This window comes from Pteronotus mesoamericanus, unplaced genomic scaffold (assembly GCF_021234165.1).
Source record: "Pteronotus mesoamericanus isolate MK-2021 breed Mesoamerican mustached bat unplaced genomic scaffold, CSHL_Meso_final contig_58, whole genome shotgun sequence".
NCBI lineage: Eukaryota > Metazoa > Chordata > Mammalia > Chiroptera > Mormoopidae > Pteronotus > Pteronotus mesoamericanus.
In genome coordinates, this window is record NW_026555205.1 from 3,143,772 (window position 1) to 3,287,950 (window position 144,179).

General features: G+C 39.1%; 1 protein-coding gene across 3 annotated transcripts; it reads left to right on the plus strand.

Annotated features, from left to right (window-relative positions):
- Positions 1–19,600: 19,600 nt before the first annotated feature.
- On the plus strand, positions 19,601–82,538 carry AMOT (angiomotin). Of its 3 annotated transcripts, XM_054580354.1 has the most exons (15): positions 19,601–20,046; positions 27,412–27,489; positions 31,207–31,250; positions 34,120–34,268; positions 36,171–37,104; positions 44,336–44,855; positions 48,520–48,664; positions 49,502–49,594; positions 52,079–52,224; positions 66,319–66,468; positions 67,240–67,430; positions 75,590–75,712; positions 76,472–76,704; positions 77,842–78,507; positions 78,867–82,538. In XM_054580354.1, the coding sequence occupies exons 5-15, from the start codon at positions 36,233–36,235 to the stop codon at positions 78,962–78,964; spliced, it is 3,237 nt and encodes a 1,078-aa protein (XP_054436329.1). In that variant the 5' UTR covers positions 19,601–20,046; positions 27,412–27,489; positions 31,207–31,250; positions 34,120–34,268; positions 36,171–36,232; the 3' UTR covers positions 78,965–82,538. The 3 variants fall into 3 exon arrangements, with proteins under 3 accessions (XP_054436329.1, XP_054436327.1, XP_054436330.1); XM_054580352.1 differs by lacking the exon at positions 31,207–31,250; XM_054580355.1 differs by lacking the exons at positions 31,207–31,250; positions 34,120–34,268.
- The last annotated feature ends 61,641 nt before the right edge of the window (positions 82,539–144,179 follow it).

The window sequence follows — 144,179 nt, forward strand, 5'->3', positions numbered from 1 at the left end:
TATGCTAAGCACTGGGGAATACAGAACTATGACTGGCCATATTCTTGTGTTAAAACAGACTTCAGTTTTTTGATATTTTAGGGCATTTCCAGGGCCCCACAGATGACTTTTCCTACCCTGTGATCAGGCAAAGACATTTTTTTTTTGCCTTATTTTCTCCTGTATGTACAGTATGTAGGTGCTCTAAAGACCAGATTTCTCCTGGCATTTCTGACATTTCCTTTTATCGAAGGCCACAGTCATTCATATAGCTCCCTCCCATCTGGGGTGGCCATCAGAGGAGAGTGGAAGAAAGAAAAGTTTGTAGGAATGATCTTATTTTGTTTCCTGCCTCTATCTTACCCAATGAATCCCTATTCCCAGTGGTATTTCTCCTGTTCTAAAATGAGGAGACCCTCACACACTTTATGAAACTGTGCAGGCAACAAGTTGTAGCACTGCTTCATTCCTCAAACTTAATAAAATACACAATTAATTTTATGTCACAATATGAGCTTTCACCTCAGGACTTATTGTAAGTATAAGGGGGAGGTGCATATTGAATGTCAAATATCACTTCAGTAACAGAACCTTGCTGCCACCATGATAAGCCCATGGCCAATTGATGAAGTAGGCAATACTTGTCTTTATTTCACTCTTATATTTATGGTTAGAGACCACTTTCTCCCCTCTGCCTAACCCCAATAAGTGCCCTTACTTGAATCCTTGTCACATTCTTCTTTTGGCTCACTGTGGTAACTTTGCTTGCTAAGGTACTAACTGATAAGGCATCAGCAACAGGTATGACCTTTCGGAGAAGTATTTTATTTTTTATTTTAAAAGAAGCCTATTTTAGAGATCAAAATCCCTCAAAACCAAAATAAATATAGCTCTAATGAAGAACTGGCATACAGTGGATGAATCCATTGGGGGAGGTCCTGTATCCTGTTGTGTTCATGTATTCAGTTCCAAAGGACATGTATGGAGTGTGTACTCTTTGCCTGATCATGCCACACATTTTATTTCACTCACTCGGCTCATTGTATTCTTCACAACAACCTCATGAAGTGTATATTGACCTCTTAATTTTAAGAAAAAGAAAACTGAGGAACAGAGAATTGAAGTGACTTCCTATGGTCACAGAGCAGTAATGTGTAAAAGTTAGAAAGACCATATTTGCTGTGTATAACACACACTACTTTGCCCAAGTTTTTGACAGAAAATAAAGGTGTGCATTACACATTGGTAGTACTAATTCTATATATAAATGTTTTTAATTCTTTTATTTATGCTTATGTGTTAAAAGTATAACTCTAGAAAGCAATAATGATATCCATATGCAAAATAATAATCTGGAATATGATCATCAATTTTGTTTCTAAATATAAATCAATAAAAATTGAATTAAAATATTAAAATGAAAGATTTCTTTCCTGAAAGTTTGGGCCAAAAATGTGGGTGTGCATTATACATGGAAAAATGTCTGTCAGCCTTTCAGTCTAATACTCTTTCTTCTGTACTGCACTGCCTCATTAAACATGTAATAAATCAAAACAATGACTACTTATCTGCAAGATTCTGCTTTGAGCCTTATGGGATGAGGTGGAAATGAGTACAGCATGTCCATGCCCTCTAAGAACTTAAATATATTTCCTTCAAATCATATCATGTGCCTCAAGGCTAGTCCTACATCCCTAGAATATCTCATAGATTGTCTTACAAAGGTCAAAGGAACTCTCATTCAGAGAGTTACTCAGGGTCAGGAAGGACAAGAGTAGGTAGTTGGTGATGCTTTCATTCAGATGCTTTCTTGTAAGCAAAAGTCTGAAATTCTTCCTACTACAATATAATTACAATTTCTCTCTGGGTAAGCAGTTGCCTCCTGTTAACCTCCAGTATACTGCTAACCTTCCACCTCACAGTAGTCAACTGACTCTCTTAAATATGTTGCACTTTTTTTTCTGTTGAAATATAAATTCTTATATCATCAAGGTTTGCCCTCTCCAAGAATGGGCAGTTTCTGTGGTACCTTCAGTATGACTTTTTATCTACTCATAGTATCCCTTAATCCTCCACATACGAACATCCTCCCTGCCCCCATATTTTCAACCCTCTGTCACCATCATGCTTTCCCTGCTCTATCAAACCTGCTCTTCAGAAGGAATTAGGTTTCAAACTTTTATATATCATATGAATATGTTCAAATTCATTCATCCATCTCAACAACAAATACTCTGAAGGATGTACTATATCTAGACATCATTGATATAAAAAAAGACACTGTCTCTTAAAAAATCATTTTATCATGGGAAAAACAGATCATAACAATATAATAGAATATCATTAGTTTTATATTCAAAGCAAGACCACAGTACCATCTAAGATGGGGGAAAAACTAACCCACACTAGAATTGAAGAACAGTTTCTCAACAAAGTAATGGCTAAGAAGAGTTTCCAAGAATAAACTAGTAAAGGAATAAGCAATGAAGAGGTAACGATTTCAGAGAGATAGTTGCAGGGGAGGGGAGTTTTGTAGATCTCCTGTGGTTCTGGCTTGGGTAGTTAGGCAATAAGGTAAATGGTGGTGTCATTCATGGAAATGGGTAATACAGGAAGAGGCAGATGGGAAGTATGGGTAGGGATGGAGGCAGATAGTATGTTTGGTTTTATACATGTTGATTTGAAGATGCCTATGTAATATTCAGGGAATTTCAGCAGGCAGGTTGACACGCAGGTATTTTTTAAAAGATTTTATTTATTTTTAGAGAGAGGGGAAAGGAGGAAAAAAGAGGAGAGAAACATCAATGTGTGGTTACCTCTCGTGTGCCCCATACTGGGGACCTGGCCCCACAACGCAGGCATGTGCCTTGACTGGGAATTGAACAGGCGACCCTTTGGTTCACAGGCCGGCACTCAGTCCACACCATCTGGGTGACACACAGATCTTCTAAGAGATGTGACAAGTGGTATTGATTTGGAAATCATTAGTCAACTGGTCTCCTTGATTTTCTGTGAGGTCATAAAATGTCTTTGGCTTCTAAATCCTGAACAGCAGGTGGCAGAGACATTTTTATTGGGAAAACCTTCCAGGTATCCTTGAAACACTTTCATGGTCTTGGCCATTGGCTGCCTTTGCCCTGCCAGCTCAGTCTAGCTGCTCTAGATTCAGGATAGGTTTGTGAACTTTGGTTGTGAAGTATGATTTATGCAATGATTAAGGTATTCTTTGGGGGTAGGGGGAGGTGAAAGGCACAATAAAGTCAAACTTTGTACCTATCAGTCTTGGTCCCTCACTAAATAGCATTTATGTGTCAAGAAGAACAGGATGGAATGTATAAGAGGTTGTATATTCCTGGTGTTGGCTTTCTTTGTTCTTAATGCTTTGTAATGTTTTCATGACCTTTAATTTATATACCCTCTAAACCATTCTGTACCACCACCAGGATACTCTTTGTAAAACACCATTTTCATCAGTCTCCTAAACCTCCAAATGAAAAAAAGTTCTGATTATTTTAGTTTGCATTCAAGTTACTCAAATATCTGGTCCTAACTTACTGTCAAAAAAGGTTGCTGTCACCAATTCAATGCCAATAGTAGTCATCTATCTGGGGTGCAGTAAAAGGGGAGACTTTATTCAGGAGAATATCTTGCAAAACAGAGAAACACAGCTTCCAGTGGAAACTGGAAGTGTGCTCCTCAAGACAAATGGGAGGCTCACTTATATGCTTATACATAGGAAGTGCCTGCCTTGATTCCTGATTGGTCTATTTTATGCAAATGAAGACTCCAAATTTGCAGTTTAATTAGTCCAAAGAGCACTGTCCCAATTGGTCCTTATGGAGCTGCTCTGATTGGTTGGTAAAGATGCAAATGAGGATATAGCTGCACAGCTCCAGTTGGATGTGGCAGGTCTCACAGCCCTTTGATAGAAATACAATTCCATGAACTCCTATATAAAGGTAGGCTTAGCCACCATGAACATTTTGTGGAAGACTTGGCAGCCCAGTCTGTGGCTTTTCCCTCTAATGCAGCATGCTTGAGAGACCCCTGAAAATATCAGCTGCTAGACTCTGATTACAAATTTGGGTCCAGTTAATCACAGGAGCCTTTTCTGACAACTATATTCTTCTCCAGGTCAACATTAATTACATAGCTGAACTGAACTTTTCCTAGACTCTACATAAACTGTCTATTCACTTGTACTGAAAACAAACCAGAGTTTTTCAGAATATAAACCTCGGTAATGATATTATTGCATGAGCTTGGAATGTCCTCTACTAACAAGTCTACTTATAGACATTCAAGGAATCTTCATTGAACTAATTCAATATACCTTCTTTTTGCCAAGTGAAATTCATATAGCTGTCTTCCCTATTACAGCAAGTATGGTTACAGCAACCATATATTCAGAATAAAATGACAGTTTGACAAATATATGCATGCAATCAGAAGGACAATCTGGAGAGACTGTTTAAAATTGAGGTCATTCTCTCATCTGCATTGTGTTAGAAAACCCCTTATACTGTTATTTTAAAATTTGAAACTCCAGCTACACTGGAGTTTTTGGAGGCCAAGTCCAAGTTAGATTCCTTTGTACCCCAAATAGCACCAATCACATGCTAGGTATCTCATAGTTGTTCAGTAAGTATTTGGGTTTGGACTAACTGCTGGTGTTCTTTGTTTGAATCTGACAACAGTCTTCAGGTATGGCCCGCCCTCAGTAACTCTGAAGGTAGTGCACAAAGAAAACCAATGAGTAAGATTAAATTCTGGCAGAAAATACATTTTAGCAGAGGAGATTAGCCCTTCTGCTGAGTAAGCTGAGCCCTAGTAAACTGATCCTGCTTTCTCCAAAGAGAGCTATGGAAATAAATCACCTGGTGGGTAAAATAGAGTTAGTTTCCATTTGCAGAGGTATTTTAAGTGTCTCCATGGTTTAGTCCTCCACAAAAATCTCCCCATATTTAACATCTGCTCCGTCTTCAAATTACCTTGGGCATTTTTCTAAGACTGGGTGAAAATAAACAAGGATCTCTCACTTTCCAAGTGTCTACCAAAGCCAAAGGGATATTAATTAGAGGCAGGAGGGAAGGGAGCTGGGAGCTGGTCTCACCAAAGGAAGTTAGTTTATTCCCTGAGAAAGAAATGAAATGTGAGTTCATGAGGTAGAATAGAAACCTTTTAAACTCCTCACAGCTAGACGAGAAAATGAATGGAACACAGAGATGAGATGGTAAAATGTGGCAATAAATAAGTCAGAAATTTCTGGTAACTTGGGAAAGAAGGTGATAAGGTCAAAACTGCTTAAAACTCTGTTTTGGTTATTGTGGAACATTCTAGGAGCCAGCACTTTTCCTGTAAGGAGCAGATAATAAATATTTTAGGCTTTGTAAGCAATACACCTAGTCTCAGATACACATTCTCTTTTGTTTAACAACTCCTTAAAAATGTTTTTTAAAGTTCTTAATAGCAGTTTGTCTACTCTTGCTCTAGGAGATGCTGTGGCGTGTAAATTTCAATTTCCTCTCTACTTGAAGAATTCTTACTGTGGTAAAATCAACTCTGCAGAATCAGAGGGTGGAAACCCTCTAGGGTAAATGTGAAGATTTGAATGAGGGAAAGAGTAAACCCAAGACTAATTAACCAGGGATCCTCGGCCCGCAAATAGGGCAACTACTCCCAACATGAAGAACTAGCTGGAGGAGGGGCCAGATATGAGTGAATGAAAGGGTCTGCAAAAAAACTATTCAAACTGAAAAAAATAATTGGGAGTGTGATTTGAGCAGGACATTAAGCATCTGGTCAAACTGAACCTGGAGAATTCCTTCAGGAGCTTTCAGAGCAAACCCAAATGCAAAGTGAGGGGTCAAGGAGAGGCAAACCCTTAGGGTGTTTTTTGACCACAAAAATGGCGGGGGGGGGGGTGGTCCTGGGCTTTGTACCAAGCAGCCAAGACTGTACTTTGGGAATATGTGAAATCTCTGCAAAATGTAACTTACCTGCCTGGGATCAGTGTAAAATACCTTATGGAGTAGACCCTTAAGGATGTAAAGAAATTATGCCTGAAAAATTGTAGTCTGGGGACCCTGGGAGTTCTGATGCAAGAGAGGAAGAATTTAGAAATTTTCCTTTCCCCTTCCCCCACAGGAACCACTTTTCACTAGGTAGGAGAAAACATGCCTGAAGGTAGAAACTACAGAGTATCTAAAGAGCACCTGACAAATAGGCTGTTGAGAAACCAAGGGAGGGGCTCCCCCTGATGCTGACTGAACAGTCCTGAGGGCAATAAGTCTTAAGCTTAGATCAACTTGTCAAGAAGATAGGAAAAACAATGCTTTCCTCCATCCACTATAGCCCCAAGCTAGAGCCTTTAAGACTGAGTAAGAGCTTGATGCCTAATTGAGTGGAGGAAGGGTTAGTGTGGGCGGTAAGCACACTAACCACTGGTCTCCTAAAAATAACCATATATTTCAGTTTCCAAGGTTTCACAGATATTGTTTGATCTGAAGCTCATAACAGGACAGTATGGTCTTAATTTTTATAGGACAGAGATTATTCACGCTATTTTTTACAAATGAAGAAATTGAGAGTAAGAAGGGTTGAGCTACTTGTCCAAGTTCTCACAGCTTGTCAGTAGCAGCGTCACACTCAAATCTCTCAAGATTCCAAACCCAATGCTACAATTTTATGTTACCGCCAGTGTTCTTAGTGAGAAACACCAAGGTGGGAAATTGCTGGCAAAGAAGTACAGCTCTGGGAGAGGTGGCTCAGTTGGAAGCTGGAGAGGGTGGGACAGAAATGAACAATTAGGTTAGGGTGGAGGAGTTGTGAAAATAATTAAGCCTTTCAGAAGGCTGGGAAGTGAAAAGACCTTTAAATTTAAACAGTTCTGAATCTAGAGTTTGTGTTCCAAGGAAACAGGGTGATGAGTTGTTTAAATATTCAGGGTAACCTGTGAAAGCCAGGTTTGGGTTGGAATGGCTTCAAAGGGTTTCCACCTGGGGGAGAGGGACAAATGAGAGCAATGAGTTTACCTTCTCAGTTTACCAGAAATGTTAATAAAAATATATTTGCTTTTCAATTTAAATACAAAATAGAGTCTTAGGTGGGCACAGGAAACCATGTTCTTAGTGATTGCAGACAAAGAATTGAACTGAACACAGAGAGAGTTAATAGCAGAAAGAGAGAGAGCAGATTTGTTAAGTGATAGTACACTCCACAGACCATAGGAGTGAGCCAACCCTGGGCAGAGATTGACCTCAGGGTCTGGAGGGATTCTATTCTTATAGGACAGATATTTTGTGGCTAGTTTTGGTGGGGTTTTATTGTGCATGTACAAGAAGTTATATTACTTTAAAGCTACTGCACATGTGGTCTCCCATGATTTTCCTTGATTAGCCACCAGGGTAGGGGGTCCTACAGTGTTAATTTATTATAATGCTGTTATAATGAAGCAGTTGTCATGTAGCATCTGCGCAGATGCAGTCATGAATCACCATGATTCAGTGCTTTTCTAGAAAATGGGAACAACCAGTCTTAGGACAGGGTCTCTGTCCTGTATTGATGTCCTTTGTCTTAGCCCTGGGGCATCTACAGTGTTTCCTTCCTCTTGACTATCTCCTGCCTCAGTAGAATGGGGAATTGAAAAGGATTATAAATGCCTCATTTACACAGAAACCTGTCATGAAATACATGTTTTTTTCTCACCCAACAAATATATCCTGAGCACCCACTATGTGCCAGATGCAGTATATGCTAGGTGTTGAGATACAACAGCAAATAAGACACTCTGTGACCTTGGGGAAACCTAAAGTCTACTTGGGAATCCAGAAAATGAGTAATGACAAAACAGTGTGATAAGTAGTCTGACAGAGAGACAACTAGGATGAGAATCAAAACCTAGGTTAAGGGAGAGGAGGAGAGGGTGCTGCTAGCCCACAGTGCACAAGGTTTCCCTAACACCTCATCAATGCTTGCCCCAGTCCTAGAGTAATTGAAATGCTAGAATTATGATAGTGCATGAAACATGACACCTTGTGAAATGAACTACCTAAACTGTGAAATTTAAGTCATGGTTCTATTGTTCTGAAACAAGGTAAAAACTTCAACTTTTTTTTATCAAGCTAGAAACTATGAACCACAAAAAATTATGAGCATATTCCCTTTCTTGCCCCACTCTGACACTATGCTTCTAGAAAAGGGACTATGGGACTAGAGGAGTGAGACACTGAACTCACATTAAAAGTTTGATTGGTTAGTATCACCTGGGTAGGATCATGACAGAAATGGTTGTAAAGGAATGTCATGATTCCAGAGTTATGCTCTTTGATCGCCTGAAGATAATGAAGAAAGTTTACCCAAATGGAGGTTAACCCTACTGCTTAGGGCCACCTGGGCTAAATTTGGCTGTACTGAAACTCTACTGAGAAAACCACAGTACATAAAAACCTGCCACTTAGGATGGAAAAACTCATACAAGCCACTTGCTATTACTGTTTTGCAAGAACTTTGTTCGTCATCTATTATCTATCTCTTGTACAGAAATTACCTGGATTCACCCGAGTTGTCTTCTTTGTTTCTTTTTAGCAACGCTTTGGATAGAAATTTAAGTTTGTATAGAAATTCTCTGGCTTCACAGGTGGTGAGCACTTTGTTAAAATATAATACTACTACTACTAAGAATAGTTATTATTTTTATTATCAATAAATACTATTCACTGAGTACCTACCATGGTCCAGGACTGTGTGGACAAGATCACAAATCCTCAAAGATCTTTAAATGTCTACCCACCATTCCCACATCCCTCCAAAATGTAAGCTCCATAAAGACAGGGATTGTGCCTATTTTGGTCACCAGTATATCCCAAGTGATTAGAACAATGCTGAACATATAGTGAATAATCAATACATATTTGTTCAACCAATAAATTATAAAATTGAGACTTGAGAAGTTAAGTGTTTTATCCAAGATCACAAAACCAGCTGACTGTAGAGATATTAGGTAGTACTCAATACTACCTAATATCTCTAGTACTCAGTACTACCTAAAAGAAAAATATCTGTCTGCAACTACACTAGGCTACCTTTTAGTAAATCTATTCCTGGTTTACAGTTCTGATTTGGATACAGGAAGCAATATTATCCTTAAAGTAATCTGGAATTATCTTCTTGCCATCAGAGGCACTGAGCCAGGCAGTCACACTCTAATTAATCTACTCCCTACTGCTCATACCTACACTGCCTTTCTTCTGATCTCACTTATTTGCTAGGCACCAAATAAACATACCACCTTCTGCTTAAATAGTTCACACTCACATTTCCTCACCACACTTTAAAACTCCCTGTTATACACCAAGGTCAAGGAATTGGGAAACAGGAGGATGTGGCTACTTCTGACATAGCTCCACACTCTAGGATTTCATCAGCATTCTGAAAACTGTCAGCAGTTAAGAGTTACAAGGAACCCGAAAGATCATCCAGTTTAATATTCCCACCAAGGACAGGGACAGCTATAAAAAATTACTAACTCAGACCATCCCATAGGTATCCATAAGGAAGTAAAGGAAGTACAAAAGAAGGTGCCAGGTGTACAAAATGATACAGAATGAGCCTGAAGCTTTTTCGTTGACCAATAATTTTTTATACTGGGAGACAAACTTACATAATTTACCTATTGAATAAGTTAAATATTATATCATTTTTATATTAAAACTACTTCTGATATACTATATCATATAGAATATGCAATTCACATGGATGTTTAAAAAAAAAACATGAGATCAAGATGGCGGAGAAGTGAGTGGAAGTCACACTGACCTTCTCCCAGACCAGCCTGGAATTACAACTAAATTGTGAAGAAAGCACCTGGAACAAACAACTGAACAAGACCGAAAGAGGAGCCTTGTAACCTCGGACACAAAAGAATTGGCTTTTGTGCTGTCTAACTCGTAAGGAGTGCGGTAGAGACTCGAGAAGGCAGGCAGGGCACCCATGGGCAGCAGCACCAGAAGGTTTTGAAAAGGCCAGTTGGATCCCCCTGAGAAGAGTGGGGTCTAAACCATAAGTGGGGATCTCCAGCCTACAGCATCAGAGCCCAAGAAGTACACAGAAAACAGCCAGTTGCAAAAAGCAGCAAGGTTGCTCTCTGCCAGAGACAGGCGGCTAGGGACACAAAGAGCCGTTTAAAGGGCCAACGCATAAATTTTTATTTGAAGCCACTTATCCTGGTCTCCGGCAAAGGCAGGGGCAGTGTGGGATTGAGACACTTGAGGAGACACTGGGGAAGGAGGCTTTGGGAGAGAACTGAGAGAGTAGTTGGCAGGATCCCACTCCTGACTCCTACCCCATACGGCAGCTGCCATCTTGTTCACGCAGAGACCACTCCCCCTGAGCAGCAGCAGCATGAGAGGACTCAATAAACCTGCCCCCAGGCGGGACTCCGCCCCACCCTGAGCTGTCTAAGCCGGCCTGCTGAGTGCAGAGTGGTTAGATTAACAGCTGAAGGACACAGCCACAGACAGTAGATTCCTGGAACTCTCGAACAGACTGCCTAAGGACAGACAGCAATGACATCGGACATCATGAGAGGCAGATCCAGAAAGTAAAAACAGCAGTCTCCTACCATAGAAGTTCACACTACAAAGTCAGGACATCAAGACGGATCAACTTAAGAAGCAGAAGCAAAAAAGAAGAGTCTTACAAATAATAGGAAGACAAAGAAATATCCCCCACTCAAAGGGAAAGGAGGAATCCCCACAAAGAGAACTATGTGAAATAGAGGCAAGAAAACTATCAGATAGTAAGTACAAAACAATGGTTCTACAGAAGCTCAATGAACTCATTGAGCTCAGAGAGAATTACCACAAACTACAGGGAAACTACGAGGAACTTACTGCAAACTATATCAGCATGAAAAGGGACATAGAAACTGTACATTAGACAAGAGGAAATGAAGAATACAATTTCTGAATTGAAGAACACACTAGAAGGAATACAAAGCAGGCTAGAAGAAGTCGAGGATCAAATTAGTGAGCTGGAGGACAAGGTAGAAAAAAGCTCCAAGGAAGATCAAGAAAATGAAAAAAGACTAAAAAAGAATGAAGAGGCATTGAGGGAAATGCAAGACAGCCTGAAATGTAATAATATCTGGATAATAGGGATACCTGAAGGAGAAGAGGATGAGGAAGGGATAGAGAACTTGTTTGAAAAAGTAATGATGGAAAACTCACATTTGAGGAGAGAAAAGGTCTCACAAGTCCAGGAACCACGGAGGGCCCCAATCAAGAGGAACCCAATGAGGCCCACTCTAAGACAAATCATAATTAAAATGACAAATATCAAAGACAAACAGAGAATCCTAAAGGAAGTAAGGGAGAAAGAGGTAGTAACATATAAGGGAACCCCAATACGACTAACGGCTGACTTCTCAACAGAAACACTACAAGCCAGAATGTTGTGGCAAGAAATAGTCCAAGGAATGAAAAGCAAAGACCTGCAAACAAGATTGCTCTATACAGTAAGGCTCTCATTTAAAATGGAAGGTGAAATAAGGAGTTTCCCAGACAAAAGAAGGCTAAAAGAATACACCTCCACCAAACCAGCACTGCAAAATATGGTAAAGGGACTGCTTTAAGATGAAGAAAAACAATCTATGAATACCCGGTTCCATTCACAGTTGCCAATACTTGATATTACTAATATTTTTAATACATATGAATCTGATTGTGACAATGATGTGTTATTTTAATTGTTCCTTTATTATTTGTGGAAACTAAACCTGTTTTTGTATATTTCTTGCCTATTTCTATTATTTTTAAAAAGCTTGAAATGACTTTTTGGTATTCTTTATCCATTTTTTGATTAAATGTGTGTAGAATTTTTTCCCTAAAAAACAAAACAAAAAAACAAACAAAAAGAACCATTAACCCTTTTTTAGATATGTTGCAAATACTTTCCTATTCTATTACTTGTCCTTTAACTTTTTTATATATATATTACTGTGCAGTCTTAAATGTTTAATATAGTCATATTGTCAATATTTTACTTTATAGCTTCTGGGTTTGAATATTTTACTTATGGGTAGAAAAATATTAGTTTATATTTTCTCCTAAAACTCCTAGGGTCTACATATTGATTTTTAACTCACCTGTATATTTCTTGTGTAATGTGTGAAATAGGGCTCTATATTTGTTTTCTTTCAAGTAATAGTGGTCTATGCACCTTATATGTTGAATATGCCTTATTTTACCCATTGATTTGAAATATCAATTTAATCATATATTACATTGTTAGACAGGTATATACATTTGTCTCTAAAATGCTCACTTTATTTCATTGATTTACTTGATTATTTCTGTGCTGGTGTCATATTGGTTTAATTGAAACTTTATAATGGGTTTAAATTTTTTAATATGTTATAATTAACTTGGACATTAAAAAGATAAATAAAATCAGTCTGCATTTAGAAAGAAAAAGAAGAAAGAAAGAAAGAAAAAGAGAAAAGGAGAGATGGAACTCCTACCTTTTCCGGCAACATGGATGGAACTGGAGAATATTATGCTAAGTGAAATGAGCCAGTTGGTGAAAGACAAATACCATATGATCTCACCTATAACTGATCTCTATTCAGAAAAATAAAGTAATGAACAAAATAAACCACAGGCATAGAAACATAGAGCAGACGGAAAGTGACCAGAGGGGATGGGGAAAGAGGACAATGTTGGAAAGAAGGGGGAGGGACTAGACAAAGAACATGTATGAATGACCCATGGACATGGACAGCAGAGTGGGAATTGACTGTGGGAGTGGGGGGTGGGGGTAGGATAGGTGGAAGGGGGAAAAAGGGGAAAACTTTAGACAACTCTAATAGAATAAACATAATTTAAAAATTTAAAAAAAAAAAAACATGAGACTACAAAGAGGTTACTGCTCCGGGAATACCTATCTGAGGAAACGACATTTAAATTGAGGCCTGAGAAACAAGATTGAGTTAGCAAGTTGAAGAGTGATAAAAGAGTAGATAAAGTGCAGGGGTTATGTGCAGTGTCATTAGCAGAAAAAAATAATATATGTAAAGTTTGTAAGCAGGGGAATGTGTGGGGTTTGAAGAGCTAGAGTCTTCAGTGTCGCAGGTCCACACTCCACAGTGACAACATTCTATTATCCCAGAATCTCCTTTAGTACCTCCTAGGAGTCCCTCTTTTTGGTCACCTACTTCCAAAGCACTGTGCAAACCTTGCGGGGAGTTAGGGAGGTCCAACAGCCTGGGACTGAGATGTCTACAGATACTCCAGTACCACCCCAAATTCCTTATCCAATACCAGGAAGCCAGGAACATGTAGCTATGATTGCTTAAGGATTTTCAACACTTGCTAAAACCATTTACTAGTTTAGATCAGAAAATTCTTGGTATAACAAAAAGTAAACACTAATCAGCCTATTGCACAAAATATTACAAATAACAATATCAGCTAATGTTTGTATATGACTGTTGTTTTATCTTCACCACCACTCTATAAAATGAGTGCTGTTACTAGTTATTTTACAAATGAGGAAACAGGCTCCAAAAGTGTCCAGAGTCACATGGCTAGTGACCAACAGAACATAGAATGTGATACTAGGTCCTTTTGGTGCTAAAACCCGTATACTTAGTACCACATTGCACTGATGAGCAGGGTTGATAGGCAGGAGAGATTTCAAGGGACTTGATCCCTGTAGGCCACTAAGCAAACCCATTAACCTACCCCCCGGGGAATTCCCTAAAAAGACTGAATGGAGGGACAGAAAGGAATAAACTGTGTTAAGTGACTACTAAATGCCAGGCACCATGATAGGGCCTCTAACTGTTATTTCATTTAATCTTCACAGCAACCCCTTATGGTGGAGAATTTATCCCCACTTTAGAGATGAGGAAACTGTGGCCCAGGGTGGTTAAATAGTTTACCTCGTTAGTAAGTACTGGAGCTGTGACTGAAATCCAGGCTTCGGTGACTCCAAAAGTCTATTCCCTTTCCATTAGAACACACCAAAGATGGTTTAATATTTAACCCTTCCCAGGTTACATATTTGCACTTTAGCATGGGTCTTTTCTGTGCGAATATTATAAGACCATGGCAGACCTGAAGTGAAGGCTGACTGAGGTCTGCAAAGTGGGCCTGCTTTAAATCACACGGAAATGGCATTGACCTACATTCTTCCTGTAGTTCCTGAAGTTGGGCAGTATGCCAGAGAAGATAAATCTCCACTGCAGACACAGCCCCCTTCTCCTCCAATTGGGATAACAACTCTCAGACACTTTGGCAACTATAGACACAGAGAGAGCACCAAATCAATCAAGAGTTTATTTGCAAGGGGCATGAACTTCCTTTCAATCATGCAAACTTTGTACATTTAAACAGATACTAGCTCAGAAATTTCATTTCTATCTGATTCGCTTTCACTGATTTGTTTTTTACCATTGACTAAATCATGTGCTTCCCCTCATCCCACCACCTTTTAGAATACAGGCTTTGACGTGTGTTCCTCGGACTCCCTACCTCCTTCTTGCTCCAACTAACCTGGGATTTTGCCAACAGACCCTACTGAGAAGTATGGCCAATCTGGCCCTTTCCAGAAACTCAAGCTGCTGAAGGAGATATGGTATTTAGTTAAGCTGAAGTGAAGCCCTGCATAAATCATAAAGAGGCAAACCCGGGTTACTCAAACAGGACCCTAGGAGGTGCTTGGGGAATAGTCTTGCAGGCAGCTTTATTTTTCTACAGCCGATTTATTTCTAAAATTCTGGATCCCACAAGTACCCCAGGAGGAACTTGGCTCCCAAGTGCTGCAGCAGGTCTTGGCCTTGGAGCACAGTTCTGGTGCTGTTTCCTGAATTCCCACATTGCTGTTTTCCACACATGGATCAGGCTTCAAACTTCCTGTGTCTGGACCATGCGTGCGCTCATGCATGGAAAGGGTGGGAAGGGGGGAAGGGAGTCCAAAAGGAAGAGCATTTACCTCAATGCTTCTATTGCATACGTGTCCTTTATTCCTCTTCCATTCAGATAAAGCTGCTATTTTGTGATCAGCTGGCTTCTACATGAGCAGGGCTAGTATCCTTGTGAATAAATAGGAGACTGACTTTAGGAGGTGTCCTGGAGAAAGTTGCTTTTCAGTGTTTGCCTCACATATTTGTATGGGTGAGGGGAGAGTTATATAGAGTCATAAATCCTTAGGATTTATTTTCCCTGGTATATGTACTTGCCTCTGCTTTTGTTTCTAAATGTATTAAATGATTTAGTTGTCCACCTGGCAATTAGAGGAAGATGTGCTCATTTCATACAGTTGACTTGGTGGGTGGGTAAGAATGTCATTCACTACAAAACAATACAAAACTATGGTTTTGTGGTCTTTTATTCTAGAAGAACTTAGCCAGGGACTGAGAAATAGACTGTGAGCTGTGTTTTTCATTCTAATTTTCCTGTACATTGGGCAAAAATATTGCATGCAAAGGGCAAATGTTTTAAATTAAAACATTTATTAGTTGCTAAAATTAAGAACCAGGAGATTTTACATTAAAACATTTGATTTCTGGTTTCTCTTGAAAAATCAGAAGTCTGGCCACATTGGATCTACATTTCCCATGGCGCTGACCATGGAAAATCAGCCCCCTTTATGTGGGTCCTGAATTCTTCTGGGCAGCCTCCATCATTGGTCTTGCTTCCTAACACCAAGAGTGAGGGTTGTTACCTTTATTTATTGTGGACATATCTATATCTACATCTATCTATCTATCTATCATCTATTTACCTATTTACCTATCCAAAATTTACCATTTTAAGTGTTCAATTCAGTGGCGTTAAGTACATTCAAAATGTTGTACAACTACGACCACTATTTCCAGAACTTTTTCATCATCTCAAACAGAAACTGTGCTTATTAAATAACTTCCCATTCCTCCTTCCCCTCAGGCCCTCATATCCACTACGCTACTTTCTGTCTCTATGAATCTGCCTATTCTAGGTACCTCATACAAGTAGAATCATACAATATTTGTCCTTCTGTGTCTGACTTCTTAGCATAATGTTTTTAGGGGAGGCTGATTATTTTTTTGGAGTGTAGACATTGATTTTTATTGTATATTAAAGGAAGAGTTGTGTTTTATTGGGGAAAAAAAGGCCAAACAAGACACGTAATTGGGGATGGGGGCTCTTGACTTTTAAGTTTAAAATGATCATTATATCCATTATCAATGTGTGGAGGTTCTTAATGTACTTAGGCAACCCAGTGTCTTTACACAGGTGTTTTATAGTTAGTGTGGTTAATTCTCCTGGTATCCGCCAGAGGCTTCTCCATATTTTACAGTCATGATATGAAGACATAGGGATGCTTTGGGGATTAGTTAAATGTGTGTGGCATACTTTGCTGTGTAAACTCACTCTTGGGAACTAGTTTTGCTCCCTGCTTTCAACTTTCACAGCTCTTATAGTCAATCCCATTCACTTAGCACTTAGTATATGTTTGTTAGTTGTTTTTTTTTTCTGTATATAACCTTGAAGGCAAGAGCTAAGTATCATCCCTCTTTGTTTTTTCAGTCTTGTGCATAATAATAGTAACTCAGCGTTTGTTGATGTTTGCCTCCCCTCTCCCTTCCTTTTAAGTGGAGCTGGCGAAGCATAGCTTTAATTTCAAACTCAGCTAAAGCAAGCTGAAGGGTTTTCAGAGTAAAAACAAAAAGGAGTCTTGAGTAGCAGGAGACAAGGAACACCTAAGGCACTTAGAGACCTGGGCAAAGCCTCCAAGGTACCCAAAAACCTGTTGTTTGTCACAGACTAACAAGTGACTCACATACAACCTGATCCACTATTCATTTCAGAGCTGTGTTCACTCTACCCTATCAAAATTTAAATCTGTAAGGGAAAAATAATGCCCAAGGCAGGATTTGAGGAGAGGGTATTAAAGGAATTATGTGTTTTAGGAATTTTCATTGTATTAAGGCCCCTTAGTGTGGGGAAAGGTTGGAAAAGTCTTTTGAATACAACTTCAAGGCTGGGAGCAGGCATCCTAGAAACACAGCCACCAAGTCTTTGCTACTAGGATTTATTCCCCAGCATCTTCTGTAATGGCAAAAGATGGGAAATGGCCAAACTCACTTCTCAACAGGAGAATGATAAAAAGAATTTTGTCACATCTATGCAATGGAACACTGAGCTACTGTGACTAAGAATGAGGTAGAAGTTATCCTGAAATGGAAGGCTAGTTAAAAGACAATATATGTTGAAGATTACACACAAGCATAGAGAGAAAGGGAGAAAAGGACTGTGAGAATGGAGTGGTAGAAGGGAGTTGTTCACTCTTTTTAGTACAGTTTTAATTTTACTATGTTCATATTTTACTTTTTCCATTTCAACTGTGTTGTTAATTTTAACTATCCTGTTGCCATTGTGACCAGTAGTAGTCTGCAGCATGTACCCACTCTGTCTAGCTCTGTTGTCCACCCCAAGCCCCAAGTAACAAGGCAAAAATAATCTTCCCTTGATTCATAAAACAGGTGTTTCCATGTCTTTAACATTCAAAATCTCACCTTGCCCATGAAAAATCATCCGAGTAACTTCATCTCTCACAGAATCACACCAAGAATACAATTTGTCCATGCTTCTACTTCTGAATATTTCAGCAGCACTAGCAGTGTTCTGCACTCTGAGGTTACTGAGACCCCCTTTGTGGTGTGACAGTGTTTCCAAAGAGCATACTTTCTCTTGAATGCTTTGATCCATGGCCCTTCAGAAAACTCTTGTTAGGCAGGCTTGAATTGGGTGTCAATTTTTCATTGGCATGAGTTCATTAGAATAGCTTTGTGCTGTCAAGGCCTTTACATGTGTTTAGACTTGCCTCCTCCTGGCATTTTCTAGGAAATATGGATCTGTAGAGAATGGTAGTTTCCATGGTAAATGTTCCCTCATATTTGTTTTCTCAAGTTCTCTTCTGATATACACAGCATGATTTCCTTTTTCAGTACCAGTACCACAATAGATTTAGGTTGTGGCGCCACTGCAGAACTGTTTAAAAAAATAAATCTCACCCACCCTAGTTAGAACAGGGGTAATTTATTATTCTAACTGCAGGGAGCCAACTTCATATCCACCCTGAAAACTGTAGGAAAAGGGTTGACTTTTAAAAATATAGTCACAAAATCTACACATCTTGGATATACATGCTTAAAACAGATGAGCAAAATATTTGATTCTCAAACACTTGTAAGAGTCTCCACTATGCGACATGCACAAGTAGAAGCACATACAGGTGTGAGGTGCTTTGTGACTTACAGAGGTTTCATACACGATTCATTTTATTTTCATATACCAGTGCCATTAAGTTAATAGGGTATATCTTACAGCCTTTATTTACATAGGAAAATTAAGGCTCAGAAATGTTAAGCGATTTAAAAGTCGCACAAGTAGCTGGTAAGTGCTACAGCCCTATATGAGTTCTTCAGTTCCAAATTCCATGTTATTCTGTTACTCCTACACTGTTTCTTCGAGCTTTCATTTCCCAGATGTAACATGGTTGATTTTCAGTGTCCCGGGATGCTGTTCTGAACTCTGTGTTCTTAAGCAATATCAATTTTTTGTTGTCAGGAGATGTGAACACAACATTGACATTTCACGTACTTTTTCCCCTCACGGCCTAATGGGTTAGAGGGAAACAAAAGTTACCTACTCCCAGAGAGCAGGGCAATGACATAAAGGTGTACCGGAGCCGGCCGACACACTCTCTTAGAAGACTGAGAAGTCAAGCGTCTCATCTTTCTCTTCTGTAGCTGGGGGAGAACCGAGAGCCAGACAATAGCCTCTTGTTTAGTTTTATTAATTTTGAGGGTGGGTGGGAAAAAAGCATTGGATCGACGGCGTAAATGACCAATTGCAAGCAAATCCTAGGCCAGGATTCACCAACCGGTTGCAGAAAATGGTGGGTGGGGCTAACACTTATCCGCCCGCTCCACCCAGGTCCGACCTCCAGCTCGGCTTGGAGGCGGAGGCTCCCCAGACCTCCGCCCACGCTACCCTCGCCGCTAGAGCGGCCAGGCAACGGGAGGGGGATTGGGACGTGGGAGTAGGGAGGTGGAAGGGGAGGAAGAAGAGAGGATGTCTCGCAGAGCTGCGATCTGGGTGGGGGCCTACTGCTAATAGGAAGCAAGAAGGAAAGGAAAACGAAAGAGCGGGGTGCTGTTCCTTTCTGCATTATTTTAAGGGCGCTTTGCGAGAAGCTGCTTTTCAGCATTTCCATTTTATTATTCCTTCTTCCTGCTGTAGGGTGAAGAGCTGTACTGGCTCTCCCACGCGACTCTGCTCCATTGTTGCCGTAGGTTATTATTGTAGTCTTGCAAAACCCTTTCCTTCCTTCCAGCCAGTCTTTGCGTAGACTGTAACCGAACTCTGCCACGTTTGTACGATTAGAGCGAGGGCCCCGAGCTTTCGCCGAGGGGGCTGGACGCCGCGGTTCAATTGTTTAAGACTTCCCCGCCCTCTGGCCCCGCCTCTCTTCCTACCCTCCTACCCTCCACCCGGCTCCAGGATCCGGGCTGGCTCCCTCCCTTTTTTCCCCGCCCTCTACTCCGCCCCCTTCCATAGTCCATCCGCCCCCCCTTGCACCCTGCTCCTGGGCGGTTCTAGCCGCTCTCCGCACGAAGAAAAGCCACCCATTCGTTCCCCTCCCCTACCTCCCATCCTTCGCCCGGGAGCTGCCTTCATCGCAGTCACGCCCCTTCCTTCCGAGGAGATTTCTGACTGCCCTAGCTGGTAGTCCCTGACTTATTCCTCCATCTCCTCTCTCTTTCGCTTCATCTTTTCTTAGTTCTCACTGCCCCCTCCACCCTCCCCCTCCAGTCTGTCTCGCCTCCGACCATCCGCTGCTCCACCCTCCGGCCCGGTATCCTGCCTGTCCACTGCCACCAAGGAGAACCCGGAGAGAGCAGCGAGGAGGGGAGCAGCCGGGAGTTGGGGCTTCCCCCCTGCTCATCCCTGGCCTTTGGCCCGGGAACGAAGCCACTTGAACGAGAGAGTCGTCACCTTGTCTTCGTTGCCTTCAGGGGTAGGAGACTCGTGGTTAATTTTTGTGGGGAACTGGGGCAGGATCCACAGTGGCATGAACTTGATCATGCTCTCGGCGTGAGTCGATCTACATGCGTGTGGGGATACCCATGTCTTATACTTTCTTTGCAGCTGGCCGTGAGTTTTCCGAGATGTGCAGCAAGTTAAATGGGTTAAAAATCGGTGCTCTCTTCCAGTCCTATGGAGATGCTAATGGGTACCACAACTTGATGGTACTTTTACTTTCTTGCCTGCTGGGGTTCTTGTAGGAAGGTAGGTCTCTAGGTAGTGAAGCACAAAAGAAATTAAAAACCAGAGGGAACTTGAAATCTACATTTAGCTCAGCAGGAAAGTCCGTGCTTATCTCAGATTGCTAGAAGCATTTCTCCTAAATGCTTAGGGTTGGGGTGGGGGCTCACACTCCCATCCCCTGGGGGCCATGAATTCTTGAAGTCTTAAAGTCTGGGAGTAATCTACAATAACACACTCTGTTTTTTGGGTGTGTGTGTCTGTTGGTGAGGAGGAGGTTTTCCCTTATCTGCCTTATATATGTGACTAGTTTTGTGGGATTGTGCAGGTGTCTTCAGGGCCCCAAGCCTGGGTCACTGTATGTTGGTGCTTCAACAGCAACATGGATTTGTCCATATATGAAAATGAAGAGAAGGAACAGTGAGAGGGAAAGTCACAGTCTCTGTAGACTGTGAACAATCCATGGTAAATTACCACTAATAATATAGTAATAATTTGCAGTAACAGATGACATACAATCAAATGAGAAAAGGGAAAGTTTGTGAGAAACAGCATTTCTAATCTCTAGTATGTATTTTAGAAAGAATTTTCTGACACCTTGGAGTGTCTAATTTAGTTACTCTTCCTCCCACTATCTCCTGCCCCACCACAAAGAGTGGAAGTTGGGAGGCATTTTAAAACTTTTTTGAATATAACCCTCTTCCATTCAGAGAGGAAGATAGTCACCATAATCTTCAATAATGGAGGGCTAAGGTTATTTAAGTCTTACTGAACTAGGCTTGTGCATACTCCTTTCTCAAGCCAGCCTTTGTGAAGCCACCTCGGTGAGACCTTTGAGCACCCTCATTTAGTAGCTAAGAATAATTTGAGATGCCATTTTGGTTGCGGGATAAATCTTCACCCATCTTTCACCTATCTCCAATTGGGCAAACATGGCAAACTTACAAGAATGGTGGTGTTCAAAGACCTGTTACCAAGATACCTCCAACCCATTGCTTATTTGAGAACAAATTATTGACTTATATTTTAAAATAATTTCATTGGTTGATTTTAGTGGGGGAAAGGAAAGCAGGAAGGGAGAGAAGGAATGTTACAGGGTGACAATTTTAAAGGCTATCACGTTTCAGATCAGCTGGGAGGGATAAGTTGGCCAGACCAAACTACATTTTATAACTGGCCTGGGACATTTTAATAGCCAGGTGGTTGTAGAGTAGTTGCATCTATTTACAGATGATAACTCAGGTTCCAGCTATTTTGTATGGGTTTATGCCATGTCATTTACAGATAGTCTCTGGCCCTACATCATACTTCATTTTAAGATACTTCTTTCTTTGGAAAAGTCTGGGTCTGTAAAATTGAAAGATACGAAGTAAACCTTTGACCATGCTTGTCTGTAGAATAAGTTTTATGTGAAAGTTGTGGATCTGTTTACCTATTTAAAAGTTTTAAGAAGGGAATTTTAAAAATCATATTCAGTACTCTTTCTAATTTGGAAATCGAAGTCTCACTTCTGATTTATGAAATAGGATTTATTAGACTAATGCACAGCCAAGGAATTTTGTGGAGTTGCTTTATCTGAAGTTTTGTAAAGAACGAATCAGGCTCTTTCTAGAATGCCTTAAGAACAATCTATTCAGAAAGCAAGGGATGGATAATATGACCTTGAGGTCCCATTGAGTGCCAGAATTCTAAGTGGGTACATCTGCTTCTGCACCTCTCCTAAGATCTCTCCCAAGGCCTGTGCCTTCTTTAAAAGGGTGTCTTTGTAATTAAGCAGCCCTGCTCCCCCATCCCCCTTTCTTCCTTTGATCCAGCTTTTTAATGTGTTTTTCCCATTTGGAGACAAGAGGAGTTTCTCACACTCTTCTGCTGCCCCCTTAAGATTTCCTTTTCTTCCCCCACTACAAAGTCCCCCAAAATTCTCAGGATGGTTAGCAGTTCTTTTGTTTTGTTGGTGGGGGTGTTACCAATGAGGAGGAATAGAGGATATATTCCCTCTTTGGAAATACTTATGGCCAGATAGCCTCCTCCATGGAGACTGAGCATTTAGAATGCATGAGAAGTCTATTCTTAGGGACTGTCTGGAAGACATTGTCCTTTGCACCCATTAAGCCCATCTTAAAATCCCTGAAAAGGGTGGAAAGAGGTATGTGTGTTCATGGTGGAGCCTTTAGGATGGTAAATTGGTAAATGTTACCAAGTTTCCTATTATATCACCTCTTACCCTCATGAATTCAGTGCGTTTGAAGATCTGCTTGACAAGTTAATTAGCTTGGGACTAAACCAATTTGTTTAGAATTGTGCTCCATTGGTTTCTTGTCCCTAGAAACTTTTGTTGGTGGTTTACTATGACATGATGTCCCTAGTCTTGCTTATTTCTTAGTTCCTTGCTTGCTGCCTTCTGTAGACTTTGGTCCAAATTCTAGGGTCCCACCCCCAAGTCAAAGGTTAGATTTTGGTCCCAGGAATGAAGAGTGAATTAAACAGACTGTCCATAATGCATTACTCTGCTTCGTGGTGGGTTTTGGAACCCTTTTAAATCAGAAAAAGGAGAGAAGTTGCCCTGTTCACTCACAACACACAAAATTTGGGCTTAAAAAAGTGGAAAATAGGAGGTCTTTTGCTTTATGAAAGAATTGCTATGGGTTTCTTTGAAAGAACTAGCTTTCCTATTTAGTGCCTTTGAGCTATTACTTGATATATAAAAATTCACTGTAACTGAGCCTTCTCAGAAACATATTTATTGGAAGAAAGGAAGACATTAGAATTTTGTTGTAATGATTTTGTTTGAATTAAGTGAGGCCATTGGTTGTCCTTTGAAAGATTTTTGTTACATGGGATGGAATTAATTGTCTGAATCATTTTGGCCTGTAATAATGCTGGCTACATTTAGTCCTAGCCTACAACCACTTGCAGAAGGGAGCTAGTATGACTTTCTGGAAATAAATCACATTTCACAGATTTTGATAACTGTAAGAATGGAACTCTCTACACCATATATGTGAAAGATTTTAATTTCTGTTATTGAATTTGAATAACCCAAGGACACATAAAATCGCTTCAGGTAAATTAACAGCAACTTAAATCTAAGAAGCTACTCAGTTTACCCCTCTTGGCAAGTTTTTTCTTCTGTGAATTGTGAGAGTCAGACAGGGTGATTTTGAGAACCAGCTCTCAGAAGTTTATGGATCTCTTCCTAGGCCTGGGTTTCTGGTGTGAATATGAATGATTCCTACTAGAATGTGGTGCAACAGTTGTTAGAAATACAATCATGTAGTCATCTGGATATTTTTTAAAAGCCTGTAAAGATATATAAATGCATTCTGTCTCTTATTTTAACAACATATCTAATTAAAAAGCTCAGACCCTGCCCAAAACTTTGACAAGAATTCCATCATCCTAACAGATCACCTGTTTTCATTTTTTTTCTAGTTCCTTTCAGTCCCTGTTTCTGAACTTAAGGGAATTTTACATAGTTAGAGTGGTAGAAATGTCCAGTGTTGCTTTTAAATAGGTGCCCGCATAAGACTTATCTTAGTAAACTTGTGCGAAGGAATGAAGTCAAAACCTGACTGAATTTACATGAAGAATCACATAGGTTTGTTTCTTGAATGCCAGGAGAGACTATGATTTAGGAGTATTCATTCATGCATCTAGCCAGGCTGTTAATTCTACTTTCTTGACCTCCTGTGACCCCTCCATCATTCTTTTTAAGCAAAAAGCAAATGAGGGTTCACTGTTTGCTTTGTCTAAATCACTAGCAATAATCCTCAAATCATTGTAGCATGATGTCCCATCAAAAGGGTACAAATTTGCATAGAATATGAAATCTCCCAAGTGAGAAAGGAAAAGCACGAAAGCACAAAGGTTTTATAGCTTTGAAAATAATACATTTAAATTGCACAAAAAAGTAGCAAGGAAACTAAGTATTTTAGACAATTAAATAGACATGTAGATGTAGCAAGATAATACACTTTAATGGATTATTCGTTTGAGACCTTCACCATATAGTGAAAGTTCAGTTACATGTATGATCTTCAATTTTTGATGGACTCATTTCTGGAAACCAGTGGCTCATCATAAATTACATTAAATTTCTTTAATCGCCGTAGGAAGATAGTGCAGGGACACTTTTTATATGTGTTCATGGGGAAAAGCAGATGGATATATTTGCCAATATCTCCTAAGATAATGTTTGAAACTCTACTTTTTTTAACTCCATCTACTGTCCTTCATATTTGTAAAGTCACTTTCACTATTGCCCCACTTCATGAAATATCATTAGACTGTGTTATTTGAAGCTAGGATCCGGGTTTCTCTGCCCAGCACTCTCTGACTTGCCATGTGACCAAGGATAAATGAATTGGCTGCTCTGAGCTTCAGTTACCCTTATGAGAAGCATGGATATCAATACCTTACAGAGGTGTTTAGGCATGCTTCATATTGAGCACAAGCTTTGAGGTCACTAGGAAAAAGGTGTTTGCCATGATGGTAGAGCAGTCTTATTATTGGATCCTGAGCAGGTGTTGACTTTTAATAAGATTTGCTCTCTTACAGTGTCCTTTGATTCATTGCCTTATTGACTATAATTGGTTGTACCATTATAGGTATTATTGACCCTCTTGGTTATTAAAATAATTAAACATTTCATTCTATGTTGTAAGTTGAACTTCTAGTAAAAGAAAGGATTCTAATGTCTCTCAAGGTGATGAAAAATAGCTTTAGAAAAAGACATTAGTTGGAATGTGCCATAAAGTTTAGTCAGTTCTTCAAAGCTCTTCCAGAAGATTAAAAAGAGTAAAGCAAATTTCTGTGTGTCTATCTGCATGTGAGTGTGTGTGTGTTTTAAAGGAGAAAGTTTTGAGTAATATTTGCTTGTGACACATACTGATGATAGCCAGTAACTGAAACCCAGCCATTGTAGTGTTTTATACACAGCTGGTTTTTATTAATGATGGAATATTTATGCTTGCTGTACAATTCGTGGCTCATTTCCATGTGTATGTCAGGACTTAAATACCCCCAAAAGCAACATTAAGATAGCATTAAATATAAATGTGGCCAAGCTGGAAAGAGTGTGTTTGGGGGGTTCTCTCTTATTCTTATTGGTGTTGTTTCAGATCACAATAACTGCCCCCCAACTTTAGGCACTGATGCCGATCTTTTTTTTTCTTTGTATAACCCATAGCAACCTTTATATTTTGATCCTTTTCATATGGACAAATGCTCTCCCCTCCCTTCATAATGCAGATGAAACTGATGTATGTGTTTTTTAAGAGCACGTTTTCCCTGCACATGCTTCTCATTATCCAAGAGGCCTGGACTCAATCAGTAAAGGAGCAGAGAAACCACATAATTGAAAGGAGAATGACGGTTGTGCATACTTGGAATATTTGTGGGAAGGGGATTGCTGACATCAGAAAATTTAGTGGCCCGAGTGTTAACAGCATTGAAAAGAAATAAGATTTCTGTGTTTCTGTGCATTGAGAATTATTTTTAAGGGCATAAAAAATATGGGCCAGGTTTGACATCCTTTTGTGAAGTTGCCCTGGAAACTTTGATGAAGGTTGTTATAGAATAGTTCAATTTAAATCTTCCCTATTGGGAAGCTAATTAGTATATTACTTAATCATTTGGGTTGTCTTCAAGAGGCATGTGTTTGTATTGAATTAATGACTTTTTTTCATGTGATAGGAAACTAAGATAAAAATCACAGGTGGGGAAAATTATTTAAATTGCCTAATTAAGAGAAATCTAATTTTCTCTTTATTACATTAGGTTTTCAGTTCAGATTTTTGCTTCACTCTGTTTATATACAGTGATTACATTTTAGTTTAGTAGCCAATTTTACTTTCTTGATCATGGGCTGTAAACCAAAGCTTATTAATTTGAGTTTTCCTTATGAATTGGAGAACTATGACAAATGACAATAAACCATTTTATTAAGGTAACAATTGTTTCTTTTTTTTTTCCTTCTAGTTAGTCTTTGTTCTCTCTGTGTGTGTGTGTGTGTTTGAGAGAGGGAAAATTTTTTTTTAAAGCAAACAATTTTTGGAGCTAAGAAAATTTTGGTGACCCCTTTTTGCCCCCAAGAACATTCTGTCTTGGGCTCTCAGTTAGGCTTCCATTAGGACAATGTGATGACTTTTCTGGCATGGTACCTTTTGTGACTAGACTAGCAGTTCACCCCTGGCAGCTTGAAGGAGAGTGTTTATGATGGGAACTGGAGTGCAGGATTCCTAGCTCGTTATTTCTCCTGTACTCCACCTTTTTAAAGAGAATGAATGTTTGCTCCTGAGGTTTCAGGGCCATTTGAAATAAAGTGCTCAGTTAGCTAAATGTGTAATGTGGATATGCTGTGATGCTCATTTTCCCCCAAAATAGTAGGGGTCAGTCATTTTATACATTTATTCCCTGATGTTATACCTGTAGCACATGTCTGCACTAGAGTTTTGGAGAGTGGGCAAGTTGGCTGGGTTTCCTGGGAAGGCAGGGTCTAGATTTAGTTTTGTTTGCAATGGCAACTCAGTCAAGACAGGTTCTTGGGGCTTGCAAGTCAGGGGGAGGGGGAAGGGCTGACTTTGGGGAGTGACTCAGGCTCTTTGGTATGAAGATATGAAATGCTGGCTCCTGTCCCTGCACCTGCTGGATGCCACACCTGTAGTCAGCACCTGAGCCCCACTCAAACACAAAAAGCAGACTGAAGGCAGATGGGGTACAGCAAAACAGGGAGCTCCCAATTATGTTAGAAGAGCACCACTGCAAATTATATTTAGCTGTGCCAGTGTTGGTAAGGGGAAATGTCTTAGATATTTTCTTCTAGGTGCAGTGCACCAGCTTGCTCATGGTACTGTTGGAGCCCCGAGGGAATTTGCTTTCCTAATCATTTCTCTGGTGAACTGTCCTCTTAAAAAATGGAGAGTCAGTTCAGTAGAGGTTTGTGTCTAATAACCCAGCACAGGGCAGGAAGTCACAAGACCTGGATTCTTATCCTGACCCAACCAGTGAGCCACAGAGAAACCTTGGTCAAATTAGTTATCATTAGCTATCTACCCTGGACTTAAGCTTCTGCAGTTGTAAAATGGAATTAATCACATCTGCCTTTATTTCCTCACAGAGCTGCTGAGAAGGACATATAAGATAACAGAAGTAAAACAGATTTTGTCTTCTTAGAAGAAAGACTAGGAAACTGAAGGTAATAATATTTTTGTTATTGCTATTCTACACCTTTCATTCCTTTTCTTCTCTTTCTGTCAACTCTGGCAAAGTCTTTGGGAAGTTGTTATTTACTCAGAATGCAATTATTAAGCATATTTTATGTACCAATTAATGTTTTGGGGGTTAGGAATGACACAAAGTAAAAGCTTGCACTCATCCTATGCCCTCTAAGATCTTGTAGTGTAGCAAGTTCCATTTCCAGCTCAATCTATTACAGTGATTTCTGCCTGGGTACTTAGAAGTTTAAAGTACAAGAATTCTTCTGCCTTTCTGCATTCCAACTGGGGACTTTCATTCCTGGAGTAATGTATCCCAAGCTCTAGATAGAAGGTATAAGGGGAAGCAGTGTGGGAGGGAAGCAGTGTGGGGTGGAAGCGAGCCATGGGTAAATAAAGGAATTTCCCTCTCACTCTTACATTTGCAAGGTACCTAACACATGCTAAATTATTTTCCAGGGGCCCAGCCTAGTTTCATCTTTGGTTCCATTCTCCTCCTGCTCTATGTGGCCCAGCCCACTCTTTGACCTTAGCTATTATTCATATGCCAATTATTCCCAAAATACATCTCAACCTATCTTTGATGTCTCCCTTTCCAACTTCTCCAACATCAGGTTGGTCATCAGATTTCTTGTCTCTTACTCAGCTCATAGGTCTTTTCCTTTGTGAGGCTTTGTTTAGGTGGCTCAGAGTTTTTGCAGGGTCCACTGTGTTGCCAGAGCAGTCTGCTCATACCTCGGGTTTCCTGTTGGATCCTGCCCCAGTGCTTGACTGGGGGCCCCTTAGGGACTGAACTCTGTTTTATTTCTCCTTTTTTAATCCACTATAGGACCTGTACAGTGTCTGGCTATAGTTAAGTGCTTGATAAATGTTTGTGGAAAATAAGGTATGATAAGTGCTCTAATAGAGATGTGTACAAAGTCCAATAGACACACTGAGGAGAGAGAATTAGTTTTCCATATTGAGTGGAGTTAGGGGCAAGGAGAAGATTGAGAAGGACTAGGGAAGAACATTTAAGAGAAGGTGGAAAGCACTATCCTATTCTGATAATTCTCACTAAGCAGCCTAGGAAAGAAATGCCCGTTGTGTCTACTCTTGCTAAGGGCATCTCTGGCCTGTTTCCTTCCCTACCTTAGTACTAGATAACTTTTATGGTTGAGTCTGCAAATAAACATCTGTCTATAAGACATCTACCATTTAAGACAGGTGCCACTTAGTCTTATAATATTAAACAGGGCTGACCTTAAATGTGCCACCTTAACTGTGGCTGAAAACAGAGGTACACAGACTCATTGGATATGTACTTTTAGTTCTGTATAGCACATTATCCTTTAAAATATATTGAATATTAGTATCTGAAAACTAACCATTTTAATTCTGAGAATTTAGCAGGTTGGGTCAATAGAACTGAATGAATGTTTTAAAGCTAACTCTCAGATCATTCCAAGGGCAAAAATGAAACATGATATAAGCCATGACAGGCCATGAACCTGTTCTCACCCACCGATGCTTTTACTAATTAGCTTCTTGGCTGGGTGGCAATTTGGGACAAGTGCATGTGAGCTGGATTCACAAGGGAGCCCACATTCCACCCTGCCATTTTGAAAGCCATTGGGCTACTACACTGCTTCTCTTGGCTTCTTTCCTTCTCAGGAGTCATTCTTTGCTCTGGTGGGAAAATGGGAGCAGAATAACTTTTAATTAAGTTAAGGAGAGATTTCACGGGGCTGTGATATTATGCTAGTTTTACTTTTTTAGTAGATTGTCTAAAAAACATTCATGCTCCTTGACCAATTAGTTTTACTTTTGGGATTTTATCATTAGGAAACAATCCAAAATATTGAAAAAGACTAAATCACAAAGATGTTTTTGTAACATTATTTAGACTAGAATAAAATTAAAAGCAATTTAAATGTCTGAATAATTGGAAAATAGGTAGGTAAATCTTGATACACTCATTTAATGGACTATTACACAGTCATTGCAATGTATGTTATGGAGTCCATGCCACAACATGGAGAAAGTGCTTATAATAAAGTGAAATGTAGGATCCAAAATTATGTGTATCTTCATATTTCATTGCTTTGCAAAAACACAAATACACAAAGGAAAAAAAGCTAAAGGAAATATTCTATAATGTTAATAATGTTTGGGTTGAGTTGTTAGGGTTATAAGTGATTTTTCTTTGTTATAAATATTTGCCTATTGTACTTGTATTACTTATAAAATAAGGTAAAAATAAAAGTGGGTAGTATGCCATTGAAGATAGGATATTGGTAAAGCAGAAAGCTTGTAGGTATATTCTGAAACTTTTCTCAGTTTATGCTCAATCTGATTTCATGGACTGCTTATACTCTTTCTGAGGCAAGAAGAAATGGGATGTGATAGCCTGATCTATTTATTCCTCCCTTGGAATGGGTGCATGTGGAGGGAGGGGGAGGGGTGGTGGCAATAGTATTTTTCTGGTTACCCAGTATTTTTCTGCTCATGTACATTTTAGGGTTAATAAGTTTTGTTGGCTTTTAATATGTTAATTGCTTTATAATACAGAAAAGTAGAACTGGGACCAAATTGCCCACACCTTTGAGTTGCTATCTCAGAAATAGATAAGTGACACTGACTCTCAGTAAGATTTGGAATTCCAAGCCCATACCATGGTTCTTAGAATAAATTTCTAACCTAATCTAGATTGAGGTAGAGATAGGAGCAAAGAGATGGGGCTAACCCAAAGCTTTTTCTTAAGCTAGTGTTAGACTTAAGTAAGAGTAAGTACCAAGTTGCTATGGTATTAGGAAGACCTAGATCAGAGGCCTGGAAACATTTATCAGTGGAGGTTCTGGTTACTCTCTGACTTATCTGCATATCTTGGTTTAAAGAGGGGAGACTGTGTAAGGTCCTTCCACCATACTTAGTAAACACATTCCTCTTACCTATTTGGATTTCCTCTGCTGCCATTATGATTTTACTCCCAATGGAATTGATAAATTGGTAGTATCATTAAGCCAGGTTCATAGTCTTTTAAAACTAGAATCAGTTCAGTTTAATAAATATTTATTAAGCATCTTCTGTGTGTAAGCTAATATGCTATGACTAAACAGGGTCTGGCAGAAGTAAGGCTTGCTTGAGTGTGGTTGGTAGGGTACGTGAACGTCACATGAGATGGACCGCAATTTGAACATTTCATCTAAAATGTCATGTAGTGTGCTTGAGTGCGATATTGTTATGTTATAGAATGACATGCTTATGATTTTGTAATAACATTTTTTGTAATAAAAAGGGGGCATTATTTGTGCCGGACCCTGTATTTTAGTGGAAAGACTATTCCCCTAGGAGTAATAAAACCTGTATTCTGGCCCTCGTTCTGGCTGCTTTCAAGCTCTGGCATCTTCATTTATAAAAAGAGAGGGTTGGACCACTGGATGGTCTCCTGGGAGTCTTTCTTGTTAGAACACCCACTGATTTACGAACCTCTGCACACAGACTGAGTTGCAAATAAAGGTTTTACAAAAACAACCTTGTTTCATAAAGTTGCTGCAGCCTTCTAGAAAAAAAGGCACATTGAAATAATAATATTAATAGCTAACTTTTATTGAGCCTTTATTATGTCCTAGGCTCTGTGTTTACACTTTACATGGATTACCTGACTTCAGCTTTCTAAAAACCTTATGAAGTATGAGTACCATTATCCCTTTTTGCAGATGGTGAACTTTGAGACTTGAGGACGTCAAGAGACACATATGAGGTCAGTTAGTAAGCCATAGATCCAGGATTTGAACTTGGACAGGGTAACTCTGAGCCCAGGCTTTTAACCATGGTGTTTTTATTGCCTGCCCATTACCCATTGAAAGTCTGGGGATAATTTGCAAATAGACCATTGTTTCTTACCTCCCAAAGGAAGTGAATTAGTATCCTGAGTTGCAAGACTGTTGGGGAAGCTGTTCCCTAGACACTTCAGGCCACAATATGGACCAACCTGAGAGAATGTGAGAGAATTCAGTGGGCTGTTTTGCCTTTCTTTTTGTGTGGGAGGGCATGTGTGTGTGTGTGTGTGTGTGTGTGTGTGTGTGTGTGTGTGTGTGTGATGCACAAATGCAAGCATGCAGATATAGGGAAAACTTTGAACTGGTTTCTTTCCATTTAGTTGGAAGTAAAATTGTATGAACAAGTTGACCAAGATTTAGCAGAGAAACAATTTTCCTAGACTTAGATTCTTCATCCTAGTTGGTGGAATGATGGATAGGGGCAGAATAGGAGGAGGGGATTGAAGGGGTAGAGAGAAGATCTTATAGGCATATTTCAGAATTTATTTGAAGGGTGGGAATTTGGTCTACCTTGGCCACCTTGTAATGTTGATTTTCTGGGACTTGAATAGAAAATACTGGGCTCTCACTAATGTGTTTTGGCTCAACCTCCCAGGTATACTGGAAATGGCCAATGAATGCAAATGTGGTAAGAATTGACTTTAGCCTTGCTGCCCTGTTGCTATTCCAGAAGAATTGAATATATAGATTCAAAATGCATTTTTAAAGAGAGAACCACAGATATCCTTTCTTCCTCTATCAAATATCCTCAGAGACAGTCTGTCCAGGAGAAACAAGGTTATTTTATTGATTGAAGATGATGTCAGACACCTAGCAGTTGGTGTGATTAAAGCTTTGGGCAGATTAAAGGTTGCAGAGTTCATACTATTTTATTTCTTGTGCATGAGAACAGGACTATTTTCCTTTTCTTTCCCTAATAAATAAGTGGAGTAGTGTTTTTCTTTTTACCTGACTCTTAACATGTAGATGAATATAAGTACTTTAAGAAAAAAAATCAGCAAACTGGAGAGAAATCAGCAAAGCTTTTTTTTTTTCCTTAGGCTGAGTTCTTTTCCTCTTTTAAACAGAAACAGAAAAGGCCAGGGGGCGGGGTAATGGGGAGGGACAATCTGTGTCCAGTTGACACAAAATTATTTGGGTTTCAAAAACAATATGAAAGAGAGAGGACTAAATTAAGGGAAGAGAGTTAGACTTTGGACAAGTAAAGTTTTCTTGGTGAGGAGCTTAGGCATCAGGAGCAAACCCATCAAGATTGGCATGAAGAATCTAAATAGTATTGGCAAAGAATTGTATGGTAGTTTTTCTCCAGAGGTTCTAGTTTAAAAGCCTTGGGCTGTTTTCTGCATGTTTCAGTTGAAAAAAAAGACAACTATTTTGTTTAGAATTGGACAATAGAAGCATGGTGGTTATTTACCATAGCTGTGTTAACAGTCCAACTTTGATTGCAATTACACGTTCCTCTCTGAAATTAGGGAAGACACCCCCAAATAATTACCTTGCAGATTGGAGACAGTTTTGCTTTTGATTGTGATTATACATTGGACTGAAACAAGATGGAAAGACAAATTTCCATGTTTGCTCACTCTGTATCTGTTCACTTTATTTTTGGCAATGTTGCAAGGAAATAATGTTAAATTAATCACTGTGCGGTTTTGTGGATTTTTAAAAAACTTGGATGTTTTGGACACACTCCCAAAATACAGAGATGCTTGTGTGCTTCCTTTGCATTGCCTTGTTCCACAAATGGTGTCTCTGGTGCAGATTAAAGCCTTTCCTTTAAGAGATATGAGTGAGTCACAGCTAAGCCAGGACAGAAGATCAGTATGTGGGTGATGTGCATGCCACCTAAACACAAATGCCTCAGTTTGATAACCATTTTGGTGGGATCTGCAGGCCTTTTCTGAGGGATGAAACAGTATTTAGAAATAAGGACTATCTCAAATCCATATCTGGTCATTTTCAGCAGTTAATCTCTATAGTGTGAGTCCAGTCTTGTCCTTTTGCAGAGATACCGGGGCTGTGGAAGTGCTGAGAAAACAAGTGGGGGCATCTTCTTGAAGGACAAGTGTTGCTGCTATGCATTGAGAAGGGCAATTGCTTTTGCTACTCCAGTAAGAATGAATGGGCCATCGATCAGATTGTAAGGTCTGTGAGGGCAGGAACTATATGTTGTGTGTCTTTTGTATTCCTTCATTGTGTTTAGCATGAGGCAGGGTTATGTCTGGAGTAGCCAGTATGCAATAATTACTTAATACTTAATGACTTGGTTAAAAAGGAGTTTGGATTTGCTTCTGCCCATCTGAGGCTGTAGCAGTTGAATCGGGAGCTCCACTAAGCATTTATCTTTGACCAAAAACTTACCTTCTGATGACTGCCTTTCCTCTAGGATGTGGGGCAATAAGTCTCACTCACCTGCCCTACCACTGATAGCATTTTAAAGGTCGCACCCTAAAGGTGACGGTGGTTACAGCTTCTGTCATCACCCATCAGTCCAACTCAGAATTGAAGCAGCAGCTTTTTGGGGCTGTGAGGCTAGCACAAAGAAATCTTTTCCAGTGTCAGACCTGGACATTTCCACCTCCTGGAGACTGGCCAATCTCCTGAACACACTACTAGATAGTGGGGTTCCTTTCCGTCCTGGTGGAAATGGACCCTGCCACTCATATAAAAGGCAAGCACATGGGAGGACAAGTTATTCCCTTGGAAGGACTGGTTTGTTTAACTGTTGGCCATTGGTGGCAAAATGGAAACATTTTTATTTATCCTCCCTCCCCTTCCTGAACATTTCAGAGTGACCACTGGTTGGACTCTTGGCGGCGCTTAACGTGAACCTGAGTGTTAGGGGAGAGGTAATCTGCCGTTGCGGTTTCTGGAGCTGCTCATAAGCAAGAATTCCCTATCCTGATCAAGGCTTTAAGCCTAAACGAAAGCAGAAATAGGTATGGACCATTGGTGTGTGTGTGCCTGTGTGTGTGTTCAAGCCTGTGTGTGTGCAGGGTGGGGTGGGTGTGGAGTGGGAGGGGGTGGTGTACATACTTCAGGGTCTGGGGCAGCTCAATGTCTGGATTTTCCTGCTTTGCAGGAGGGGTTTATAAGTTATTTTCTTGTAACTGTACATACTCCTGTTCCATTTTTTGAAAACGGAAAAGTCTTTTGGTAGTCATCTCTTCAGTTTTCAGGCATTGAAAGAGATATGTATACTTGTCAGCTTATCAGAAAATCCCAATCTGACTGTTTAAATACAGGAATTTGAATGGGACACTGGGAGGGAGGAAGAGAGAACCTGAGTGCAGGTTGCTTAGGCCCTTAGTGTACACTTCCCAAAAAATTGGATTAATGAGATTTAAAAAGGGCCTTTGGAAGGTGAACTACGGGGTCAAATTACTCTGTCAAATAATTGGAAACCATGTAGCAGTAATCATGCGAGAAGTGTGAAAGGAGAGAGGATGGCTTTTCTCTGTCTGTCATACACATCTTCTGGGTCACTCACTCCCTGTAAGATTAAAAGAAAGGAGTTCATGTTTCCAGAGAGACTGTAGGCTATTTAATATAGAAATCAGGGCCTTGGAACCAGGATTCCAGAGTTCTCATCTAAGAACCTGTGGGTTCCTTAGGTTGACCTTTATTGTGAGTTTTTGTGTGACATCATGTCCATTATCCTACACTAAAGATCCTTAGAGTGAAAGTTTCATTATTGAACATTAATGTGAAATTGCAGTACATAATATGAGAGACAGATTATGTCCAAAGAATTTTTGAGCCTGTAATGATTTTGTGTGTACTACTATACTGTATAGAGGGAGAGAGAGATAGAGTAAGTGGTTACCTCTACTAATTTTTAGGTGGGAGAACTGAAGACAATAAACAATCAATTTTGGGAGTTATCCTGTAAAACTATGGCATGCTTAGAATTTGAATCTTGAGTTGTCTTACTTACTGATATGTTTCACTCAGTCCACATTACTTCCTTAAGAAAAATTAGTAGTGGGGAAAGGATATTATAATTATACCCTTTCCAGAAGGATGACTTTTTTGTTTTTCAATTTCTAAATGCTGTCAGAGGCACAGTTCAAGTGAGAGAGGGTTTTCCCTTTAAACTCCTCCTACCCAACAACATCTCAAAGACAATTCCAGGATGGCTGAAACAGAAACTTTGTCAGTAACAATCGTCTCAAGCCCTTCTCTTACTAAGCCAAGGAGCATCCAAAATGGACAATACAAAAATGATTCCTGTTTTTGTGTGTGTGCGTGTGTGTGGGTGTATGTTTCAGAGTTTTATGAGATCAGAGAAAATGATTTTCAACAAGCAGGGATCATTTCTATTTCTTGCCAGCCAAGCTCTCTTCATTTTTTTATTTATATTACTAATTATTTGGCATTTTAAAACTTCCTTTACATGCTGAACTGCTTTACAGATCCTGTCTATGAGGTAGTTTCTCTCTATTGTCCTGCCCCTACTGCCACAGCCATAAGAGTTGGATTTTTCACTTATACAGAATACAGAGAGATGAACCCTGTAAGTAAGGCCCTAGGGAGTTTGTCCTCTCTGATCCCCCTATTTAACTGCTCCAAGTTTGCCCAGTCCTATTAGAAGTTAAGTCAAGATTGAATATTTAACCCATGCTAAAAGTAAAAGAGGAAACAGCTACTTATGCCTCCAAGTTCCTCATCATATCAGTGCTAGAGTCAGAAGTCACAAACAATTAATCTATTAATTCTAGATTCAATTCTCTACTTTGTATCGCAATGGAATCCTCATCCCCAAATTCCCATTTTCTTCCTTTTTAGAGGAATGATTTATCCATCAACTGGGTGTTAAGCTTCCTGTTTCCCCTTCCTAGGTCAAGGGCAGCCCAGGTGCCCAATTTCTCTCTCTCTTCACAAGGCACCACCAGCAATAGAGATGAGAAATTCTGAAGAACAGCCAAGTGGAGGAACCACAGTGTTGCAGCGTCTGCTACAAGAGCAGCTTCGCTATGGCAATCCTAGTGAGAATCGCAACCTGCTTGCCATACACCAGCAAGCCACAGGGAATGGCCCTCCTTTCCCCAGTGGCAGTGGGAACCCAGGTGCTCAGAATGATGTATTGAGTCCCCAGGATCACCACCAACAGCTTGTGGCACATGCTGCTAGACAAGAACCCCAGGGGCAGGAAATCCAGTCAGAAAGCATCATCATGGAGAAGCAGCTTTCCCCTCGAATGCAAAATAATGAAGAACTCCCGACCTATGAAGAGGCCAAAGTCCAGTCCCAGTACTTTCGGGGCCAACAGCATGCCAGTGTTGGAGCTGCTTTTTATGTCACTGGAGTCACTAACCAGAAGATGAGGACTGAGGGACGCCCGTCAGTTCAGCGGCTCAATCCTGGGAAGATGCACCAAGATGAAGGACTCAGAGACCTTAAGCAAGGACACGTCCGCTCTTTGAGTGAACGACTAATGCAGATGTCTCTGGCCACCAGTGGAGTTAAGGCCCATCCACCTGTTACCAGCGCTCCCCTTTCCCCACCACAATCCAATGACCTCTACAAGAATCCCGCAAGTTCCAGTGATTTCTTCAAGGCCCAAGGGCCACCTCCAAGCCAGCATAGCCTGAAGGGCATGGAACATCGAGGCCCCCCACCTGAGTATCCCTTCAAGGGCATGCCACCCCAGTCTGTAGTGTGCAAGCCCCAAGAGCCAGGGCACTTCTATAGTGAGCATCGTTTGAACCAGCCAGGGAGAACAGAGGGGCAACTGGTGAGGTATCAGCATCCCCCTGAGTATGGAGCAGCCAGGTAAGAGAGTTCCCTTTCTATAATTTTCTAACCTCCTCCTCAACCAGCTTCTGCTGTGTGTTAGGAGTCTTAAGGGAAGAAATGGGTAGGTGTTTGGAATAACAGACTCTGCAATGCATGGCTGGCCCCTGACTTAGTAAATTTTCTGCCAACCTGAATTTCTATCCATAATTAGCACAGTATTAACATTCCCTGAACTTTATAGGTTGAGTATGGCTTCAACTGCCTAGTGGATGATTTCAGCACCTATTTGCTGTTCCATCTCTTAGGATATTGAAAGAAGGGTCTGTGTTCCATCTTGTAAGTTATTAAGCCCTTCCTTTAGGAGCAGAAGCAAATTATCTTGGACTTTAATTAGTCTGAAATATCCTATCACTTCTACTTATTCGCCTTTGCAAAGCTTTCATCACATATTTTTTGTGAACACATCTTTCTGCAGAATTACTGTGATTCTTTTAAGCAGTAAACAAGCATCCACATAATACTGTGGGGGAACTATACGTGCATAGGTTCATAATGTAACTTGTCTTGTACTTCCTTTTAGTTTATGAAATCTGGATTGCTTTATCTTTCTTTTGTAGAGACTTTGCTAGTTGCCTATTACATTTTTAGACATCTCATTTAAGTTTACATCATATTATACAGAAGTCTTCATCAGATGCTAAAATATAAAAGGCATACACCCATGACTTCTGTACCACTTGCTGTCAGTTCCGGAATACTGTACTGTTTCATATATTCAGTTCTTCTTAAATACAGGGGTTGGCAAATCTAAGATTACAGTTGTGAGTGTGTGAAAGATGGAGTTTGTTCTTATATTATTATTTATTAATTATTGTGTTATTTATTTGTATTACAACTGTAAACCTACTTTTGCCTACCCATGTATACTTGTGATTTATTTAAGGGCCTACTCTATCAACCAGACCTTAGATTCCATTATTTTGTTCATTGTTCCTATTGTTACTATTGGTACCATGTCTGTGATTAGTAGTATTTCAGCATATGGGACAGAGGGAAGGTTCAACCATGGGCAACAATGATGGAAATTATGTGGTATTCCTTCCCTGTTACCATGGGTAATAAGGGGTGGCAATGAGGTTTGAAGTGCCTGGACCTAGGGTGGCCTTTTCCATAAGGGACTCCCAGACTAGACCTGTTATCTTTGATATTCCTTTGTCTCCTGTGTCCTTCTCACTCCTTTGTGGGAAAAAGCCTCTTGGCTTGAAGTTCTTCATTGGGTGACTCAGGAGACAAGGCAGTTAGGGGTGGAGTAGAGGTCAGGTAAGAGCATGTCCCTGCATTTCCTGGTATTTCATCATTTTCTCCTTCCAGGTCCACTTTTTTAGCTAGAGGCAATTCACTGGCTCCACCCCTAACTTTTCCAGCTTAGGATATTTTTTTTCCTTAACTCAGGTTCATATTCTAACCTTTTTTCAACCTTCTCTGTGCAGCTTTCAAAGGACAGGAGCCTAAGTTCTGATAAGTGGCTTGGAACAGGAAATGGAGTAATGGACAGGGTCTTTCTGGTTTAAATGAGAGCAAGAACTCAATTCCCCTCTTCCGAATGAAGTGGAAGACCCAGGGAGAGGTTGGTCTTTTGGATTGCTTAGCTTAGTGGAAACCCGTCCAAGCCAGCAAAATGTCAATGAAGCTGGGGTTTTTGTTTTGTTCTTCCAATTAGTATGGAAGAGTCTGTGGGACTCCCTACCTACCGTTTGTGGATGGGCTGATGTCTGTTGCCTTTTGGGAGGGGATTGTGTTTGCTAGGGTGTGGAGCAGAATCCAAAGCCCCACTCAGCACATGACCCCCCTTCTCAGGAAAGCTATTTTCAGAACTCATTCACCAGTATTGTTTGTGATCTGAAATGGCTCCCACAGTGTTTAAAGCTAGATGGAAAAGTCCTTTGATCTGCCTAAATAAATAATAAGGAACCCAAAGAGGGATTTTTTTTTCTTCCCCTACTGATTAAACCACCAGAGAAATTTAGCTGCGTCTATTTTACAGGAAGATACTGTATTTTCTCTTCCCTCCTACATCATCTATGGCTCTATTTTTCTATCCCCAAAAGCAGTAGAGTCCATGCTGATTACTCTCTCTTGAGCAGTAGTTTAATAACACAGCTTTGCTCTAACAGTTTTTCTTTTTCTATATGGGAGAGGAACAGTGTGCTTGATATGCTTGATGAATAATCAAACTTAAAAGATGCTCTGTGTGAAGTTTGGGTCTGCATCAGACAAATTCTGGCAATAAAATGTCTGCAGGGCACGGGATGAGGGAGTGGCACCAGTTGACAAATTACTGGCAAGGGGAGATAGTGAATTGCATTCCAGAAGCGTACACTTCTTTAAGTGGTCATACGTTTGTCCTCCTTCTTTCCTTGAAGAGTTTGTGACTACCTTTCCAAGTAACTGCTGATGGCACGAAACAATTAGAAGACTAAATTCTTATTTCTTAATCCACAAATTACAGATATGGATGCAAAGCAAGCTCTTTGAACAAAGTGTTGTCCAAAAAAAACCTTTGTTTGCCTTTCAAGGTGCAGTAAAATGTTAGAGATTTGCTGTTAAAAATGAACAAAATGATATAAACAATATTTTTATTACTTCATCTTCCATATGCCCTCCTCCCCACTTAAAAAATAGATATCCTGAATACTCAGGTCTCCAGATAGGAAACAAGGGCAAATCATGTGAACAATTAAAAATTTTCTAAATATTTGTCTTCTTAAGTACTGAGCCTGTTCTGCATTTGGTGTTTATACATTTATCAACTGCTTTTAAAAATTAAGTCTTTTCTGTTTGTAAAGCAGCCACCTCCTTTCAATTGTTGAAATCATGCCCAGATCTGAGGTTTCTTGAAATCCTTGTTTAGTGGAATCTAAGGGTGACCTAACTCTGTAGTTCAGAGCAGAGCTGGTTGTGCAAGAGAAAGAATCAAGAATATGCAGCCCTCTCCAGGATTCACTTATTTACCATCACAGAGCCTGGGAAAGGCACTGTTTCTGTGGGTAGAATAAATTGAGTTCCAGGCTGTTGGTGGCACCTGCTCTGGTGAGAGTGTGAATGTGTGGGCTTATATACAAGTGGGCCGGGAGTATGTAGTATGTGTATGTGGGGTGGGTGGTTGTGTGGCTGGGGAGGTCGGGGGCTTCCAGTCAAGGAGGCAGCAGGGTGGAAGGTGCTATGTCAACTCAAAAGGACTTACCTTTGCTATCCCTTTGTGTTTCTGTAAGCTGTCTCTGCGAGGGAGTTCTCCCTGCTTTGGGGGGATGCTGATTTTGGTCATTGGCCTCAGTCCTGCATATATGCCCTTTTCCCTTTTTTGCAGAGCACTAGGGAACTGCATTGTCTTAGGAAGGGGCAGGATGAAGGGAGGGGAAGGACAGGGAGGTAGGTCAGGGCTTCCATGGGATCATGTGATTCTGTTGTCTGCTGGTGTCTTGTTCCTATTTAATATGCCAGTGGGCAGCAATTCATGCTGATGCGCTGGGGAATGTGCTGCTAACCCAGTACCACCTTTATTATTACTGTTACTCTTATTAATCTTGAGTGTGTTTTTGCTTCTTCTGATATCCCCCCAGCTCTCCCGTACTCCTGTCATTTTTCAGTCCTCTCCTCTCAGTGGGAACTTTACAATAGTTAATACAGTCCTCTTTTTTCGTGGTGGGTGGATGCTGGAGCCCAGATGGAGTTCGTTGGCTGGAGGGCGTTCTCTCCCTCGTGACTGCCCAAGCCTTACTTTATGTTTGCAAACCTGACAGAGACGGACTGTCTTGGTTTTCCCAACACCACAGTGCACTGAAATCTGCTTCCTTTTCCAGCCTGGGGAAACTGAGGGGCAGCTGCCTTGTTTCCACTTACCTCTTAGGCAGTGCCTAGAGTTGTGGCCAGGGCCACTGCAATCCTGGTCTTATTTGACTCTAGAGACCTCTTGTGGTCTTCTCCAGGAGGCCATGAGCCGTTCTGTGAATGGAGGGTCCTTTCAGTCTCCAGGCTGGAAGGAGACCAGTGGCCAGCTTGTTTGGGAGAGAGATCTGGATTGATGATGGGGCCCAGGGGAGCTGGAGGGGCAGGGAGGAAGTGGGGAGGAAGCCCAGTTTAGAATTGGGCATTCAATCTTTAAAAGAGAACACCTCCCAGGCCTTGGGTTTTCAAATTCTGATTATAAGTATGAAGGTTAATGTGGTCATTTTTCCCTTAAATTTTGAGAACTGAATTGGAGACCATGAAATGTAAGCCTCCTTTTTTTTCTGCCCAGGATATCCAAAAGTCCCAACAAATCCCAGGACATTATATTTACCTATAGAGAAATTATATATTTATAATCTTTCCAGAAAAGTCCAATCATTGTTAATATAATGAGAACAATTTGCATGACACAATGTAACCTCCAGCCAGGGACAGTGGACTGGAATGTCCATGTGTGAACAATGAAAACTTCACTGTACTAGTCAGTGGGGGTGGTGTTGAGTGAACATGTGTACTGTGTGTCTGTTGCATTCAAAATGACTGAGTGAGTAGAGCAAATGATCTACATCAAATTGTGTGTTAAGCTTGTACATTCCACTATGAAGCTATTTGGATGATTCAGAAGGCTGCAGCTATGGGCAACTGGTAATTGGTAGCTTCATTACAACAATGCACCTGCTCATGCATCATGTCTCATGCAGAGTTCTTTGACAAAAAATTAAATCACACAGGTAACTCAGCACCCCTACAGCCCAGATTTGGAGCCCTGCGACTTCTTGGTTTTCTCAAAACTAAAATCACCTTTGAAATAGAAGAGATTTCAGACTGATGATGAGATTCAGGAAAATATGATAGGGCAGCTGATGGTGATTGGGAGGACTGTGTGAGGTCCCAAGGTGCCTACTTTGAAGGGGACTGAAGCATTAATATCCTGTGTACAATGTTTCTTGTATCTTATATCTTTTTCCAAAAATGTCTCTATTTTTCACATTATAAGGCTGGAGACCTTCTGGACAGAATATATATATTAGCTTTTACTTGAAGAAGAAGAAGAGCACATAGTAAATTTTATTTCTAAGGAAACTAAAAATCCACAATATGGAAAATGGAGAAAGACTCTTACCCAAATAAGTTTGTAAACAGCTCCCAGGCTTTTCATTGGATGAGTGTTTTAAGCTCTTGGTAAAAAGGTTTTGTAAAGGTACTAACTTTCCATTTGTAATCATAAAAACCATACAAATTTTTCTATCCACAGATAGTTCTCATGCCCTCTTCAAAACTCAGTAATTGTTTATAGTGACATATGTATGAAATTGGAAGAATGTGGGTATACCAGAGGCATTGATGGGGCTGAGAGATAGGAACTAGGGCTTGAGCAGGTTTGAAGGGTCTGTTGAACATCCAGATAATTGGGTACCTATGAGCAAATGTTTGGAATGATTTTGTAGCTATAAAAATCCCTAACAGTGAGAATCTATTGTAGGGAATATATACATGAACAATAATGATAACTGGAGTGTGTATCCACTCCAGTGATGTGCTTTAGCATCTGGAATATCAAAAGTTAATTGCTCCTGGTGACTTGTCCTGGTTTCACCATGAATTTTGCAATTTAGAGCAAAGATTAAATGGATATCCCACAAACAAAATCACTAACAGAGTCAGCCAATCTCACTGAGAGGTAGATAAGAGACTCTTTGTAATTCTTACTGAGCTCCAAAATGCAAAGAGCCCAATATTTCTGTAATTCATTTGCAACCTCAGAAATGAACTAGGCTCTTGCAAATAAAATAACTTGAGCAATTTTATACAGCTAGTAAGCAGTAGAAAAGGTCTCTAAACTCTGTTGGGATCCAAATCCCATGCCCTTAGCCATCTGTCTTTCTTGGATGGACAAATATCAACTGTACGATAAGCATCCACAAGACGTGGGAGTATATGAGGTTCAGTGGGCATGTGCTGGGGGTGAAGTATATAAGCTTTTTGTCCTTAGTGTATATTGAGAGATACTCTTTATGGTAGTGATAGTGGTGGAAGTGATCCATTCACATACTCTGTTTCTCTTAATGGCTAGTAGTCTAGTATTAGATATAAAAAATGGGAGAGCTACATTAAACAATATACCAAAGTTCTCTTCCTGGAACTTTCTATAAGCAGTAGGCTGGCAATCTGAACATCGGTGTGTGGAAGTCAATATATTATGGTAGAGATAGGGAATGGGAATTGGGAAACAAGGGTTCTACTCAGGCACTACCACTAACTCACTGTAATATTTGACAGATTGTTTCCCGTTTCTGGACCTCAGTTTCTCCCTCTGTCCAATGACAGTCAGCTTAAATTGTTTCATAGAGGAATTTCCAGTCCTTATATTTTGTTATCCAGTACACCAAAAATTGTATAATAATGTTGCATATAATCCCCTCCAAGCATGGTGTTGTTACTAGTAGCAGGTAGGCATCAGTCAATTATTAATTACTGTAATCAATAACAATTATTTGGTATCTTTAAAAAGAATCTATATATCCTCAAGTAATTTTTAAAAAGATTTTGTTTATTTATTTTTAGAGAGGGGAAGGGAGGGAGGAAGAGGGGGAGAGAAATATTAATGTGTGGTTGCATCTTGCATGCCCCCAATTGGGCAACTGGCCCACAACCCAGGCATGTACCCTATACTGGGAATCAAACTGGCAACCCTTTGGTTTGCAGGCTGGCACCCAATCCACTGAGCCACACCTGCCTGGGATATTTTTTGTGGAAATGTTTATTATCAAAGAGAATTGCAGATAGCAAGATGGGGGGTAGTTTTGACTGCTTTTGGCTATTTCCTTCTGGGCAAGTGGAACATATTTTCTAAATTTGACTCTTTACATGTACTGGAGCACATATAGAATGTCATAAAAGGTGTAGTTTAAAATGAGATGAAAAAATTACCTTGTAGAAGACTCCTTTAAAATCCTTTGACTTGAGTACTGAGTATATAGGCATACAGCACTTTGATTTTCACAAAGCAACCTTTGAAAGATCATCTGGTGCAGTCCTCCATGGGATGACATCCCTGTCTCTTAGGCAGCCACAGAAGGTCAGGCCTGGAAAGGACTATAGAGGTTTTGGCAGAGATCCCATAGTCTAACACTGCCTGCTCTTCTTGTTGTAGGTGTCCTGAGGGTACTGGCAGCCTCCTCATCTCACTTTCTTTTGCCTTTCTTCCCCAGTATCTTCAGAGGTAGCTTAACCTTAGCATGCCCTCCATGTTTTACAGGCCAACACAGGACATCTCATTGCCATTGTCGGCCAGGAACTCTCAGCCTCACAGCCCTACTTCTTCCCTCACATCTGGGGGTTCCTTGCCCTTGCTGCAGTCTCCACCATCTACTAGATTATCTCCTGCCCAACATCCATTGGTCCCAAACCAAGGAGACCACTCAGCTCACCTACCTAAGCCGCAGCAACATTTCCTTCCTAATCAAACTCACCAGGGTGATCATTACCGTCTCAGCCAGCCGGGCCTGAGTCAGCAGCAGCAGCAGCAGCAGCAGCACCACCACCACCATCACCAGCAGCAGCAGCAGCAGCAGCAGCAGCCGCCGCCGCCGCCAGCCGAAGCCTATTCAGCTATGCCTAGAGCTCAGCAGTCTTCTGCTTCTTATCAGCCAGTGCCAGCAGACCCTTTTGCCATTGTTTCCAGAGCCCAACAGATGGTTGAGATCCTCTCAGATGAGAACCGAAACTTGCGGCAGGAGTTGGAAGGATGCTATGAGAAGGTGGCAAGACTGCAGAAGGTGAGGCCCCCATGTTGGGATATTAGAGTCTCCTTTAAATTTTATATGTTTATTATCATTGTAAAAGTCTCCATTTGTGGGTGCCTGCATGACTTATGAGCAGGTCTTCAGGTTTCTTATATCTGAAGGTTAGATATGGATCAAACTTTGGAATAAGCCTATGCCTGTCTTTCTAGGGGAAGTAACATTTTACACTTATCTCGAGGAAAAAAAAAATATTTATACAGTTTTTCCAGACACGGTAGCCCTAAGAAAACCTAGCTGATTGCTTTAGAATTCCAGTAAGTAGAGAAACATCTTCATAAGGTTAAGAACACTGGTGATGTCTGTGTAGGTGAAGGACCTTCCAGCATAAAGACTTTTGTCTTGATTGTATTTTATCAAACCCTGAATTTGAATTGTAAATATAAAACCATAGTTCCTAGAAATACCTCACCACTGAAGTTAGGTCCTGCCCTGCCTTGCTCTGCAAAGGGCTTAGAGCACTTTTCCAAGTGGGAGTTCCCATGGTAACTGTTTTTCAACACTCCCTTCCTTATCCTCCTTTTTGCTTTGGCCCTTCTCTTCCGTTTAAATTCAACATCTGCTCTTTTTCTCTTGTGTGTGTGGGGTTGAGGAGGGGCTTAGCACCACAGCTGGGTGACAGGTGACAGCCCTAGGCTGAGGAAGGAGGAAAAGGAAAGTATGTCCTCAGTTCACATTCTTCCCTGGTCCTCTCCTTTCTCTTGCAGCTGGATCTTTAGCTCTTGAGTGCTTTAAGCTAGGAACCTTAGCTCTTGGCCTCCATGGACTCTTGGTGAACAGGGTTATGCCTTTGGCAGCCTCTTTGCCGCTTTTGTCATTAGAGCCCACGTGGTTTGATCTCCTGACAAAGACAATGTGAACTGTTCAGGGAGGGGAGGGTGAAGCTGGCGGAAGGAGGGGAGGTTGCATGGTACAGTTCATCAACTCTGTCCTTAGAAGATACCCACAAGTGGAAATTTCAGGGGTCTGAATGAAGCTAAAAATTTGTAAACACCAAATTGGAGACCTAAAGGAAAGAGGAGGACTTACTGTCAACTAAGTATATTTATGTAGTAAAAACACTTACCCTCAATATTCCTAAATGAGGATGAGGGTTGCTGGGGTTAAATGAAAACTGTTTCTCTATGGCTTTGCTCCCAATTTAGAATTTTCTCCCTTCACTCATTTAAGTATACCACCCATAACTCCCATCACATTGGTTCACTAAATGGATCATACTTACACATTACTGTCACACTGCCCCAATTTGGCTGATTAGATTTGACAGCTGATATTCTTCCCCAAACTCTTTATTCAGGGTGGCCCCAGCCACACCTTTGAGGCAGTAACTGAAGGATGGACCCAGATTGTCTATAGGGCCTCTTCACCAAATGATCCATGGTGAATTTTTTTGAGGGGGAGGGTAGGTGACAGAAAGAGGAGCAGAATAGGATTTGTGTTGTTTGTTTCCAAGTATCGGGAAAGATGACTCAACTGAATGTAATTGGCACAGCTTGAGTGTTGGGGGAAGTGAAGGCCAACCCAGTACTGCAGTGGATGAGAGGCACAGATGAGGTAGAAGAGGAAAGGAAAACGGGGAGAATGAGGTAGATACCAGATGGAGCTAGGACAAATAAGGAGACCCAAGGTTTATGAGGGATATAAATAGGTAAACAGAATAAGACTGGAAATTCACCGCCACCCTCCCTCTTCCCTGCCCCCATCGTCACACAGAGCGAACTAGTGGATATGCCCTTCTGTAACTTCTTTTCCTGGAAGGTTCTGTTGATGGGTGTACAGCTTGCCCTTTTGAAGGGTACAGTATCTACACAGAGGGGTAGGGAAAGTGTTGGTACAAGATCTTGAAATAGTACTCTGAACGATGTGAGTAGAGGGACTGCCTTCCAGGTGTGTCATTCTGTGGGGAACTGGAAAGTCTTGTATTCTAAAGGCTGCCTAGAGCAGACAAACACCAAGCTGCTCTTTCAAATGGAAATGTTTATTTTCTCTACTCAGCACTTGAATTTCACGAAGAAGCTTTATCAGGCTCAAGCCTTGCAGATCAAGTCACTAAATGCCATTCACCAGTTTTCCCCTTCTGTGCTGCTATCTTGGTGCCATCTGCAAGGAGAAAAACACTCTCAAGTCTGCTCTTTTCTGTGGTGTAAGCCTCATTTGTTTGCAGACAGTCCTGCATCAGGCATAATTTTGGAGCAGAGGCAGGTGGAATCTGAGTTGTTTGGTAACCCCACCTATCCCCAAGTCTCCCACTGGGGGCCTGATATTTCTCCCCATAAAGCACCCTAAGCTTTGTTAAGGAGGACAGTGGAAAACTGAGAGGGAATATAGAATGTTTGCGAGAATCAAATTTAACTTGAAAATTGCTTAATAGACCATGAAGTTTATTTGTCTTATACAAATTATATGCAGATATATCTATGGTTATTATATGTTCAATGAAACTATACTAGTTCCAGAAGGAATCGAGTCTCATTTCTTACTTTCTTCCTGTTTTGGACTAATTCAGGGCAAAACCGTTTCTTTCCCTTTGATGTTTTCGTGTTGTTGTTTTTTTCCATTTACAAGATTTACAGGAGTGTCATAAAATATAACTCTGATTATGAATTTCTGTTAAAAAAAATCTGCTGGTTTCCCACTGACTACAGAATAAAGTGCAAATGCCTGGCATTAAAACCCTTTTATGATCTGACTCCAGTCAGTCTTTGCAGCTAGATCTCATCAGCTTACCTCTATGTACACCACAGTGTCCAGACAAATAGGAGTAATAGTCATTCTGAGAATGCATTCGCAAACTCAGAATAAAATACCCTTCTCCTCACCTCTGCTCCCTGAAACTTGATGCAGCTTTTAGGATTTGACTCTAAATGCTACCTCCTCCCTGAAATTGTCCTCCTCTCCCTTCACCCCCAACCAGGAACAACCTCTTCCTCCCCGTGCACTTTATAAGACTACGCCTACTTTTCTTAATAATGTCTCTTTCCCTGTATTCTTTCACTTGATTAGCTCAAAAGCTCCTTGAGGGCAACGATAATGTTCTCACTCATATTTACACACCCAGAGTGTCTTAAAGATTTTTTGTAAATATTTGGCCCTTGGTAAATACTTGTTAAATTGAACTAAGCTACTGCATGAGTCTGAGGCTTAGAGTTTCTATGGTTTGCTTTTGCCACTAACTTCATGATGGAAAAGGCAATGTAATTTTTCTTTCAGCTAAAATGGGGAGAGGTATTCTTGTGAAGACAGGTATCAGGGTAAATTGAAATAAACATCTGAAAGCCCTTTGAGTGCTCTAGAATAACATTATCTGCATACTACATACATTACTATTTTTGAAATTGAAAAGCTCTTACTCAGATATGAAAATCATTTTTAACTCTACTTATGAAATTTGTTCTCTCCTACTATCTTCTCTGAAGGCAGAAACTTATTTGTTTTTAACATGAGGAACTGTCCTGACCCAGTGAGGTAATTACTAAGCCTAAGGTTGAATTTTGAAGTCCTTCTGGGAAACTTCTTATCAGTGTTATGCCCCCTGGCCATCTAAAAAGCCCTGGGAGAAGCTGTCATTAAGGATTTGCATTTTCAGGCCTCTTTCCCTTTGCTCCAATCATCAGCACTGTCTTGTCGTTTTTCTTTTCAGGTGGAGACAGAAATCCAGCGTGTCTCAGAGGCATATGAGAACCTTGTAAAATCATCTTCCAAAAGAGAAGCCCTGGAGAAAGCCATGAGAAACAAGCTTGAGGGGGAGATTCGGAGAATGCATGACTTCAACAGGGATCTGAGAGGTGAGGTAGTCACTTCTGAAGCATAAGCCAAGCTGGTGAAGGGAAGGGCTATGGAGCATACATTGAGGCTCTTAAGTTTGTTCAGCCTACTGGTATGTTTAGTAAGTTATAGGGCATAGACAAGGCCAGGTTTTTGTGACTGCAATAGTACTTGGCCTCAAGTTGCTTAATCAAAGTGGGAAGAGCTGATGTGTTAATAAGATGATACTGATCCTGGGACTCCTGGACCCACCTGGCTTACCCCTACAATCAGTGCTGCCTCTTTCCTTTATAGGTTTTACAGAGGCTGGTTTTATCTTCCACTGTTTCTAGGACTCCCTTCTTGCATTTTTACCTTAACATGGTAATATTGAAGATGGTAAGAAATAACCCTCCCAACACCTTCAAAACTGATGACGCTGACTTTGGGGATAGTATTTTCTGTCTCTGAATTAAGTTATCTATAAAATGACAGATCTGAACTCGTTGCTGCCTGTGGTCCCCTTGCAGCTTTGACATTACATGATTTTAATGACTTTATAATTAATAACTTTGATGCTTTTTCTTCAGGTGAATGAAAGATATATATTCCAGGATTGATTCCTTTGTTGAAATTTAGAATTCTGCACTTAGGTTTTGTTAGCAAGGAGTGAAACTGTTAAGTATTCAACTCTTCTTTCCCTGTCATGGTCTAGTATTGTTTGGGATCCACATTTGCAATCCTAGGTCTATGTTGTCCTTTTTTTTTGTGTAATAAGAAGCAGGCTTGTTTTGCCAAAGATCAGTATTGAAAGGGCCAACAGTATGTGCATGGAAGTTTGTATATGGGGCTCTGTTGATTGTGTCTCAATTCCACAGAACGTCTGGAGACTGCCAACAAGCAGCTTGCAGAGAAGGAATATGAGGGGACAGAGGATACCAGAAAAACCATCTCTCAACTCTTTGCAAAAAGTAAGTCTGAAAGCTATAGCAGCAGGCATTAATGTGTGGATGGGAATGTGTGGGAAAAGGTCACACAGTTCTGTTTAGCCTAGAACAGCCAGGACAGAGTGAATTTCATCTAGTGAATATTTTTTCCTGTTCAGGCATGAAGTTGGGAGAATTTGTTCTGTACTTTCTAGGCCAAGAAGGCTGCTTGCCACAACATCTAGTCACATCCACATGACTCCTTTTGTATTAAACCACAGAAGTCCCTTGAAATCCCTGCTTTTGTCATGTGTAGCTGAAAAGGACCTTACTGACCATGGGGTCCTTTAAAGGTGATAGGATTTGTTGTTGAAGGCTCCCTGTGCTAGCTCTGGTACAGATATGATTAGCACACAGGACTGATGGTTAGTGTTTGCAATACCTAACCTGTTCCTGGAACCCCCTTATTTCAAACACCTTGTATTATCATATCATTACCCCTTGGTGGACTACAAGGGTAACTACAAGGGGAACACTGCAGAGTTGGAGGGTAGGGGGATTCGAGAGCTGTGCCTTCTTTATAACAGTATTTCCTTTGTCTGGAAATACTCCCAAGACCAGAACAATGAATTAATCTTCTTCTTTATCAGTCCCTAATGGACTCCACCCAGCTAGACAATGCCTCATTCTTTCAAATTGCCACTATAAAACAAGCAATAAAAACTACAGGGTGGATTGAGTCCATAGGGAAAATGAGGTGGGGGAAACATGAACTACCCCCACCCTTGTGCAGATAGATGCCTTAGTTGGTGTGCTCTACCTCCAGCCTCCCTCACTATGGCGCCTAGCTGGAGTAGTGCTTGGTGGGACTCTAGTTAGGCCCCATCTTTGCTGGGCCGCCACACAGCCCTTTCAAGTCTTTCCATGTAGCTTACAGTCAGCTTTTACAAGTTTGTTTAATCTTCACTTGCAATATCACCCTCCTTTTCTGGGTTTCTCCATTGTGCTCTGGCTTCAGAACTGGGATATTTTCTCTATCATTTCCCTGAACCTCCTGTTCTTTTGTCAGCAGGTCTTAGAGGAAGGAATGTAGTTTTTCTGGTGTCATCAGTGCCTAGTGTAAGTTGTTGTGAAGTTGCTTTTCTGGTGTCACGGTTACCCTGGAAGCCAGTTCACTGGTAGATACAGTGGCAGTCTCCCAGGACAAAACAAAACAAAACAAAACAAAAAAAATGTATGGATTCTTGGCCTGGATCTGTTAGTCAACACTCCTCCCTATGTAGAGTGGTTATTTCAGGTGTCCTAGTAGCTCTGCTACTAATTTATAAATTGTGGTAATTTAGCAGATCAAACTGAACAAACAGCAGAGTAAGAGATTGTTAAATGCTTCTAAAATGGAAAAGTAGGCTCCACCTCATAGGCATGGAAGAGGGCATGAATTGTGGCCCTTTAATTTCTCTTGCCTTTGGACTTTGCTTTCAGTTGGAACTGTGGCAGGAGCCAAGAAAGCCCTCCTGAAAAGCCTCCCTGAGGAATGTGCTCAAACTACCGCAGTAGAAAGCATTTAAAACAGCTTGGCCTTAAGTATGGTCTCCATTACTTATTTTGCTAGTTGTGGGACCTTTTGCAAGTTACTAGAGTCCTCTGAGTCTCTGTTTTCTTATATGCAAAATGGAGACGAGAATGATAATATCTTCCTTATATGCTTGTTCTGAGGATTAAGTTCATAACAATACCAGGTACACATTAAGTATTCAACAAATGTTCATTTTTACCAAGCCATATCTCAATATGTATGTAAAATCAGAGTGGGAAGAAAGGCGAGGCTGTCCTACTAAAGTTTCTCCTACAAACTCAAGTATTAAGGTCTCAAGAGAAAGAGTACTCTACCTCCAAATGAGAATCAAAACTGCTCATTCGAGTTTCTGGTACAAGGTCTGTCCTAGTTAGAAGGGGAGGGACCTAGAAAGGCACAGAGAATAACTATATGTGTCATGGTCATCTGTAGATACAATGCACTTATGGATTGATCTCACTTTAAAAAAATGTTAGTGAGTTAAGGTGGGATTTGAGGTCTTATGCATTTTATGAAATGCAATTTTTAGATTGATTTAATATACTTTTTAAATATGCAGATACTTTCATAAGGAAATAATGGGAAACTTGAGAAGGCGTGCTTTAATTATTCTTTCACCAATACAAGACCGTTTGAAGATATAAAATTGATTAGACAAGGCTACTTATTCTTCTGATGAGTGTGTCTGTTCTCCTTTGTGAAAGACTTTTCGTAACAGTCTTTATTTCTACTTTCTCATTGCTTCTGCACAACAACCACTATTAAGTGACTGTTCTTAATTCATATAATTTAGTGGTAGAGCCAGTGATAGAGTCAAGATCTTGGTTTCCTGGTTCATTTAGCTATGTGTTAGAACACTAGAATATTTAGTAATGGATGTGCTTGACAGTTATGCCCAGGTAAGGTTTTGAGCCACCTTTAGAATGTCAGTGTGATATTTCATATCTTGATAGATAAGGAAAGCCAGAGGGAGAAGGAGAAGCTTGAAGCAGAGCTGGCCACTGCCCGTTCTACCAATGAGGACCAAAGGCGACACATTGAAATCCGAGACCAGGCCCTAAGCAACGCCCAGGCCAAGGTGGTAAAGCTTGAGGAAGAGGTACGTGTAGTTTCCTCAGGTAGCCTGAGGGTGGAAGTGTTGGGAAATCAAGGGCGCCGATGACTCATAATTTTGGTGAACTAGCAGTTGCACAGTCCCCCAACAGAAAAGTACCATCTGCTACTTCTAGTTATACCTATGCTGATGTATGTATGTAGCTTTTGATTTCTTTTTTTTTTTTCTGCAAGTTCCTTCCTTTTACTCTGGAATAGGAAATCACCATGGTCAAGGAGCAGTTTTCATTTGCTCATTCATATAAAAAGTTAACAACCTCCCCCCAAGTTCTTATTGTGTACCTAGCCCTGCCTTAAGCCTGTGACCTCTGGACACACACACACACACACACACACACACACCCCACACACACACCACCCCCCACCCCCGGCCTTATAGGACTTTATTTTGGATGGGCTAGAAAATTATTTCACATAATTTAAAGTATTCCAGTGGTCTTTAAATCAGAATGGTCCTAGTCTCCCCATGCTCAGTGGGATGTTGGTTCCCTCAGGTTAAAAATGAATCTTGATGGCTCTGCCTCTTATTGTTGGACTTATTCTGTAGATTGATTTTAGGGTTAAAGCAATCTGGTGGGTCTTGGACAGGATGGGACCCAGGGACAGTTATATTTTATGGCAAACCAAAAGATGTGTCCTGGCTTTTACTGGCTAGGTTCTAGAATGTAGGTATGTGGTGGGGTGAAGTTGTCACATATTTGTGTGCAATGCTGGATCCTTCCCTTGACAAATGCAAGGGTCCCAAATTATTAAGCACATGATTAACATGTATCTGATTAGTCTTGATGTAGATGTTACTCAGTTTCAACAATAAGCCGTGTTTGTGTACAATACAGGGAGCTTTGCTGCTGGTTTGTCATTGATTCTGGATGTCAGTTGTCATTGTATTGGAGTACTGCTAACTCTTAGATGTTTTACACTTCAGGAGATGGGTGTGTTCCAGCAAAAAAATGTGGTGCTAAAATATAACTTCGTTAAGAAAATTTCACATCTCTCTGACTTATCTATTCTAAAATTTGAATTGTTTCAAGAGAAAAAGTAGCCTCCATTAAAACAAGTTGAAAGTTATATAAATTTGAGACCAAAGTGTTCAGTGAACAAGCCCTCAGCATTCTGGCTATTATATGTAAGATATCTTTCTTACCTTCACTCATTTTCAGTAAGAATGGTTCTAGTTCCTAGAGCTATCCTGACTTACAGATATACTTTGCTTCTGTTCTTGGGTATTAACATGCTTGTTGGAGCTGGGCTGTGTGTTTATACTGTTCTAGTAGGTGATACTATCTAACCTTTGATGTCCTTTTACTTGAATTGTTTAATTGTTAAATTTCAGGTTGTGTAGAATCAGGCTGATGTCCTACTTCATGGGTTGTCTGCATCAGAAATATCACTAAGATGATTTATTGTAAATGAGGAATACTTATGTATTCCTGGTATCCAAGTCTAGGGAGCTTAGCACACCCTCTAGCCTCTTGCTGCATCTCATATATTCCCTTCCTCCCCCTTTTTGCAAGGAAATCACAGAGTAAATTATAGGATGAGGATAAAACTGTATTCTTTTAAAGAAGGGAAAACTGAGAGACCTGCTGAGAAGAAGTAACTTGCTGGTGATCACATGGCAAGTCTTTGATAGAGCCAGGAATAAAACTGGAATCTCATGACTTTTCATTCCCTAGACTCTGCTGCCTGCCTCCCTGTCTGAATCATCCTCTGGTTCCATTCCCAAAAAGATGTGGGCGCTTGTTCAGATTTAGTAACCTTTGCATCTTTTAATTTTTAAAAAATTGCTTTACCCATTGAGCCCTTCTTTTTCAACAGACTATGAGAAGCTTATTCCATCTGCTCTGAGGATGGAGTGCACAAAACAGCCTTGCTCTGCCTCTCCAGGAAGGGTGCCCAACTAGTTGGAGATAATGGGGACAGACTCTGCAACCATGGTGGTGTGTGGTGTCTGAGGGCTCAGTGGTAACTGGTTATTAATGATGAAAATAATATACATGTGTGGAGAGTATATTAATCTGTAGTTCCCACTGTGCAGCCCTCACTGAACCAGTTGCCTGAAATACATTTCTGCTTTCAAACTTCTGAGGCTTTTCTGGACATTTGTTACAGAGATTTTTAGTTGTTTTCCAGGACCCTGTCCCCAAATACATAAATTTACAACTTATAATTTAAAGGAGAAGTCCTAAACATTAGCCTAGGATAAAATGGAGGTGGCCAGATATCTCAAATAAGCTAATCAGTTTTTTTTCTATCCTCAGCCAACTTGTACTTTTTCATGTAGTCTAGCTGTTGGGAAATTCTGAGTTGCTGTTGTTAAAGAAGGTAGAACATTTGATGGGCAGAGCAGGCTGGTAGCCTTCTCCCTGACAGAATCCAGAGGTATAGGCCAAGTAATGTCTTCAAGACTCTCAGGTCATATCACCTTTAGCACATAGAGAGTCTTGACTCAGGGAAAATACACTGATTCTTATTTCCATTTTTGTTTTAGCAGCTTATCAGAGCAAGGTTCGTTCGAAGTTGGTATTAGTTCTTTGAAGTTTTGCTTTTCTCCTGTGACTGGGCCCCCATTAGGACTTGTTCTTTATGGGGTAAAATTTTTAAGTATGGAACATTAGGGAGGTATTTAACGTGAATAGGTAGCTCTAGAACTAAGGTAATAAGGGGTCTTTATTGTGATTCCTTAACAAAATTACTAAATTTCTAAAGCAAGAAGGGCATTATGAATAGAAAAGTGCATCCTGCTCTCTGAGGTGGCTCAAGTAAAGTCATGTTTGAAGGCAGAAGGATATATGTCAGATCCTTGCCTATGTCTCATGTAAAACAATAGTTTGGTTATGGTTTACAAATGGCAGCATAACCTTTTTTGGAATTTCTTCCAAAGAAAATCTCTTTAGTATACTTAGCAAATGAGAAATAGGGGGGTTTACTTAAATTAAGCCTTTTGTCTAGGGAATATGTTATTAGCCTACTAAGTACAAGGTAACTCAAGTAACTATTTTGCATTGCAGCAAGATGTGCAGATTAATATATATGTCAAGTCATTCATTGTATTGTGCACCTGAAACTAATATAATGTTACATATCAGTTATATCTTAATTTTAAAAAGATGGCCCTGACTGGTGTGGCTGTTGGTTGGTCGGTCATCCTACAAGGCACAAAATTGCCTGTTTGATTCCCAGTCAGGGCACATACAAGAGGCAACCAATCTATGTTTCTCTTCCTCCCTTTTTCCCTGCATCCCCTCTCTCTAAAAAATAAATAAATTTTAAAAAGTTAAAAATGTTTAAAAAGATGGTTGGGGAAAGATTATGACTACTTCAATGGTTTGAGGACCCGTGCATGCATTTATTTATCTTTCTCTCTACAAAGTCATAATATAGATGCTTTTCCTGAAATCCATTCCATCTTTCTAACCCCATTAATACTCTCTATTCACTGTGTTCTAAGCTCTATGCTTGAAATGGTGCCTCAGGCTTACAGAGAACTTTCTCCTACAATTGTATCTTCCTCTTCAAAGTTCAGCACAGATTCTCTCATGGACCCTGCTCTGCTGACATGGAGACAGGTATCTTGTCAGGAAGTGGGTAGCACTCTAATTAAAGAGCAGACCTTTTCTTTTTGTCAGTTACTGTAATCCAGGACTTGCCACCAATCTTTAGCCTATGGAGCAGGCAGCCAGCTGAGGCAAATGGTACCTTTCCATCCTTGCCTTTATCTTTTGGGACATGTAGGTCCTATTGAAGTGGAAGCTCATTAAACTCCAAACCAAAATAACTTTGTGTCCTACAGCAACCATGGTATTCTCCCATTCAAATAGACCTACCCCTGACCCCACTAATTTGACCTCACTGGAGTGTTTTAACAGATGCCTGGCATATTCACTCATAAGGCTCAAGGCAGCACAGGCTTTTAACTGGCTGCTGTCTTATGATCCAGAGCTGAACCACTACTTGGGTAATTGTTTTAGGGATGGTGGGAAAAAAGCCCTGGAAAGATCAAAGAGGGAAGGTGCTGTGGGTGGGCTACTTATACTGAGCAAAGTGCAAAGGAAGGAACAGAGTAGAATGTGGGAGGGCTGGCAGAAAGATGAGTGAATCTCGTTCTTTAGTTTTAGGTGAGAATGACAACCACAGAGATTCAGGAAAAAAGGACCAAGTGTTAAACTTTTCTTTCTTTTTTTTCACTTTTCTTTCTTTCTTTTTTTTTTCTAATTTTCATTTTTTATTTTGGAGAGGGGGAAGGGAGGGAAAAAGATAGGGCCCCAACCAGGAATCAAACCAGTGACCTTTTGTTTTCAAGAATGATGCCCAACCACCTTGGCCACACCAGACGGTGCCCAAGTGTTAACCTTTTATGAGCTGCAATGGCTGGTGATGATTTAGACATCACAATGATAACTCTTAGTGGCAGTACATTTTCCAGAACCCTTTTGCCACTTTACTCAAGTCTCCAAACTAGAATTGTTTACTCCATTTCCCCCATTAACAGTCTATGGCTAATATTTCCTATTATTTCTAAGGTATCTTGCTACTTATTTATCTTTTTTTTTTTTTTTTTGGTTTTACAGATGCATAATTTTCTGACATCATACCTATCCACATAATACCAGTTTCCTTGTTTCTCACCATTAAAGGAAGATATTTTAGGCATAGACATTGATATGTCTAATCCAAAATACTCTTCAAACAATAAGGTTTTCTTGGTGTAGTCAAAACTCACTCAATGATTATGATGGATTATAAATCTAGATGGAAGATCCAAGGGTGTGGATTACGTATGCATTTAGAGTGTTGGTAGGAATTCAGGTAAAGTACATATCCACTAGAAATCTCTCAGAATGTTTTGATGATTTTGTTGGAATATTCAAAGAACATTTCATCTAAGGATGGCATTTCCTATATTTATGGCAGCATATTTTATTTGGAATAGGTATTGCTCCACCTAATACATTTAGAAATTATGCCTCCATGCCAAGTAGAGGTCGATTGATCTCTCTATTGATTTTCTCTCAGTTTTTCCTGATGGTTTTGGCTTTTGCAAGTCCCAAATTAGAAGCCCTGTGTATTTTCCTTTAGTCTCTTTAACAGAATGAACTTAATTCCCTTGGTAGCAAGTTTCTAGAAATGGTTTCTGCTCTTTAATTCTTTTAATATCCACCAGTAGACCACAGTCTCTTGGCAATGGACAGAGGCAGCTTGCTAATACCAGGGTAGTGTTACCAAATTGCTTCAGAGGGAACTGTTACTTGGAGCCAGGGACTCCTGGGTAAAACTAAATCAAATCAAACAGAAATCAGTGAAAGCTCATGGATCAACATATAACTAGTTGTATAAAGGAGAGGAGAATGAAAGTACACTTCAATTGTGACATTAGTGATACAATGAGTGTTTGGAGTTGTAGGCAATAGATGGAAAGACATAATGAAAAATGTCCTCTGTGGCACTGGACTCAGTTCTGTATTATTAGTTTCAATGTCCTTTAGTTTTTGGAGTGTTTGTATATATTGGTGTTCATCTAGCTAGTAATAATAGTCTACCCCTTTTACCTATCCACCTATGTATTTCTTCATGATTTATTAAGACTTTATTTTTTAGAACAATTGTATGTTCACAGCAAAATTAAGGGGAAAGTACAGAGGTTTTTCCATATTCCCATTGTTCCATCACAGGCATAGCCCCTACATTATCAACATTTCTCATCAGAGTGGTACATTTGTTACAATTGATGAACCTATTTGAAGTATAATAATCACCCAGGGATGGGTGTAAAAATTAGGTTTACAGATGTTCATATGGAAAATAATGCAATAATTTAAATAATAATACAAGAATACACTGTGTTTCACACCCTCACAACTGCAAACCTACTTTTCCCATCCCTGGAAATAGTGACATGTATTCATCAATATGGTATTATACATAGTATTTTCACTGCCCTAAAAATCCTATATGTTCTACCTATTCATTCCAACCCCCAATAATTTTTTTAACATTTTTAAAACATTCCCAAATATATTATTTTACTCCACTCTACTAATCTTTCAGTTGTATCTTCTTTTGACAGATTATAAAATCAAAGTGCACACAGATTATACAGTTAGTGATAAATCTAGTAGAAAACCCAAATATCTTAATTCCCAAATATCTGACCCTGTGCTTTGTTTACCAGTGAATAAATGGAGAAGGTTAATGACTAAATCACTTCCATGCAAATGACTGAGACAAATGGGTAGCTTGAAGGTACCTAGAAGTAATTTTCTATACAGCCGTCCTTTAAAAAGTGAATTTGAAAGACATCCACAGTTGTTGGAAGGAGGAAAGAGATGCCACCACATGGTATTCATTTGCAGGGATCAGATTTTCCTGAGTCAGAAGGAGGTTAAGATATCTGCCAAATGCTTGGGAATGGGTTCAAATTGTTGCAGAAGTGCAATGGAAAAGTATGATTGAGCTCAAGAATATCTGTTCTGTTCTTCAATAGGTTGCTTTCCTGCTGTTTTTTCTCCCAGTTTTCCCCTTGTAAAACTTATTTCACCTATAAGAAGAATCTAATGAACAAAATAAACTAATGAACAAAATAGAACCACAGGCATGGAAGCATGGAACAGACTGACAGTGACCAGAACAGAGGAGTGAGGGGGATAATAGTAGAAAGAAGGTGAAGGGACTGGATAAAAAGCATGTATGAATGACTCATGGACATGGACAACAGTGTGGGAATTGACTGTGGAAGTGAGGGGCTGGGATGAGTGGAGGAGGGCAAAGGTGGAAAAATTGGGACAACTGTAAGAGAATAACAATAAAAAAAATCTTTTAAAAAACTTATCTCCTAATGGGAATTATTTGAAACCCTTATCTTGACTTCCAAAGTAAATACATTTACTAATGTATGTTTTTTTGTTCGTATATTTGAAGTTAGCTAAGCTATGCTCATTTTTTTTGTATTTGATAGTTATTTACTAACTGGTCACCAAGAGTAAATAATGAATTAGAACTAGAATCTAAGAGACATTTGAAGGAAAATGGAAGAACCCTGCCCTTAAGTGGCTTATGGGATGCTGCCCTCAAATGGGGCAGGGACTTTGTCTGGCTTTCCATTGCATCACTCCTGCTCTCAAATATAAAATAGGGCCTGGCATGTGATAGTCATTCAGTAAATATCTGTTGGATGAATGAATGAATGAATGAATATACAAAGTCTGTCCTGAAAAAATCCAGCCATTGTTCATATAATGAGATCAGCTTGCGGGACATCATTGTAACCTGGCAGAGTGGACTGGAATGCACATGTGTGAACAATGATGACTTTACTGTACTAGTCAGTGGGGGTTGTAGACACCGCTGAGTGAGCATATATATTATGTGGTCGTGGCATTCAAAATGACTGAGTGAAAAGAGCTAAGAACATGTATCAAATTTTGCATTAAGTGTCAATATTTCTCCATGGAAACTATTAAGATGATTCAGAAGGCTGCAGCTGTGGGCAACTGGTGCCTGGCAGCTTCATCACGACAATTCATCCGCTCATACATCACACATTGTGCAGAGTGTTTTGGTGAAACATCGAATCATGCAGGTGACTCAGCCCCACTACAGCCCAAATTTGGTGCCCTGCAACTTCTGGCTCTTTTCAAAACTAAAATCATTTTTGAAAGGGAAGAGATTTCAAGACTGCTGATGAGGTTCAGGAAAATTGATGAGGCAGCTGATGGCAATTGGGAGAACTGTGTGAGGTCCCAAGGTATGTTCTTCGAAGGGGACTGAGACATCATTCTTCTATGTATAGTGTTTCTTGTGTCTTGTAACTTCTTCAACTGTTTTTCATATTGCATGGATGGATACTTTCTGGACAGACCTTGTATACATGAAACCTTATAAAATGATTGCCAAATAGAGTACACGATATATATGAGAGGCTCTAGGGAAAAACAAGGGAGAACTCCTGGAGAGTTTATTGATATGTTAAGGAAAGATGAAATGATCAGACTGATACACAGATTGATCATTTGCTTTGTAGGCCTGGTTGAATTTTAAAGTGGTAGGAGCCTAGAATATTGATAAATGGCAGTTTGAAGAGGTATACCTACACTGTACAGGGAACAATTTGACAGTAGATCATAATTGAATTGAAAAGTATTAAGTAGTTTGAGATATGGATGAGAGAGAAGAGCTTTTGTCTAAAGGAGTAAGAGAGGAAGTATAAAAGTGTCTTGGGTATAGAAGATACCTAATCAATTCTACCTAAATGGATATGCTAACAGTAGATTTCTTTTGTTCTTTAATAAGGCAGTTTCATAATGTACTACTTGGGGAAATCTGTTATAGCAACTATATAGTTGGACTGATATGTCCAACTGTAGGATGGACTGATTATGTGTGTGTAAATGTGTGCTTGTGTGTAGATGGGAGAGGGTAACTGAAAGCTTAAGGAGATAGGTTGCGTTGTTATAATAATTTAGTCATGAAATAAGGACTTAAACTTTGTAGGCTATAAAAATATAAGGAAATGGAAGAATGCACAAGTTGTTAGTTAGAATTAAGACATAGTGATGATAAGATATGGTGGACAAAGGAAAGAGAGAGGACTAGCAACTCCAAAATTTTGAGACTGGAAAAATAGGATAATTAATGATAATGAATGAGCTATCCAAAGGATAGTAGTTTAGGGGGAAAATAAAAGCAGTCTGGGGCATATTAAGTGTCAAAGTGAGAAATCTCACACTCAGCTAGAGGTCTGCAATGAAAGAGATCACGATAACTTTAAAAACAGGAATATATATGTAACTGTTGTAAATGTGGCGTGAAGGGGATCTCCAGTAGCGCTGAGTTGTAGAGCAGAGTTTCTCAGGTTCAGCATTATTGACATTTGGTGCCAGATAATTCTTTTTTTTCCTAAGGAGCTGTCCTGTGCATTGTGGGATATTTAACAGTATTCCTGGCCTCTACCCATGAAATGCTAGTAGCAACCTACCCCAACCTGTAACAACCAAAAATGGCTCCACATATGACTAAATGTTCCCTGGAGGGAAGATCGTGCGTAGATAAGAGCTATTGATATAGAGGCAAAAGAGTAAACTGCCATAAATTGGATTTTGGGGATAGCAGAAGGTGAGGGGTGAAACTGGAAGGGAAGGTGGGTCTAAATGATTAAGACAGAAAGTAAGAATGACTTAAGGGACCACAATAGGACAACATAGAATTAGGAAAAGCAAGGGAAAGGGAGCTTTGACAAGTCTTTGAAAATTGGCATTTGGTAAGAAAATTTGAAAGTATGGAATGGTTTTCCCCATTTACTGAATATATAGAGGGTATTTGATTTAAATGATGGATTTACCTGGCTTCTTCTAGGGACCCATGGCTACCTGTCTCTAGATCTGTGTCCCTACCTTGGCTTTGGAAACATTTCAAGTGAACTTTTTACTTCCTTGAACACTGAAAACATAGAGAAACAAATCATATAAGGTCCCATGGAAACTATACACATTTATGTTCTATCTCTTGGATGCATGTGCCTGTATGGAATTCTAGGATCCCATTTTGCCTAGCCCTCTTACTTTCTGGTCAGTGTTGAAGGTTAAAGGAAGAAGCTTAGATTCATAAAATATTAGTGAATTAAAAGGCTATTAGAAAACATTTGAGATCATCTGTTTAGCCCAGTGTTGTTATTTTAACTTCTTAAAACCTAGTGCACAGGGTGTCCCTAAGAGACAGAATGTCATATCCAAAGGTAATGAGGGGTGAAATACCTTGGGGTCCTCAGGAGTCTTAAGTTAGGTAAGTGGGCTAAAGTGTTAAGCATGAAAAAATGATGGAGTGAGGTAAAATGGGAGTCCCATTCTCTGGAGAAGACAGACAACACACAAATAGACATATTCATTCTAAGAATTAGCAATCTTTTTTTGAAATGAAGTTCTATATAAAACCCCAATATACAAAACACATATCAGAGGATCCACCATAGTGACCTCTGAAGCACTCCATAGAACACTAGTACTGTAGAACACAGTTTAAAAATCATTCCAGGGCCTGACAATGTGTCTGTAAAGGACCAGAGAATAAATATTCTCAATATTGTGGACCATAGAGTTTCTCTTACAAATGCAACTAGTTATCACTGCCATTACTGTAGGAAGGCAGGCATAGCCAATACATAAGTTAATGGGCATGACTGGATTTGGCCCACTGCTGACCATTTCGATTGGCTGACTCATAAAACCCCCCTCATTTTTTACAAATGGGGGCTTTGGGACTGAAAACACATAAAGATATCACCATTAAGAGCAGAGCTAGGACTAGAATCCAAGTCTTCTGATTACCACCTTGTTCTTTTCCCTTTCATTTTGCTGTCAAATAGAAAATTCTGATGTGTGTGTGTGTGTGTGTGCGCGTGCGTGTGTGTGTAAGCATGCATGTGTGTATGTTGTGGGGTATGCACTCTGCCTAAGGGTATTTAGTTAAAACGACACCTTAAAAGTATTTATTTCTCCTAAAATGGAGATGCCCCTAAATCATATAATTTCGAGAGAATATGGTATCATGGTAGCTACTCATTGCTTTCATTTAATTATATCTCTAATGAAGGGTCTTGCCCCATAAAGATATCTGAAGCTGTATTTCATGAGGTGTTTGAGGCCTAATGTTACATGTCTTTCTGGGAAAAATTGCTGCATTTTTAGTGTCTTAATTAGAGATTGATGTAGTAATTAGGGTTATTGAGTTAATGAGAACCATGTCAAGGCTATCTGGAGTGAATGTTGAAAGTTGAAATGATGAGAGCATGTGTGACTTGGCATTAACTTTTTCTTTAAAAAAGGAAAACTCTGAGTATTTTTGTACCAGAAACTCTACTAAATACTTCATGTTATCACATTTGATCCTTATAGAGGTATATTGTGTTATCATCTCCATATTATTGATGAATGAGTAAATGGAAGCTCAGGGAGATTAAGTAGCTTGCCTAAGGTTGCATACCTAGTGAATAAGAGACCCAAGATCTGGACTTGGGCATTCTGAGGCCAGACCTCATGACTTTTATGATTTTACCATATGGCCTTTCTCTTTACGTAAGAAGAACCACTGATATTTCTGCTAGCATTGGAAAGTGAAGCTGGGGACCCAGGATGTCCTAGATACTGAGCTAACATTTCAGAAGCCTAGCATAGGAGATGAGTTTGTACATGTGAGGCTAAAAAAAAAAAAAAAAAAAAAGGAGATTTCCATGATAAAGGTAAAATTGAAGCATATAACATCTAGGATAGTGGTGAATTTAATAAACCATATAGACCTTTGTTTCTTTATACATATAGATGAGATCTAGAAAACAGTATGTAATTTAGATGATAGCTGACTTTGTTGATTGCATTTATAGGGTCTTGCATTGGTAGCATCCAAGCATTGTCTGGCTCTGTTGATTGATTTATAAGGTCTTGCACTGGTGACATCCAATAGTTGTCTTTATTTATTTATTTATTTATTTATGAGCTGGGGAGAGAGAGAGGGACATCAATTTTTGTTGTTCCACTTATTTACATATTCATTGGTTGATGCTTGTATGTGCCCTAACTGGGGATCAAACATGCAAGCTTGGTGTATCGGGGCGATGCTCTAACCAACTGACATACCTGCCCATGACAAGAGTTGTCTTTTTCTATCCTTACTTATCTAGAGATTAAGCATTTACTAGGTGATCATGGTGTTTATGGGTGAGCTGCACTCTTTCTCCTTTTAAAGGAAGCAGAAGAATTATACCAGCAACAGAGGTCCTTATACCTTGTGGGGACATCATCCCAGTGGCAAAGAAAGAAAGCATAATGACGTTTTTCTTGGCCTGCTTTGTGGAAGTTGCCTAATCTGCATGCCTATCTTCAATCAACTCAGACAAGTGTCTGGTCCTTCATTGCTTTTCCCTTCTAGAGGGGTGGCTCAGCTGTAGAAATTGCTGATGATGCTTTTGATATGATACTAAGGTTTTCTTTCTCAAGAAAGGCAGAGCATGGAGAAATATACCTGACTTTGGACTGCTTATTTTTCAGTTCTCTGAGCTTACATGGCAGTACTTAACCATCACAGCAAGAACTGCATGCTATCTAACTTTAATTGCTTTTAAGTATAACTGCTGTAAGCTTCTGTAATTATAGTTAACATTCTTTGCATTAACATTTCACTGCTCCCCTAGAGTTTTCAGAGTGATTCACAAATAATGCATTCAACTTTAAATAGCTCATGAGGATTATAGAACCCAAAAGGTGAATGGTAGAGCATATTTCCTGCTTTCGAATTATTCAAGACTTAGCAAATAGGAAGGAAGAGGCATCCATGGCCTAAAGGTCTTCCTCACCCTAGTCAGTGTTGTTACAAATAAATAGTCATGGATCCAAGGAAACAAAGGTTTAAGTTTATTGAGACAAAGAGAATGATGATATTTGTTTATTTTATTTCTTAGGACAAGGTTTAATGGCTAAAAAAAAAGTCTAGATTTATAACTCATCTCATGTGGTTGATAAGGTTAGATTGAACTAGACCTTGGAATGAAAGGAAATATCAAGAAAGTAAAGAAAAAAAGGTTTTAAGGTTTTTTTCTCAGTCCCCTAGGGAAAACATACCATGGGGCTGGTAGAAAAATATAGTACAGGTTTTCTCCTACCTGACGAAAGTTCAGCAATTCTAATTTCGGGAGAGGGCAGTTATAAGACAGAGTTCCCCACTAGAACATGCCATTGGTGTCTGACTGGGCATTCTAGATAGCAGTGATTTGGACTCATTACCATTAATCAGTTACCTGGCTTCTGCAATGGGGGAGTCAAGTTTTGCTGGCTTGGTCCCAGCTAAATGGATATGGGCAATGCTGATAGGTAGATTAAGGGCTTCAGAATTTGTTGAAAAGTTAGAGCTTAGCTGAATTCTTGAATTTCCTTTTGACTCACTTATCAATAATATTTTCAGATTTAAATCATAATAGTGAAAATATCCCTAACCTCAGCTTCCATGAAAATAATGATGACAATTGCAAAATTGTCTGCTTTATAGAGACCATGGGTTGATTTTATTAACAAGAAAGGCATTCCACAAGTCTTATGAAAAGCATATCTGTTCATTTACTAACAAATTGGTAAGGATGCACTTTCCCCTGTCTTTGTCATTGTTGAGAACATGTGTACGTTCTTTAAAGGGAGCTTCTCCTCATTCCTTCATTGCCATGGAGCCAGGATTTGGCTTGTAAGTTGCAAGAGCACAAGAATTTAAATTCTTAGTCTCAGCCTACTTCTGCCTTCCCTTTTGGATATGGTTCATAGGCTTTCAGAGAGGAGGAAGCATTATTTGACTTAGTTTTAGATTTGATTCATTAATTTGAGTCTTAAGGACTCTTTAAAGGCACTAGAAAAAAAGGTTGAAATACTATAGTCCAATATTATCAACTCAGGCTCAGGCTCATAAGTGAGGCAGAAATTGTAAATAATCTCTGCGCTTCTAATAAAAGGTAATTACCAGGACTGTAGACTTCAGAAAAACAATTAAAGACTCCTTGTACTTTCAGTAATTGACCATCCTTTTTCTCTCACTTGAATAGGAGACATCTACATAATGGGGGGGAGGTGTGGACTTCCTTTCCATGCCAAATAAAGCCTTTCTCCCTGGAGAGTCCTCTTTTTTGTTTTTTGTTTTTGTTTTTTAGTATTTCTGTATTGTAATGACCAAAGTAAGATATACTTTCCTCCAGAATATTGCAGTGTGAAGTGAAGGGCAAAGGTGAGGACACCCAAATATGGGAATCTTAGGAGCTTGACATATACTATTATTTCCATCAGTAGAGTGTGTCTTAGACTCTACAACTGGAAACAGATATAGGGAAGGAGAAAGAGCTTAAAAAGGGGCTCCTAATTCCTATCTCTTGTCACAGTCTCTGTATGATAAATTTAAGGCAGCCTGCTAATCATCCGGAAAAACATTCTCGTAATTTACTCTTTTAGAGTTGGACAGGAAGAGATCTAAACAGAGGGTTGGATTGAGGGGGGAGCCTACATAACTGATCTTGTTCTCCTTCCTTCCATCTTGCAACTGTCTGAACCTGGGTTTTCAGCTGAAAAAGAAGCAGGTGTATGTAGATAAGGTGGAAAAGATGCAGCAGGCCCTTGTACAACTTCAGGCAGCATGTGAAAAACGTGAGCAACTGGAACACCGTCTCCGGACACGACTAGAGAGAGAACTGGAGTCCCTCAGAATTCAACAGGTTTGGAGAACTTAAAGAAAATGAACATTACTAATTGCTTGTTTTTTTCCTGGTGTTTGACATAAAGACAAAAAAAAAAAAAGAAAACAACAAGCAAACAAAAACCTCATGCTCATCTTCAGGATTTTTGCCCCACCTGATCTTACTCCAGAGTGCCTCCTAATTGTGAAGACGAAGTCTGCTTATTTAGTTTCCTGTCTCAGCAAAATTCTTAATGCCTATTATCTTGTACCTTTTTTTTTCACATGAACCCCAGAAACAGTAGACCCAATGCCAAGTGAAGATGCTATACAAATAGACTCCAAATCATTTTAGAATTGGAAATGATCTTTAGAATCATCTGGCCATACCCCTCCTCATTTTTAGATGAAAGAAAATGAAGACCCAGAAAAACTTGCATGACTCACTGAAGTCAAACAGCAAGTCAGGGGCAAGGTAAAGACCACAGCCTAGATTTATAAATCCCATTTTTATTCTGTACCATGAAGGCAGTCAGGGATTGTTGTTTGTAAAACACTGATCCACTTTCTGAGCCGCATGACAATTTGATATGGCAAGTTCCTTTCCTGATCAAGAGAGTCTCATATTCAAGCTCAAGATAGTCCTGTGGGCTTAGGAGGAAATCTGAATTCCTTTTGCTCTGGAATCAGAATCCAAACTGAAGTGTCTTGGGCAGTAATCCTTTCCAAATATAGGGGCTCTTCATATGGGACTTGCCCACCATGCTTCTTCTTCTACTAACGTGAGGGGTCGTGGCATCTCTCCCAACAGCGCCAGGGCAACTCTCAGCCTACTAATGTTTCAGAATACAATGCCACTGCACTGATGGAGCTCCTTCGTGAGAAGGAGGAGAGGATCTTGGCCCTGGAAGCTGATATGACTAAGTGGGAACAGAAGTATTTAGAGGAGAGCGTGATGAGACATTTTGCTCTGGATGCTGCTGCAACCGTAGCTGCTCAGAGGTAAGTACTTGGCTGGTAAACTCATTCCTTGAAGAGCAGAAGGCAGGGATTAGGGATTAGGGAAAACAGAAAGTTGACTAATTAATAGACTGTCTAGTGTGTTCTTTTTTCTTCTATAAAGTTCTGTTTTTCACCCCAGTTTCTGCTTAAGTGTGTGTTTCTTTCATCTGGTTATGCAGAAATTGAATGAATGTGGGGGCAGAGGGTCAATGATATGAGGATGAAAATTACTTAGAAACTTATTGGAATCATAGTTCAGCTTTCCTCAGGAGCTAGAACAATTGTATATGGGACCAACTGAATGTTTACACATCTACTTTGCCAGAGCCACAATTTCTTTCAGCGACATGGGTAGGTTTCTTTGTTTAGCCCCTGAACTGGAGTGTAAAGCTCTCCAGAGAAATGCCACTCAGAAACAAAATGTCACTCGGGAGTGCCTGTTGCCATTTGATAGCTCTGGCTCATCCAAGGTATGCCAAAGGCTATGCTTAACATGAATCCATCCCTGCCCTTTGAGAAAGTCTATATTTGAAGGCTACATGTTCTGTGTCCATGAGTCTATCTCATGTAAGCCATCACATTCTATTTGATAAAAGAAAGTGGCAGGAAGATTTTAAAAATACTTTTATTTGTTCCCCTTTTCACAGTATAAACATTGATTTTTGATATTTGGAGGAAACTGTGTTCTTATCTAGTTTATCTGGCTCTCTGCTGTTCAAACTCATCAGTTGCGAAAGAACAAAACAATGACAAAAACTAGATTCAAATCGAGATGACATGGGCTGTGGAGGTAAAGATGGAGCCTTGGCCTGAGTTGGGTATTCGAGGTGGGCTATAGCATATTGCACCTAGTTAGGTCTCTATCCAGAAAGTTACTAAGAACCACAGTGGTTTTTAAAAAATATTTTAATTATTTATTTCTAGAGAGAGGAGTAGAGGGAGAGAAAGAGAGGGAGAGAAACATCAATGTGTGGTTGCCTCTCACTCACCCACCACTGGGTACCAGCCTGCAACCCAGGCAGGTGCTCTGACCTGGAATCAAACCGGCAACCCCTTGGTTCACAGGCCAGCACTCAATCCACTGAGCCATACCAGTCAGGGCCACAGTGTTGTTTTTAACATTCTCATGAACATGGTGAGCTGGAAGTGTTTGGAAGCGCTTGCCAGCCTTTGCTCTGGGATGTTTGTGTGGAGGGGACACTTGATGCATTTAGTTTTGAGTCTGTCTTGTGCCAAATCAGAGGGAAATCAGCTTAAGAGCTGGACTGGTGCTTTGTAAGCCTATTCCCAATTCTCCTCGAAGACATCTTATGTTTCTCTGATGTGCTCTGCCTGTTTTCAGATATCCTCTGTAAACTGTAAATATATTAAAATCACCTGTATCTTGATTTTGGTTTCTCACGTATTTAAGCTTACCTGTCTTTGTTTTCTGAGAACAGTGTGTTCAGTACTTTCCAGTGTAGTGATAGAGTGCACCGAAATCCCTGCCATGCTAGAAAATGTTGAGAAGTTTGTAGGTAGAGTAGAAGCAGAATTTAATTCTAAGTTTATTTCCTTGCTCCCAAGGAAACACCTATGCCCAGCACTTGTCCAGAACTTATTCAGGAAACCCTAACAAGAAAGTAGATTTAAGGTAGTTTTATTGCCTTGGGCAAAACTTAGAAAGATGTGGCTCATGAAGTTATGCAGTGTGAAAAAATGTTGGAAAGCCAGGGTTCTTTGTACTGGGAGGTTCACTGCTGAAACTGACTTCAGAATTACTCCAGGTCAAGATGCAACAGTGTGAGGAGGTTGTGACTGGGGCCTGGTATGAAGAAATGGCCCCCCCTTTCTTCGTCCCTGGAAAGTTCTGAGTATTAGGGGAAACCCCTTTCAAATAGATTTCTTTCCAGAATCTGTTAGCTCCCACAAGGTAGATTTAATTTAAATCAAATTCCTTTAAATCATCAGGTAGAAAGTTTTCTCTGTTTTCAGTAAAATGTGCATGGTTATCATTTAATATAAAAAACAGCCAGTTCCCTTCTAGTAGGAACATCTTATGATAGTTCCTCAGGCAAATGTTCCATATCAGGACTGTATGCCTTTTGCATGCCTATTAATCCAAGCCACAGGAGAGATTGAGAGATTATATTCAAATTCTTGTTAAAAAAAATTGAGCCAGATGATTTCTTCAGACCCTTTCATTTCTAGAATTATACTGTGTTTACAAATGTAGTGCCCCTTAACACTCTGCCATAGACATTTTTCCATTTCTTGCTCTTTTTCTTTACAAGATTTCAAATTTGGAAAGTAACATTCAGAAAGCTTTATTTCAGAACCTGTGGGCTCTTCTGCTTCCCCTTCCAACATCTTCTGCTCTTCCTTTTCTAATGGTTTCACTCTCCCTCCACCACTGGGTACCACCTAAATACAGATATTGACCAAGATTTGCTCTTTGTCTCTTTTTGTGGTAAAAGCTTTACACAGTATTCTATTTTCTTCCAAAATAATTTTTAAATGCCCAGGATATTGGCCACAGATGGAAAGTGCCCAACATATAGTGGAGTAAGGAAGGAAGGAAAGAAAAAAAGGAAAGAGAAAAGAAGAATGAAAGAAAAAAGGACATGCTTTCTAACTCTATAATTGAAATTCCTAAATCTAGTGCCCCATTTTAATGGCATGCTTGGGTTCTGTGTATGAGGAGGTGCCTCCAAAACACTGAATTTATTTATAAAAAATTGTGTATTTATTCTTACATGTTTAAACTTCAGTCACCTTCAAAGTACTCTCCATTTGATTCAGTACACCTATCGAGACACTTTTTTCCACTTCAAAAAGGTTTTTTAAATAAATATTTTATAGTTGTTCTATTATATTTTCCCCCCTTTGCTCTCCTTCACCCTTCTCTGCTTCCCACAGTCCATCACCACCCTGTTATCCATGTTCATGGGTCATTCATACATGTTCCTTGACTTGTCCCTTCCCTTTCTTTCCATCCTTATCCCCCTCCCCCCTCCCCTCTGGTCACCATCAGTCTGTTCCTTGTTTCCATGCCTCTGTTTCTATTTTACTTGTTTGTTGTTTTGTCTATTAGGTTCCTCTTATAGGTGAGATCATATGGTATTTGAACTCATTGATTTTGATGTCTTTTAGTACTTCTGCTGTTTTTTGTTTCACCTCTTCCACATTGGCAAAATGTTTCCCTTTGAGGACATTTTGCAACCAGAGAAACAAAAAAAGTAGTCACTTGGGGCAAAATTGGGTGAATAGGGAAGGTAGGGCATGGGGGTCTTGCAGTTTTTGGTATAAAACTGCTGAACAGTCAGCACGTTGTGGGCAGGTGTGCTTGTAAATCACCCATCATGAAATGGGCAAACACGTTGAAAGAGACTTCAAAAAAAAATTCACTCAAGCAGAACACAGCCTCTCACAGCAATGCCAGCTGGTACACCGATACACATGGGTTCCTAGCACACTCACTTAGCAGAATAATCCTATACTACAAGGGTCCCACACTCCAGAAGATAATTCCAGTTTTGGGGGGGTTCCCCCTGTATTCTGCTAATATCTCACAATATATTCCCATCATAACAGCTCATATATAAATGACAGGGTACACAACTATGACATGTTTTTTGGATGGTATTATTGGTAGTTGTAGAATTTTTTCAATTAAGGTATTATTTACATATTAAAATCACCTAAGTGAGTGTATGGTTTGATGAATGTTAATAATTGTACACAATTATGTAGCCGCCATCACAACCAAGACAGTGGATACATTCTACATTGTCTCTTTTCCCCTTTAACTGGATTCCTTCCTCCCACACCTGCCCCCAGAAAACTAATCTGCTTTTTGTCATTATAATTTTGCCTTTTCTATAATATCATATGAAAAGAGTCATACAGTATATACTCTTGTTGCTTCTTTCACTCAGCATAATTATTTTGAGATTCATCTAAGTTGATACATGTATCAATGGTTTATTCCTTTTTATCACATGTAGTATTCCATGGCATGGATTTACCACAGATGTTTATCCATTCACTTGATGATGATACTTGAATTGTTTCCAGTGTTTGGCCTCTGAAAATAATAAAACAGATTTTTAACATAAGGCTAGACAACTATTTTTCCTCAGGTGAGAAGACATATTAGGTGATCTATTTATGCCCCTTCCAACAGTTTGATTCTGTGAAGCACCTCTTGTCAAAGGGAAAGATGTCAAAGCAAGAAATCACATGGAATATTTACTCTGTGAAGTACTCTTCTAAGCACTTCATAGTTATTGCTCATCCTCACAATAATTATTTCAGATAAGCACTCTTATTCATTCTACAGATAAGGGAACTGAGACACAGTGTAAATAATTTGCCCAAGATCACACACAGCTATCAAGAGGCAGAAGAAACAGGATATAAATCTACATTTTTGACACCTTAACCACTACACTCTACTGTCTCCCAGATATCGGTGATTTCAAAGATAATGAAATAGGGATTATTACCTGTTTAAGAGTCGCTTTTTGAGGCTTATTATTTAGTCACTTAAAATATTATAAATAATCACATAATAGGGCCTGTAGTACAACTCCATATTATTGTGTCCTTAGATATTCCTCTCTAAATGCTTAATATAGATGAGGAAAATTATTACTGTGTAAGAGTTCAATCCCAGAAGAACTGAGGTGGCAGTGCAGATTTTTAGTTTCAGCTCACAGTGAATTTGTTTCTGAAGAGCAGCAAAAGGATAAAAGATAGCACTTGATAAACCATATAATTTATGAGTTTACATTTATTAAATCAGGTTGTTACCTTTCTCAGAATGTTCAAGTTTCATTTTTATTTTGGGCAAAGTAAATCTGGAAAAGAAAAAAAGAAAGGGGAAGCAGGAGATAGAAGCTGGTGACACACATTATATGTGTCCACCTTTTCCTTCATTGTAGGCCTCTCAGTTTCCATTCTCAGTTTTTTTCCCATTCTGCATTGTCTTAGTTATCTTGTTCTGTACTGTAGCTTCAAATAATAACTCTGACATCTCTAAAATTAAAGTTAGAATTTTCAGCAACTTGTTAGATATTGTTATATGGCTATTTATATGACATTTTAACTCCACTGTACCTAAAATCAAAGCCCATTGTAGTGTTTTTTGAAAAAATGTCTCCTTGATTTTCCATCTCAGAAAATGTGTGGTATGCCATCTAGTCTAGTTATTCGAGTCGGAAACAACAAAGTTCTCATTTATTCTTTCCTCACCCTAACACACAAATTTAAAGTCTCCCAAGTTCTAACAAATCTGCCTTCTATAGTCTGTTCCCACTTCCTTGGCCACTTACTGATTCCTGTTTTCATTATCTCTTGCTGGGATTATTACAGTATAACTTTTCAGACCTGTCTGCCTGAGTCTAGTATTATTGCTTCTCTAATCCCTCCCATCACATTTCAACATGGCTGGGATCATTGCGCCCCTCTTGAAAAGTTCTAATTATTTTCAATGCCTGTTGGAGTAAAGTCCAAACTCATCCCTGTACTTGTTAATTATTAACTTTTTTGTCTCTCCAAACAAGTTTCCTGCAGCCAGGGGCTAGTCTTGTGCATGTCTAGCCTCTCTCCAACCTTCTAGTATCTTTATCTACAGCGCTGTACTCATTGAATCCACATATTAAATAAACAAGAGGATGTTACCTATATGAAAAGATGAACTTGAAGTTTAAATGATCACTTGTTGTTTTAATTAGGAGGTCAATAGGTGACATTCTAGAAAGCAATGTAAGTAATGTGATGGGGATAACTTTTTTGGAGAAAGGAAAGAGCAAGAAAATGACTAGAGAGATAATTGCCAGAAACTGTTTACTTCAGAATTGGATATAGGGGATAGCAAATTCAGGGATATAGGGTTTGGGGTTTGCAGGTTGTGTTTTCAAGCTCAGCCTTTTTTCTACTGATGTGTTTAAGGATAATCTCACAGTATTGGAAGTTAGTAGGTAAAGTTGCTCCTTCAAACAGTGTGCTTACTTGCTTTGGCCTAAGTTATTTACTTAGTAGCCCATCTTCTAGAAAGAAGATTGATGTTGAAGGCTGTCCTGGCAGCTCTAAGAATTCACTAAGTGCCCCACATTTTCAGGCTTCATTCCTGAGGAGCTCACAGTGTTCATATCAATTAGCTGGCAGAGCTTTGAATCCCCCAAATGGTCTTTTATGCAATGAACATGGCAGTAAGCCAGTCCTGGCTCCCCTAGTGACAAACCATACGCTCAAGTTCCCAGTGTCCATAGATACCGTGCACTTTTTAGAGAGCTCTGGCTCTGAAGCCTCAGCCATCACCTTGAAACTCTCTACTGCGGGAATTGCCTCCAGGATTATACCAAGAGCTGGAATTCTTTCAAGTCATGCTCTCTTGAATGCTATTTGCCTTCTACATATACTTTTCTCTCCTAATAATATAAAACTTTGTTGAGTGTTTTTACTGTTTGGTATACTTCACTTTCATCTCCTAAATATCCCATGAGATAAAGGTACGCTTACTATTTCCATTTTACATATGAGGAGACTGAGACTTTGAGCAATTAACTGACTTCCCAAGCTCATAGAGTTTGTTAGTGGCAGTATACTTGGGAAGGCTGGGACTTGACCCTGGTGTGATCTATAGTCAGAGCCCATGCTCTCAACACTATACAATGCCACTTTTTCTTGGATATGTTGAACACAGGGGCCATTCCCAGTTGGTCATCAAGTATGTGAACTTCACTGAAGCAAGTGTAGAATTCTGAGATGCTAAAATATTTTGAATTTAGCAAATCATGAGCGCCATTGTAGTCCTTCCACTTCTTGCTCTCCAATTATTTCCTATTCAAACAAATTGTTTCAGTCTTGCATATAAGGCACAAGCATTTTTGCAGAAGCATACCAAAATTTCCCAACTTTAATACCAACTTTCTGCCTCTTCATTCCACTGCCCCTGTACTCCCATCTGCACTGGTCAAAATCTCTAATCTAAGACAACACAGCTAGTTGCCAGGAGAAAATAGGCCTGGAGTTTTCCCACAGATGTGCATTCTCAGGAAATATAATGAAGTAATGCCAGTTCATTGTTTTCCTAGCCTATTGTGTGATTTCCTTTAAGAGCAATATAATTACATCAATATTCTTCCTAATCTCTTTTTCTTTACTTCAAAGTTACTCAAATAAGATCCAGTTTTCTTCATTTCATTTCCTTTTTTTTTCTCTACTGCTAGTTGTAAATGAAATAAAGGAACATACATTACCTCACTGATCAACAGGATAAAGGATTTCCCTATGTTTTTGACTTGTGCTATTTAGGCATCAGCTTTGTCCATGGGCTAGACCCTCTTCTTTTTCTTCTCTTGTTCTCTCTCTCTCTCTCTCTCTCTCTCTCTCTCTCTCTCACTCACACACACACACACACACACACACACACACACTTCTCATTAATTATTCTTTGAGTCAGTGGCCTGAGACACTTTCAGATGGAACATCATGGTCCCTCATGCTGTTGGGATGCTGGCAAGAGAACAATCACTTAGTTCAGGGACAGTCAATGGTTTGGAACCAGAATGTTTCAGATGTACATTAGATACGGATCACGTGACACTGACTCAAAGATCTGGCTTCTCATTCAGCTCATGTGCCCTACCTGTTCATGTGTCTAGTTTCTTTCTACCTCTCAGGTGTAGTTATTACTATTCATCTATAACAATAGCTTTTTAGGATGTCCTCCGACTTCCTTTAAGTATAGCTTTTTTAATTTTAGGATTGTCATGGGAATAAAATGGAAATATATAATATCTTATATGTAATACAAATAATATAAAGTGCACATATAAACATCAATATCTTTCCGTTGCCTGACAATAATCTAAAAACTAGGAGATTTTGGATGGTTGTCTGCTTAGTGTTGAAGGGCACACCTGTACACACCTCTTGCAGAACCCCTTACTGACTTTTGCAGGTACTTCCATGCCAATATCCTCTTCTAGTTCTGAAAGCTGGACATTTCTATCTTGAAAGCTCTTATCAGTAAGTCACCCAGAAACCAAATATTCCTAATAAGTTTGATTTCAGTTTAGGGCTTTCCAAGCAATACCTTTGACTTTAGGAAGAGATAGGATTTATTGATTTTGCTGTCCTGCCATTATTATTGCTGCCATTTCCCTTCCCAGGGACACAACAGTCATCAGTCACTCTCCTAACACCAGCTATGACACAGCTCTAGAAGCTCGCATCCAGAAGGAGGAGGAAGAAATCTTGATGGCCAACAAGCGTTGCCTTGATATGGAGGGAAGGTAAAATGTTGATCTAGACCCTGGTGGATCTGAAAAGTTAGTATGGAGACCAGACAGGTTAATAGCAAAAGACAAGAATCTTCATTCACAACTGGGAAACTGGATAATGTACCCTCACCCACCCCTACACTCCTGCCAGCCTGTTACTTAGGATTTGAGATGCAATGACCTTTACCTTGAATTCTCACTCACTGTGGAATTCCAAGTAGTGTTTCTTTCCCCATTGGCCATGGTAATTGCTTTCCATCTGTCCTCTGCCAGAACTGAACTGTTGGCATTTGTACTTTGGGGTATTGTTTCTAGCACTACACATCAGAGTGCTCAGTAAAAGAACATCCACTCATGTGGTACCTGATTTCTCTTATAAACTCATGATCATTTACTCATTACCTGAAGGTTGTGGCCCATTTATGGAAGTTCTCAGCTTCTCACTGACTTCATTTCTGTTGACTCAGATTCTTCATGACACCACCCACTATTATCAGTTTACTCTCATATACAGCTTTCTCTTCACCAATATTTTACTTCGGCTTCCTAAAATGTAAGCAACAACTCCAGGATGCTCTGCCCTGTCCATTTGGATGTGCAGAAAGGCATTTTTAAAAAATGTAGCATACTTTCCCTTGTTTTACAACTGAGAAATAACTTGAACACCCTTTAGGCAAAAGGATGATGAAAGCTCAAGCCCACGTAGGCAGTGAAACCAGAACATGGAGGTGGCAACATGGTCTTTATATGTTTTTTGTTTTTGGCTCCCAGGATTAAGACCCTCCATGCCCAGATAATTGAGAAGGATGCCATGATCAAAGTACTCCAGCAGCGTTCCCGGAAGGAGCCTAGTAAGACAGAGCAGCTGTCATCCATGCGGCCAGCAAAGTCTCTGATGTCCATTTCCAATGCTGGATCAGGCTTGCTCTCCCACTCTTCCACCCTGACTGGCACCCCTATCATGGAAGAGAAACGGGATGACAAGAGCTGGAAGGGGAGCCTAGGTAATGACAATAAATAAGGAAGATTAAAGTGACATGTTTAAAAAGAGCTCTGACTTAGATATGGGTTGACAGAGCAAGGAAAACGGGTCATGGTCCAGATTCTAGGGAGGAAGATAGAGCATTGGGTTTTTGTCCTCCTGAGATGCTAGCTGCGTATCAGGAGCTCCTCCACACTGTGAAGTCTGACTGAAAGAGCATTGTTTGAAGCTAAGGCCTTAGAAAATAATAATCCTGAGTTCTGTTTAGGTGGGAAGGAAAATAACTTGTTTCCTCTAAAAAAAAGACTCTCAGATTTGGTCTTTACTGTGTGGGATGTTTTGTCTGCGTTCAAAGCCCATGCACCCTTCCTGCAGTAATTTTTTTTTTTAATTTTAGCTTTTTCTGTGTTATTTTCTCCCATAAAATTCGAGGACGCAGAGTTCTGGTTAAGCTAAATGGAGCTGGGTGGCAGGCTTTTGTTACCAGAATGTTCTGATATGAGAATACAATGTACTTTTTCATTTCTTCCGTGTCCATTTATTCCCCTCTAATCAAAACCCCAGAAGTATTGGGGATCCCATGAGGCACATTGTTAGAGCCTGAGGATGTAAGCTGGGTATATTTTAATTTTAGCTCTTTTTGTTGCTTCTAATGCCTTTCTTGGTTCTCTGGCACTTGCAGTGTCCTTTGGTTAGAGTAGGCACTTTGGGGACCATGGTCATGGTTAAAATCTTAGATCACACAATTATTATCACACTCACCTGTGACTACAGACATCTCCCACCCATCCTTTTCACCTGCCTAGTAATATATGGTGTTATAAGTGGAACCAAGTAGAAGCATTCTGAAGGCTCAGTGGAAATCAGTCACCATTGTAAAAATAAATCAAAACACATACCCAAGACACTTAAAGGTTTAACACAATGTGTTGGAACTTGGAGAATGAGAACCAGAAGGGATCTGTCAAGTCTGAAAGAAACTTTTAGCCATGATGGCAGGTGCCTGACAAACTGATTTCTGGGTTTATATGAGGACAAATAAAGAATTTAGACCTATTCATATTTCTTCTGAACCTCCTACAAGCAAGAAGAGGTAATGGCATGTCTGTATTTGAATAAAATGTAGTTTTCTAACCTTTTTCCTCTCTTTCTTTTGTAGGTGTTCTCCTGGGTGGAGACTACCGTGCAGACTCTGTCCCTTCTACACCCTCGCCTGTGCCGCCCTCGACTCCCCTGCTCTCAGCTCACTCTAAGACAGGCAGCCGAGACTGCAGCACCCAAACAGAAAGGGGAACTGAACCAAACAAAACTGCAGCTGTTACTCCCATCTCTATTCCTGTTACAGTTGCTGCTGCTGCCACTGCTGCCGCCATCACTGCCAATGCTGCCACCAACACCACCACCATGGTAGCTGCTGCTCCAGTGGCTGTTGCTGCTGCCACTGCCACTGCTGTCTCATCTCCAGCAACTGCTGCTGCTGCTGCTCTTGCTGCTGCTGTTTCTCCAGCTGCTGCTGTTCAGATTCCAGCTGCTGCCTCTGCTGTTGCTGCTACTGTTGTTCCTCCTACTGCTGCCGCTGCTGCTGCTCAGGTTGCTCCAGCTGCTCCGGCTCCGGTTCCAGCTCCGGTTCCTACTCCAGCAGCGGCTCAGGCTTCTGCTCCGGCTCAGACTCAGACACCAACTCCATCTCCGGCTGCATCTGCTAATCCAGCTCCAGCTCCAGCAACTCCAGCTTTAGCTCAGGCTGAGGCTCCTGCAACTCCAGCTGCTTGTGGACCACGACGTTTGTCTATACCAAATTTGACCTGTAATCCAGATAAGACAGGTAATAATTTTCTGTACCAGGTAGCTTTGATTCTGCCCTCAATTACAGATTTGTTTGTTGATGCCTTCTGTTTGGGCACAGTTGGTCATTTGGAGGGAGGTTTTTCATATTCTAAAGAGGATTAATCAGAAAAGATAAGGGCAGAGAGTTTGTAAATGACTTATCTGACACCAGGATGGGAACAGGGATGAATCAAAGCCTTTCTCCAAATAGACTTAAATAAATGCTCAGGTGAACAAGGCAGGGTGGCAAGCAAGTCTCATTTGGCTAGTTTCATAAGGGCTTCAAAGCTATCCATTTCTAGAAATGTGTTTTCTATGCTGTCCCTAAGTGTTTTCTAATCCCTTATTTCTATTTAGATGGTCCTGTTTTCCACTCCAGTACTCTGGAAAGAAAAGCTGCTGTTCAGATGCTGGGTCAAGAGCCTGATGCAGAAATGGTGGAATATCTCATCTAAATGGCCTAATCAAGAGCTTCAATTTATTAGCAAGAATGCTTTTAATCATTTTTCCCATTTGTTGTTCTTATTTTGTGGGTGAGGACAAGGGTTGGGGGAATGTTTTTAAAGGGACTTTTTTTGAGACGTTATCGTACTTACATAATACCCTATGAACTCCAGTCTATCTTGGTACACTTAGAGAGTACCTCTAAAGACAGATTAATCAGAATGTGCTCTAAAGTTTATCGCTTGGATTCATACAAATGCTGGGATGTTAATAACTGGACATACACCAATGTGTTCGATGTGCTTAAATTTATCATTTCCATATTCCAGATCATTTTTTTTTTATCGAAGAGCACAGTAAGTTTAGAAGACAGTGTGTAACATGTAGTTCAGAAGTGGAAAGCCAGAGAGAATTTGTATGTGTGCTGTTTTGTAGATACCATCTAGGCAGCATCCAGAGAGAGTTCTTGCTTCAGGCTTATGAAAGGGAATAATTATGGGAGCCATGTAAACTGGAGAAGAGGCAGAGAGTATTGGGGTGTGGAAGGGTGCTGGAGCTAATTTTCCCTTCCAATTTCTCCAGTACCTTGTACCAGGGGATTGTTTTTATCTTCATTTCAGTGGTGCTTTGGAAGTAGATTCTTTTGGTTCCCTCTTGGAGGTTCATATATTCATATATATACTCTGGAGTAATTTATGCATTTGGGTAATTAATATATTGCTTTCAGCTGATAGGATAGTAAATTAGCTGAAACTTACTCTCTTAGCGGCCTTGATGGAGAGTTGCATGAGGGGCTTGATGTATGTAGACCTCTGTGGTCTGTGTCTAGCCATGAACAGCTTGCTTGCCTTTCTTGAGACCAATCTGCTTAATGTCTGTTTCTTCTTAGCACAAATTCACTGGCTGTGTCACCAGTCTCAAATTGCTAATCCTTTGCAAAATGAGGAAGCATTTTTGGTGACAGGTTGAATGCTTTGAATTTCTGGTGACTATTTTGAAATAATTCATTTTGTTTTCCTAAATTCTTAGGCATATTTGACTATCACCTCCAAGGGAATAGCATCAGAAGCCCAAAGTACTATGCTGCAGTGGGGGAGAGGTGGGCTGCAGCAGTGTCCTCAGCTACCTCTTCTCATGGCCAGTGACTCCATCTTGGAATACTTGTGTAGAGCAGCAGGAAATGCACATGTGGGCAGGGACCAAGGAGGCCATGGCTCCAAGCTTTGCCTAAGGGCTGCCTCCACGAACACAGAAGGGCTGCCTCTTGCCACAGGTCCCTGCTCTGTGTTATTTACCTTTTATTAAGATAAATTTACAGTCAATGTCATTAATATCAGTTTTCAAGGGGTATTGGGGGGTGGTGAGGGGAATGGGAGTATTATGTAAGGGCGGGAGGTAGAGATTTGGGGATATGTTAGTTAGAAACCAGATTAATAGAAGAGTAAGTCTGATATATTACATTGTGAGGCATAGTGGCTGGAAGGAACTTTAACAAAATAGCCCTACTCCATCATTTTAGTGATGAGGAATCTGACATCTGGAGAGTTTAAGTGACTTTTCAAGATCACACAACACAGCTTTCCACTCTGCCAAATACCATGCTTATTTTAGGAAATCTTCATATATAAAAAGCCCCATTTTAAGAAAAGGTATCTTCACAGTCCAGGGCATATGTATTTTCTAAAATGTTCCTACCTTGAATAGTTTCTCTAGGGTTCTGAGTGCTTATTTTGCTACTCCTGCAGTGCCTTTTGCAAGGTTTTCCTCTTTCCTGACTCTGACTTCAATATAGAGTCACATGAAACATCTGCCCTAAGAAATCAACCTCACTTCTCTTGCTATGAGATTGGCTGTCTTGGATTATCTTATAGGGTTCCTCTGTAAGTACAGACATGGCCTATTTATTAGTATTCTTGTGTCATTCCTAATTACCTTCCAAATAAATGATTTTGTGTGTGTGCAGGGAAGAGATAAGAGGGAAAGGGACGTGATTTTTTTTAGCCAGTCTTGACATTTTAAATAATGAAGTGATTATCCTACACATTAGTCCTCAGTTATTAAGTGAATCCCAAATAGAAATTAAAAGTACAGTTGTGTTAATACTCATTCATACTACCCTTTAGTCATAAGGGTGAAAAATAACCCTCAAATAGTAAAAGCAACAAGTAGCAAACTTTAAGACTGCTACTTTCTATCTAAATAAATAAAATAAAATAAGCTTTCATTTACTCCTTTTATGGTTATAACATATTGCCAGAATTTTTGCTAGCGCTGGGAGCCATGGCTTTAATTACATTCTGTAAGGTGACAAATGTCATGCATTCCACACTGTGTGGCAGCCATCTCTTTAGGTTCATGTATTTTGGGAAAAGGAGGAAGTTCTTAGTTAAGTATTATTTTGAACTTTCTACCACATCTCTGCCCCCTCACACAAGAGGGGGTCCTTTATGGCTCAGTTTTTAATCCTAGGTAATTTGCTAAAACAGATTGTACATCTAAGAGATGGAAGAAGTCCATGTCAGTGTATTATGTTTACGAAGAAGATAGACTAAACCCTTTTAGAAGATCAGTGATAGATGCCATTTTTAAAATTCAGGTTTATGAGATAAATCTCAAAGTAGTCACCTTTTCACAACTGTGTCGATGTAATATTTGGGGGATGTTTCTGGACTCCCACTTATCTATGCATTTTACTGGCACCTCAGAACAGGAGGGGGACCTTGTTGTCTTGTACTGCATGGTGGACTCTGGGGACCTTCTAGGTCAGTTTTACTACAATGTCCCATGTACATAAAAACTTCATTAGAACAAACTTTACTTGATATAAAATTCTTAACAATGTTTTATTAAATAAAAGTAGCTTGAGCTTTCTTAAAATCATGTATCTTGATTGTTGTTTTAATGAAGGATTTGTTTTCAGTGCTGCTTTTGAGTTTCAGGATGAGAGGACAGCAGGAACCTGAGATATCTGCCATCATCTGCCATAGGAAACATACTAAGAGGCCTATCACATTCTCTTTTTCTTATTACACAGTTGGGTGTGTACAACAATTGGAAAATGAACAAACTAATTGTGCAAACTACTTTTTATAAAAAGCGTTAAAACTACTAATGTGGCAACTTAAAGTGTATACATATGCACTAATTTTATAAATTATAACCTCATGTCTGTTAGCCATACAATCTCCTGTTATCTCAGTTGTTCATTGACATATAAAATATGTTACATAAATTTGTGCATTCTCACTGAACATGTTTTCAAAGGAAGGCATCAGCCATGGACTAATTACCACCAATTTCAACCTGTCATGATCCTTGGAATATATCTTGCAAGTGCCATCCACATCATCAGGAGGACCAGTGTTGGGGAGTTTGTTTTTTTCTGGTAGCAGTGATGGGTTACATGAAATCATTAGACCTCTTTCTGGCACCCCTTGTGATTAATGGCATGTGTTTGTAAAATGTATAGCTGGGGTTGGCAGATGGCTAGAGAAGAATCACCTTTGGTTTGAAATGTATGTGGCCCCATAATGATTTAAGACCCAATTCTGTAATCAACTGAGCTAGTTCCAATAAAATAAAGCAGGTTTGAATCCACTTTGTGCCTATCTTTTCACTGATAATAAAGTTAGCTATTTTTAAATGCAGTACTGTGTGGAAAATGCTTTGGTGTTTACCCTACAGATGTTTTATCTGAACTTGTATCAGTGATTACTTTCAATTCAGTATGCAGTGAAATTGCCCTTTAAAGACAGCATGCAGAAAAATTTGCATTTGCTTAAAAGTATGGAACTTGATTATCAAGTATTAAGACATCACCACTGGCTGCATGCTCTAATCGCTCTGTGTGTGTGTGTGTGTGTGTGTGTGTACACACACACAGACAGCATATATTAAAAGTTTTGTATCTTTTTATCCCCTGGTTCTAAAGGATGTGAAGATGGCCACCCAAAGCAGATAATTCATCATTTGGTTAGCATTTTGGAAGGCCCCTTGATGTTCCTTTTGCACCCTTGTTCTTATGCCAATTCATCAGTTTTGGTTGAGGGAGCTTGTTAAAAGCAAATCAATACCATAAACAAGTTGGCTCTTTTCACTGAAAATGTTAAAGCTGTCTTTACACTGCCCTCCTTGTGCCTCCTGATTACCACTGAGTCTCAGCTTGGCTGAAACAGTAAGATCACCACAGGCTTGTAAATGACACTTTTCGCAATGAAATAAGCTTGATGGTCGTTACAAAATAAATTAGAAGGCATAAAATTCATTCTAAATTTTATTTTTAATTAAGTTGCGCTGCATTCCTTTCCATACTTATGATAGCACTTTGTTAACTAAATGTGTGAAAGCCCAACTCTCTTTTTCAGGACAAAGAAGATGATATTACGTTAACCATACTTTTCTTACAAAGTTTTGTGAAGCATTCCTTTCAGAAATGTATTGTTCCCAGTTCTTAATGAACAGTCGTTTGTGGGAAGAATAAGCAAGTGTTCCTTCAAAAGATCACACGATGGTGCCTTTCTAGATATTATCCAATATTATAACTGATCTGATGATCTGTGTGGTACTCCATCTCCTTTCCTGTGGACCTACCCTACTGTGATAAGCAATTTTTTTAAAGATTTTATTTATTTACTTTTAGAGAGGGGAAAGGAGGGAGAAAGAGAGTGAGAAACATCAATATGTGGTTGCCTCTCGCATGCCCCCTACTGAGGACCTGCCCTGCAACACAGGCATGTGGCCTGACTGGGAATTGAACCTGCAGCCCTTTGACTCAGAGGAGGGCACTTAGTCCCCTGACCAACACCAGCCAGGGTTATAAGTAATTTGTACAGTCCATGAATTACACAGTTGCAGGAACAAACACTTCCTGCTTCCCACCTCCATCTCTCTTTTCCTGCAGGAAGGTTTTTATTAGAGGGAAAAAATGTAAGTGATTTGGTCTTCGAACACTTTCTATATTTATTGGCAGTCACCCTGGTATTTGAGTGAAGGCCCCTAAGTGAGTGAGTTTCCAAAAAGAAAAAAATTCTCCACAACCCCAGAATTTCATACCATGTCACAAGTACTCACTCCTCAGATGCGCAAACTGGCCAAGTCCACGGTATTTGTTTTGGCTCCCATGTTTTTTTCTTTTGCCTTTGTCTCAATCAATAGTTTAAAGCATGTGTGAGTTGAATAACTACATATTACATGGAATTATGTAAAAGGCCATAAAGTTTAAAAATACACTCCATGATTCTAGTTTATTAGAGAAAACTGCACAGTCACATGCACGTAGTCACATTTAAAATTCATTGTGATATATGAAATGGAAAAAATTTCAACAAGATACAGAAAAAATGCAAAGGAGATGGGATGGCACAGACAGAATGTGAGGGGGGGCACTGAGTTGAGCTTTGAAGGGTGTGTGGGCGTTTAAATGGCGAACTAGGGGATCGGGGGGATGGGGATGAACATTCCCTGTAGAAGGAATAGTACATGCAAAAGCAATTTCATTATGTCAGACCTGCAATCAAATGAAGACTATGTTTTTAAAATCAAAGGCCCTAGAGAACTAGTCTGAATTTTAACATCCTCTTAATTTACATACTCACTGGGGTGGTAGACATGGGTCCATAAGTCAAAAGAACATGGAGTTCTAGTCCTATATCAGTTGTTAAGCAAGGCCCTGGACAAGTCCCTTAAGATCAGAGAAGTTTATCAATAAAATAAGGATAAATACCTCTCCCTGTGGACCTCATGGAGAGGGGATAAAAGAGTTTCACAAAGTGAGAATATAAAAAGATGCCAGTCAAAATAATGGGCTGAATATATAAAGATGAAATTGTTTCTTTAAATTTTTATTAAAGAAAACTTCAGACACACAAAAAAAGAATAGTGTAGGGAACCTCCACGCGTCCTTTCCTGGGATTCATTATAACTTATCAATGCATGGCCAATCTCGCTTCATTTATCATCCCTACCCATCCACCCTATATTAATTTTTCCTATATTATTTTGAAGCACATCCCAAACATTATGAAATTTCATCCAGAAATGTTTCTGGCAACAAAATATATAACTCACCAACCAAAAAAAAAAAATGATAACATGTTTGTGCTCTGGTGCTTACAAAGCTTTTTATTTTGTTTTGTTTTTAATCCATGCTTCTGCATTAAATCAAAACCTACTGTATCAGAAAAGGAGGAGTTCATTCTCCTACAATCCACATATCCATGGGGAAGATATTTTCTTTAAAGGCTTTCCAGTGGAGGTTCTATTATTCGTTGTCCTCCATTGTGTCATCCAGTTTTTTCTTGCTTTCATCAACGGGTTTGGTCACTAACCCAAGCTTTTGGCCCTTGGATCACACTTGTCCTGTTGTCCTCTCTAGCCCCAGATGACTCAATCAGGCTCCTGGCCTATCAAGTTTGTTGACCTCTCCACCTCAATTGACCTTCACATCACATCCAGTCTACTTCAGCCTGCTGTGCTCATGGCTAACCCAGACCTGGTCATCATGCAGAATTGCTCCACCAAGGGAATCACATACACCAGTACCACACTGTCTGGCCACAGTCACCCATCCTCCTAGTTCTCCTATTCTGACCCTATTTGCCCTTTGACTTCCAAGAAACTTCAAGTCCCTTGATGCCCCATTTCCTCCTAGGTTTTTAGCCCTGACCTACCTGATCTGGCCTCATGCTCAAATACTTGAATCCTCAAATCACTCATATCCCTTAAAACCTCAACCATTCATCAGAAGCCAAAAGCTCATGAATCATCCTTGACTCCTCTCTTTCCCTTGTAGTTGATCCATCACTGATGCTAACAAATTAAATTACAAAACCTGTTCACTACCTTCCAACTTTACTGTCAACAACATATTTTTAAGCTAACATTATCACCTAGACTATTTCAATAGCATATTCACCTAACTCGATCTGCCCCTAATTTGTATGTTTTTATATTTATTCAGCAACAAATATAATTAGTAACACGTCATTCCCCTTCTTAAAATATTTCAAAAGCTTCCCATTGCAATCATAATAAAATGGGGCAACAAGAGGTAAAACAACTAATTAAAAGTTTTATAGTTGTGGATTTGAAACCCAGATATCTTGGACTCTTATACAGTGGAATCATTATCATGCCTTGTTCTAAGTATTTATGCTTACAGGACACTATTATTGCTATGGTATCACTATTTTCTCTGATATTAACTTAGAACAGTACTTCTCAAAATTCTTTTTTTATTGTTCAATTACAATTATTCCCACTCCCCCCCCATTACTCTCCTCTGCCCTACCCACCCTCACCTCCCACATTCAACCCTCCCCCACCCCGTTTTCTGTTGTCTTTGTCCATGAGTCTTTTATACATGTTCCTTGACTTGACCCTTCCCCTTCTTTCCCTCATTACCCCCTCCCCCCACTCTCGTTACTGTCAGTTTGTTCTTTATTTCCATGTCTCTGGTTCTATTTTACTTGCTTATTTGTTTTGTAGATTAAAACTGTCTGTACTGAAATCACCTCAGGTGTTTTATTCAATATGCACTTCTTTGCCTTGCCAACAGAGAAACTTATCCTGTAATTCTATGGTAAAACCCAGGAATTTGCATTTTAACAAGCTTCCCAGGAGTTTTGATGCAATTCATCCTGAGACTACATACTTTTAGAAACACTGACCAAGGATTCCCTGGTATTTATTTTACTTCTTGTGCCCTCTTCAGTTCCCCTTCTACATAATAGGCTCCTAGCTGTACATAGTTAAATGATTAAGTCCATTTGGCCATTGGCTATCACACACACCCTTACTTTAGTAGGCAGCCATTTTATTTTCTTCATTCACTTTTATTATTGGGCTGACCAAAAAGTCTGTTTAGTTTTTTTCCATAAAATAAAGGACACATTTTTCAATTTCACCAATAACTTTATTGATTTGGATATTTTGAGTATGTCGGCTATCTCCCACATGGTATAACATTAATTGTTCTCAGTTAATGTCTCAGTTTGATCACTATCAACTTCAACTGGTCTACCCGATTGTGGAGCATCATGCAGCAAGAAATCTGTAGCACAAAACTTCACAAACCACTTTTGACACACTCAGTTAGTCACAGCACCTTCTCCATACACTACACATTTTTTCTTGCATTTTTACCTTCCTTGAAATAATAAAGCATAATATGCTTAAAATGTGTATTTTCCTCCATCTTCAGTATTAAAATGGCTACACAAAAATTCACCATTTTTTTTTAAATTCACACTGATATGACAGCTGTTACAATATAATCTGATAAAATTGTTTTGAATGAAGTTAAAAACAACTAAGTGCTACTACAGCCATGTTATGGGGAAAAAAAAAACTTTTTGGCCAATTCAATACTTATGATAAAATAGCTGCCTATTCTCAGATATGACTTTTTTTATCTTCCAGATATAACTCTTAAGTGGTTGGATTTACTGCTCTGATCAAATAGGACATGTTGGTTACTTTTGTTATTGGTTTACATGGTTTGTAGTCTTTGAGACAACCACAGCCATATTTATGATCTTGGCCAGTTCACATAGCTCTAATGACTGTTCTGTAATATGAAGTCACTGGATTATGATCTCTAATATCCCTTCTGGCTCTTACATTCCTTGATTCCATGAGACTAAATACTACCTCTGAGGTCAGAAATTCTTTCACATGGGTCCAAAATTGGCTATGCGGCACAGATAAAAAATATTTTAAAATCCGAATATACTGAACTATTCTATAAGCCCAAGATCTTTTCATCAAACTTTGTTTCTCACTGATTCCATCCACACTTGATATTTTATTCTCCTGTGTTAGCTATACCTACTCCATTCTCCTACTACATATGTCATTTCTCAAAAAAGACATGCCCACAAGAATAAATTTCTTCCCAAATATAAGGAGATCAAAATAGAAAAAAGACAAGACAGTTAACATTTCTTTTAAGACATGGTTCTATGGTCATTTGCATTTATCCACTTACAGGGGACTGAGTAGCATAAACAAGGGAGGGTAAAAGGTAAATAATCAAGGCATGTGTGGCAGTAGATGGCTAAAGAAGAATGGTAGTCACTGAGCTACCATGATACCCATGGGAGTAACTAGAGCTAGGAAAAGGGAAATAACATTTTGCAACCTGCTATGTGTTAGGAACTAGTTGTGTGACAAACACATAACATATTTATTCTTCCCAAAAATCAGATTGAAAAGATCGCAAAATCAACAAAACGTGTCTTTTAAAGCTCTTTTATTTTCTCTCACATCCAGGGGCAGATCTACATCTTGTGAGTCTTGAAGGCTTGACAATTTGAAAAGCTCTGTTAATAATTTTTTTAAATTATGAATATACAACCACATATTAAATTATTAATAATTATAAATCACAACTAATCACAAATTTTGAAAATGTGACAAATACCACAAACATGACAACAAAAAAGATAGACTGTATTTTTTTATTAAGTAGTGACCCAAAACACCTCCATAGTACTTTTTTTATACACTTGGCTTCATATTTTTTGTTTGCTTCTTCACATGACAAAGATTTTATACTGTTTTCTGTCAAGAAAATAGGAAGATAACTTAGTCTTTCCAATAGCATGGTTGATTAAAATATATTTTCCTTATTGGTAGTTGGAAAGCTAAAGCAAGCAACTTCACACGGTTGAAGTAGAACTGATGCTTATGCAACTTATTCAGGTTTGAGTTCTACAAACATAAGAATCTGATAAATTACATTTTATGCAATTCCCATCAAAGAATAAAGTATATGCATAATTGAGTATATTATTATTATATATTATTGACAATATATTATTATATATTACTAACAGAAGAGCAGAAAACTTAGTCTGTGTTTAGGCATTAGGGAGAACTGAATACTCTGCATACCATTTTGCACATTAGGCATTGACAGAATTTTCCACAGATTAGCTTCTGGACCCATACATTTCAAACCTTATTTCAGTACCCACATACTTTCAGGTACCAAGTGACAGAAGATACATTCATATAGTGATAAGATGTCTGGCTTTGCACCTTTGCATAACCTTGCTGGGTAAGTCAGCAGAGCAAGCATAAACATTTCTGGAAACCATTTCTTTACCAGAATGGTTTAGTAGTGATTTTTCTATATACAGAACTGACTGCAAACCACATAGATATATGTCACTAAACACAAAATAAATATATATCCGACTAAACTTCCCTTTTGCTGGATCTCAAACATAATAAAAAGTGTAATAAAGGAAAATCAGACTGGAAAGACATAGCAGTTATATTAATTAGGGTTCTACAGAAAAATGTAGAATAATTATATATATGTATATGTACACATATATAATGTATACATATATACATACACATATATGTACATGTGTATATATGATATGTATATATGTATGTATATATGTATGTGTATATATGTATATATATGTATGTATGGCAAGTCTGAAATATTAAGGCACCATTGTTTTTACTCTGGGAAACCTCAGTGTTCACTCTTATGGACTTCAACTGATAGGATAGGGCCCACCCATACTATAAAGTGTTATCAGCTTTGTATAAAGTTTACTGATTTAAATGTTAATCATACCTAAGATATATCTCCATAGCAACAACTTGTGTAGTATTTGACCAAACAACTGGATTCTATAGCTTACCCAATTTGGTAGATAAAGTTTGTAATCACAGTAGTTTTACCCAATAAATTAAGCTCTCCCAATTTTATCCAATAAATTAAGCTCTCCTCTTTCCGCAAATATTATAGAAACACACTACCATGTAATCCCATTGCTGGGGATCATCCCAGGGCACTGGGATGGACAATGAGCACATGTAATTCATATCCCACATCCAACCTATCAGCAAATCCCATCTATTCCACCTTCCAAATATACCCAAAATCTGATATCTTCTGCAGTGTTCTACTAGTTTCACCTTTTCTGTTGTATTACCATCTCTTCCAGAGTTTATTCTCTAGTTTGTCTTTTTCATTCAGTGAGTTGATTATCTCATTTTTTTTAATTTTGTGGAGGAATGTTTGTATATAATTTTTATCTAGCAACCTATGAGATGCACACTTCAAAACACTAGTTATCAGGATGCTCCAGGAACTCATTGGGTACTTCAAATGCCATAAAAAGACAAAGGCATTAATGAAAGTTGCATTAAGTAAAATAAAGAAAAATCTACAGGGAGCCAACAGTGGAGAGGATGAAGCCAAGAATCAAATCAATGATTTGGAACACAAAGGCAAAAGTATTCAATTAGAATAGCAGGAAGAAAAAAGAATTTTAAAAAATGAAGAGAGGCTTAGGAACCTCTAGGACATATTTAAACATGCTAACATCTGAATCATAGGGGCAACCAGAAGGAGAAGAGGAAGAGCAAGAAATTGAAAGATTATTTGAAAAAATAATAAAAGAAAACTTCCCTAATTTGGTGAAGGAGATAGACATACAAGTCCGGAAGCACAGAGAATCCCAAACAAGATGGACCCAAAGAGGACCACACCAAGACACATCATAATTAAAATTCCAAAGGTTAAAGAAAAAGAGAGAATCTGAAAAGCAGCAAGGGAAAAGCAGAGAATTACCTATAAAGGAGTTCCCATAAGACTGTCAGCTGATTTCTCAACAGAAACTTTGCAGACTAGAAGGGATGGACAAATATTCAGAGTGATGAAAGACAAGTACTTACATCCAAGATTACTCTATCCAGCAAAGCTATCGTTTAGAATGGAAGGGCAGATAAAGTGCTTCCTAGACAAGGTAAAACTAAAGGAGTTCATCATCACCAAGCTATTATTGTATGAAATGCTAAAGGGAATTATATAAGAAAAAGAAAAAGATCAAAATGATGAACATTAAAATGGTAATAAATTCTCAACTATCAATAATTGAACGCAAAGAATAAACTGAGCAAACAAGCAGAACAGATACACAAATATGGATATAGAGATCATTTGGAGGGTTATCAGTTGGGAAGAGGAAGGAGGAAAAATGGGAGAAAGGTGCATGGATTATAAAGCACACATTGGTAGGTACAAAATAGATAGGGTGATGTTAAGAACAGTTTAAGAAATGAAGTAGCCAAAGAACTTATATGCATGACCCATGAACATGAACTAAGAGGGGGATTGCTGGAAGGAATGGGAGGGGAAATAGTGGGTTGTCTTATTGCTGAATCCCAGAAGGAGTGGCTCTACATGAATCCTGAGTCCATTGTGGGCCTTTTAAGAGGACACAGTTTCTTCTGCTCTCCCAACCCCCACTGGCTTTTACAGACAGCTATTACAACAGAAATAACAATCAATAAAATATATTTAAATAACAAAATCTTTAAAACCTTGGAAAAATATATATAAGATATATATAAACAATATATATTATTATAACTATAACTATATATATATATATATATAAAACAATAGCTAGAGCACTGCCACTGATAACTCAGAAATCACTTTAGCTGTCCGCAAATCGCTGCTTTTGCCATGTTGGTGTTAACCAGCTCAAAATCAGGCTCAGAAACAATCTTAATTTCCAGCCCTCTCAAATAGCAGACTTAACTACATCTGCATTCAACTCACCTTTTTCCTCAAGTCTGTGAGGATAAGGCATCCTTTTTCCAGATCAAAATTGACACCACCACTTAGACCTTTTCTCAGAACTTCATCCTCATCTTCTTGGGAACTTTGATCCACACATGAAGTTTCCTCTTTCTTTTATCTGTAACCCATCCCTTCCTCCCTGATCCTCTTCCTTATTAAATTAATGGGCTCAAGCTACAGGTTCATCTCTTATTTTACAAACTAGGACAGAGATGAAGAAAGAAGCTGGGATTCAGAAACTAAAAATACAAGGAGAGAGTGCCCTAATAAAAAACACCAATGATGGGAATTTGAAATGAAAAAGGCTAAGGCCAGCCACTTGAGCACTTCCAAATCCAAGCATTAGTTGCTCTGAAAACTGAAACAGGGCTGAATCCTTGGAGGAGATCAGTGGGAGCAGCTATGGAGAAGATGGGATGGGCAGAGGCAGGGACAAGGTAACTGAGGAGGAGGTGGCTGATAATAATAGTTGCCTTCAGTTTGAAGGCTTGTTAAGTGAAGAGGAAGATTTATATTATGTTGCCCCTGGGCTATATCTAGGAGCAAGGGGTAGAAGCAAATGGAAGATTTATGCAAGGAGAGGAAGAGCTTCCTATCAGAACTATTTGATTAGAGGATGATTAGATCCTCATCTAGTGTACAGTCTAGAGGCCTAATGATCACTAACAAACATTTACCATACCACATTGTAGTTATTTATTTTTGAGCCTTCCTCAGGGCTGGGACACATGATTTATTTTTGTATCCTCAGCATTTGACACAGTGCCTGGTTCAAAGCCTGTTACATAGTATATGCTCAATCATTTTTAGTTATTAATGACACAAATAATGATAAGTTCTTAGTTAATAGTCCATAAAATGAATGTATTAAAGTGTAATTAAAATATGAATCAAGAGGCTGAGAAGATAAAATTACTTTTCCTAAAATGATATGGTAGTTACCATAAAGATGAAATAAATTACATGTGAAAGCACTTTGCAAACAGTAAAGTGCTATACCAACATTTAAGTATTTTCAGTGAGTTTATAATCACAGCCCAGCTCTATGCTGGGTCTTACAAGTAATTCACTAATATACAAACCCAGGTCACTGATTTTGAGAAACTTACAACTCAAGAAGACCAAATAAATGTAGATGAAATAGGAAAGAGAGAGCATCAAGATGGTGGAGGACTGAGAGGAAGTCACACTGACCTCCTAGGACCAACCTGGAATTACATTTAAGTTGTGGAGGAATCACCTGAAATAAAGAACTGAACAATAGCGGGAGAGGAGCCTTGTAACCCTGGACAGAGAGAAGAATCAGCTTTAGCACAATCTAAGTGGTGGTGGTTGTGGGGGGGCATTAGAGACTCAAGAAGGTGGGCAGGGTGCCCAGGGGTGGCAGCACCAGAAGGATAATGAAAGGCTCAGTTGGATCCCCATGAGAAGAGTGAGGTCTAAATCAAAAGAGGGGATCTCCAGCCCACAGCACCAGAGCCCAGAAAGTACACAGAAAACAGCCAGATGCAAAAAGCGGCAGGGTTGCTCTCTGCCAGAGACAGGTGGCTAGAGACACAGAAAGACATTTAAAGGGTCAACGCATAAATTTTGATTTGCAGACACTTACCCTCGTGTCTGGCAAAGGTGGGGGCAGAGTGGGCTAGAAATGCCTGAGGAAAGACTGCGGCTAGAGGCTTTGGGGAGAGAACTGAGAGAGTGGCAAGTGGGATCTCAGTGCTGACTCATACCCCTTGCAGCAGCAGCCATCTTTCACAGGCAGAGATTGCTCACCTGAGCAGCAGCAGTGTCAGAGGACCAAATAGCCCCAACCCAGGTGTGATTCTTCCCCACGCTGAGCTCTCTAAGGCAGCCTGCTGAGTGCAGGGTGACGAAATTAATAGTTGAAGGACACAGCCACAGGCATTAGATTCCTGGAAGTCTCAAACAGACTGCCTATGGTCATAGAGGGAAAACATCTGACATCATCAGAGGCAGATACAGAAAGTAAAAACAGCAGTCTCCTACCAAAGAGTTCACACCAAAAAGTCAGCAAACCAAGACAGGTTAATTTAAGAAGCAGAAGCAAAAAAGAAGAGTCTCACAAATAATGGGAAGACAAAGAAATAACCCCCACTCAAAGGGAAAGGAGGAATCCTCACCAAGATAACTACATTAAATACAAGGAAGTAAACAATCAGATATTGAGTTCAGAACAACAGTTATAAGGAAGGTCAATGAGCTCAGTGAGGTTAGAGAGAATTACAAAAAACTACAGGGAAACTAGAAGGAACTTACTGCAAACTATATCCACATGACAAAAGACATAGAAACTATCAATGAGAGACAAGAGGAAATGAAGAATACAATTTCTGAATTGAAGAACACAGTAGAAGGAATTAAAAGCAGGCTAGATCAAGCTGAGGATCAAATCAGCAACCTGAAGGATAAGGTAGAAAAAAGCTCCCAGAAAGAGCACAGAAATGAAAAAAAAAAAAAAACACTAAAAAAGAATGAAGAGGCATTGAGGGAAATGCAGGATAACCTGAAACGTAATTATATCCATATAATAGGGATACCAGAAGGAGAAGGGAAGGAGGAAGGGATAGATAACCTGTTTGAAAAAGTAATGATGGAAAACTGCACTAATATGAGGAGAGAAAATATCACACAAGTCCAGGAAGCACAGAGGATCCCATTCAAGAGGAACCCAATGAGGCCCACTCCAGGACATATCATAATTAAAATGGCAAATATCAAAGACAAACAGAGAATACTAAAGGAAGCAAGGGAGAAACAGGTAGTAATATATGAGGGAGCCCGATACAGCTAGCAGTTTCTGTTGACTTCTCAACAAACACTGCCAGCCAGAAGGGAGTAGCAAAAAGTATTCCAACGAATGAAAAACAAAAGCCTGCAACAAAGACTGCCCTACCCAGCAAGGCTCTCAATTAAAATGGAAGACAAAATAAGGAGTTCCCAGACAAAAGAAGGCTAAAAGAATACACCTCCACCAAACCAGCACTGCAAAATATGCTAAAGGGACTGCTTTAAGATGAAAAAAGAATCTATGAATATTCAGTTTCTTTCACAGTTGCCAATACTTGATATTACTAATATTTTTAATACATATGAATCTGATTTTGAAAATGATGTGTTACTTTAATTGCTATACTTTATCATTTGTTGAAACTAAACCTGTTCTTGTATATTTCTTGCCTATTTCTATTATTTTTAAAAAGCTTTAAATGACTTTTTGTTACTCTTTGTCCATTTATCAATTAAAGGCTTTTAGAATTTTTTTCCCTAAAAAACAACAACTGTTAATCCTTTTTTTAGATGTGTGGCAAATACTTTCCCATTCTATTACTTGTCCTTTAACTTTCTTTATATGTATATTACTATATAGTCTTAAATGTTTAATATGGTCACATTGTCAATATTTTACTTTATAGCTTCTGGGTTTGAATATTTTACTTCAGGGTAAGAAAAATATTAGTTTGTATTTTCTCCTAAAACTCCTTAGATTCTACATATTGATTTTTATCCTGATTTTTTGGTATAATGTGTGAACTAGGGCTCTGTATTTCTTTTATTCAAGTAATAGTGGTCATGCACCTTATTTGTTGAACAAACTTTATTTTACCCATTGATATTTGAAATATCAATTTAATCATATATTAATTTTACTAAAATTACATTGTTTTACACACACACACACACATTTGTTTCTAGAATGTTCATTTTATTTCATTGATCCACTTGATTATTTCTGTGCTGTCATGTTGTTTTAATTGCTGAGACTTTATAATGGTTTTAACTTTTTTAATATTTTATAACTGACATTTAAAAATAAATGAAATCAATCTGAATTTAGAAAGAAAGAAAGAAAGGGAAAAAAAGAAAGAAAAAAGATGGAATGCCTACTTGTTGCAACAACATGCATGGAACTGGAGAATATTACGCTAAGTGGAATAAGCAAGTTGATGAAAGACAAATATCATGTGACCTCACCTGTAAGTTGAATCTATTCAACAAAGTATACTAACAAACAAAATAAACCACAGGCATGGAAACATGGAGCAAAGTGAAAGTGACCAGAGGGGAGGGAGAAATAGGACAATGGTGGAAGGAATGGGAAGGGACTAGACAAAGAACATGTATGATTGACCCATGGACATGGACAACAGAGTGGGGACTGGCTGTGGGAGAGGAGGGCAGGGTGGGATGGCGGGTGGAGAGCAAAAGGAGGAAGGTTGAGACAACTGTAATAGAATAAACATGATTTAAAAATTAAAAAGAAAATTTAAAAAATAGGAAAGAACTTCAGTGCTAAATTGTTCTTTGCTATCTGCATAACATTACTTTTGGTTCCCAGGGGATCAGTGTAGCCCTGTTACTTTATCAGAAGCTCCTGATGTTCTCTAAGATTTCACTATTTATTCCATCAGTAACTTGTTTTTTGACCTGGGGCTCTGACATAGATCATTTGTATGTTTTTCTGATCGGTCAAATAGGAATAACAATCCCTGGTTTATTTTGAGGATCAAATGGGGTAATGTACTAGAATACACTTAGTCAAAGGAAACCATGCTCTACAAATGCAGTTATGATCATTATTATACCAGCATTTCATGTCTCTGCTCTCTGAAACATAGCTAATATTCATTTTCCTTACTAATCATGATGATAATTGGTACCCAACTTTCCAACTTCCCTCTCTCTCTCCTCTTTGAGGGAAGATAATTGAGCCTTAGAGGACATAAATATGCTTGGTAGAGTACCTGTTGAAATGTAGGTTAAAGTGAACACTCCTTGCCAAAATGTACACATCTAGCTATTGAGGAGGGCAATAAGTTGAAGTGGAGAACTGCCAGTGGAGAGTGCAAACTAGCTCTTTAGCAGTTGAATTTGGGTTATTTTCCATGTATGATGTGTTCTTTCTTGGTTGGACCTTTACAGAAGGTGCTTGCAAGCTGGCTTAGGTGTCTGTTTTTAGATTTCCCACACTGCCTTCTTGCAATGGGCTGAATTGTGTTCCCTCTTCCCTAAAATTCATATTTAAAACCCTGACCCCAAATATGACAGGATTTGGAGGTTGGGCTTTTAGATAGTAGATAAGGTTGAATGAGGTCATAAGAGTGGAGTCTTAATATGATAATATTTGTGGCTTTATAGAGAAAGGAATATCGCTTTCTCTTCATGTGGAAACTCCATGGGAGCACACAGTGAGAAGGCAGCTATCTAACAACGTAGAAAAGAGTTCTCACAAAAGCCCGAATCAGCTGATCCTTGATTTTGGACTTGCCTGCCTCCAGAACTATTAGAAAATTAATTTTTGTTGTTTAAGCCACTCAGTCTATGTTATTTGTTATGGAAGCCTGTGCTGCCTGAGATTTGCTATCAAATTTCAGGCACATGCAGGCTTTTACACAGGAGCCAGAGAGGAAAGAGATACAAATTAGAGGAACAGAAATACGACGCTGTTTATCTATTTACTTCCTAACCCTCTATATCTTTCTTCTCACAACTTGCATCAGTCTTCTATCTAATATAAGGAATTGGGTAAAATTTAGTAATTCTTATTCCCAATTATATTCTTCATTTTAATAATGTTGCTATGGATCTCTGTTCTCACCACTTCTGTACCAAAAAAGCCTGCCTAAATCTTTGGTTTTTTATATCTGAGTTATAAAATAGCTTCTTCTTCTTACCAATCTTCCTGTTGGATGATACATCATTATGTTTCTTCAGTCACCAAGACATTCAGCCCCTGTACGCACATAAGACATGGTGGGCAGTGTGACTCTCAGTCAGCCAGTTGAAGGGAAGAACCCACCAAAAAACAACCCAACAACCAAAACCAAACTACAACCAGAGAGCCCACAAAAATGGCATAAAGGGCATCCTAAGAGCATTCAGCTCTGGAGATCAAGGAAAATTCACCACTGAGTCCTACACATCTCTTACCATAGATATTCACAACAAAAAGACAGGGAGTCAAAGCAGAACAATTTAATATACATAAACAAACAAGAAGAGTACCTTAAAATGGGGAAACAAACAAACAACACTCAATTGAAAGGAAAGGAGGAATCCCCAGAAAGAGTGCTAAATGAAATAGAGGCAAGCAAATGATTAGACACCGAGTTCAAAATAATGATTATGAGGACACACAAGGAGCTCAGTTAACTCCAGAGCAGCTACAAGGAACTGATTTGGAACTATACAAGTGTGAAACAGGCCATATAATCTACCAATAAAGCCAGAAGGAAATAAAAAATACAATATCAGAAGTAAAGAATACACGAGAAGGAATTAAAAGCAGGGTAGATGATGCAGAGGATTGAACCAGTGAGGTAGAAGACAAGGTAGAAAAAGAACTCCCAGACAGAGCAATAAAATGAAAAAAGACTAAAAAAATAAAAAAAATTAAGAGGGCTTAAGGGAGCTACAGGACAACATGAAGCATAATAATATCCTTATAATAGGGATAATCAGAAGGAGAAGAAGAGGAGGAAGGGATAGAGAACCTGCTTGAGAAAGTAGTGACAGAAAACTTCCCTAACTTGATGAGGGCAAAAGGCACTCAAGTCCAAAAAGGACAGAGGGTCTCAATCAAGATGATCCAAAAGTGGCCCACACCAAGTCACATTATCATTAAAATCACAAAACATAAAGACAAAGAGAATCTTAAAAGCAGCAAGGGAGCAACAGCTAATAAAATACAAGGAAGCTCTGAGAAGACTATGACCTGTTATCTCAACAAAAACAATAAAAGCCAGAAGGGAGTGGCAGAAAGTAATAGAAGAAATGAAAAGCAAGAACCTGCAATGAAGACTCTCAAACCAGCAAGGACTTCATTTAAAATAGAAGGAGAAATATGGATTTTCCCAGGAAAAAAAAAGGTTAAAAAATACATCTCCACCAAACCAGCATTGCAAGAGATGCTAAAGGGACTGCTTTAAGAAGATGGAGAAGAATATGGAGAAAAAGAGAGAGACAGAGAAAGAGAGAGAGATAGGAACACAAATACAAAGAGAAAAATGGCAAAGATAAGTACCAATCAAGAATAACCTTAGATTTAAATGGATTAAATGCTCCAATCAAAAGATGTAGGATAGCTGAAGTGACAAGAAAACATGGGAGACATCAAGATGGTGTAGTGCTAATGGAAGTCACACTGACCTCGTCTCAGGAAAAATCTGGAATTTCAACTAAATTGTGGGGAAATCAACTGGATTAAACAACTGAATAGCAAGAGAGGAACCTTATAACCTCAGACAGAAAGAAGAATTAGCTTTAGTACAACGTGACCGGAAAGGAGTGCAGTAGAGACTCGAGAAGGTAGGAGGGTCACCCACGGGTGGCAGCACCAAAAGGATAATGAAAGGGCCAGTTGGATTCTCCTGAGAAGACCACAGTCTAAACCATAAGCGGGGATCTACAGCCTACAGCACCAGAGCGAAAAACTACACAGATAACAACCAGCTGTGAAAAGCACCAGGGTTACTCTCTGCCAGAGACAGGCCACTGGAAATGCAAGGATCCTTTTAAAGGGCCAACACATAAATTTGTATTGGCAGGCACTTACTCTGGTGTCCAGCAAAGGTGGGGGCAGAGTGAGCTAGAGACGCCTGAGGAGAGACTGGGGAAGGAGGCTTTGGAGAGAGAACTGAGAGAGTAGCCAGCAGGATCCTGGTGCTGACTCATTCCCCACATAGCATCAGCCATCTTGCTCAGGCAGGCACACCCCTGGGTGGCAACAGCGTGAGAGAACACAATACCCTCACCCCAAGGAGGGACTTTACCCTGGCCCAGTGATACTAAAGCCTGATTGCTGTGTACAAAGCCACAGCCACAGGTAATAGATCCCTGGCTAATGGTGGCACAGAGTGGTCTAGAGACACTAGAGGAGAGACTGGGGATGGAGGCTCTGGGGAGAGATGGAGAGAGTACCTGGTGGGATCCTCGTGCTGACTCCTCCCCCACATGGCAGCAGCCATCTTGCTCAGGTAGACCACTGCCCTGAGCAGCAGCAGCGTGAGAGGATCCAATATCCCCGCCACCAGGAGGGACTCTGCCCCAGCCTGTGGAGTCTAAGCCTGACTGCTGAGTGTAGAGTGACAAGATTAACAACTGAACGAGACAGCCCTAGACAGTAGATTCTTGGAAGTCTCAAACAGACTGCCTAAGATCTGACAGGGTCAAAATCTGACATCATAAGAGGCAGTCCAAGAAAAAAAAAAGAGAGTGGTCTCCTAACATAGAAGTTAACACTACAAAGTCAGGAAATCAAGACAGATAAATTTAACAATCAGAAGCAAAAAAGAAGTCTCACAAATAATGGGAAGACAAAAAAAATACCTCCCGTTCGAAGGGAAAGGAGGAATCCCCAGAAAGAGAACTAAATGAAATATAGGGAAGTAAACTATCAGATATTGAGTTCAAAACAACGGTGCTAAGGAAGCTCAGTGAGCTCAGAGAAAATTACAAAAACCTACAGGGAAACTATGAGGAGCATACTGAAAACTATAAAAGCATGAAAAAGGACATAGAAACTATCAATAAGAGGAAAGAATACATGAAGAATACAATTTCTGAATAGAAGAACACAGTAGAGAAAATCAAAAGCAGGCTAGATGAAGCAGAGGATTGAATCAGCAAGCTGGAGTATACAGTAGAAAGAAGTTCCCAGGTAGAGCAAAAAAAAAAAAAAAAAAAAAAAAAAAAAAAGACTCAGAAAGAATGAAGAGAGATTAAGGGAACTGTAGGTCAACCTGAAATGTAATAATATCCCTATAATAGAGATACCAGAAGGAGAAGAAGGGTAGCAAGGGATAGGGAACTTGTTTGAAAAACTAATGATGGAAAACTTCACTAATTGGAGGAGAGAAACAGTAACTCAAGTTCAGGAAGCACAAAGAGTCCCATTCAAGAGGAACCCAATGAGGCCAACTCCAAGACACATATTTAAAATGGCAAATACCAAAGACAAAGAGAGAATCTAAAGGGTAGAAACAGGTAGTAACATAGAAGGGAGCCCCGGTATGTCAACTAGCTGACTTCCCAGAGGAAACACTGAAAGCCAGGAGGGAATGGCAAGAAATGTCCCAAGTAATGAAAAGCAAAGCTCTGCAACCAAGACTGCTCTACCCAGCAAGCCTCTCAAAATGGAAGGCATAAGGATTTCCCAGACAAAAGAAGGCTAAAAGAATACACTTCCAAGAAGCCAACATTGCAAGATATGCTAAAGGGACCTCTTTAAGAAGATGAAGAAAGAGTCTCTGCATACCTACTTCCTTCTACCGTCACTAATAAAAATATTGGTTATATTAAATAACATTTATTAATCTGATTGTAACAATGATGTATTAGTTACTTCATTTGTTGAAACTAAACCTGTTTTTGTATATTTCTTGCCAATTCCTACGATTTTTAAAAAGCTTTAAATGACTTTTTGATATTCTTTATCCATTTTTTGATTAAATATTTGTACATGTTTTCCCTAAAAAACAAAAAAAAATTAATCCTTTTTTAGATGTGTTGCAAATACTTTCTTATTCTATTACTTGTCCTTTTACTTTTTTTATATTTATATTACTATATAGTCTGAAATGTTTAATATAGTCATATTGTTAATATTTTACTTTATAGATTCTTATTTTGAATATTTTACTTCAGGGTGAGAAAAATATTTTGTATTTTCTCCTAAAAATCCTTAGATTCTACATATCAATTCTACATATTGATTTTTAATTCACAACAATATTTTTTGTATAATGTGTGAAGTAGGATTCTATATCTTTTATTTCCAGTAGTAATGGTCCATGCACATTATTTGTTGAATAAGCCTTATTTTACCCATTGATTTGAAATGTCAGTTTAATCATATATTTCATTGTTGGACAGATATATATGGTTGTTTCTAGAATGCTCGTTTTATTTCATTGAACTACTTCATTATTTCTGTGCTGATGGTATGTTGTTTTAATTGCTGGGACTTTATATGGGATTTAAATTTTTTAATATTTTATAATGGATTGTGACATTTTAAAGAAAATAAATAAATAAAATCAATTTGCATGGAATGAAAAAATGAAAGAAGGAATTCCTACCTTTTGTGATATCGTGGATGGAACTGGAGAATATTATGCTAAGTGAAATAAGCCAGCTGGTGAAAGACAAATATCATATGATCTCACCTGTAAGTGTAATCTATTCAACAAAATAAACTCATGAACAATATAAAGCACAAGCATGGTAACTTGGAGCAGGCTGAAAGTGAAGGGATGGGATGGGGAAGTAGGATAATGGTGGAAAGAAGGGGAAGGGACTTGAAAAAAACATATATGAATGACTCATGCACATGGATAACAGTGTGAGAATTGACTGTGGGAATGGAAGGGATGGTGGGATGGGTGGAAGAGGGCAAAGGGGGAAAAATTGAGACAACTGTGATAGTATGAACATGACTTTTTTTTAAAAAAAGGGAAAACATGATCCACATATATGTTTTTTTCAAGAGACCCACTTCAGAACAAAATATTAACACACTCTGAAAGTGAAGGGATGGAAAAGAATATTCCGCAAATGGACATGAAAACAGCTGGGATAGCATTACTTATATCAGACAAAATAGATTTAAATATAAAGGCCATAAAAAGAGATAAATAAGGACACTCCATAATACTTAAAGGAGTAATCCATCAAGAAGACAGAACCCTTGTAAACATATATGCACTTAACACCGGAGCATTTAAATATAAAAGGAAAATCTTGGAGGATACCAAGAAAGATGTCAACAGCAACACAATCATCATAGGGGATTAACACTCCACTGTCAATAATGGATAGAATTTCCAAGCAAAGAACAAGGATATTGTGGCATTGAACAACACTCTTGATTAAATGGACTTAATTGATATATAGAGAATCTTTCACCCTAAAGAAACAAAATACACATTCTTTTCAAATGCACAAGGAACATTTACAACGATAGATCACATGATAGGACACAAAACTAGCCTCAAAAAATTCAGGGAAATTGGATCTTATTAAGCATATTCTCAGATCAAAATGGCTTGAAACTAGAAACCAATCTCAAGGAAAAAACGCAAAAACATTAAAATCCATGGAGAGTGAATTACATGCTATTAAATAATATATGGGCTAACAGTGAGATCAAGGAAGAAATCAAAAAGTTCCTGGAAAAAAATGAAAATGAACACAAAACAGTCTGAAATCTATGGGACACAGCAAAGGCAGTCCTGAGAGGGAAGTTCATAGCAACACAGGCCTACCTAAAAAAAGTTAAAAAATATCAATTAAACAACCTAACCCTACATCTACATAGGTAGAGGGACAAACACAAACACAGCCAAGAGCAAGTGAAGGCAGGAAATCATCAAGAGCAGAGCAGAATTACATGACAGAGATTAAAAGAATAATTCAAATGATCAATAAATCCAGGAGTTGGTTCTTTGGAAAGATAAAGAACACTTACAAAGATTTAACCAGACTCATCAAGAAAAGAAGAGAGAGGACTCAAATATTTAAAATCAGAAATTAAAGAGGGGCCTGGCTGGAGCGAACCAAAGGGTCGCAGGTTCAACTCCCAGTCAAGGCACATGCCTGGGTTGTTGGCCAGGTCCCTACTTGGGGGAGCGTGAGAAGCAACCACACATTGACATTTTTCTCCCTCTCTTTCTCCTTCCCTTCCCTGATGTCTAAAAATAAATAATTAAAATCTTAGAAAAATAAAGGAAAGAGGAAAAGTTACAACTCATACCACAGAAATACAAAAGGTTGTAAGAAATTACTGTATACAACCACATTCGAAGGAATCAGACAACCTGGGCAAAATGGACAAATTTCTAGGAACATACATCTTTCCAAAACTAAATCAAGAAGAAGCAGAAAGCCTGAATAGACTGATAACAGCTAGTGAAATTGAACCAGTAAAAAAAAAAAAAACAAAAACAAAAACAAAAAACAAAAAAACAACAAAAAAAACCTCCCGACACACAAAAGTCATTGACAAGATGGCTTGACAAGCAAAAAAAATTAAACCTAAAAACTTATTTAAGGGCATATTCTTATAACAAATGCAAATGTCTTATTTTTTTAAGCAGGAAAAAGATAAAATTAGAATTTGATGCAGTAGAGTGCAGAGGGTACACTAGTACATTTTTTTGTTATTATATTCTAATGTTTGCTTTTACTTCTTATTTTTTAATTAATTAATTTATTTTTCCAAATATATTTGTCTCTGCCTTCGTCCGACCACTTTCCCCTGCTCCCTCCCCCATCTCCCTCGCAAAATCCTCCCCTACTTCAGTTTTGTCCATGAATCCTTGCTATTTGTCTCTTGACTTGTCTCTTCCGTTCCTTTTCCCTGCCCATCCCTACTTCCTTCCCTCTTGTCTCTGTTGAATTCTTTCCCTTTCAGTGTTGCTGGTCTTATTTTCCTTGCATCTTTGTTTTGTTGGTTAGGTTCTGTTTATAGGTGAGATCATATGGTATTTGTCTTTCGCCCCTTGGTTTATTTCGCTTAGCATGATGCTCTCGAGTTCCATCAATGCTGTCGTGAAGGGCAGTAGTTTTATTTTCTTTCTGCTGCGTAGTATTCCACTGTGTAAATATAACATAATTTTTGATCCAAATGTCTACTGATGGGCATTTAGGTTGCTTCCAACACTTGGCTATTGTCAATTGTGCTGCTATGAACATGGGGGTGCATAGGTTCTTTTGAATCGGCGTGTTGGCATTCTTAGGGTATACTCCCAGCAGGGGAATTACTGGATCAAAAGGCAGTCCCATTGTCAGTTTTCTGAGGAAATTCCACACTGCTTTCCACAATGGCTGTACCAGTCTGCAATACACCAACAGTATACTAGTGTTCCCTTTTTTCCACAGCCTCACCAGCACCTGTTGTTTGTTGATTTGTTTATGATGGCCATTCTGACTGGTGTGAGATGGTACCTCATGGTGGTTTTGATCTGTATTTCTCTGATGACTAGTGATGCCAAGCAACCTTTCAAATTCCTCTGGGCTCTCTGTATCTCTTCCTGGGAAAAGCATCGGCCCAGGTCCTTTGCCCATGTTTTGATTGGATCATTTGTCTTCTTGGAGTGGAGTCGAGTGAGTTCTTTATATATTTTGGAGATCACATCACTATCTGATATATCATTAGCAAATATATTATCCCATAGGGTTGGTTCCCTTTTCATTTTGCTGATGTTTTCTTTAGCCATGCAGAAGCTTCTTATTTGGATGAGGTCCCACTTGTTTATTCTTTCCTTTATGTCCCTTGCTTTAAGAGACATATTGGTGGAAAAATTGCTGCGTGGGATATCTGAGAGTTTCCTGCCCATGTTCTCCTCTAGGACGTTTATGGTGTTGCGACTTATATTTAAGTCTTTTATCCATCTTAAGTTTATTTTTGTGTATGGTGTCAGCTGATGATCCAATTTCAATTGTTTGCATGTAGCCGTCCAGCTCTCCCAACACCATTTGTTGAAGAGGCTTTTATGGGTCCATTTTATGCTTCTGCCCCCTTTGTCAAATATTAGTTGCCCATAGAGACCTGGGCTTATTTCTGGGCTTTCTATTCTGTTCCACTGGTCTATGGGCCTGTTCTTTTGCCAGTACTAGATTGTTTTGTGTATAGTGGCTTTGTAGTAGAGTTTGATGTCTGGTATTGTGATCCCTCCTACTTTGTGTTTCTTTCTCAAAATTGCTGTGGCTATTTAGGGTTGTTTATGATTCCATATAAATTTTTGAAATGTCTGTTATATTTCTGTGAAATACATCATTGGTATCTTGATACGGATTGCGTTGAATCTATAAATTGCTTTGGGTAGTATGGACATTTTAATGATATTAATTCTTCCAATCCATGAGCACGTTTATATGAGCACAGGTCTTTTACCTCTTTGGTTAAATTTATTCCTAAGTACTTTATTTTTCTTCTTGCAAAATTGAATGGTATTTTTTTTCTGATTTCTTCTTCTTCTATTTCATTGCTGGTATACAAAAATGCCTTTGATTTCTGAATGTTGACTTTGTATCCTGCTATTTTGCCAAACACACTTATTAGGTTGAGTAGTTTCTTGGTAGAGTCTACAGGGTTTTCTATGTACACTATCATGTGATTGGCAAACAATGATAGTATTACTTCCTCCTTTCCTATTTGGATGCCTTTTATTTCTTTTTTTTTTTCCTGACTGCTGTGGCTAGGACTTCCAATATGATGTTGAAAACAAGTGGTGAAAGTGGACATCCTTGTTGTGTTCCTGATCTTAGTGGGAAAGCTCTCAATTTTTACCCTTTGAGTATGATGTTGGCTGTACATTTTTCATATATGGCTTTTATTACATTAAGGAATGCCCAATTTATTCCCATTTTGCTGAGTGTTTTGATCATAAATGGGTGCTGTACCTTATCGAATGCTTTGTCTGCGTCTATTGAGATGATCATGCGGTATTTGTCTTTTATTTATGTGATGTATCACATTTATTGATTTGTGTGTATTCAATCATCTTTCTATCCCTGGAATGAATCCCAGTTGATCATGGTGGGCAATATTTTTAATGTATTTCTGGAGGCGGTTTGCCAATATTTTGTGAGGATTTTAGCGTCTATGTTCATCAACGAAATTGGCCTGTAGTTTTCTTTCTTTGTAGGCTCTTTATCTGGTTTTGGAAGTAGAGTGATGTTGGCCTCAGTAAGAGTCTGGGAGTCTTCCCTTCTCCTGGGTTTTTTCGAATAGTCTGAGAAGGACAGAGGTTAACTCTTCCTTAAATGTTTTGTAAAATTCTCCTGTAAAACCATCCTGCTCAGGGCTTTTGTGTGCCTGGAGTTTCTTGATTAGTGCTTCAATTTCTCCAGCTGTTATAGATCTGTTCAAGCTTTCTCCTTCTTCCTCCTCCAGTGTTCAAGGATTATAGTTTTCTAGAAATTTCTCCATTTCATTGAGGTTTTCAAATTTCTTGGCATATAATTGTTCATAGTAGTTTCTGACAATCTTTTGTATTTCTGTGCTATCAGTTGTTATCTCTCCTCTTTCATGTCTGATATTATTTATTTGGGTCCTCTCCCTTTTTGTCTTGAGTCTGCTTAAAGGTTTGTCAGTTTTATTTATCTTTTCCATTAACCAGCTCCTGGATTGGTTGATCCTTTGAATTGTTCTTTTCATCTCTGTGTTATTCTGTTCTGCTCTAATCTTGATTATTTCCTTCCTTCTACTTGCTCTGGGATTTATTTGTTGTCGTTTCTCCAGTTCTTGAAGTTGTAGTGTTAGGTCTTTTATTTGAAATGTTTCTGTCATTTTTGGTAAGCTTGTATTGCTATGAACTTCCCTCTCAGGACTTCCTTTGCTGTGTCCCATAGGTTTTGGATTGTTGTCTGTTCATTTTCATTTCTTTCCAGAAACGTTTTGATTTCTTCTCTTATCTCATTATTGACCGTTTATTGTTTAATAGACTATTGTTCAGTCTCCATGGGTTTGCAAGTTTCTGAAGTTTCTCTTTGAGGTTGATTTCCAGCTTCAAGCCCTTGTGGTCTGAGAAAATGTTTGGTATTATTTCAATTTTCCTGAATTTGCTGAGGCTTTCTTTGTGTCTTATCATGTGGTATATGTTTGGAAAAGTTTCATATGCATTTGAAAAGAGTGTGTATTTTGCTTCTTTGGGATGTAAGGTTCTATATATGTCAATTAAGTCCATTTATTCAGTGTGTCACTCAGCTTCACGATATCCTTGATGATGTTTTGTCTGGAAGTTCTGTTCATTTTTGACAGTGGGCTGTTAAAATCCCCTATTATCAATGTCTTGCTGTCTATGTCTTTTTTGAAGTCCTCCAAGATTTTCGTTATATATTTGGGTGCCCGTATGTTGAATGCATATAAATTTGCAATGTTTATGTCTTCTTGAAAAATTCTTTCTTTAAGTATTATAAAGTGTCCTTCTGGATCTCTTTTTATGGACTTGTTTTGAAATCTATTTTGTTTGATATAAGTATTGCAGCTCCTGCCTTCTTCTCTTGCCCTTTCGCTTGGAATATTTTTTTTCCATCCCTTTACTTTCAATCTGTGTAGGTCTCTTGCTCTGAGATGGGTCTCATGTAGGCAGCATATGTGTGGATCATGTTTTCTTATCCATTTTGCTATCCTGTGTCTTTTGATTGGGGCATTTAGTCCATTTACATCGAGAGTTATTACTGATAGAAACCTATTTATTTCTTCTCCTTGTACCTGTGTTTTTCTTCTTCTCACTCTTTTTCTTCATCTTCTTAAACCAGTCTCTTTAGTATATCTTGTAGTGCTCGTTTGGTGGACATGTATTCTTTTAGCCTTCTTTTGTCTTGGAAACTCCTTATTTCCCCTTCCATTTTAATTGAGAAACTCGCTGGGTAGAGCTGCCTTGGTTGTAGGTCCTTGGTTTTCATTACTTGGAATATTTGTTACCATTCCTTTCTGGTTTGTAGTGTTTCTGTGCAGAAGTCAGCTCCTAGTCATATCGGGGCTCCCTTGTATGTTACTCCCTGTTTCTCCCTTGCTGCCTTTAGGATTCTTTGTTTATCTTTGATATTTGCCATTTTAATGATGATGTCTTGGAGTGGGCCTCCTTGGGTTCCCCTTGAGTGGGGTCCTCTGTGCTTCCTGGATCCATGAGACCTATTCTCTCCTCAAATTAGGGAAATTTTCCATCATTACTTTTTCGAGGAGGTTCTCTATCCCTTGCTCCTCTTCTTCTCCTTGTGGTATCCCTGTTATGAGGATATTATTGCGTTTCAGATTGTCTTGCATTTCCATAAATTCCTCTTTATTCTTTTTGAGTCTTTTTTCCAATTCTTGTTCTTTCTGGGATCTTTTTTCTACCTTATCCTTCATCTCGCCTGCTTTTAATTCCTTCTACTGTGTTCTTCGATTCAGAAATGTTAGTCTTCATATCCTGTTGTGTTTTCTGATAGTTTCTATGTCCTTTTCCAGGTTGAAATAATTTCCTGCAAGATCATGATAGTTTCTCTGCAGTTTCTCATAGTTCTCTTTGAGCTGGCTAAGCTCATTGAGCTTCCTTAGTACCATTGTTTTGAATTCAATATCTGATAGTTCCCTTGCCTCTATTTCATTTAGCTCTCTCTGTGGGGATTCCTCATTTCCCCTCTTTTGGGGGGAACTTCTTTTTCTTCCCATTTTTGTGAAAGTCTATTATTATTTATTTATTAATTTTTCATTCATTTATTTATTATTTATTTTTGCTTCTGCTTAATTGATCTGTCTAGATTTCCCAAATTTGTGGATTAAACTTCTATGGTAGTAGGTGGGTATGTTTGTTTGTTTGTTTGTTTGTTTTTGGTAAATATTTCTTTTTTTTTAATTTATTTACTTTTTAAATACATTTATCTCTGCCTCTCCCCCACCACTTTCCATTGCCCCTTCCCTCCTACCGTCCCTCAGCTCTTCCACTTTGGTTTTGTCCATGAGTCCTTGCTATATGTTCCTTGACTTTCCCCTTCCCTTCCCTTTCCCTGCCCCCTCTTCCCTCTTGTCTCTGTTGATTTCTTTTCCTTTCAGTGTTGCTGGTCATATTTTCCTTGCATCTTTGCATTGTTGGTTATGTTCCACTTATAGGTGAGATCATATGGTATTTGTCTTTCGCCCCCTGGATTATTTCGCTTAGCATGATGCTCTCCAGTTCCATCCATGCTGTCGCGAAGTTTAGTAGTTCTTTTTTTCTTTCTGCTGCATAGTATTCCATTGTGTATATGTACCATCATTTTTTGATCCAATCATCTACTGATGGGCATTTAGGTTGCTTCCAATACTTGGCTATTGTAAATTGTGATGCTATGAACATTGGGGTGCATAGGTTCTTTTGTATTGGCATTTTGGTGTTCTTAGGGCATAGTCCCAGCAGGGGAATCACTGGATCAAAAGGCAGTTCCATTATCAGCTTTCTGAGGAAATTCCACACTGCTTTCCATAGTGGCTGCACCAGTCTGCATTCCCACCAACAGTGGACTAGGGTTCCCTTTTCTCCACAGCCTCGCCAGCACCTGTTGTTTGTGGATCTGTTTATGATGGCCATTCTGACCGGTGTGAGGTGGTACCTCATGGTGGTTTCGATCTGCATTTCTCTGATGGCTAGTGATGCTGAGCATCCTTTCAAATGCTTCTGGGCCCTCTGTATCTCCTCTTTAGAAAAGCATCTGCCCAGGTCCTTTGCCCATTTTTTGATTGGATCGTTTGTCTTCTTGGAGTGGAGTCGAGTGAGTTTTTTATATATCTTGGAGATCAAACCTCTATCTGATGTATCATTAGCAAATATATTTTCCCATACGGTTGGCTTCCTTTTCATTTTGCTGATGTTTTCTTTCGCCGTGGAGAAGCTTCTTATTTGGATGAGGTCCCACTTGTTTATTCTTTCCTTTATGTCCCTTGCTTTAGGCGACATATCAGTGAAAAAATTGCTGCATGGGATATCTGAGAGTTTCCTGCCAATGTTCTCCTTGAGGACTTTGATGGTGTTGCAACTTATATTTAAGTCTTTTATCCATCTTGAGTTTATTTTTGTGTATGGTGTCAGCTGATGATCCAATTTCAATTGTTTGCATGGAGCCGTCCAGCTCTCCCAACACTATTTGTTGAAGAGGCTTTTATGGGTCCATTTTATGCTTCTGCCCCCTTTGTCAAATATTAGATGTCCATAGAGACCTGGGCTTATTTCTGGGCTCTCTATTCTGTTCCACTGGTCTATGGGTCTGTTCTTTACTTTTCTTTCTTAGTCTGCCTCTGATCACATCAGTTGTTTACTTTATCTGACCTTGAGTTGTTTGTTTGAACCTTCCAGGAATCTACTGTGTGTGTCTGACTCCTGCTTTGGGCATCTGTGTGACCCCTTCGACCAGGGATCCACTATTTCTGCGGACCGTAATCTTGCACCATCTGACTGCCGTTCTTGCTTCTGCCTCTTTGGGGGCATGGCCTGCCTGTGCAAATGGGGACTACAGAATTGGGAGGGACTCTGCTCCAGGGATTCAGATAATCCTCCAGTTCTTTCCCCAACCCCTCTGTCTCCAGTCTCTTCTCAAGTGTTTCTATGCAGCTGTGTGTCCCCTTTGGCCAGGGATTCTCTGTTTCTTCCAGCCAGTCTGCACTCAGGCCCTAGGCCACACACGCACAAGCTGTATGCGGAACGTGCAAAAGTCAGGTTCATTGATTCTCTTATGCCTGGATGAGGTGGTAGCTGCAGAATGGGTGGTGAGTTATCACTGGGGCTCCATGGGCCACTGTCTCTGTTCCCTTCACAAAGTTTTCCTCGCCAATCTTTCCTCAGGCACCAGCCCACTTTCCTGCCACCTCTACCCAGAGATCAAGGAAGGCAGCTGCCACTGCTAATTTTTGCCTTGGCCCTTTAAATGTCTCTTTGCAACTCCAGCCACCTGTCTCTAGCAGAGAGCACCATTAAGCTTTTCAGGGTTGCATTTTGTCTGTGCATTTTCCTGATTTCAGCTGGTGTAGTCTAGGGGTCCCTGTTTATGGTTCAGACTCTGTTCTTCTCAGGAGGATCCAACTGACCATTTTAATGTCCATCTGGTGCTGGTGCCCTCAGCACCCAGCTCCCCCTCTTGAGCCTCCACCACACCTCTCACCCATTAGGATGTGTGAAAGTTGATTCCACTCTCTGTCCATAGCTCCAAGTCTCCTCTTCCTCTATCGTTTAATTGTTTTCCATTTGATCTCTCCACTATTTAGTCCTAATTCCAGTTTGGTCTTGGGAAGAGGTCCACGTGACTCCCATTCACTCCTCTGCCATCTGTTTCTCCTCCACAAGCAAATTTTACCAAACACTTAGGGAAGAGCTAACTCATATCCTGCTCAAAGTATTGAAAAAAATCAAGAAGAGGGAAGACTTCCAAACTCTTTACAAGGCCAGTATTGTCCTAAATCCAAAACAGGTAAAGACACAACAAAGAAAACTACAGAGCAATATCTCTTATGAACATAAATGCTAAAACCCTCAACAAATTATTGGCAATCCTGATCCTGCAATAATTAAAAAGATCATATACCACAATGCAAGGATGGTACAATATTTGCAAATCAAGAAATTTAATATACCACATAAACAAAATGAAGGACAAAAATCATATGATCATATCAACAGATGCTGAAAAAGCATTTGATAAAGTCCAGCACCTGTTTATGATAATAACACTCATCAAAGTGGGAATTGAGGGAGCATATGTCAACATAATAAAGATATATACAAGAAACCTAGAGCCAACATCATACTCAATGGGCAAAAATTAAATGGTTTCTCCTAAGATCAGGAACAAGATAAGGGTGTCTGTTTTCACCTCTTTTGTTCAACATAGTATTGGAGATTCTAGCCACAGTGATGAGACAAGAAAAAGAAATAAAAGGCATCCAAATTGGAAAAGAAGAAGTAAAGATATCATTACTTGCAGTTGACATGATAGTGTATATACATAGTGGCAGACTGGTGCAGCCAAGTTGGAAACAGTATGGAATTTCCTCAAAAATCTAAACATGGAACTGCCTTTGGATCCAGTGATTCCACTGGTGGGATTATACCCTAAGAATCCTGAATCACCAATCCAAAAGTACTAGGCACCCCAGTGTTCATAGCAGCATGATTTATAATAGCCAAGTGCTTGAAACAGCCTAAGTGCCCATCAGTAAATGAGTAGACCAAAAAACCATGTTACATTTACACAATGGAATACTACACAGCAGAAAGAAAGAAGGAGCTCCTACCTTTCACAATAGTGTGGAATGTACTGGAGAATATTATGCTAACTGAATTATGCCAGGTGGGGAAAAGACAAATACCATATGATCTCACCTATAAGAGGAGCTAAATGAACAAAACGAACAAATGAGCAAAATAGAACCAGAGGCATGGAAACAAGGAACAGACTGACAGGGACCAGAGGGGTGGGGGACAGGAGATAATGGTATAAAGAAGGGGAAGGGACTAGTCAAGGAACATGTGTAATTGACCCATGGACATGGACAACAGGATGAGGGTTGTCTGTGGGAGCAGGAAAGTGGGATGTATAGAGGAGAGCAAAGGGGGAAAAATTGGGACAACTGTAATATAACAACAATGAAATATATATTTAAAAATAAAATAATACTCTAAAAATAAAAAAAAGAAACTCCACCCAAATTTGAGGCCTCTTAATATGGGAGTCAGTTGTGTGTGAATGAATGGTGCCTTTATCCCCAGACAAGGAGCACTGAAACTCAGTGTTAGTTTGGTGGAATCAACAACTGTTTTCTAGTAGGGGGTCATTTGTGTTTTAAAGTAAGTCTCATATCTGAGCAAATGGCTGAATCTTTCTGTGGTAAGGCTGGCTTGACCAAACCATGAGAAGCTGAGTTGTTGAAGCAAGAAACAGTCAGTTTCTTTGTTTCATGGTCAAGTTCTGTAGAGGCCTTCTGTAGCAAATGGTGTATTTCTGTATGTTCTTTGCTATGTTCTTTCCCTGTTTCTTAAGTACTACAAGTAAATTAAAAACTGAAGTTGATTTAGAAATTAAACTATTTTTTTCTTTTGCTTTTTTTGAAGTATTACTATTACTGTTTCTGATTCTGTGCTCCATTGAACAGATCTATTTATTTCCTGGCATGCAAAGGCACAAGTGGTTCCTTCAGACTGTATCACCTTAGCAGTCAATGCATCAAGTTGGAATGAAAAACCACAGGCTTTGGGACAGCTTCCTGCATAGGCTTCACCAAGCTTTCCAGAAAAACATTTGGTTTCCAGATGCTATGTATGACAAGACCCTAGTTCTCTTTCATGGTCCATGTAATCTGAGCTATGGATGTATCTGGGATACGGTCAGAGTTACTTGTTATAGACATTTTTCCAATAAGTGTGTAAAGGTTAGGGCAACAGGCAGGTGGGTGATATAGGTTAGGAAGGATTCGGTGACATCTACTGGCCAATCTTGACTGTCCTGAAGGCACTGCTTTGGAGACATTTGGGCAGATGTCTAAAAATACAGAGTTTTGAAACTTTGTTACCAAAGGATATGATTGAATAGGTCTGTTCTGGGATATGGATATCTGCATATCTAGTAAACTCACAAGTTATTCTGATGCACAGTCAGCATTGAAAATCCTTGCCTTAAAGGCCTCCAAAATTATGAAGTGAACATAAGCGTACCACAGCCAACTTCATCTTTCTTCAGCTAGATCAGTTCCAAACCGTCAGGTTGTGATAGTTTGAAAAAAGGCAGCTATTTCCAGCTGTTGCTTGATATGTAAGGTGAAATGAATGATTTTGTTGTCCTTGCTTTCAGATAAAGAACTATGAGGTAGCACACTGAGCTAAATGAAATGGAATATTCCATTTGCATATTGCATTTATGTGCCATTTATTAAATACTTTATAAGTCCCAAGGGGAAAGAAATTTTTCCTTCTACTATTGGGTAAAAAAAAAAAAAAAAAAAAATTCACCCTACCTGTTGATGTTATAACAGCTCTAGAATTTCAATCCAATTTTTTATTCTTTTGTTGATTTATTCATGTTTTGATTCAAACCCACTCATTCATTTATTCATTCATTCATCAGACTAATATTCTAGAAACTATGCTAGCTTTGGGAATATAGTGCAGAACGGAAACATCGGCCTTTGAGGACACTAATCATCTAAAAAAGTAGCAGCCCAGGCCCAGTGGATTAGTTGGTTGGAGCATTGTCCCCTTCACCAAAAAGTTGCAGGTTTGATCCCCCAGTCAGGGCACGTTCTTACATTATGGATTCAATCCCTGGTTGGGGCACGTAGGAGACAGTCAATCAATGTTTCTCTCTCACATCATTGTTTCTCTCCCTCTCTCTTTCTCTTCTCCCTTCTCTAAAATCATTAAATATATCCTTCAGTGAGAAAAAAAGTACAAAAAGAAGAAACAGTCAGGCACAGATGTTACTCAAACAAGGTTGCGTAGAGGATGGAACATATACATAGGCAGAATAGGCAAGGACCTCAAAGAAATACATTTGCTATCATAAGCCAACAGTCATGTAGTACTTACTAAGTACCTGGCACTATTCTAAATGTTTTACATCTATTAACTCATTTTATCCTCAAAATAATCCTAAGAAACAGATACTATTATTATCCCAGTTTATAGATTAAGAAACTGAGAAACAGAGAGATTAAATCACTAAATTTTCAAGAGGCAGAGCTAGGAGTCAAAGTATTTTTCTTAACCACTTTATTGTATTCCCTTCTCTTTGATATCTGAAACCTCTACTATTAGAAAGTCATTTTTATTCACTATAACAATCAATAATAGTAGCATTTATCAGAGATTTAGTATATATCATGTACTATACTAAGCATTTAACATATATTGCTTATCTCATTTAAACTTTACAATAACTATCCTCATTTTAGAAACAAGAAATTGAGAATCAGAGAGGTTAGTTTACTTGCTAAAGGTCACACAGCTAGTAAGTGGCAAAAGTTTGATTTGAAACACTGTCTGAAGAGCCCACACTCTTAACTGCTATAACATACTGCCTTCCACAAAGTGGTGACATAATTAAGGCAACATGACACCAAGAGGGCTGTGGTTAAGAGCACACAATCTGGAGCCAGAATGCCTGAATTTGAATCTGCTCTTCTATTTATGAGCTGTTGTGACAATGATTCAGTGTTTTCATCTATAAAACATGGATGGTGTTAATACAAATCTCATAGAGCTGTCATGAGGATTAAATGGGTTACTATAAGAAAACACTTAGAAGAATGCCTGTCAAAAGTTAAGCACTATATACTTAATTATTAGTTATTACTAGTATTATTCTTTGACAAAAAGTAGCCACCAGCCATCTCACTATGAATGTCTATCAAATGTTACCAAGCTTGTCAGTTAGCAATGCTGTGATAAGCTGTGCTATAGGATTTGTAGGGGGCTTATAGAGAAAGGCATTCTGGGCAAGGTACATAGGTCAGAAATAGCATGGTGTATTTGCTGTTGAGGAATGCAAGGTGTTCAAGACAACTGGGGTAGGACATAGTTGAAGAAGAGTGTCCAAAGCAGAAGTCACATCTTATAGTGCTTTACATGCCACACACAGAGATTTAGACTTAACCCTTTAGAGAATAATAAAAGGTTTTAAACAAGAAAGGGACATGACAAGCTTCGCATTTTAGAAAAATTATTCAGGCAGCAGCCTGGTAGATACAGATAGTTTCCATAGCTGTTTTTGTTTGTTTGTTTATTTGTTCAGTGAGTAATAATGAATGCCTGAACTAGAGCAAGTGGTAGCAATGAGAATGGAGAGGAAGGATTTATTTCAGAGATAAATGGGAAATGTCATTCACAGGACATAATAAGTGATTGAATGTGTTAGGGGGAGGTAGAGAGGAGAATCTAAGATTACACCCAGGTTTCTGGCCTGGCTGTCTTGGGAAATAGTGGGGAAATGTACTGAGTACACAGGAAGAGAAGAAGATTATAGGGGAGTAGGTATAATTTATTTTAGTTTGGGACATGATGAGTTTGAGATGTCTTTGGGACATCCAAGCTGAGAACACAAATAAGCAGATGACTATATGGGTCTGAGGCTCAGGCAAATGATCTATACTAGAGAAAAATATCTTGGCTTTGTAAACCTGTGTATTGTATCTAAGGCCACAGGAATGGTTGAGATTACATAGAAAGAGTATAGAATACAAAGAGAAAAGGGGCAAGACAATAACCTTAGGTCATAACATCATTTAAGTGGTGGACAGAAGAATGAAGCCTGGGATGGAACAGCCTCAGAGGAAAGAAGAGAACCAAGAAAAAAGATTTCCATTGGGAATTGGGGTGAAATTTTGCCAGTATTTCTTTGGCATTTGTTTACAGTACCTGAGAATATTGAAATACTTTGCTGCCAATAAGCCCTTTCTCCTCATGAGAATCCTTAGGGAAAGATTTGGAAAGAACAGTAGCAAAATGGGGGAAAATACCACTTTCCTGGAAAAGCCAAAAACAATGTATGTCTCTCTAGGAAAATTGGGTTGCAGTACACAGTGTAGATCAGAGGCCTAAGTAGGGTTTCCATCTCCTTCTAAAACCTGCTGCTCTTTGGGTAGAATCTTGAGGAGGCTGCAAGAATAACAGAGCCAAGGGAAAATTCTGTGGCCTCTTTATCCACTTAGGTGCCTGAAAGAATGGCAATAGGAGAAAGAACCCCAGTTTAGTGGAAGAGAGAAAAAAGATCATAGAAGAAGAGGTGACAGAAAAAGGAGTAAAATAGCCTAGAAAGGGAGAAGAAATTCACAGAAAAGTTGCAGAGTTTCAAGAAGAGAATGTTCACCAGTATAAAAGGCCCCTAAGAAGTCATATACATAAGGCAGCAGAGGGAAGTCTTAGACTTCTCTCCTTGTTTTCCTTTCTGATCTGCACACCCAAGCACTATAGCATCTGCATTAGAACAGGCTATCAATGAGCCCAATTGTTCTTTCCTTGCACCCTTGGTTTACAAGAATGGTGGAATGTGGGAATCTGATTTACAATGTGAACTGGATCTTTGCTTGTTAGAAGCCATAGAAGAGGAATTGTAAGTTCGTAGTTGGCGGACTTGATTTGCTTGGCCTGAGCAGTGTTTAACAACATAAAATAATCAGGAGAGTTCCTATGAAAATCTGGATTTCTGTCTTCTCTTGAAAAATTAGATTTGGCAAAGCTGATTTGGCACCATGAATGATCACAAATTGTGGTTGTCACCTTTGGATAGACATGTGCTCTTTAGTTTGCCACCTCCTTAATTATTATTATTATTATTATTATTATTATTATTATTATTATTTTGTATTCAGGCTGTTTCACTAGTTCATGTCAATAGCCAGATGTTTCCTAAGTACAGAACTTTGGGAGAACCCTGGCAATTAAAAGATTGGCATGCTCTGGAACAGAGGTTGGCAAACTTTTTCTGCAAAAAGAACAGATAGTAAATATTTAGGCTTTTCAGGCCATGTGATCTCTGTATTAACTACTCTAGTCTGCTACTATAGTGTGAAAGCAGCCATAGACAGATTTTTAAACTAGCGGGTATGGCTATGTCTCAATAAAACTTTATATAGACACTCTATAATAGAAGTTTCATATAATTTTCATGAAATATTATTTTGATATTTTTTGAACATTAACAAATGTGAAAAACATTTTTAGCTTATAGGCAACACAAAAACAGGCTGCATGAGCATATTTGATGTATGGACTATAGGTTGTGATCTCTTGGCCTAAAGAATGGATATGTTTAACATCGTAGGTGACATGTACCCTTCCCCCAGTTAGGACACATGATTATACATATAATCTGGGAAAATATGGTTATGGGTACAACAAAGGCAGGACTGGCTTGAGGACACAATTTGTGATGGACAGAGGGAAGGCTTTACATAGTTCTGGCTTTATAAACAGCCTCCACTCTCTATGAAAGTCCCAAAGACGAGGCAAGAATAAAGAACCCGGAAAAAGACACCCATCTGAAACCAATCACGCAGAAGAAAGACGATGCCAAACAGTGACCCAAATCAATTAGATTCTTTTGTTTAACCTCTTTGGCTTTCCTCCTTTTCATAAATGGCATGACTATTCCCCAGGTCTTAGGGGATTTCAAGTGGGCAAGGAGAGAGAGAGGGAAGAGAGAGAGAGATTGAGAAGAGAGGAGAAGAGAAGAAGAGGAGGGAAAATGGGAGGGAGGGAGAAAGGGGAAGGAGAGAGAGAGGGACGGGGAGAGAGAGAGAGGAGAGGAAGGAAAAGAGAGAGAGAGAGAGAGAGAGAGAGAATATGAATGTAAAGACAATCCCTTATTTGTTTTTCTTTAAAACATAACATTTTCTTCCTAAACATGGCAAAAACGCATTTGGAGAAAAACTTGATATTAGCAGATATATGACTATATGTAGTCTCTGTTTATCCTAAATAATATGCAGAGTCAAACACGTTGTTTCATACCTTTTAATGTGCTTAATATTGAACTTGTCTAATCGCTGTCGCAAATCTCACTAAGCAAGTGGCACTAAATGTCATAAGCACTGTACCACCATGTTAAAATCTTAAAAATGTTGAATTAAAACATGTTTCTGACATCAAGATTTTAAGATAAAGGATTATGCCTTATAATGTAGATACACATATTTATGTTGGTATATGTCATTTTTCTTTTTCTGGATAATACCACATGAAATATTTTACAGTGACCTTTGAGAAAGGGATTGGGATGGTGGTGAGAGGCTTGTACTTTTCATTTGGTACTTGTCCATAGTTAAATTTTCTAACCTTTACGTGTATGTTACTTTTTTCCAATAAAAGGAGTTTAATTTCTCTCTGTGATTAAGTGAGTTTGCATTTAAAAATTATATAGTTGATTTACAGAAAAAAAATACCATTTGATATAGCAAGAAGAAAAATAAAGAACTTAGGAATAAATTTAAGCAAGGAAGTAAAAGACCTGTATGCAGAAAACTATACAACATTGAATAGAGAAATTAAGGAAGACACAAATAAATGGAAGCATAGACCATGCTCATGAATTGGAAGAATAAATATCATCAAAATATCCATACTACTCAAAGCAATTTATAGATTCAATGCAATCCCTATTAAGATACCAATGATGTATTTCACAGAAATAGAACAGATATTTCAAAAGTTTATATGGAACCATAAACAACCGCGAATAGCCTCAGCAATTTTGAGAAAGAAACACAAAGTAGGAGGGATCACAATATCAGACATCAAACTCTACTACAAAGCCACTATACTCAAAACAATCTGGAACTGGCACAAGAACAGACCCATAGACCAGTGGAACAGAATAGAAAGCCTATAAATAAGCCCAGGTCTCTATGGGCAACTAATATTTGATGAAGGGGGCAGAAGCCTAAAATGGAGCAATAATAGCCTCTTCAACAAATGGTGTTGGGAGAGCTGGATGGCTCCATGCAAACAATGGAAATTGGATCATCAGCTGACACCATACACAAAAATAAACTCACGATGGATAAAAGACTTAAATAGAAGTCGCAATACCATAAAAGTCCTAGAGGAGAACATAGGCAGGAAACTGTCAGATATCCCATGCAGCAATTTTTCCACCAATATGTCTTCTAAAGCAAGGGACATAAAGGAAAGAATAAACAAGTGGGACCTCATCCAAATAAGAAGCTTCTGCATGGCTAAAGAAAACATCAGCAAAATGAAAAGGGAGCCAACCCTATGGGATAATATATTTGCTAATGATACATCAGATAGTGGTGTGATCTCCAAAATATATAAAGAACTCACTCGACTCCACTCCAAGAAGACAAATGATCCAATCAAAAAAATGGGCAAATGACCTGGGCAGACGCTTTTCCAAGGAAGAGATACAGAGGGCCCAGAGACATTTGAAAGGATGCTCGGCATCACTAGTCATCAGAGAAATGCAGATCAAAACCACAATGAGGTACCATCTCACACCAGTCAGAATGGCCATCATAAATAGACCAACAAACAACAGGTGCTGGTGAGGCTGTGGAGAAAAGGTAACTCTAGTACAGTGTTGGTGGGAATGCAGACTGGTGCAGCCACTGTGGAAAGCAGTGTGGAATTTCCTCAAAAAGCTGAAAATCGAACTGCCTTTTGATCCAGGGATTCCCCTGCTGGGACTATACCCTAAGAATTCCAAAACGCTGAGTCAAAAGAACCTATGCACCCCAATGTTCATAGCAGCACAATTGACAATAGCCAAGTGTTGGAAGCAACCTAAATGCCCATCAGTAGATGATTGGATCAAAAAATTATGGTACATTTACACAAAGGAATACTATGCAGCAGAAAGAAAAAAAGAACTACTAAAGTTCGTGACAACATGGATGGAACTAGAGAGCATTATGCTAAGCGAAATAAGCCAGGGGGCGAAAGACAAATACCATATGATCTCACCTATAAGCGGAACCTAACCAACAAAACAAAGATGCAAGGAAAATAAGACCAGCAACACTGAAATGAAAAGAAACGAACAGAAACAAGAGAGATGGAGGGAGGGGGGACGGGGTAAAAGGAAGGGAATAGGAAGGTCAGGGAACGTGTAGCAAAGTCTCATGGACAAAACCAAAGGGGAAGGATTGAGGGAGGGAGGAAGTTCGGGGCAGGGGAAGGTGGTGGGGGGAAGGCAGGGAGAAATATATTTGAAAAAATAAAGAAAATAAAGAAAATAAGGGTGCAAGGGAAAGTGGTGGGGGGTAGGCAGAGACAAATGTATTTGAAAAAATAAATTAAAATAAAATTTAAAAAAAGAAAATAAAAGTGTCATTACACACACACATTAAAAGAAAATAAAGAAAATAAATTAAATGAAAAAATTAAATAACTGCAAAATAAAAAATAAAAATAAAACAAGCTTTATTTTTGGAAACTAAAATTGAATTTCACATAGAAAAAACGTTAGTTTTTTATAAAGAACCAAAATTTTCATTTCTAGCATTTGTCGTCTTTTGGGTTAGGTGAAATAGTTTTCATGTCCTGGAGACAATTCACTTACTAGATTGAATGAATTGTTCACTTTTCAACTCATAATTTGCTGATATTTTGGGCTGGATTTAGATTCACAAATAATTTCATAATATTCTTTATGATTTTATATCTTTACAATTTTTATTTTTTATTCTATTTTCCTGAAATTCTGTTTTAGGTTGTAAATTGCCATGACAATGCTTTGATTATAGTATTGTTTCCTGTTTGTTACTTGAGACTACTAGTAGCAATGCCAATTTGTATTTATTAGAACTGTAACTTTATTTTTAAAAAATAATGCTTCATTTCCTAACTTAACTTGTTTTGTACCTCAGAAGATATGAACTTCAACTGTATTCAAATATTTATGATAATAAATATTGATGGAAATAATAGGATAATAAATATTGATGGAAATGAAAAAATTATATAGTTGATTTAATTTAAATGTTACAACATTTAAAAACATGTGTGCTACTTTTGTATAAAAAATTCAACAGAGTTAGAAAGGGGAAGATTATGGTTCATTTTTGTTTTTTTATTTGTGTCTGTCCACATTTAAAATAAATATGAAAGTAATTAAATTGTAAAATAATTTAAAATAATACAAATAAAGATAGCTGAAATGGGAGAGCTGTCTGTGATAAGGATTAGCAGGTGCACATCTCATGGGCAACAAACATTCAAAAGTGTGAGTGATCCCAGTAGCTAGAGAGAGCAAAGGAGAGACATCATGGGGGTGATAGAATTTTATGCATATGTAGTATTTGGTTGGTAGAGATGATAGGAAGTTCAGATGAGGAAAATGGTCTATATAAAAGCCAAAAAGTGAGAATGATCTCCTGTAATCTGGAAATTTGGGAGACTGAGTAGAAAGAGATACCACCTACCCGGAAGGTTCAAATAACTCATATTTGACCTTGAGTGTTCCTCCACCAAACTGGAGGGTATATAGTTATGGTTTGTCTGATACTCCCAGCCATCCTCAACCCCCCATTTATTTCCTTTCTCCTACTCTTTTCACTGGCCTTCCATTAAATAGCTTCTTTTAAAAAAATTCTCAGGACCCCAGGTTATGATCTAGAAAGTTACCACTGACATTTATGTGCATGATAAAGATATATTTAGAATCATATTGGGGGAGAGAAAAGCCTTTGGAAATCAGCTAGTTTACCTCTCTCATATAGAAGGAAGGAGATATGAGATCATGAGAAGTGAAGCATCTTGCTATGTTACATAGCTCACTAATGAAGGGCTCCAAATGAAATCCAGTTTTCCACCTTACAGATCAGTTAGAGCCTACTGTTCTTCCCTTCGTGCTTATTGGTGGTACGTTTGTTTCACAGACTAGTTTGTGATCTGCTAAGACTGCAGCATGTTATTGTTGTCCAGAAAAAGTGAAACAAACATTAAAGCTATGGAATCTGTTGGTCACTAGAGAAGCATTATGTGTGCAGATTGGAGCCTGAGTACTAGTGAGTTACCATGGCAACACCTGGGCATCCATTTCAGGCTCCAGGAAGAAGACAGAATTCTTATATAAGCCTAGCCTCCCATTCCTATCACGATGGATTCATCACTCAAAGAGAATGGGTTTCTAACTATCAAGTGTGTGTGTGGGTAGGGCAGGGTGGAGATGATGGGAAGGTGGACATTCTTCTTGTTTGCAATGTCCTCATTTCTGTTAAAAGAACAGAAATAAAGAAAAAAGGAAGGGAGTGAAGGAGAAGGGAAGATGTTTTTCTTTTCATTGGTATTTTGCTTGTAATATAAAACACTGTGTTGCCATTAACCCTCCTGACCTGGGGAAAAAATGTTCTGGCTAGATCTTCTTCCTTAGAAGTCTCTGCTTACTTCTCTCTCCTGATTCCATAGGCTGCAATAGGATTTGGCTAGTGGTCTGACAAGGCTGAGAGATTCGCAGACTTCTGTAACAAAAATAAATATTAAGTTTCTTAAAGGGCTCTCACCACCTCGGCCAAAACCCAAAAGTCAGGGTTAGCAATGAAATAAGAAGTTTAAATGAGGACACATAGGTGGTGTGGTAAGATTGTGGTATAAATTTGAATTGCTTTGGGATCCTAAGGTAGAGAATGGATCAACTGTAGCTCATAAGGCTTACTTTCCTGACCTAGCTTTTGAACCTTGCCAAATTTCATGGGGTGTTGAGGAGAGACTGTGGCCTTGGAAACCAGGGGTATACATGTGGCCATGGAGCTTATTTTGGGGAGAGCCAAGAGGGAATTAGACAACATGATTATCTAAAATGAATAGAGTAGTGCAGGAAAGCAAAAGATTGCTGCTTCTGGTTTGGTGTGGCTGAGTGGTGCTATTTCAGTACAAAGGCTCAATTGTTCAATCTGTGAGGTAGGAAGGATAATGTCAGCTGCCTGAGTTCCTACCTTTCTCCATCATTGGCCTCTGGAATAGTCAGGACGGTCTATTTTCTTTATTCCACACATACCAGGCTCATTTCCACCTTCTATTTCTGTGGTTTTCTCTACTTGGAATCCCCCTTCTCTTCCCCTTTGTTTATCCAAATTCTAGTTTGTAATTCAGAATGAGAGTTCTGTCTCCTCCATAGAATATTCCTCTTTTTTGCCCCAGCCCATGAAAATAACCCCTTGCACTAGCTTACTTAGATTTTATATTACATAGTTATTTATTCTCTCTGCCTTGATTGGTAGATGAGGAAAACAAAGCATCTACTTCTTAGGTTTTTATTGAGTATATAAATAAAATAATGCATGTTAGGTGTTTAGGGCAGGACTTGAAATAAGTGATATCTGTGCTCAATAAGCCATATTTGTTATTGTTTTCATGGCAGGGCATCACATAAACTGAAGTTAAGATTATCATATTTTGCAATATATGATACATAGTACTGGATTTGAAAGCAGTAGTTAAGGTATCTATTTATGCTATGGATATGCAAGATGATCCCTTGCCTTCTGGAATAGGTAAAAATTAATAGTTAACATTTGCTGAGTTCTAACTACAAGCAAGGCAATATTCTGAATGTTTTACTTGTATAAACTTGTTGAATCCTTATAACACCAAGAGTTCAGGGTTATCATCACTATTTCCCTCTACTGGCTACAAAAGAGGTCCAGAGAGGTTGGGTAACTGGCTACAGGCCACACAATTCAGCTAACAAGCAGTAGCAGAGCTGGATATGGACCTAGACAGTGTGGCTCCAAAGTCTGGACTCTTAACCACTGTGCTCTCCCCTTGTAAATTGGAAGCTGAAACCCCAGGGAAGAGTATGTGGAGCAAGGACGCCATTTAGAGAAGTGAAGGGGATTTAGCCGGAAACTGTCCAGACTCTTAACAGAACAGAGGTTTTCGGGTGGTCTCTATCTGTGGAGGATGAAGAAACCTTGGATGTGAACTGGGTGTAATTATGCTCTTCCTGCTTTCTGTCCCAGAGTAGTTTCAGTTGCATTCAAGAAGCCCAGCCTGAAAGTTTGTGGCTGTCACAATGACTCACTGTGAGGAAGGGGACAGGAGATAAGAGAAAAAGGAGAGTGGCATTCCAAGGCTGTGGACACCAAAAGAACCCTGGCAAGCCCTGGAGCAGTGGCAGTAAAACTGGAGGATACAAGTCTGCCAGAAGCTGCCTGGCCCACTGAGGGATGTGAGCAGCTTTCAGAAACTGGATTTCATAAATCAAGCTTTGAGGTCTTATCTTTCACTTCTTTCTTGGCTTCTTATTGGCCTTGATTGTGTTGTTTATTTGGAAGCAATTTCAAGTGTTACACAGAGCTGATAGGGAACATAAATACTTGGTTTCAGTGTAATAGTGCTCAGAGGGGGTTTAGAAAACTCCTCAGAGCCAGGGCTGGGTGAGGGTTTTTGGAGAAATGGAGCTGTCACGACTCCCAGACCTTGAACCACAGGAGTGGTTAGAAACTGAATTTTGTTACTTGATTAGCTTTGAGACTTGCTTTTCAGGCTAGTCTCAAATCTCTTGTGATTTCACGAATATTTGGAATATTACATTCCACCAGAAGAACTGCTACAGACCTACAGATCTTATGGGTAGGATACATGTATGGTTTTCCATCATAGGGGATATTAGACAGAATTTTGTCCTTAAAATACTACTTATCTCTATAGCTGTAATCTTTCTATTGACATTTAATGACTCTGAGCCTTTAAGTTTTTCCTCAATCTTCAGGAATGTCCATCTAAGAATTAGAAGGTCATCTGAAAAAAAAAAAGAATGGCATCTGAAGGTCATTTGATCCAACCCAGCTAATCTCTATTAAAGTGTGAATACCCTTTGATGTAGGTAGCATAGTTGAAGTTAACCTGAGTTTTATGGGTTCTCCAAATTCCCTGAAATTGTATGCAAAGTTTCATGTGCATATGTGCATTTTTTTTTTACCCATTGAAAAATTCTTATCAGGCTGGAATGTAGTCTATTGTGTTAATAGTTGAGATCCAATGTGGTTCTGACCTGGCTTTGAATTCTGGTTCTACCACTTCCTAGCTGTGTGACTTGGAACAATGTACTTAACCACTTTCAATATCATCTGTCTACAGAACAGAAAAAATAAGAGTGCCTAACTTAAGTTGGTATTGTGAGGATCCAATGAAAAAAAGGCAGGTCAAGTGCAAAACATAGTCAGTTCCTGGTGCAGAATGAATGCTCCATATTCATTCATGCATTCAACAAATATTTATTGAATTCCTACTCTGTGCTATTCACTCTCCTATGTGTGAGAGTTACAGCAGTGAACAAAAATCTCTCTTCTCATGGGACTTCTGTTAAAAGTCAAATAAAGTAAAATAACTAAATGTATGATAAAGACCATGATAAAAGTAAAAAATGGGGGCTGAGGAGGAGAGCAAATTCAAGGTGAAAGCCACCTGCATTCCTTATTGGAGACTCTGGGGAAGAATCCATCTCTGAGCTCATTTCCTTTTCATGTTTTCTACATGACTCCCTCTATCTTTAAGCCAGCAAGAGTGGCTCAAGTCCTTCTCATGATTGAAATCTCTCTGACTTCCTTCTCTGCAACTTTCTGCTTTTAAGGACTCATGCAATCACATACAGGATAATCTTTGAATTTTAAGGTCAGCTTATTATTAACCACACATACACTTGAATTATTTATTCAAGTGTAATATAATTACATGTAATATAAACATAACAAGTGTGTTATGTGTGTGTGTGTGTGTGTGTGTGTGTGTGTTACAACAAGTGTGGCACCTGATGGTGAATGCTATTGGTAGATAGAAAATATATTCTATGCAGAGGGAACAGCATGAACAAGTTCCCTGAGATGGACTCTGGTTAGACATATTTGAGGAACTGAAAAAAGCCAGTGTAGCTAGAACTTTGTGAATAAGAAGGACAGTGGGCAATGGCAATTTTAGTTGGGCAATGACAATTTTAGTTGATGGGCACTAAGAAGCCATTAAAGAGGTTAAATCTTGGAAATGACATGATCTGGTTGACATGTTAGGAAGGTAATTCTTACTACTGTGAGGAGAATGAGTTGGAAGAGCAAAAATGAAAGAAAGGAAATTATCATGCAGAATAAAGGTAATGATCCCCATTTTGAATACGAGAGCTTCTAAATCTGTTACAGTAACACAGCACTAGAAACCAAGATCTCTTTGTGGGATATCATGAAATATTCATATTTAAATCATAAAATATCTACAAATATAATTCCATGCTAACTCAAATGGGAGAAACATTTATGGGAATACATTCTAACCATTAATGTTTTTCCTTGAAATTTTTTGGGAAAAAGACCATCATTTTATTTCATTTCATTCTATTTTTAGTGTCAGAATACTCTGGCTTTGTTCATAGAACACATATGCTCTGAGAAGACAGTGTGAAAAAAATCCTTAACAGAAGAGCAATATACCGGTGCATAGAGATTGATGTAGGCGAGACATAAGATCTGGGTCCTTCCTGAGTCTTCTCAGTCTCCTCTGATTCTCTTTTCCAGGAGTTTCAGTTAGGTGTTTGGAATGCCTTATTACAGTGGGAAGAAATACAAGGTCCCAACACTACATAGGTATGAAAAGCCCAGATTCAGTCTAGGTTAACTCATTAGTTGGAAGCAAGATCCTTTGGCCTGATTCCTATGAGGGTCCTTTGGTCTTAGGTTAAAAAAAATGCTTTTCATATACCTGGCAGCATGATCAGACAGGTTCCCAAGGACTTCTGTCCTGGATCTCTTTGAGCACAAAGTCTCCAGCTTTTTGACAGTTTCCCACCCAGGCTACTTCCCTCCTGCTCTCTGGCTTTCAGTAATTCTCTGATCTATCCTCCTTGCACACACTAAGACTTCTTTCTCCTACTTTCTCATGCAGTCCACCAATTTACCCACCTCTCATTGAGTCCTTCAAATGTCCCATTTTTCTAAATAATCTTGGTTTCCTTTCATTATTTCTCAGTCCCTGCCTCCCAGTATCACACATATGGGGCTCTGATGGCACTTGTCCATTCCTGCCCCTCACATCAACTTTGTTTAGCTCATCCATGTTCAGAACATGCATTTGCATGTTTAAAGTCCCATTAACATTATGATTATATCTTCCCCGTTCATCCTCCATTTTCTCAACATCACATACATTGAGAAGAGAATGAGTTTCTATAGGAGCCAGGATGCAGGTGTCAGAATTATGAGTAAGGCCTTAAAGGTGGCACTGTTAGACTCCTGAGAGCCTAGGTTGAAGTAACTAGGAGTGGGCTGAAGAGGCACTGGAATGTCCACTTAAGGATTTGTGGGGGGTTCTAGGATGTGAGAAACAAAAGCAATATTGTCATCCCTTTTGGACAAGTCTACCTGGTTTCAAATGAAGTGGGGCCTGTTTATTGCCCTATCTTTATATCTACTTAGAGCATTGGGGGCTTCTTTGGTGATGGTGGAGGAAGGTGATGGTGTTGGGAGAGAAACAGAGAGCACAAGAGAGCACGAGAGAGCTGGAGAGGGCACTAAGGCAGAAAAGAAATGTATAAAGAAAAATATTTTCAGTATTTTGAGAAAAGATTTGCAAAGGTGTGGAGGTCACAGGCTACTCTAGTTCTAGCAATTGCTGTCAATGTGACATTTCTGCAAAATATGTTTCAGGTGGAAGCTCTTTCTGGTACCAAATTATAATGGCAATATTGAACATTTATTGAATACTTACTACTCTGTGTTGGGCTGTGTGCCAGGCTTTTCAATTGTCTTGATTCATTTAATCCTCACAATAACACTAGGAGAGGGAAGTTATCGTTTTGTTTACAGTATACATGAGAAAACTGAGGCACGGAGAGAAGAAGCAACTAGTTCAAAGACACATATCTAATAAGTGGCAGAATCAGGATTAAATCTTGGGTCTGGCTAACCTTAATGCCCATGCTCATAATGACTATGCTATATTGACATTGTTGGTCATTGAGGAACCATTGTAGAGACCAGGAATGCCTTTCTTATCCAGCTCACCTCTGTCCTGAACCCTTCTCCTCTTCTCTGTTCCAATCCCTAGTAATTCCAATATTTTCTGAAAGGCCCAAAGCTTAGGAAACAAGGAAGACTTGGAGTAGGAATATAGTCAGTTCACAGTAGAGAAGCACCCTTTGCTGTCTGAACTCAGGCAAGCACGGATGACCAAAGAAATCACAAGCTGTCTGCATGTGAGCCAAATTCTTATTTTGCATTTTTCTCAGAGGAAATTAGAAGTCTGTACACCCTTCCATGTCTGCTCTAGGGTCAAGCATCTGCTGGATGTGTTAAAGCCAAAGGTTCCCATCTGGATTTCTTCAACTCTTTGTCCTTCAACCTGCCTTTCTCCTCATTGCCCCAGCTCTGTCTCCTTCCTCTCTATTCTTTATCTGTTTCTGTCTCCCACTTCTCTCACTACTTTCTCATATTTACTTGCTAAGCCATAGATAGAAAAGAGCATTTTATTTTTACTCCCCAGGGTGATTTCCTAGCTGGTCACATTTTCTTCTACTGACTGCCTCTCATCATTGTAGTCTCTCATCAGCCATCCATACATAGGATTAAGATAAAGAAGGGGGGAAGATAGCAGTGTAGGTAGATATAGGTCACCTCTTTGAAAAACTACATCAAAATTACAGCTGAAATAAAGAAAAACCATCAGAATTCGAGTTGAACGGAACTCTGATGACTACAGAGTTAAAGAAACCATATCCATCAAGTCTGCTAGGAGGGGCACAGATGCGGAACGGGCTGGTCTCCCACACAGGTGTGGTGGATAAAAATTCGGGAGGAATATCTTGGGAGCAAGGAGTCTCAGCCCCACACTGGAATCCCCAACCTGGGGCTCCAGTGCCAGGAAGATAACTCTCCAAAACTTCCCACTGCAAAAACCAGGTGGGATTGAGTAGGTGTAAGAAACTTCTGGAGCCCCAAGCAGTCCCTCTTAAAGAACCCACATGGACTCACCTAATCAGACTCACTCCCTCTGAGCTCCAGCACTATAGTAGCAGCTTGAAAAGGCACCAGCGGTATACAGGGAGAAACTGAGGTGTCTGCCATCTCGATGAGCAGAGGCCATTGTCCCTTTTCTGAGCCCTTCCCCTACAGAGCCACAGAGCCGAAGACTGGCCCTGTCTGAAACTCCATCAACACAGCTAACACTGTTTGAAACACCTTGGAGATCCCCAGAGACTCCACCCCACCCAAATATGGGCCCACCCAAGCTGCTTTTCCATATGAATGGCTGGTCTTGGCTCAAGCTTCACAACTTCCTAAATCCTATCAAACAAGCAACAGATGACCTCAGTGTGCTTCAGGCTGAACACTAGCAGTTGCCAGATTAGTTTCACTGCTTGGCTTCATGTGGGAATTCCAAGCCCAGCACAAGTAGCAGCCATCTCAGATTGCTTTATAGCTCAGGAAGAGCAGCCCCAGGCAAAACACAGATGGGTGCTGATCTTGGCCTGCACCACCCAGGAAACCCCAGGGCCAGTGCATCCAGTGGACAGCTACAGACCACTTCAGAGCACCCCCACCCTGCCCCTGTACAGCTGATCCTCTCAGAGGGCAGAGGTTGGTGATCAGTGGTTATAGCCAATCCTTGCAGCTGACTGGCCTAGGTTAATCCCTACCATTGATCTGCCAACAGCAACGAAGGCTGAAACACAAGAGGAGAGTATACTAGGCCCACACAATGGGTGCACCTTGAGTACCCAGCTTGGGTGATAGGGGAGGCTGTGTCACTGGACCCTACAGGACACCTACTACATTAAGCCCTACTACCAAGACACATAGTCAAAGCAGCTCTACCTAGTACATAAAAACAACACAGGGAGGCTGCCAAAACAAGGAGACAAAGAAACATGGCTCAAAGAAAATGAAGGGGGTCCACTTGAGTTCAGTATGGACAAAACTGAAATCTAGTCCCTCCATTAAAAGTAATGTAAAATGTCAAATAAAAATAATAAGGTCACTTAGTTAAAATACTGCTTTCAATTTCTCAGAATGTTTTTTTCAGTCTTCGATATTACAAGGCATATTCAACTATATAAATGTAAATACAAAACTATACTTGTGCTACTCTCTCTTTTGGGCTACTACTCTGTGAGATAAACTAGGTATGCATGATTAACTTTATATGCTGACACTCAAGTAATTTGTCCATAGTCACACTGCTAAGACAGAGGCAAAATTAGAGATAGACCCCAGGTATCCCATCTTAAGCTTTAGAGATCTTTCCACTGTTCCATATCTAGTAGATACAATCCTTGCTCCATACTCTGGATTTCAGGAGGCTACAACTGAAAGTAGCTCATGGATGGTGCTCTTGAGTAACAGGAGACATATAACAATAACACTAACTTTTTTTCTGAAAACATTCCTGTGCTTTACATGCATTTTTTTTTCATTAAATTTCCACAATATCTGATGTGATAAGTACTAATATTGTCCCATTTTATAGATGACAAAACTGATTACAAAGAAGTTGAAGACTAGGGTACTTAGTAAAAGTACTCCTTGATAGCTCAGGCCGACATTACCGAGTCCAGAATGCCTAATATAAGGTATCACTTGCTCCATTATTTTGGGCATGGCATCAAATATCTTCCTCTCTCAATTCCCACTTTCCAGAGAGAAGTACCCCAGTCTTCATCTCTCAAACTCAGACAAGAAAATCCTATTTGTATTTGAACATTTCCTTCAGACAAAGTGTGAGAACCATGACATGTACAATTTAGTAAAAATATCAACAATCTTACCTTATATAATCTAGGAGTTATACATTCTGGATTTAAACAAAGCTGGACTCAAATCTCTTCAGTTATTGACTAATTTACTTTTACAAGCCAACTTCTCTATTACCCAGTTTTCTCGTCTATAAAATGGAATGATAATAATACTAATCACATCAAGTTTTGTGAGAATTGAGAAAAATGCTTGTAAAGCACAGAAGAGCCTCTAGAAAATGTTACTGCTATTATTATCATAGTTTTCATTGTATTTTCTCCTGTTACTTCTTTTGAAAGTGTTGCTACCCATTTTTTGAGGCAGAAGCTGGGACAGAGAATGAAATGACTTACTCACTACCACTCAGAGTCCTGTAATAGACAGGGTGGTGTTGGCTCTGGCGTTGACAAGAGCTCCACCTCAGGGTTCCAGCTCCCAGCTGCCTGTGTATATTTTAGAGGACTCCATTGAAAACACATGTGCTGTTTTCCAACCCCTACTCACTTTCTTTTTTATTTTATTTTCATTTTTATTTCTTTGGGGAGGAGAAATGAAACCAGACTCTATAAGAGCAGGGAAGAAATCCCAGGAAAGTCTTGTTTTCAGTTAATTTTGTATATTTTATTGTCATGGTTTATGTCTTTCTCTCCATCTCCTTTGCACTTTCATTGCCTTCATCTGTGCTTAAAATGGCTCAGGTGAACAGTGCAGTGTAAAGCATTAGGGGCAGGAAGATATCCCGGCCTGGGACAGATTCTGTGTCCTTGGAGAGCAACTTCCTTTTCCGCGGGGCTTGGAAATACCCCGTTCTTTTGGGCTTCACACAGTCTCAAGTTCCTTCCTTGAGAGTTTCTGGGCCTCTGTTGAGGGCAAGGAACAGGCTGCAACCCCCAGCCATTGTTCCATCCCTCTCACCCAAACACCCACTTCCTTTATAGCAGCTGCAGATGATGGGTCAGCCTGGGAGCCCAAACCACCTCCCCACACCACTTTCCCCTAGGTAAAAATAAATAAAATGTCAGTGAGCTGATTGCTTTTTGGATTGCACCTCACCTATTTCTTCCTGTTTTGAACTTTCTGGCTCCTTAGTGGGAACTACAAACCTTGCCTTGACTGTTGTGGGTGTGATTTCCTTCTTTCTGGCTTCTGTCCCATTTCCCACACCCCACTCACTCCTTTCCTGGCTTGACTCTCTCATTTTGTTAATTGGGATTTCTCACTAGCAAAGGGTTTCCACCTTCTCCCAAATTAGTAACTGTCTGGAAAGGCTGGTGGAACAAAGTTTTATGTAACCAAACAACTGGAGCAGAGAAGTGGAAAATTCTCACCTATCTTTTATCTAAGATTCACTATGTGACTGTGAGCCATTCTTAGTGACAGGGCCATTTGGCTTCAAGAAGGGTGTATCAGTCACCCTCAAGTTACCCCAAGTAAGCTTACAGAAAGTGTGTTTGTTCCTGTACAAATACACCTTCAATACAAATCTCTTAAACTTCACCTGCTCCACCAAGCTCCTTCACATAAACATAGAATGCAAACAGTAAAAGATATATGAAGGGACGGGAGGGTGCCTTGGAGGGTGGTCTCCCAATATAGAAATTCTGGAGCTACTACTGGTCATTCACATCATATACTACTCTCTTTCTCAAGACTGCAAAAACAACACCAACATTTTACATTTTTGGAATGTACTGCAATAGTTGTAGAATTTAGCTGGTATATATAAGTCCCAGATTGTGGCCTAGACATATCAATCAGAATAATGGCCTTGTATGGTGCATTTGCAGTTGTTTGTAATCAATATAAAACTATACTCAATACAACAGTTAACAAACATATTGATCAAAATCCTTATGCAGTGTAGAACCCTATCCCATTCACCTGTAGTATACTCCCAGGCCTCTTTAAATGGATCTGAAATACATTTAAAGTCATTGAGGCAGTGTGAATGGGCTAAGCAGCAGCAGGAGACAGGCTTACAAATGTAAATAAAGCATATTGTTTTAGGGCAACATGGCTGAATAGCAGGGGCAATGGCAGAGGCAGTAAAGTGCTGGTTGTCTAAGCAGAGTGGAGGGCTGAAAACATGGTTTCTATCTCCTCTTGGGACAAGACCTGAGAGACAGATTGTGAGTCTAACTTTTGGATGAAAATGGGGTAGATCCTGTTATAAAGGAGTTCATATGTAGTAGGGATGATAAAAATGCACATAGATATATATTGGTTAAGAAGATGGCCTTCATGACAGCGTCAGGCCAGACGGATTCAACCAGATCTTCCACTAACGAGCCATGTGACCTTGAGCTAGTCATCCTTCCCTCCTCAGTCATTGTATCCTCATTTAGAGCACAGAGACTATAGTTCTATCTACCTAATGAGGCCAATGAAATAAGTTCATACATATAAAGTACCTGGCACATATTTTTTAAATATTTTATTTATTTAGTTTTAGAGAGGGGAAGAGAGGGAGAGAAACATCAATGTGTGGTTGCCTCTCAAGCACCCCCTACCGGGGACCTGGCCCACAACCCAGGCATGTGCCCTGCACTGGGAATTGAACCAGCGACAGTTTGGTTCACAGGTCGGCACTCAATGCACTGAGCCACACCAGCTAGGGCAGCACCTGGCAAATATTGAGAGCTCAGTTGAAAGGTACTATTTATTCAGTGCTTATAATGTGCCAGACTCTGTGCTATGTTCTTTACATGCATTGTCTCCTTTACTTCTTAGTACTACCCTATAAAGTAGAAACTATTATTATTACCCATTTTCCAGATGGAGAAACTGAAGATAATAGAAGTTAAGATGATGATGGTAACTGAGTGTAAAAAGTGCTATAATGCATATGTAAATTAGGATTAAAAAGATGGATATGTCTGATTCTGCCTGGGGACATCTGGGGAAGGCATAACAGATGAGGATACATCGAAAGTGGGCTCTAAAGGATGAATAAGGGTTTATCAAGAGGGGCAGAGAGTATGCAAAGGCAAATGCATGCTAGTTGAACATAGCTGGAGAGAAGATGTGGGAAGGATAGGTACTGGCAGAAAATAGCCCTGAAGTTTGGCTGAAACCCATTTCTGTATGCTATGCTAAGGAGTTTGGACTTTACCCTTTAGAATATCATCAAAGACATGGAAAGACCGCATACAGTGAGGGAATCTAGGTGTTTGATAATCAGGGACTGTATTAACACTGTAGCAGGGCTAACAGATAAGTCCACTTCCAATGCAGCCTCCATTCTCACCTCATAAAACTCACAATACAGCCCTTGCTGGTGTGGCTCAGTGGATTGAGTGCTGGCCTGCGAACCAAAAGATCACCGGTTTGATTCCCAGTTAGGGCACGTGCCTGGGTTGTGGGCCAGATCCCCAGGAGAAGGTGCTTGAGAGGTAACCACACATTAATATTTCTCTCCTTCTCTTTATCCCTCCATTCCCTTCTCTAAAAATAAAGAAATAAAATCTTTATTTAAAAAAAAAAATCTCACAATACTGTGCAGAAGACAAATTCCAAATCAAAGACCAACCAACAGTTATAAAACAAGGTAGTATGTTCAGGGGGAGAGAGACAATCACAGGGGCTGGAGAGAAAGAACATTGTTCTGGGGCTGGTGGTCCTCATAAGGGGAACCTCTGGAGGTAAGTATTTTTTAAATTGTTTATTCTATTACAGTTGGCCCAATTTTTCCCTTTTGCCCCCATCCACTCAGCAATCCCTGTCCTCCCTCATTCAATCCCCTCTCGGCTGTCAATATCTATAGGTCATTCGTACATGTAGCCCTTCCCCTTCCTTCTGCCATATCCCCCCTGCCCCCACCTCCCCACTTACCACTGTCAGTCTATTCCATGGTTCCGTGTCTCTAGTTTTATTTTGCTCGTTAGTTGATTTTGTTCACTAATGTTCAGTTATAAGTGAGATTATATGGTGTTTGTCTTTTACTGATTGGCTTATTTCGCTTAGCATAATGCTCTCTAGTTCCATCCATGCTGTCGCAAAGTTTAGTAGTTCTTTTTTTCTTTCTGCTGGATAGTATTCCATTGTGTAAATGTACCATAGTTTTTTGATCCAATCATCTAATGATTTTTTATTGCTTATATTTTCCTCTAGGACTTTTATGGTGTCTCAACTTATGTTTAAGTCTTTTATCCATTTTCAGTTTATTCTGGTGTGTTGTTTAAGTTGGGAGACTAGTATAATTTTTTTGCATGTACCTTTCAAGTTCTTCCAACATTTGCTGAGGATGCTATTTTTAATTCATTGTATGTTCATGCCCCCATTGTCAAATATTAATTAACCATAGAGACATGAATTTATTTCTGGGCTCTCTATCCTGTTCCATTGGTCTATGTGTCTGTTCCTTTGCTAGTACCAGACTGTTTTGATTACAGTGGCCTTGTAGTATATTTTGATATCAGATATTGTGATCCCTCTTACTTTATTCTTCTTTCTCAAGATTGCTGAGGCTATATGTGGTCTTTTTGGTTCCATATACATTGTATAAATATTTGTTCTACATTAGTGAAATACGACATTGGTATTTTAAAAGTAATTGTGTCGAATGTATAGATTGATGTAAGTAGTATGCACATTTTAATGATGTTAATTTTATCCATGAACATGGTATATGCTTCCATTTATTTGTATTTTTCTTAATTTCTTTCTTCAGTGTTCTCAAGTTTCTCAAGTACAGGCCTTTTACTTCCTTCATTAAGTTTATTATAAGGTACTTTATTTTTCTTGTTGCTATAGTAAATGGGATTTTTCCTAGTTTCTCCTTCTAATATTTCATTGTTGGTATGCAAAAATGACCTCAATTTCTGAATATTGATTTTGTGTACCACTGTTTTGCTAAGTTCACTTATTTGGTTGGGTAGTGTTTTGGTGGAAACTATAAGGTTCTCTAAGTACACTATTATGTCATCTGCAAAAAATGACTGTTTTACTTCCTCCTTTCCAATTTGAATGACTTTTATACCTTTTTCTTGTCTGATCATTGTGGCTAGAACAGTGATGAAAGCACACACCCTTATCTTGTTCCATATCTTAAGGGGAAACACTTTATTTTTTGCCCATCAGTTATGATATCGACTGTAAGTTTCTCGTATATGGCCTTTATTATGTTGAGGTACGCTTCCTCTTTTCCCATTTGGGTGAGTATTTTTGGATGAGTGTCATAAATGGGTGCTGGATTTTATCAAAAGCTTTTTCAGCATCTATGGACATGATTATGTGATTTTTGTCCTTCATTTTGTTTATGTGGTATATTACATTTATTGATTTGTGAATATTGCACTATCCTTGCATCTCTGGGATGAATCTCACTTGATCATCATGCATGATCTTTTTAATGTATTGCTGGATCTGGATTGCCAATATTTTGTTGAGGATTTGAGCATCTATGATTATTAGAGATATTGACCTGTAGTTTTCTTTCTTTCTTGTATCGTTACCTGGTTTTGGAATTAAGATAATACTGTCCTCATAAAAAGAATTTGAGAATGTTCCCTCTTCTTGAAATTTTTGGAATAGTTTGAGAACTATAGCAGTTAGTACTTCAAATATTTGGTAGAATTCACCTGTGATGTCACCTTTTGTGTCCAGGGCTTTTGTGTGCCAGGATTTTTTTGTTTACTGCTTCAATTCCACTAGTTATTATCTGTCTTTTCAGGCTTTGTGTTTCTTCTATTTTTTATTTTCAAGAATGTTAATCAATAAAATGGAAGCTTTATTTTGAGGTCTGTATAAATAGGAATTAAATTGTTAACATGATCTTCTTTTATTTTTTCAATTTATTTTTATTATTCAAATACATTTGTTTCCATTTATGAGCCACCACTTTCCCCTGCTCCCCCAACCCCGTCGCTCCCTCCCTCAATCCTTCCCCACTTTGGCTTTATCCATGGGTCCTTTATACATGTTCTTTGACTTGGCCTTTCCCTTCATTTCCCCGTTAACCCCCTCCCTCCTTCCCTCTTGTTTCTGTTGGTTTCTTTTATCTTTCAATGTTGCTTATTATATTTCCCTTGTTTGTTTGTTTTGTTGATTAGGTTCCACTTCAAGAGAGATCATACACTATTTGTCTTTCACCACCTGGTTTATTTGACTTAGCATAATGCTCTCCAGTTCCATCCATGCTGTAGAGAAGGGTAGTAGCTTTTTCTTTCTTTCTGCGATGTAGTATTCCATTGTCTAAATGTACCATAGTTTTTTGACCCACTCATTTACTGATGGACATTTAGGTTGCTTCCAGTACATGGTTATTGTCAATTGTGCTGCTATGAACATTGGGGTGCGTAGGTTCCTTTGAATTGGAGTTTTGGGATTCTTAGGGTATAATCCCAGCATGTGGAATCACTGGGTCAAAAGGCAGTTCCATTTTTACTTTTTGAGGAAATTCTAAAATTTTCCACAGTGGCTGCACCAGTCTGCATTCCCACCAATGGTGTACTAGGATTCCCTTTTCTCCACAACCTCGCCAACACCCATTGTTTGTTGATCTGTTTATGATGACAATTCTGCCTGGAGTGAAGTGATATATTATTGTAATTTTAATTTTCATTTCTACTGATGTTGAGCAGCCTTTCATATGTCTCTGGACCCTGTATATGTCTTCATGGAGAAGTATCTGTTCAGATCTTTTGTCCACATTTTAATTGGATTCTTTGTCTTCCTGGAGTGGAGTCATGTCTGTTCTTTCCATATTTTGGAGATCAAAAGCCTGACCAATGTATTATTGGAAAATATATTTTCCCACAAGGTTGGTTCCCTTTACATTTTGCTGATGTTTTCTTTAGTCATGCAGAAGCATCTTATTTTGATGAAGTCCCATTTGTTTATTCTTTCCTTTATCTCCCTTGCTTTAAGGGAAATATCGTTGAAAATATTACTGCTTTGGATATCTGAGAGTGTCCTGCCTTAGTTCTCCTCTACGACTTCCATGGTTTTGAGGCTTATGTTTAATATTTTTAACCATCTTGAGTTTATTTTTCTGTATGATACATGTTGGTGGTTGAATTTCAATTTTTGCATGTAGCTGTACAGATCTCCCAATACTATTTATTGATGAGGCTATTTTTACTGCATTTTATAGTTCTGCATGCTTGATTGAATATTAATTTACTGTAGAGATATGGGCTCATATCTGGGCTTTCTATACTGTTCCATTAATATCTGAGTCTGTTCTTGTGACAGTACCGGACTGTTTTGATTACAGTGGCCTTGTAATATAGTTTGATGTCAAGTATTGTGATTCCTACTATTTTGTTTTTCTTTTTCAAAATTGCTGTGGCTATTCAGGGACTTTTATGGTTCCACATAAATTTTTAAAATGATTGTCCTATCATTTGAGATACATCTTTGGCATTTTAATAGGGATTGCATTGAATCTATATATTGATTTGGGTAGTATGGATATTTTACTGATGTTAATTTCTCTAATCTATGTACTCGGTATATGCTTCCATTTATTTGTGTCTTCTTAATTCCTTTCTTCAGTGTTGTATAGTTTTCTGAGTACAGGACTTTTACCTCCTTGGTTAAATTTTTTCCTAGGTACTTTATTTTTCTTGTTGCTATAGCAAATGGTATTTTCCTTCCTGATTTATGCTTCTGATATTCCATTTTTGGTGTACAAAAAAGCCTTTGATTTCTGAATATTGAGTTTGTATCCTGCTGTTTTGCCAAATTCACTTATTAGGTCGAGTAGTTTTTTGGTGGTCTATGGGGTTTTCTATGTACACTATAATGTCATCTACAAACAATGATAGTTTTATTCCCTGCTTTGCAATTTGGATACCATTTATTTCTTTTTCTTGTCTGACTGCTGTGGCTAGAACTTCCAATACTATGTTGAATAGAAGTGGTGAGGGAGGACATCCTTGTCTTGTTCCCGATCTTGGAGGGAAAGCTTTTAGTTTTTGCCCCTTGAGTATGATGTTTTTCATATATGGCCTTTATTATGTTGAGGCATGCCCCCTTTATTCCTATTTTGCTGAGTGTTTTTATCATAAATGGGTGCTGTACCTTATCGAATGCTTTTCTGCATCTATAGAGATGATCATGTTGTTTTTGTCTTTCCTTCTCTTTATGAGATGTATTACGTTTATTCATTTGTGAATATTGAACCATCCTTGCATCCCTGGGATGAACCCCACTTGATCATGATGGATGAACTTTTTAATGTGTTGTGGGATGTGGTTTGCTGATATTTTCTTGAGGATTTTAGCGTCTTTATTAGTCAATGATATTGGCCTTTAGTTTTCTTTCTTGGTTGTGTCTTTATCTGGTTTTGGGATTAAGATGATTCTGGCCTCATAAAAAGAGTATGGGAGCATTCCCTTTTCTTGGATTTTTTTGTAATTGTCTGAGAAGGACAGGGTTTAGCTCTTCCTTAAATGTTTTGTAAAATTTTCCTGTGAAACCGTCTGGTTTAGGGCTTTTATGTGCTGGGACTTTTTTGATTTACTTTCAATTTCCCCTGCTGTTATCAGTCTGTTCAGGCTTTCTGCTTCTCCTCTTTCAGTGTAGGAAGGTTATACTTTTATGGAAATTTGTCCATTACATCAAAGTTTTCAAATTTCTTGGCATATAATTGTTCACAGTAATTTCTTACGATCCTTTGTATTTCTGTGGTATCAGTTATTTCTTTTCTTATATTTCTGATACTGTTTATTTGGGTCCTCTCCCTTTTGGCTTGATGAGTCTGTTTAAAGGCTTGCTGATTTTTTTCTTTATCTTTTCAAAGAACCAGATCCTGGATTGGTTTATCCTTTGAATTGTTCTTTTAGTCTCTATGTCATTCAATCCTGTTCAGATCTTGATTATTTCCTCCCTTTTACTTTCTCTGGGCTTTGTTTGTTGTTTTTCCAGTTCTTGAGGCTGTAGGGTTAGGTCTTTTACTTGAAATGTTTCTATCTTTTTTAGGTAGGCCTCTGTTGCTATGAAATTCCCTCTCAGGACTGCCTGCTCTGTGTCCCATAGTTTTTGACTGTTGTGTGTTTATTTTAATTTGTTTCCAGAAAATTTTGATTTCTTTTTTGATCTTATTATTGACCCATTCATTGTTTAATAGCATGATATTCAGTCTGCATGAGTGAATCTTTGAGTTTTTTCCTTGAGGTTGGTTTCTAGTTTCAAGCCCTTGTAGACCAAGAAAATGCTTGTTATGATTTCAATTTTACTTAATTTGTTGAGGCTTGTTTTGTGTCCTATCATGTGCTCTATGAAAATGTTCCATGTACATTTGAAAATAATGTGTATTTTGCTTCTTTGGGATGAAAAGTTTTATATATGTCAGTTAAGTCCATTTCATCTAATGTATGGTTTAGTTCCACAATATACTTATTGATGTTTTGTTTGGAAGATATGTCCATTGTTTACAATGAGGTGTTAAAGTCCCCTACTATCAGTGTGTTGTTGTCTATATCTTTCTTGAAGCCCTCCAAGATCTTCCTTATCTATTTGGGAGATCCTATGTTGGGTGCATATAGGTTTACAATATTTATGTCTTCTTGATGAATTCTTCCTTTGACTATTATGAAGTGTCCTTCTGGATCTCTTTTTATGGCCTTTGTTTTGAAATCTATTTTGTTTGATATAAGTATTGCTACCCCTGCTTTTTTTTCTCTGTCCAATTGCTTGGAATATTTTTTCCATTCCTTTACTTTCAGTGTGTATAAGTCCTTTGTTCTGAGGTGGGTCTCTTGTAGGCAGCATGTGTGTGGGTCATGTTTTCTTATCCATTCACCTATCTTATGATTTTTGATTGGGACATTTAATCCAATTACATTTAAAGTTATTATTGATAGGTACTTATTCATTTTTTCTCTTTATACCTGTGTTCCTCTTTTTCTTACTTTTCTTCTTTACCTTCTTAGAGCAGTCCTTTTAGCATATCTTGTCCTGCTGGTTTGGTGGAGGTATATTCTTTCAGCCTTCTTTGTCTGGGAAACTCCTTTTTTGCCTTCCATTTTAATTGAGAGCCATGTTGGGCATAGTAGTCTTGGTTGCAGACCTTTGCTTTCCATGACTTGGAATATTTCTTGCCATTTCCTTCTGGCTTGCAGTGCTTCTGTTGAGAAGTCAGCTGCTAGCTGTATTTGGGCCCCCTTGTATGTTGCTACCTGTTTCTCCCTTCAAGGCTTGCTGCCTTGAGGATTCTGTGTCAGTCTTTGATATTTGCCATTTTAATGATGATGTGTCTGGGAGAAGGCCTCATTTGGTTCCTCTTGGTTGGTACCATCTGTGCTTCTTGCACTTGTGTGACGTGTTCTCGCCTCCAATTAGGGAAGTTTTCCATCATTACATTTTCTAACAGATTCTCTATCCCTTCCTCCTCTTCTTGTCCTTCTGGTATTCCTATTATATGGATGTTATTACTTTTCAGGTTGTCCTGCATTTCCCAACATGCCTCATCATTCTCCTTGAGTATTTTTCATTTTCTTGCTCTTTCTGGCAGCTTTTTTCTACCTTATCATCTAGCTCACTGATTCTGTCCTCTGCTTCATTGTGCTTGATTGATGCCTTCTACTGTGTTCTTCAGTTCAGAAATTGCATACTTCACTTCCTCCTGCCTCTTGTTTATAGTTTCTATGTCCTTTTTCATGGTGGTATAATTTTCAGTCAGTTCTTCTGTTAGTGTCCTTGTCATTTTTCATAATTCTCTTTGAGATCATTGAGCCTCACAGAGCTACTTTAGATACATTGTTTTGAACTCAATATCTAATAGTTTACTTGCCTCTCTCTATTTCATTTAGTCTTCTTTGTGGGGATTTCTCCTTTCCTTTCAATTTAGGGGTGCTACTTTTTCTTCCCATTATTTGTGAGACTCTTCTTTTTTGTTTCCGCTTCTTAAATTCATCTGTTTTGACTCCCTGACTTTGTGGTGTGAACTTCTATTGTAGGAAATCACTTTTTTTTTTCTTTCTTTCTGGATCTGCCTTTGATTATCTCTACTGTTATCCCATCTGACCTTAAACAGTCTTTGAGAGACTTCCAGGAATCTTCTGTCTGTGTCTGTCTCCTCTGGTTGTTAATCTAGTCACTCTGCCAGCTGCAGTCAGGTTTAGGAATAACTGGGCGGGGCAGAGTCCCTCCTCTGGGCAACATATTGTGTCTTTTCATTTTGCTGTCACTCAGGGGAGTCGTCTGCCTGAGCAAGATGGCTGGTGCCATATGGGTGAGGAGTCAGCACAGGGATCCCCCTGGCTACTTCCTAAGTTCTCTCCCCATCACATCCCTTTCCAGACTCTCTTCAATCATCTCTAGATCACTCTGCATCCTCTTTAGCCAGAATTCTATTCTCTGTGACTGCTGCTCTGTACTGAGCACTCAGGCCTGCTTACAATGGTGGGTCACAGCAGAGCCTCCTGAGTTTGGGGCTTTTGTGTTCTTTCTCTCTGCTACAGCTCAGGGTAGGGGCCTGCCTGGGCTAAATGGAAGCTGGGGAATGGGTGTGAGTCAGCTCCAAGACCCTGCCAGCCACATTCTCAGTTCTTTCTCCCAAAGCCTTTCTCCCAAGTCTCTCCTCAGGCAGCTCCAGTCCACTCTGCCCCTGCATTTGCCTGGTACCAGTGTAAGTGGCTGCTGCTACAAATTTCCGTGTTGGCCCTTTAAACGGCTCTTTGTGTCTCCATCTTCTTGTCTCTTGCAGTGACTACCCCTACCCTTTTCACAGCTGGCTGTTGTCTGTGTGTTGTTTGGGCTCTGGTGCTATAGGCTGGAGATCCTTGCCTATGCTTTAGACCCTCCTCTTCTTAAGGGGATCCAACTGACCATTTCAATATCCCTCTGGCCCTGCCACCATGGGCATGCAGCACAGCTTCTCGAGCCTCTGCTGCACTTATTTACAGTTTCATTTTGCTAAAGCTGATTCATCTGTCTGTCTGAGTTTTTAAGGCACCTCTCTCGCTATTGATCCATTGTTTTCCAGGTGATTTCTCCTCAATTTAGTTGTAATTCCAGTTTGGTTATGGGAGGAGGTCAGAGTGACTTCCACTCACTCCTCCATCTTGAAATCTTGCTTCTTCTATATTCAGTTTTGGAACATTGCATGTATCTTGAAATTTGTCCATTTCACCCAGGCTGTCCAATTTCTTGACATACAGTTGTTTATGGTAATTTTTTACAGTGTTTGTATTTCTGTAGTATAAGTTGTAACTTCTTTCCTTTCTGATTTTATTTGGGTCATCTGTCTTTTTTTCTTGATGAGCCTGGTTAAAGGTTTGTCTATTTTGTTTATCTTGTCAAAGAACCAGCTCCTGGATTCATTGATCACTTGCAATGTTTTTTCAGTCTATGTCATTTAATTCTGCTCTGATCTTGATTATTTACTTCCTTCTATTTGCTCTGTGCTTTGTTTGTTGTTCGTCTAGTTCTTGTAGATGTAGAATTAGGTTCTTTATTTGAGATTTTTCTAACTTCTTTAGGTAGGCCTGTATTGCTAGGAACTTACCTCTCAGGACTGCCTTCACTGTGTCCCAGAGGTTTTGGTTAGCTGTGCGTTTATTTTCATTTGTTTCCAGATAATCTTTGATTTCTTTCTTGATCTTATTGTTAACCTATTCATTATTAAAATCATATTATCAGTGTTCATGTGTTTGAATGCTTTTGAACTTTTTCCCTTGAGGTTGGTTCTGGTTCCAAGCCATAGTGACCCAAGAAGGTGCTCATATTATTTCAATATTGAATTTTTGAGGATTTTTTTTTGTTCTATCAGGTGGTCTATCTTTGAAAATGATCTATATACTTTTGAAAAGAATGTGCATTTTGCTTCTTTAAGGTGAAATGTTTTGTATATATCAATTAAGTTCATTTGATATAGAGTGTTGCTCAGTACTACAATGTCCTTGTTGATTCTTTGTTTTGAGGAGGTATCAATTGTTGATAGTGGTGTGGTAAAATGCCCTGTGAT

Bases quoted from the DNA above. Each gene is read 5' to 3' on its own strand.
- AMOT (XM_054580354.1), top strand. From the start codon at position 36,233: ATGAGAAATTCTGAAGAACAGCCAAGTGGAGGAACCACAGTGTTGCAG. The intron at 48,665-49,501 runs GTGAGGTAGTCA...TCAATTCCACAG, and splicing joins CTTCAACAGGGATCTGAGAG to AACGTCTGGAGACTGCCAAC. The intron at 78,508-78,866 runs GTAATAATTTTC...ATTTCTATTTAG, and splicing joins CTGTAATCCAGATAAGACAG to ATGGTCCTGTTTTCCACTCC.